General features: G+C 38.1%; 8 protein-coding genes across 23 annotated transcripts; 4 read left to right on the top strand and 4 right to left on the bottom strand.

The window, feature by feature from the left end:
* Positions 1-1,897: 1,897 nt before the first annotated feature.
* On the top strand, positions 1,898-10,358 carry BZW1 (basic leucine zipper and W2 domains 1). 3 transcript variants are annotated; one of them, XM_032189562.1, is made up of 12 exons: positions 1,899-2,000; positions 2,387-2,457; positions 4,165-4,341; positions 6,019-6,113; positions 6,370-6,435; positions 6,678-6,813; positions 7,385-7,494; positions 7,609-7,779; positions 8,068-8,214; positions 8,568-8,706; positions 9,535-9,657; positions 9,889-10,358. In XM_032189562.1, exons 2-12 carry the CDS (start codon positions 2,397-2,399, stop codon positions 9,918-9,920), a joined length of 1,257 nt encoding a protein of 418 aa, XP_032045453.1. In that variant the 5' UTR covers positions 1,899-2,000; positions 2,387-2,396; the 3' UTR covers positions 9,921-10,358. The 3 variants fall into 3 exon arrangements, with proteins under 3 accessions (XP_032045454.1, XP_032045453.1, XP_032045455.1); XM_032189563.1 differs by lacking the exons at positions 9,535-9,657; positions 9,889-10,358 and adding an exon at positions 9,003-9,164 and having other exon boundaries at positions 1,898-2,000; XM_032189564.1 differs by lacking the exons at positions 1,899-2,000; positions 2,387-2,457 and having other exon boundaries at positions 4,264-4,341; positions 6,019-6,024.
* An 865-nt stretch (positions 10,359-11,223) lies between these two features.
* Positions 11,224-25,723, bottom strand: CLK1 (CDC like kinase 1). 2 transcript variants are annotated; one of them, XM_032189561.1, is made up of 13 exons: positions 25,669-25,723; positions 18,948-19,105; positions 18,516-18,753; positions 17,352-17,442; positions 16,851-16,917; positions 15,199-15,315; positions 14,198-14,364; positions 14,028-14,122; positions 13,813-13,942; positions 13,420-13,502; positions 12,816-12,895; positions 11,837-11,927; positions 11,224-11,741 (listed from the first exon to the last, which is right to left on the bottom strand). In XM_032189561.1, exons 2-13 carry the CDS (start codon positions 19,103-19,105, stop codon positions 11,526-11,528), a joined length of 1,533 nt encoding a protein of 510 aa, XP_032045452.1. In that variant the 5' UTR covers positions 25,669-25,723; the 3' UTR covers positions 11,224-11,525. The 2 variants fall into 2 exon arrangements, with proteins under 2 accessions (XP_032045452.1, XP_032045451.1); XM_032189560.1 differs by lacking the exon at positions 25,669-25,723 and adding an exon at positions 20,334-20,480.
* On the bottom strand, positions 22,341-31,428 carry PPIL3 (peptidylprolyl isomerase like 3). The gene is made up of 8 exons (XM_032189567.1): positions 31,358-31,428; positions 30,862-30,928; positions 30,451-30,498; positions 29,169-29,243; positions 27,554-27,647; positions 26,243-26,310; positions 25,669-25,787; positions 22,341-24,000 (listed from the first exon to the last, which is right to left on the bottom strand). Exons 3-8 carry the CDS (start codon positions 30,451-30,453, stop codon positions 23,874-23,876), a joined length of 486 nt encoding a protein of 161 aa, XP_032045458.1. The 5' UTR covers positions 30,454-30,498; positions 30,862-30,928; positions 31,358-31,428; the 3' UTR covers positions 22,341-23,873.
* NIF3L1 (NGG1 interacting factor 3 like 1) lies at positions 31,412-42,019 on the top strand. Its single transcript, XM_032189565.1, is given in 9 exon segments — positions 31,412-31,456; positions 31,593-32,024; positions 32,757-32,922; positions 33,358-33,413; positions 33,416-33,438; positions 33,441-33,485; positions 33,872-34,010; positions 35,590-35,673; positions 36,536-42,019. Coding segments are annotated over 8 exon segments (1,122 nt in total). The 5' UTR covers positions 31,412-31,456; positions 31,593-31,600; the 3' UTR covers positions 36,721-42,019.
* ORC2 (origin recognition complex subunit 2) lies at positions 34,900-55,920 on the bottom strand. Of its 2 annotated transcripts, XM_032189559.1 has the most exons (16): positions 55,705-55,920; positions 54,698-54,841; positions 54,328-54,414; positions 53,748-53,837; positions 52,968-52,999; positions 51,688-51,745; positions 50,626-50,807; positions 49,905-50,003; positions 48,187-48,296; positions 45,411-45,543; positions 44,895-44,991; positions 43,052-43,198; positions 42,285-42,456; positions 41,907-41,968; positions 41,007-41,125; positions 40,263-40,359 (listed from the first exon to the last, which is right to left on the bottom strand). In XM_032189559.1, exons 1-16 carry the CDS (start codon positions 55,793-55,795, stop codon positions 40,273-40,275), a joined length of 1,710 nt encoding a protein of 569 aa, XP_032045450.1. In that variant the 5' UTR covers positions 55,796-55,920; the 3' UTR covers positions 40,263-40,272. The 2 variants fall into 2 exon arrangements, 1 of the variants encoding a protein (XP_032045450.1); XR_004253381.1 differs by lacking the exons at positions 40,263-40,359; positions 52,968-52,999; positions 53,748-53,837; ... (1 more) ...; positions 54,698-54,841; positions 55,705-55,920 and adding exons at positions 34,900-35,715; positions 36,658-39,493; positions 51,903-52,454.
* Positions 55,921-58,815: 2,895 nt separating this feature from the next.
* Positions 58,816-115,605, bottom strand: FAM126B (family with sequence similarity 126 member B). Of its 3 annotated transcripts, none has more exons than XM_032189836.1 (14): positions 115,561-115,605; positions 115,033-115,076; positions 93,541-93,637; positions 90,092-90,170; positions 88,989-89,090; positions 83,167-83,346; positions 81,139-81,219; positions 80,421-80,536; positions 79,466-79,561; positions 76,438-76,554; positions 75,667-75,754; positions 70,211-70,370; positions 68,856-69,023; positions 58,816-64,210 (listed from the first exon to the last, which is right to left on the bottom strand). In XM_032189836.1, exons 4-14 carry the CDS (start codon positions 90,140-90,142, stop codon positions 63,606-63,608), a joined length of 1,764 nt encoding a protein of 587 aa, XP_032045727.1. In that variant the 5' UTR covers positions 90,143-90,170; positions 93,541-93,637; positions 115,033-115,076; positions 115,561-115,605; the 3' UTR covers positions 58,816-63,605. The 3 variants fall into 3 exon arrangements, with proteins under 3 accessions (XP_032045727.1, XP_032045728.1, XP_032045730.1); XM_032189837.1 differs by lacking the exon at positions 115,561-115,605 and adding an exon at positions 115,226-115,249; XM_032189839.1 differs by lacking the exon at positions 68,856-69,023.
* Positions 115,606-115,734: 129 nt separating this feature from the next.
* Positions 115,735-121,190, top strand: NDUFB3 (NADH:ubiquinone oxidoreductase subunit B3). Its single transcript, XM_032190571.1, has 3 exons — positions 115,735-115,811; positions 118,933-119,074; positions 120,929-121,190. Exons 2-3 carry the CDS (start codon positions 118,935-118,937, stop codon positions 121,083-121,085), a joined length of 297 nt encoding a protein of 98 aa, XP_032046462.1. The 5' UTR covers positions 115,735-115,811; positions 118,933-118,934; the 3' UTR covers positions 121,086-121,190.
* A 2,293-nt stretch (positions 121,191-123,483) lies between these two features.
* Positions 123,484-141,312, top strand: CFLAR (CASP8 and FADD like apoptosis regulator). 10 transcript variants are annotated; one of them, XM_032189829.1, is made up of 13 exons: positions 123,484-124,029; positions 124,232-124,305; positions 126,773-126,945; positions 128,743-128,806; positions 128,921-129,352; positions 129,716-129,821; positions 131,041-131,176; positions 131,341-131,438; positions 132,538-132,589; positions 133,260-133,309; positions 134,209-134,287; positions 138,667-139,180; positions 140,113-141,312. In XM_032189829.1, the coding sequence occupies exons 5-13, from the start codon at positions 129,057-129,059 to the stop codon at positions 140,249-140,251; spliced, it is 1,470 nt and encodes a 489-aa protein (XP_032045720.1). In that variant the 5' UTR covers positions 123,484-124,029; positions 124,232-124,305; positions 126,773-126,945; positions 128,743-128,806; positions 128,921-129,056; the 3' UTR covers positions 140,252-141,312. The 10 variants fall into 10 exon arrangements, with proteins under 10 accessions (XP_032045720.1, XP_032045724.1, XP_032045716.1 ...); XM_032189833.1 differs by lacking the exon at positions 128,743-128,806 and having other exon boundaries at positions 129,018-129,352; XM_032189825.1 differs by lacking the exon at positions 128,743-128,806.
* Positions 141,313-143,213: the final 1,901 nt, after the last annotated feature.

Below are 143,213 nucleotides of genomic sequence, written 5' to 3'. Positions count from 1 at the left end.
AATCCTAAGTCAAGTGTTTTCCAGAGTATGATCTTCTAATGTACCAGCGAAGGCAAAAAATGCATTTAAACAGTACCCCTTGAAAAAGGAAGATAGAGAAGGAATTAGCCCGATAATTGATTAACACGCTTAACACCAGAGCTAACTTGGTTTACAGTTTTAGACCTGAAGGATGCCTTCTTTTGCCTCCCTCTCCATGAAGCCAGTCGGAAAATCTTTGCATTTGATTGGAAAAGCCCTAACAGTGCAAAACACAGCTGAAAGGGACAAGGCTGCCTCAGGGCTTTAAGAACACCCACATTGTTCAGAGAACAACTTGCAAAGGACTTGGAGACCTGGGAAGCCCCATCAAGAGAAGGATGGCTGTTGCAGTATGTAGATGACCTGCACTGAATAAACATACCTACTTTACAATCTTACTGATTGTGGAGTCCATTTTCCATGAATCAGTAATAGTAAAATTAAGAACTAATAGTGCAGCAGGTATTGAATTCACATAGGTGTAAGTGTGCCTTTTGGAATAGTCTGCTCTTTTTATATATAAAAAGATATACTATATAAAAAATATACTTACACACTGTATATAGATTTGTACAGCACCTATTGCTAATGTTAATCAAGATCCTGATAAAGAATTGAAGTTCTGGGCATGAATTTAACACAGTAATCATTAATGTTTCTGATTTTCTGATCACTTTAATATACACATTGAGTAAATTGTACTAAACAGATTGTCAAATCTGAAACTGAAATATTTAGTGCATTTGAAATTGAGAATAGGGTCTAGGCTAGCAGATTTTCTGCCTGTTACTCTCTATTGGGATGATCAAGAATAATGGCTTGATGTAAGCTTTGTATAAAGCTGTTTTATCAGTCTGATTTTTCTAAGCTTAATCAATTATATCAGCCCCTCCACAGTCAGTTTACCTTGGCAAGGGGCTTTACAGCTTTTAACGAATAATCAGGTGAGTGGGAAAGAAGATGCTATGACTGACATTTTTCCTTTCAAAAGCCACATTTCTGCTCAACAAGTAATTCTGCCTGAAATCTTACAAATATTGAAATATACTACAACCCTCCCTGTGCTATTAATAGGGCCCTATTTTCACCCTCGATGTCTTAACTAATGTGCTGATATCTCATTAGTTATGCTAATTACTGCTGTTTGCCTGATCATGCAGGCTTCCCGTTTTTACACATCTGATCAATTTGCTGCTGAACACGTAAAGCCTGCCTCAGCGAAGACCAAAACAAATTACATAACTTTTCTAGCAGCTTGGAAAAGAAACTGTGCGTTAGTGCTGCTGGATTTATGAAACGCACCCGTCACGCGTCTGGTGAACAGCGCTCCTTGCACGTTCTGGGGGCAAATAAACGGCTCTTAGCCTGGCCATCAACTTTTACGGGAGCAATCGAACGCTCGGGCAGCGGCTGCCCCGGTGCCGCCGGCCCACAGCCATTGCAGGGCGGCTTCGCGGGGAGCCCCTTCCAGCGTCGCGGCTGCCCGGGGGTGCGCAGGGGGTGTCCGGCTCCAGCCGGGCCTTGCCCGCCCGCCAGGGAGCGCTGCTGGCCTGGTCCCCGCCCGCCGGGCCGTTCTGCTCGCCGCGGTGCCCCGGGGGGGGCCGCGACAGGCGCCTGCCCGCGTGTGCCGGGAATCACGAGGGCGGGGGGAGCGGGCGCGCTCACTGCCGGCCGGGGGAGTGGGGGCGCGGGCAGCCCCGCTCGGCGGGCCAGGGCCGCCGCAGGCCGGGCGGCGTTAGGCGGCGGCGGCTCCGCAGCGCGGGGCCGGCCGCTGGGGGCAGGCGGCCACGGCCTTCGTTCCTGCCGCCCGCCCGTGCCGCCGCCCTCTGCGGCGCAGTGCTATGGTCCGGCCTGGGCGGGGCGCGCCCCTCTCCCGCCTCTCGCGTCGGTTCCGCCCTCAGGGTTCCAGCCGTCGCCACCGCTCCTCGCCGCCGCTCCGCTCCGGGCCCCTCGGGCGTTTTCTCTCTGCCTTAAAGTCGGTGAGGAGCCGGCCGCGGGCGGGCGAGCGGCGCTGCCGCACCGGGCCTGGCCCGGCGAAGCCGTAACGGGGACGCCGATGGTGGGGGGCAGGAGGGCGGACGCAGCCCGCGCGGCGCCCCCAGCGCGGCGGTAGCGAGGCCGCCGTCTGCGCGGCGAGGGGCCGCTCGTGGGGCCCGCCCGGAAGGGGGGCGCGGAGCGCGCCGGGCGAGGCCGGGCAGACCAGGCCGCGGCCCTGCGGCGGGGAGAAAATGGAGGCCGGGCGGCAGCGCGGCGGCGCGGGGCGGGCCGGGTAGAGGGCGGCGGGGCCGGGACGGCGCGGGGTGCTGGCGAGGCGCTATAGACGCGCTGTAGACGCTGAGCCCGGCCTTTCTCTGCTTCCGCACAGGGCGTCTTTTATGAATCAAAAGCAGCAGAAGCCGACGCTATCGGGGCAGCGTTTCAAAACGAGAAAAAGAGGTAAGCCGGGCACTGTGCCGTGCCTGCCACCTGCTTATAAAGGAGACCACACCGAACACAGTCTCAATGCGGACTTCAGCTCTTCAGCTGCTGGAATGTTCTGTGCACAACTCCAGCTTCTGGAATGTTCTATGCACAACCTTTTTTTTTTTTTTTTTTTTTTTTTTTTTAAGCCCCTTAGAAAGTAGCTGCATTGTCATAACCTTGGCTTAGGAAGCAGTTATTCTTAACCTATAGCGAGTGTATTTTGCATGAAAACGTAAGTGCCCAGTACTCCAAAATCACAGGGGAACTCCAACACAGGCTTGTTGTAGGTATGGCGTTCATCCAGGAAACACCTAACCTAGGAGGAATTTCAGTGTTAGCTGCTGGAAAATGGCTGCATTGCCCTTTTAATTCTGTAAGAGTACCTGATTTAAAAACAAATAAACAAAAATAAACTGAGATACACAAGTGCATGCGTCTATGTCTTGCAAGGTTACCCAAGCAAGCAAATTTGGCATTTTTTAGTTACTTGTTTTACATTAACAAAGAAGTGAGGACAGTTCTTACAATTTCTGTTTAATCATGTTTTATTAGTATTCAGATAGTATTCCAGTTCAAGCTGACAATGGTAAGAATGCTTCAAGCACTGAAATAGTAACAAAGAGGTACAGAAGTACATGTTAGCTTAGAGAACCTACTTTAATGTTGAAGTAAAAGTATCTGAAAAACTGTTGAATTGAGAGAATTGGATTTGGTCGGTCTGACAGATGACATGCTAGCATTCTGGATTTTTGTCTCTTGAAAGCTTTGAATCACAGGCAACTCTGAGTAATGAATTTCATAAATCCATCCTGGAAAATAACTGATTAGTATTTTCAAACTTTCACCCAACTGTTAAAGGCATGTTGAAACTTGCATTGAATGTAAGGACACTAACGTGCTTCTTCCAAAATAGTTCATACAGATGCTAACAAAACTAACTAATATGTTACAATGTGCTCGTAAAGATTTGCAGCTGAGCTCTTACTTTCTTTGGAAGATTTTCTTCCCATGATTTGCATAGTCTAAGAACAAATTGAATCATAGAATATCCTGAGTTGGAAGGGACCCATAAGGATCATCAAGTCTAACTCCAGGCACCGCACAGGTCTAAATGTTAGACCATGTGAGATTAGCAGAACTAAAGATGTCTTATTTTAAGGCTGTTAGTGATGTGGGTATGTGTGTTGCATTTTAGCTGTTCCTGAAGTGAAAAGGCCACTGATCAAGTGATTTTCACATTTGAGAAACGTATTCTGCTTTAAAATAATAAAAGAAGATGCTGATTAGGCATGAAATTATAATGCATAATTTCATATTATTTTTCATAGTGAAAGTATTGAGAAATTCAATAAAAGGTAAATAAGGAATGTTTTAGCTCTTGATAGCCTTGTGTCACCCCTTGAATGAACAGGGAAGTGAAAACACCAACATTTATTACTGTCGTGTTGTCCATTTAAATGCATTTTAGGCTAGACTCCTAAGTCACTATTAGTGTTAGGAATGCCTGTTGTTTTCTGGAATAGTATTCCAGAAGACTGGAGTGATCTCATTTCTGTTTAACTTAAGGCTTGCCAGTGTCTGCGTTTGTTTTTATAAAAGAAGAAACTCCTCCTGTTTGAATACCAAATAAATGTGTGTGCCAACTTTAGTTCAACAAACCCTTGGTCTTTGTCTTTGCAGATGAAAAAGAGAGGTTTGACCCTACCCAGTTCCAGGACTGTATTATTCAAGGTTTAACTGAAACTGGCACTGACTTGGAGGCAGTAGCAAAGTTTCTTGATGCTTCTGGTGCAAAACTTGACTATCGCCGCTATGCAGAAACACTTTTTGACATCCTGGTGGCTGGTGGAATGCTGGGTAAGTTCCCTTTGATGGGGCTGCTGTCAGCCTTTATTTACTTGACTTTTTATAAAAGCTTGCTGTTTTCTTTCACCATAAAAAAACTCTTCCAAAGAGCTTGTTGAATATGTAGATCAGGGTTTGAGTTATCTGTGGGAAACCATGTGACTATGTGAGGGCCTAACTAAGCAGTCTGATTATTGTAGAAGCACTCTGTGTACTGTACCATGCTTTTGCTTGAGTTAGTTTGCATCCTTGAAAGCATAGACTATAAAAACTTGGTTTAAAGGAAAGTATATTGGCTGAGAGTGGAACTTTGTGTAACGGAGTTCATTTTTGCTAATGAAAAATGGGTTAATGCTTTGTTCAAGTGCCTCTTCTGTGGTTGCAAAGCCAGTGGTGTTGCCCTGGAGGATTCTGACATGATCCCATGTTTTGTCCAACATGCACCGTTATTCTGGAAAGTATTGTTTACGGAATTATCTGATGAGCTTAGTTTTGGAACTGCTGTTCTAAATTGTGTTGTTGGCAATAGTGAGGGCCCCCCCTCACTTAAGCTCTAGTGAGAGAGACATGAGGTGATAGATAAGTTGGCAGAAAACACAACTGAGGAAGTGAAATGTGATGACTAACGGTGTTGTAAACTCATATCTGTATCTTTCTGTAAAGAGTAGAAGGGATGCTGACCCACCAAGTAAGAAGTAAATGACGTGTAATGAGTTGAAAAGTGCTAAGAAAGATGCAATGCTTCTAGATTTAGACTATTAGACTATTTGTTTCTTACTTTCCTGCTCTTCAGTGAGAAGGGATTCAAATAGCAGAGAGCCATGTATTTTAATACAGGGTATGAAGATGTCTGCCTACCCTGAAAAAGTACATTTCAGATTGTAGCATTTGTTATGCCATAGTTCAGGGGGAGAAAGGACTTAAGAGAGAAATTTGGCAGTTGCAGAAGACTTTCTGTAATGTAACAGAAATAGAATTCAAATGACCTAAATGCAGAGGGGATGAAAAGGAAATAATTGATTCTGGGCTACAGCCAGACTGCATGGCAGTTCTGCAGTGGGAGTTTTTGGGAGAACATTTTTGCTGCATGTGCAGGTGGTCTTCCCACTAATACTGTAGAACTGTTAGGTGGCTAGCTCAAACAAACGCTGAAAAACAAAGCTTTCAAAACGGTTTAACTTCATGAAGTACACCGGCTTATCTGAATGTCATGTATTGGAACAGTGTTATGTAGACTAAAGTTACTGTGTGATGTTTGTTTTGGCAAGAGACTCTTTTGCTGATGGCTGCATGAGAAACTGTTGTGACTTACTTGGTTATCATATGGACGCTTGACGTAGAAAGCAGCATTATTGCAGAAGATGCTAAAAATTTCCTAGGAATAATCAGCTTTAGTGTTTTCCTTTAAGAGAAGAAGAGCCTATATGGTTATATTAGCTTGTCTGGCTGTAAACAAGATGTGTTGGTATTCCATTTAGCAGTAGGAGGTTGGAATATTTATATGTTAAAATCTAAGCTACCGATTTGAAGTTGAGTGCACTTAACAGCAGTAGAGCAATTGGAAGTGTGGAGGGTGTTTCTCCAGTGATCTGGTTCCATTCATCATGAAAGGACAATGCATTTTGCATATTACAGGTATTTGAATTCTTACCAGAGAGTTGTACCACTAATATGGAAACCTTTCTTTAGCCCCAGGTGGTACCCTGGCAGATGACATGACACGCACAGATGTCTGTGTATTTGCAGCACAAGAAGACCTAGAAACCATGCAAGCATTTGCTCAGGTTAGTTCTGAAATCAGTACGTTTTAAGTTAAACTGTTCAGTGGTCAAAAAATGAACTGTTTGTGTACTTGAAAGTTCAGGTAAAATAAAAATGTATGGCTTTTAGAAGCCTTGTGTCTTGTCTTTGTGCCTGGTAAAATGGCTATCTTTTAAGCTAAAGTGCTGTAAAAGAGTTCAAACCAATTGTACTGAGCTTGATTTTTAATTCTAACTAAATGATAATTCAGAGCAATTCAGACACACTATCTCTTTTCAGGTTTTTAACAAGCTAATCAGGCGTTACAAGTACCTGGAGAAAGGCTTTGAAGATGAAGTCAAAAAGGTATGGAGTAGTGGCAGAAAGAAAAGCCTTTAAATTCTGCTAGTTAATTGCTCTATGCAGAAGAATTATAACATACAATAGGTTATTAAAATAGGACAGAATCTTGTTGACTGAGTAACAACAAGCTTGTATGACTAGTGGAGAAAGCTGCCAGTGTACTAGCACTGATGCTAGTTGAGTAGCTTGACTGAAACAAAAGTAAGCGTCTATTGTGGAAGTAGTAGTTCCTCTTCCTCTTGCAGTTGCTGCTGTTCCTGAAAGGGTTCTCAGAGTCTGAGCGGAACAAACTGGCCATGTTGACAGGTATTCTGCTAGCCAACGGGACGCTTAATGCATCGATTCTCAACAGTCTGTATAATGAGAATTTGGTAAAAGAAGGTAAGTGTTGTCCACCTCTTCTGTTAGGGGAAGGATCATGGGAGACAGAATGTAAAGTATAATTAGGCGGAAATTATGATGACAATAATACTCCTGCAGCTCACTAACTTCATCTGGTGATAGATTTACTTCAGGATTATCAAAGGTAAACATGCTAGCTTACTGTCTGGAAGGTCTTGCTGAGACTTTAGAAAAACAGTGTTTTGGGGAACTTCTGTATAGGACTTCTCTACATGACACTGAAGGGCTGCAGTCACTAGTGTCGTACTGCAAGGCACTACTGTATTTTGTAGAGGGACTTTGGAGGGTGCGGAAAGTGTGTTACGTCTTCAGGCTCCTTCCTAAACCACAGCAAGGAGAGTAGAGCTTTGTACAGGGAAGCCTTTACAATGCTCAATTGTGAGAGAAGTTTAGCAGGGTGGCAGCTGTGGCGTCCTTGCAGACTGGGCAAGGGCTACCTCTGAGTGCAACTGCTGCTGCTTTGGGCTGGGGTGTGACAATATAGATGCCCTGTACTCGGTTCCTTTTAGTTTTAAATTTCAATACTACTACTACTGTTTGTGTTGCACAGGTGTTTCTGCAGCTTTTGCAGTCAAGCTGTTCAAGTCATGGATAAATGAGAAAGATATTAATGCAGTGGCAGTCAGTCTTCGTAAAGTAAATATGGATAACAGACTGATGGTGAGTATCCCTAAAACTACTGATGTGCTCTGAGACCAGTTTGGTGAATAGCATTTTATCAGTAAAGTACTTGACAAGTTTCTCTTTTGAAAGAGTTGTAAACTTTGCTTTCAGGAACTCTTCCCAGCCAACAAACAAAGTGTTGAACACTTCTCTAAGTACTTCACTGAAGCAGGACTGAAAGAACTTTCTGAGTATGTTCGGAATCAGCAAACCATAGGAGCTCGGAAGGAGCTGCAGAAAGAACTTCAGGAACAGATGTCACGGGGAGATCCATTCAAGGATGTAAGTATTTGTGGGCAAGGTGTACATGTGATTTCCTTCTGTAGGAATTCAGCTCAAATTATATGAAATGCAATGGCATTTAATGCCAATCTGAAAAGGATCTATGCCTAATTAAATACTGAGCTTAGACACCTAGTTCCCACTACCCATTACAATTAGTACCAGTCTGGTTTAGTTTTGTAGTTTTCCTTAATGTCCTGAATCTGGCTGCACTGAAGGCTTCTGAACTCAAGTTTTAATTTAGTTTAGTGTCATATGTGACCTACATGGTGACTATTTGTCTGGCAGATAATCTTGTACATAAAGGAGGAGATGAAGAAAAACAACATCTCAGAACAGACTGTGATAGCCATAATCTGGTCAAGTGTAATGAGCACTGTGGAGTGGAACAAAAAGGAGGAGCTGGTAGCAGAGCAAGCCATTAAACACTTGAAGGTATTGTAACCAAGCATGGGTTTTTGCATCTGTTGGGTAGGGTGTGGGCTTCCTTTTAAGCTTCACTTAAAGTGAGTTGAATCCTACAAATACCGTAATTCAGAGACAGCATCAGATGGGGAATTTTTTGTCTTGCAGCTGTAGAGTTGTAGTCCTAGTTGTTGAGGTAAGAACAGTATGCCTTCTGCAGGAATGCTCTTGGGAGGTGGGTGGGAATTGCTTCCCCGGTATGTGGGTTGTAAATTTCTAAGCAGTGACTGATAAAAAACTGAGTGAAACTAGTCTAGCCAGGCAATAAATGCTAAGGAATGTTATGTGCGTGTGTGCGTGCCAATTTGTTATTCCTGTTACAGCAATACAGTCCTCTACTTGCTGCCTTTACTACCCAAGGTCAGTCAGAGCTTACTCTTCTGTTGAAGATTCAGGAGTATTGTTATGACAACATTCACTTCATGAAGGCCTTCCAGAAAATAGTGGTGCTGTTCTATAAAGGTAACTCTCTGAGATTTTTGCCTTTTTTTTTTTTTTTTTTTTTTTTTAAGCCTTGGTTGCAGAGTGGTTCTATCCTGGTAAGGCTTTTAGGGAAGATCAGTGCTATGACATTGCTTTTCATTAGTTAGTTTGCGAACATGAAGCTCTAAAATGCGAAGGTAGGTGCTTCAGTCTTTGGCACATGGGGAAGTGCCCTAGACAAGAAGGATGTGTACTAGACCAAAGCTGAACTTGGATTTTAAGACTCTTTGGCATTTAGAACTTACGGAAGGATTTTATCTGTGTGTTATTCCTAGTTCTCTGTCTGAACAGACCACAAATGGCCAGAGACTGAGACCACCAAGATGTTCTGGGGTGCTCAAGGGCTTCTGTTAAATGACTGTTAAGAAGGTATTACTCAGAAACGTGCTTGTGCACCTGTAGGAATACCACAGAACAGGAGGAAACTTGTTAAACTAAAGATTATATTGTATCTGTAAACTGTAAAACAATTAAAAACAGTTCCTGTGGTGTCCTTTGGACTTTAAAAAAAAAACAAAATAAAAAATAAACGTGTTCTTAGCTGTTGACTGAAGTTTTCCTTAGTATGAAATATCAAATAGCTAGATGCAATGCTGAGAAGACCAACAGCAACCTAGCTGAAATGCATGGTTCTCAGAATTTTAAAACAGGAGGTTCTCCTAGCACAAGCATGTCCAGCTGTGCCCAAGGAACAAGTATGTGTTGGTGGAATTTCTAGGGAAGAAATCAAAGGCTGCCAGTCAGGGGTTCTCAATAACTGTTATTCGGCAATTTGCTGTGGTAACAGTACTTTTGTACATGTTACAGCTGAAGTTCTGAGTGAAGAACCAATCCTGAAGTGGTATAAAGATGCGCATCTTGCAAAAGGGAAGAGCGTGTTTCTGGAGCAAATGAAAAAGTTTGTTGAATGGCTCAAGAATGCTGAAGAAGGTAACCAAACCTCACAGACTCTACCTTTTCCCTTTGGAATGCTAGGTGTAAAGAGTGCTTTCCTTTGTGGGGTGGGGATGTTAACTGATCCTCTGGGAGGAGTGTCTCCACTCTTGGCTAGAAAAGCTCCCTGGTGCAGTCACTGTGGTTTGGCAGCTGTTGTGCAGGACACAGGTGACTGGAGAGGAGCTGACCTAAGGGCAGCCTGTTGAGGTCCTCTCTCTGTTGCAGAGTCGGAGTCTGAAGCTGAAGAGGGCGACTGACCTGTGAAATTGTCCTCAGTAAAGCAAACAGGAGCTGTAGATAAGTGTCATGTCTCTTGTGTCCGTCTGATTCTTACATCCTACCTCCCTGTATCAAGCATGATATAAGGGCTCTCATGGCAGATTTATTTAAACCGTTTTCTATAGTCATTGAAATACTGGGTTTAGTTTTTAAAGCCATGTTTTAAGTAGCTTACAGGAGTTACAGATTTGACTCTAACCTGCATTTGTCCTTTCAGTTATATTCTACCTCCTGTATTTTCTACTGTAATAGTGTAATTTAAGGCCTTCCACAATGAAATCCATTTTACCCCTTGGGTTTTCTATGTATCTGCATTTGAGTAGACATGATTTGGTAAATGAGATTTATGGCAGTTCTGTTTGCAAATTAAAATGTAAGAAGCCTCTGATGTGAAGAGGCAGTGGCTTGTGTGGTAACTTGGTGTGATACTTTAATGCATACTACATGCTTCAAAAAAAACCTCAATTGTCCATCTCCTCAAGGACTTTGTCAGCTCTTTTGCTATACTTCCAGCATAACGTAATATTCTACTCAGCTACTGGGAAAGGCAGCTGCCCTGCTTCTGGGTGCTCAGTGTTCTACAGCAGAGAAACTCCTGGTGGCGAACTCCTGTAACTATGGTGGTGTATAAAGAGTGGCATCTCTGAGCCTGCTGTCATAGCTGGTGGACCAAGTTCCTGAGGGACAGCACAGCTTGTCAGGCTGTCTTATACCTGGGCATCAGTTCTAGGGCTCTTGTACTTGTCGGTCTCTTTGCAGCTTCTCTGTAAGTACAAGCAAACAGTGCTGTCCTGAATGCAGCAGCCGAAGAGTTTTCTAGAGCACAGGCTGAAGCTGCTAACAGTACTGGGGTAAGGGCGTGCCTTGTTACATGTACAACTGCTGCAAGGTAAAATGAACAAAATCCTATCCCTGCACCCCACCCCCAGAATGAGATTATTTTATGCTGGCAGTTGACATGTTAAGATTATTTGCGTACCAAAACTTGGTGTGACTTCTTAAGGGCAATTCTCAGGACAGCTCAAAATTCAGGAAAGATCTGGTAAAGACTAAGTATACACTATTGTAAACTAAAAATCAGCATTAACTGGAATACTTATAACCAGAGTACACCTATGAAAGTGAAAAAAGAAATGGGTAATCACAGTGCAATCTGATCTTCCTTAATTTGTAACTTTTTTTTTTTTAATAATAAATAAAGGCCATCCTTAAACTTAATGCAGAGGGTTGTGTCTGTTCTTAGCCCTCCCACCCCCCAAAAACATCAGTTACACAAAACAGTGAAATGATTTTAACTGTCCCACCTCCCTACATGTTTTATGATTCCAGGGACAGTTCAATAAAAACCAGTAATATTGTTTTTCCTTTGTAGGAGAAGTCTATTTCATAAGATGGATGGTGCTCTTTCCATGTATTGATGTAAAAATGTATTGAGATTTTATTTGTTAAGGAAACACAATCAGGTTCAGCAGCAGCTTTTTCTTAAATAACTTTTATCTCAGCAGCTAAGTTAAACTTAAGTATCCAAAGAGAGGCATTAATACAAATAGGGCATTTATGAAATAACTGTACACAGTAGATATTTAAAATCTTTTATGTTTCTTTGGTGGACTGATACCATCTGTATCAGCATGCTCAGCTACAGGAGACAGTGCTATTTTTTCTTGTTTCAAGGGGAAGAAAAAAGGATGCTTTAGTGCTTCTTCAAGAGTAATGCGTTTGGCTGGGTCATACTCCAACATTTTTTGTATGAGGTCAAAGAGGTTCTCATGGTCAGAATCCTGGCATGTCATGAATTCCTTCATGAATAGAACACAAAAAACTTATTTAAAAAAAAATAATCTCATATTTACAGCTCCCCTCTCCTAAAGTATTTTTCCTTCTGTCATTTTACCTTTAGTGGCTTACAACGTCTAGAGACGTATCTACCAGCAGAACTGTGTTCGTCCCAATCCAGCTGGTCACGATGGAAATATTTGCGTTTCCTTGAACAAACAAACCATGATTTGTTACTCAAAAATTCTGTTTTGCCCCCTCCCAGATATGTTTATCAGCACGTTACTCACAATGGAAAACATCTACATGAGAATGCTCCACATTTTAAACACAAGTTCATCGGTTTGCCCTTCTCTTGTCTTTTTCCTTTCCTTTTTTCCCTTGTCTTTTCCCCTTCTTCTTTTCTCTCATTCCTTCCTATTCCTTTTTCTTACCCTTTACCTTTTATGTCTTGTTCCTTGTCATGTCTTTTCCCTCATCTTTTTCTTTTCCCTCATCTGACTTGTCTTTTTTTTCTTTGTCTTTCCCCTTTTCTCTTGTCTCCCTTGTCTTCTCCCTTTTCTTTTCCCTGGTCTTATCATTTCTTTCTTTCCACTTTCTTGTTTCTCATCTCTTTTTTCTTTCTTGTCCCTTTACTTGTCTGTGTTTTGTCATTTCCCTCATCCTTTCTTTTTCCCACTTGTTTTTCCCTTCTGCTTTTCTTCTCTTTTCCCTCATCTTCTTCCTTTTCCCTTGGATGACTTCTATTTTCCTTTTCTACTGTCCTGTCTGGTCCCCTCTGTCTCTCTTACCCAGTCTGCCTGTCTGTCCATCTGTCTTGTCCCCTGTCCTGTCTGTCTCTCTTGTCCCTTGCCTTTCCCTTTTTCCTTTTCTTTTCCTTTTTCGTATTTTTCACCTTATCTGTCTTTTCTTTTCCCTTTTATTTCCTTTTACCTTTTTTCTTTTCCATTGTCTGTCTTTTCCTTTTTCTCCCCCCTTTTCCTTTTTTGTATCTTTTACCTTTTGTCCTGTCTCTTGTCTTTTCCCTTACGATTTGCTGTTAAACCAAACTTCTATTTTAATTTAAAAATGAAGTTGTAAAGGTAAAATGTACTTACCTGGTTTTCTGTATCATGTGACTAGGCAAAGGCCCCAGTATTCGCTCCATCATTGCCAGGTGCTCTTTGCTGTCATGGGTCTGGAAGGAAACGAACAACATGTTCACCTTCATTGTTAGAGAAGTTACCATGAAGCACAAGCCAACCGTCCTTCAACTTTGGACTATATACCATGCAAGCAATAATCAATTGCAGACTAAGTAATAAAGAGAGCCTGTAGTTATCTGCTACCTGAATTGACTTACAATGTACTTTTTTGTTGTTGTTTTCATCTTTTACCCTGCTTTTCCTTTTTTTTGGTTCATAAATTTCACCTTCCAGCACTGCTGTCAGAACAAGTGCTTTGCATGCTTGAGTAATACCGGATGCCTCTGAGAAGAAACCTTGTTAGTTGCAGTAGAGTGGGATCTCCTTTCATCAAGCTGTCTACACCGCTTACTGTATGTAACCTGTAGCCTCTTCCAAGAAAGCTCCTCTTCTCAACTTGGCAGCGCAGACCAGTACAGCACAGTATCTTGCACCCCTCCTCCCCCCCCAATTCCACTCAATCATCTAAAGGTATTTACCAAGTTGTGCTGCATCTCTTTGAGGTTCAGCTACCTACCGGAAATACAGTGAATCCCAGGTAGTATTCTATGAGGATACATCCAATGCTCCAAACATCACATGGCTGTGCCCATCCCAGTGCTGTGAAAAAAATCAGCAGCTCATTTTTATACTGTACTACAAACAGCTCAACAGCTTGAGCAAGCTGTATTTCTGGAGCACAATTCCACTTACTAAAATCCTGCAGATGAAATCTTATCAACATGACAGACTGCACAAAACTCATTTCCACTATGAAAATAGGCAGTACTCTGCCTGCCTAACCAGGCATATTTATAAACAAGACATTTTTTTTAAATCCGTTTTCCTGTTATGTGGTTAGTGCTTAAAATTATCAGCACTGGATTAAAAAGCAGACAGTTCCTCTTGCACTAAAAAGACTTCTACTGACCTAGAATAACTTCAGGAGCTCTGTAATGTCTTGTAGACACCAAAGTACTGTGATGCTCATCATCATATGTTGCACTCCCAAAGTCCACAACTTTGATGTCTGGATTTTTCAGTGTACGCTCATCACGTTTCTGAAATCAAACAGACAATGGGATTCAAGTGACAAAATAAGCCCAAAAGGCTGAGGGTGGGATAGGGAAGATGACAGCAACTTACCAGTTTGGGGTTATACTCTTCTGTATAATCAGACTTCACAAATAAAATATTTTCTGGTTTGAGATCTGTGTGTGTCAGTTTGTTCAAATGCAAAACTGCAAGATAAATATCATTGTTAGCAAATTCTGTGAAGAAAGTTCAATGAGTAATAAAAAAAGAAATACACTTACAGTTCACAGATTTGCATATCTGATATGCCATCTGTCTAATGTGGTCCAGTCTAAATGGCAAAAACCCATTTTCCTTAATGAAGTCATAGGTACTGAGTCCCAGTAGCTCAAAAACAATGCAGACATGTCCATGGTGCTCAAACCATTCCAACATCTGGACACAGCGACTGCAGAAAGCAGGAAACCATATAAATTTCAACACTTAAGTTACATAATGCTGACATGTATACATCATATGACATCGTCGACTACGGCCATTTAGAGGCTCAACTTGCGTGTACGCTAACCTACTTCAAGATGCAAAGCTTCAAAACAATCAAAAGCTCTAACAAATGTTGGTTCCAGGTGAGATGCTCCAGTCAACTCAGACTACAAAAAATCAGAATACAAAACCTTTCCTGAACTGAGAAATTAGGAACAGGAGGACAATGCCAACAACAAAAAACTTGCTGGAAGCACTGAGACCCCTTCCGGTGACACTTAAAAAGCAGCCCTGGGAGAACTGATTAAGCTCTTCTAACCCACACAAGAAGAACATTATAAGGGAGGTAGTACTTCAACTTGTGATAAATCTGCTCACGCATTAGTACAACTGCTCTCACTACAGCAGACTCCTAAGTCAGTCTCACAGGTCTGAAGAAGATCATGTGAAAATTTAATCCAATCCAGAACTAACAGCTAGTGCCTGTCAAGGCTTGGCAGCCCTGTGCTGCACGAAAGCTCGCACCCCCAGAGGGGCTGGTGTACAGCTGTACACACACATGCAAGAATTAGACCAGCCTTTAAAAGGAACAGCAAGGGCCCTCAAGCTCTCTGAGACACAAAGGAAGAAACCTGGTATGATTTAGGAAAAAAAATACTCAAAGCTATTATGTAGTAATTTTGAGTTTGCAGTACTGAAGTTACGGTTTTTGTCGTGTTTTGATTTTTTTTTCTAAAACACACATGCTATAGAGTATTTTTAAAGCCAAGGTAACATACAGTCTTTTTTGTACACTTACTATGTATTGCTGGGATCTGATGCATTTAAATGTTCCAGTACTTGTATTTCTGAACGTGCTGCTTCGGAGTACCGATCAACATTTTTCACTATTTTCACAGCTACATGTCTACCTCCCCTGAAATACACATGTTTTAACAGTCATTAGAACAATGAGTAGCTTCAACTAAGAGTATTCAGTAATTATCATCAAATACATTGTTTAATAACAAAATTAATCGCTGAACCTTATCAAGATGATTTTAAGTACATACTGACTTCCAATTAAAAAAAATAATACACAAAAGCACAACTGAAACTTGGTCTCTCATCAACTATTCATTTTTTAAACTTACTTGATACTTTGTACATTGGTGGTATTCTTAAAGATTAAATTACTGATTTACAATATATCATGTGTTTACGTATGCTGGGCTGCTATTGCAGGAACTTCTACCTCTTGCAGCCCAACACAACTGTCAAAACTGACAGATTTTCTTCAGTTAAGAAACAAAAATTGAACTATCAAATGCCTTCTACACTAACTAGAAGACAACCAACCTAGTTTCATACTATTTTACAGAGAAAAACTGCCATCAAACAAAAACGTATTATTGATTTATAATAGAACCCAAACAGCACTGCATCACTGCAGATGATATTTGAACGTATGCCACAAAGTATCACAGGCCTCCTCCCTACTCAACAGCAGCAGGGAGGTGCAGGGCCTGGGACTCACCTTCACACAACTAGGTCTAGGCCACCTGCCAGTCAGCCCCTTACCCTCTGCCAGGGACAAGTTCTCAGGCTGAACATGCACCCAATGGCACCTCCACCAGTCCTGCCTTACCATTAAGTCAAGGTGCTCTTTCTGCCACGATGTGCTAACATACATTTGGAACAGCAACAGGAATGCTACCTGGCCACTAAAAAGGAAACTGTAATTGCAACTTTTCTGCAGGAAATGATTCGGCAAAAAGGCCTAACTGCAGAATGGGTTAAACTGGCTGGAAGCAAAAATGCCAGGGACCAAGTGACTTAATGTAAGTGAGTGAGGTTTCCCTTGCTGATAAGAAACAGTTGCAACATTACATTGTAGCAACTGCGAAATGCCAATTACTCAAGGCTCCCCTTGGTGAGCAGAACTGGCACTGAGAGATGACCCAAATGCCAGGCTAAGACTCCCCATGCCTAAGCTCAAAGGACTGGGGCTGGTGCAAGTATATATGAAGACTCATGACACATCGTCACAGACAGGTGTCTGTGGAACTGCTTACCGCAGTGGTCCTCTGTCCAATACACTGTTCACTTTTATCTTTTCATATTTAAGCACAAATGTGTGCTTACTTTGCCTCAAGGTACACAATAAATTTTTTCTAACACCGTACCATATACGTTTCAAGGAACATGCAAGAAACCTTCCCCAATGGGAAAGCTGAGTTAACAACTAGAACAGTTTGATCTCTAACTCCAACCATGAAGTGTTCAGAATTCCCCTGTTGATGCCACTTAAAAATAAAAAAAAACACCTATTGTTATGTCAAAATGTAACAAAATACAGAGCAATACATGAGAAAGTAAACTCAAAAGAATCAATTTGAAAGCACCTCATGATATTCATGCTGTGATAGTATCAGTAAGAAAAATTACAGGTATTTATTAAAAAAGACTTACGCTTTGTGATCAATACATTCCACTACTTTTCCAAAAGCACCTTCACCCAAAGTAGCAACAATCTCATCTAAAAAGAAAAGGACTGTCAATCACAGAAGCTGTGAAGTTACTCAGTCATTAAAAAAACAAGCAAACAAAAATAAAACAAACAAAACCAAAAATAAAAACTATCACTGAAGATTATTCTAGACTGTGCTTCTTTAAAAATGTAAACATCTAGTTTGAGAGATGTTACTGGACATCTCTCATCAAGGCACATTTACAGGTATCTCATTCTAGAACATTCATTAACTTCATTTACTATTTTTGGGGGAAAAAGGGGAAAAAGAAACAAGAAATGCATTTAAGTTCTACCGAAAAAGAGTAACAATCCCCCTCCACCCCCCCCCGAACAAAACAAAAAAAGACAGAAAGAAAAGACTTCCAAAGCCCCCTCACATCTTATGCTAAAAGAAATTACTCTATCTGAAAAGTTAATAAGTTTTGAAAAATATTCTATACATCTTGCACTTAGTACGTCTCCACTCTGACAGATCAGGTGACCCTCCTCATCATCCTCTACACTCCTGGATCTTTTCCTTCGATGACTCTTCTGGAACGGCACCAAGATCGTCCAGCCAATCAATAAACCCGAGTCAATTCAGGTCAGAATACGAAATTCATTCAGCAGGGAGATATTCAGGCATTCAGATACACGCCAGGCCACAAACGGTTGGCAGGAGCAATTTCAAATTCAGTCCCCAGAAATTCACAGGGCATATAGTTTATGTTACAGGAGAAAAACATGGCAAGGAACAGATTTTCAGATAAGATACTCAAAGTGGCAAGGCAACAAAAAATTACAACACAATTTTTTTTCTTTTAAAAGACTGGTTCACTGAAGTTTGCTTTAGGATTTCAGTGCCCTCACTTCTTATAGCAAAAAGATTTAATTGTTATCTTATATAAATTACCCCTGTGGGCTAACTAGAATACCCGTCTTAAATAAGTTGAAATCACTGGTCTAAATATTTAATAATAGTTTTGAGTTTGTTCTTTTTAATCACAAAAATAACATATATATTTACTTTCGTCTGCCTCAGCTGAAGATATTAACTACAAATCCTATCTTCAGCTTTTTAACAGTTAAATATATGACGAAGTTCAGAAAAACTACCCTGCTACAGGACAGTTTTCGTAGTTATCTGATTCTACAGACTTTTACCAAGACCTAAAACATCTTAATCAATACCAAAAAAAGTGCAAAAATCTGACATCCTTGCTTGATTTCAGTGATACTTATTCAAAAGCAAGTTTGAAAGTTTGTATTTGGATTTTTGGGTAGGGATGAAATAAATAGTTGACATAATTTTAAGTTTTAAAGGCATGAAAGCAATGCCTGTATTTTAAGTACTCCAATTGATCGTTTTTACTCATTAATCGGCTCAAATATATCTAACAAACAAATAGCAAGACTATGTTCTGTGGTATCACAAGCATACCTACAAACTGTATGTTCTCACTAAAGAGAAAAAAAATAGCAAAAAAAAAACTATTAATATAAACAAAAGAACTAATCTGTAAATATTATTGACAGACTTCCCCAAACCCCCTCAATTACTACTGCCCAGATGAGAGATTATTTTCCTAAAATACAAAATCCTAAATTAAAATTGGTCATACCACCTGTGAATGATGATGATGATGATGATGACAGGCACTGTGATGTGTCTTGTATTTCCTTTTGTAACTACTCCTCCCACTATATCCCGATGATTTGCTACTATGGTTGTGATAACCACTTTCATGGTCTCTGTGATGATGTCCATTATCATATCCTGGGTTGTACTCGTTTCTGTATTCTTCAACATAGCGTCGTTCATGATGGTCTCTCTCATTTATGGATCTGGATTCTGAACAGTTACTACAAACAAAAGATTAAGTAAACCTAATTAAGTAACTTCCAGTATCTCTGACAGCTCTTTGTTGTAGGGTGTAAGACACCTATCTTGAAAGATCTCCAACTCAAAAAATGAGTATGTTATCAGATGACCAGATCAGAATAGTAAAATCTTAAAGCACGTCCCTATTTGTATCAGAAATCATAACATTATTTACCTATCAGTAAGTTTAGAAAGATCATGCTTGAAGTGCTTGTTCTCCTGTGTACCACTAAATGATCTCCTCTTCCTCTTATGACTACTGTCACATCTTCTGCGATCCCAACTTTCTTTTTCATCCCAGTCAGGATAATTAGTTCGCCTGGAATGCCGCATCTGTAACAGAAAAAGTATTTTGCTCTTTGAAACAGCTTCCATAGACAAGCCATTAGTATCAAACTGAAAGTATAATGACAATTTTTCCTCAACTACCCAACTTTGATTTTTTCCCTCCTTTCTCCACACCGTTTTAAAATTCAATTCATTTCAAAATGACTGTTTTGGTAAGTGAATAAAACCCAATAAAATAAGCTACCTCTTAAAAGCAAAAGCACTGTGGACCAGGTACTAAACACACACTGAGAATGTTACTTCTGCAAAGCTGCTCAAGCACCCTTGTTTATAATAAATGGTGGGAAAACATAAATCATATGTGTACTTAAAAGCGCATAAAAAGCACTGGAACAGGCTGCCCAGAGAGGTTGGGGAGTCTCCTTTAGAGATACTCAGAACCTGCCTAGATGCCACCATGCACAATGTGCTCTAGGTGATCCTGCTTGGCAGGGGAGTTGGACTATAAGATCTTGTGAGGTCCCTTTCAGTCTGGGCCATTCTGTGTGAAATACTGCCCACTGTGCTTTATACAGATTTCAGAAAATCTGTCATGAACTTCTACCACGCTTTCCTGTAGATTCCCGGAGTATTTCCAGTGCTAACTCGAAGTGGCGGTAAAACTCATGGATCTACTAAGTATTTAATTACTGGCTTTCTAAAAAAGGCAAAGTCTCTTAGTACTTTTCCTTCATTATCCGATCGTAAATGGGTCACGTCTCGCCAGACGCAGCTCAGGCAAACGCGGCAGGGTACCGCAGCAGGACGCTGACCCCTGCCGGCGCCCCCGGCCAGCTCGGCGCCCCCAGGAGACAAGAGGTGCCTGCCGCAGGGCACTCGGCGGCTGCCATCGCCCCCGGGGTCCCTGTCCCAGGACGAGGCTGTGGGCTCCGCTCGGCCCCGCGAAGTGCCCCCTAAGAGCGACGGCCGCGGCCATTTTGTCGGGGCACGGCACTAGACGCAGGCAGACAACATGGCGGCCGCGGGGAGGCGGGGGCTCAGCGCCCACCCGAGTCAGCGGGGCCGAGCCGAACCGAGCGGCCACGGGCTGCCCCTCATCCCGGCAGGAGGCCACCCCATCCCCGCACCGCGGCGGCGTCCACCGGGCCATCCCCAACCTCTAGGCAGCTGCGGTGGCGTCGCGCCCTGTCCCGTCTCATCCCGCAGCCCGCCCCTGTCCTTCAGCTCCCCCCTCCCCTGCACTGTAGTGCTGCGCCCTGCCTGCCCAACCCACCTCAGCAGTTCGGGGTGCAGCCGTGCTCGGGGTACCCGCTGTGCTGCTCGGGGTCCTCGCTGTGCTGCTCGGGGTACCCGCCGCCCTTCTCCAAGCCGCCACGAACCGCCACCAGGGGACCACCGCCGCGCCGCAGCTCGCCACAAAATGGCGTTGCCAAGGAACCTTCTGGAGCGCGGCCCCGTCACACGGCGGGGCGGGCCCGGCCCGGCGGCAGCGCCCCCTCAGTAGCCCCGCGCCCCCTGCGCTGCTAAGGCCCCGCTGGCGGCGGCTTCACGGCAGCCTCCGGGACACCGGGTGGAAAATTCTGGCTCTGAAAGTAGCCCCAGTGTAAAAGCCTTCTCCTAGACTCCTGCCAAGGGCTCTTCAGCATCGCGTAACGCGACGATGAAAGAAATAAAGCTAACCCCCATTTAAGAGTGACCACCAGAACGCTGCTTTTTGTGACTCTTCATGGACACGTCATCATTTTTGCTCCTTGGCAATAAAAGCCTGATTTGCTGTTGTGTTTTTTTTTTTTTTTTTTTAATTTATTTTTTTGCCCCTCTGCATGCCCAGACAAATTGTTAATGCACATACTCAGCTTTAAAGCAGCACAAGTTTAAAGTACCTCTGTTGACTAACAAATTAGAGTTGTCTCTAAATGATTGGCATTAAAAACATTTCAAAATAGTTGGCCACCGCTTTTTTTTTCCGATGTGTCATGGAATCGTTTACTAGCTTTTAGTCATGTTTTCAAGGCTGGGTGGAACATAAATACCCATTGTAAAACAAAATAAATACAACTCTTTAAATAAACATACAGATGTTTATTTTTGCCCACAGGACAAAAAGAAAAAAAAAAAAGACTCCCACAAAACGAATCCTTGCTTTCCTGCTCACTGCGGGCACAGGGAAGCAGTTGTACCAGACAGCCCACCTCTCCCTGGGTTCTGCTGACCTTGTTCTCATGGCACAAGCTCCGCCACCCACCAGCCACCAACTTAGCAAAGCTACCCAGCACCACACCTGAAATTCAGTTCTCCAAAAGCCCAGCTGTCCAACATCTTGTCTGCCATCTCATTTATGTGGGAAAAGAGCACCTAAGGATAAAGGAGTCCTGAAATGCTGCAACAGTCTATACATACCAGTTCTCTAAACCCAGATATTCCTTTATTCTGGAAAGCACTAAACATTCTGAAACACTTCAAAGCCTTTATAGATGGCCCTCCTCGCTTTTATTTTTTTAATTTTCGCCAACTAATCCTATAGCTGTATGCAAGAACTAAACTGCACATTTGCTGTACCCATCAACCAGCCCAAAAAAATTACACTTCCACTCTTGTGTCTCTCTTTCTCTCAGAAGTGGATGGGACCAACCCCACCGTTATTTTTCCTGTTGTATTCCAAGTTCCCATGGAAGAGGTTCAGAACCATGAACAGGAAAACAAGTGTAATATGACTCAAAATAGGATGCAAATCTGTCCCATGAGATCACTCCCCTTTCAATATGCAAGTTTAGATAAAAAAGGAAGTATCTAAATGTATGTATCATGCAGAAAGCAAACTGCTTGCTGTTCCTGTATTTCATACATTCTATAAATCAGTCTTTTTGTAGAGGTAAAAAGCAGACCTGAAATTCTACTGAGTTCAGTGCTAGATGTCAGCATTTTAAATTAGAGGAACTAATTCCTCTAGTATAATTAATAGTTCCTCTGCACTATAGGCAAATTCTCAGTATGCATTTCTTTCTGCATAATAGTAGTGGCAGTGTGTCAGCCCAACATGCAGTTGCCTGCTTCTGTCTACTTGCTGCTGTTATGTGCTGGTAACATGAAAAAGACAGGAAGAGCACAGAGCTAAAATAATGAAATCCTTTACCTGACTGACTGATGTAGTAGGGTAAAATGTAGGAAGTCCGGAGCAAGGGCTAGGAGCTTTAAGCAACACCACATACCAAAGAGACACATAATCTCTTAAGACTTCTGCTAACAACATTTTTGCACTTTCAAATGTTTTTCTTCTTTTTTTTTTTTTTTTTCCTTAAACACACACCTGAACTCCAGAACAATACTAAGAGATGCAACGGAATGGATATATTCCTCATTCATTCATCCATACAGAAATTTTGTCCCAAAGAGAGGGTACTGATCTACTCTGGTGGACACTAAGCCTTTGCTTGTTAACTCCTCAGAAGCCTGTACATGCATACCTTTGCCTTTCTCTTGCAAATAATTTCACCTCTTTATTTTAAAAGGCAAAGAGATGGATGCAGGCATTGTGGGTGTCTCATACACAGTTGGAATTGGAAATGTATACTCTCACCTCTCTGTATGATAGCCAGAAAATGGACCTCTGTGGAAACAAAATGATTTTTCCTGCTTCAATAAAACAAACTGATGCCAAAATGCATTTTTAAAATCTACAACAAGGAGGTTTTCAGGGAAGAATAGAACACTGCTTTGCCTAGTATGCCCAAGGTGGAGAACTGCTTTTCTGCATTCAAATTGCACTTTTACCTGCTTAAGTCAGTTTATTTTATGCTTACTATACTAAGTGAACTGAGCATTGGATCAGTAATATACATATTTGTACATATGTATTTTATTTTTCCTTCTGTGCACTCAATATTCAGACATTTCTGTACCTTCTTGCAGACTTTCTTATTTGAGTCCAGCAACATTTGGTCTCAAACAGGACCAAAGAACATCTCTCTCTTATTTGTTCTTCAGTATCATCTTAGCCATAATATCGTTTATTATTTTGGGTATATCAGTATATTCTTGGTTAGAAGTCTGACCATAACCTTTCAGTCAATACTCTTTGTGTTTATCCTCTACTGTTTGTGCAATGAAGTGATGAAAAACAAGCTATAGTAAATCCAAGGTTACCTAGTTTCAAACAACAGCTATATAAAGACACAAACACTCACTCTTTCATTCCAAGAGTATTGTGCCAGAGGCTAAAGCATTTGTTTATGATCTACCTTCCACAGAGACTGAAGAGGTTACCATTCCAACATGACAGTGCAAGAGCAAGAACTCCTCTAAACATTGTCTTTAATCCACTAGCAGAGAAAAGTTTCCTCTATTTGTAACACTGCTTTCACCTAGAGGAAAAAATTACGTATCTTAGTGAATTTTCTAAAAAACTGTAAAGTAAGGAACATTAGAATTTACATGGGAAAGTTTCAGAAAACTGACACTATGAAATTGTAGCAAAGCCTGTTGTTTCAACACAGTTATCACAGTGAAAGTCAAGGCAGAAAACAAAGGTTTGCAAAAATATATGTATTTTTGAAAGTCTTTTCTTGTTTTACAAGTACAAGAAGCAAAGTTTAGAAGTCAAAATCAAGGAATATGCTCTGGAAAAACTGTCTTCTGAAGCACGAGACTCCCCTATGACAACTCCCAGACAATGTCACAGCACCTGAAAACCCTGCATTCAATGACCAAAGGTATGATCAAGGTTAAGTCCCCTTTTTAATGACACTCTAACCACCATAATCACCCAGCAGTTGACCTGACCAATCTCTAAAGAGTGTGTCAAGACTGTTTGTGGCTACACAGCAAAAGGGTTGGCATGAATTGTAATATCTTTAATGCGAACATCATTAAGAGGTCGGTAGGTTTTCTCATTCACAGGCAGCTTTTCCAGCTCATCCAGGGACTCCAAGCCATCAATAACTCTGGAAGAAAAGCAGAACTGCTAGCAATCTCCTTCTAATAATGACGGAACTTTCACAATGGAGGTATCTCAAAACACTTCACAGTTAGCCAAGTATCATAGTACAAGGACTCTGCAAGCAAATTATACAAATAAGGCAGCCAAAACTTTATATATGGCATATAACCTATTTTGAAAGGAAACGTTAATCATCCATAACAGGTTCTGGTAAAAGAATGAATCATTTCCACTGACCTGACAACAACATATTTTCTACCAACCACACCTCTGTAAAGACCCTGGCTACACTTCCTTGCAGGCAGGACTGACCAGTCAACTGACTGACAAGATACTAGCCAGACCAAACCTCACTGTGAATTACTGAAATCCCATGGCTGGAAAGTCAACTTCCAAATGTACAATTACAATTACTAAGCTTCCAGCACAAAGACAAGATTGGAAAGAACCAATAACTGTGCAAGTCTAATGGCACAACTGCATTTAAGCTTTCAGATGCCCAGTCGGGCTGAAGACGTGGTGAGAGGGATTATTCTAATAAACCTCTTACCTTTTGGTTAAGTCTTGGAAATTTATTTCCCAGTAACAGACTTTGCAGAAAACACACACCATTTACAGTTCAGTTCACTGTCACATTCATCAGCTCTTTGAATCTTGGATGCTGAATTGTGGGCTGGAGTATGGACTACATATTCTGTTCTCCTGATTCTGCAGCTGGGTCAGGAGTATCTTAAACTGCCACAGAAAATCTGGCAAAGTTAACCTGTCAGAGCCTCTACTCTCTTCTAAGGAAGATGTCCAAAAAAACCTTTCAATCACTACCAAACAAACTCAGAAACAAAAGGAACACCTATGCTTATACCTGCCTATACCTTCCACCTGCCTATAAACAAAGCAGGTGGAAGGCAATAATATTTTTCAATTTTCACCAGTTTCTTTTGAATATTTAAGTCTTTGAAAAAGCAGCTTTTTCTCAACAAGATTCACTTGCATGCTACAGACTTCTTAACAACAAACGAAAGAAAAGATATTACCATGATTTTGAGAAAGAAAAAGCAGCATTTGAAAGACTCAACAATTAAACATTTGCTTTAGGGATGGTATGTTATCAGCAGCTTCTATTAACATAATGTTTTAAAATAATAATAAATCTTAAATAACCTAATCTAATTTTACGAACTGCCGATTCCACAAGTTTTATCTGCTGAACAGAAGTTCCGTCTAAATAAAAGTATGACAGTGTCAGTACTGCACCCATCCACATACCGAGTTCCAGATCAGACTCTTGCTTGTCAATAAACCCTACAACTGTGTATCCAGTTATTTTTGAGTTCACTAAAAATTAGGATGCACCCATTTGGGCACAGTATGAAATGGCAAGCAGGAACAACTAGCTTAAAAATCAATAAATAACAAAAAAACTCAACCCAGCTCCATTCTTGAGATAATTTTTAATGTGCCTATTTCAATTGCATTCCTTACTACTAAAAATGGAGCAGCATTTTAGGGTAACTAATTCTGATGACAGTGCAAGAGCATACATTTACATATACACATCGAATATTTTAAAGAGCTTTAGAACCCAAAGTTTCTAAATTTGTACTGTACGTGCCCTGAAATATTCAGATCCATCACACTCTATGGCTAGGAGGCAAATGGTTGGATCACTCACTTCCCAAAGACAGTGTACTTCATATCTAAGTGTGGTTGCTTGCCGTAAGTGATGAAGAACTGCGATCCATTGGTATTTGGGCCATTGTTTGCCATTGAAACCACCCCACGGACACTGTGCTGAAAGAAAAAAAAAATCAACATGAATGAACACCCGTGAAAGCAGGACATCAACCTGTACCAAGTGCTCAGTGACTTATTGCTCTCCTCAATGTCATTATTAAAATCCATTCTTGTTAATACCACATTCTATCACAACCCACATTATAACAACTAGCTCCTCAAATTTGCTTTTACGTTGAGAAATGATTCCTTTGCCTTCAGTGCATGAAAAATATTTTGTTAAAAATTGCTGCTTCATTGCTTGCAGCAATGATAACCCTCAAATCTAACTTGCTAAGTATTACAATGCCTGCTTCTATTTTAATAATAAGCGTTCTATCCCTTCCCTCTGGGATTATACTTTATTTCACAATCACAAAACAGGTAATTTAATCTAGCACAACACTGATCACCCTCCAACCTGTAAAGAATTTATCTGAAAACATAACTGTGTATTGAGAGCACAGAAATACCTTTAGGTATTCACTGAATTCATCTTCAAACTTCTTTCCCCAGATGCTGTTACCTCCTTTCCCAGTGCCTGACAAAGAAGAACCACAATATATTAATGATTTTCAGACTGGGAAATGCAGGAATAATGTACCGTTATAAAATCTTACAACAAAGACCCCAGACAGACTCTATTTTGTTTGAGCCAGGGATCATGATCTCATGGCTTGATACTGAGAAGCGCCAGAACTCTATGTAAAAATAATGACATATCCTCAATTAAATTCAGTATGACTGCAAACAGACACACAGTTGAATCAGACAGTCTCCCAAACAGTTAACAGCATCTGGGACATTTTCCCAAATGCTTTAGAGGAAGTGTAGCCTTCCAGCCAAAAAAAAACCAGAGAAACCACGATAGTTAACTGCTACTAGTCATACATGTATTTAGTGGAAAGAACTGAAAAAACTCAAAGTTTACAGAATGCATTATTACTGCATTACATTATTTAGAACCAGATGGATGCTCTTCTGTAACCTTACCACAGGAAACTTTTCAGTAAGCTTACATCATTAAAACCTCTATTAACAATACGATAATATTTTTTTTTAACATTTTGTTTCTATAATTATTGATATTTATAATTTCTTTATATTTCTTGATCCTTTGTTTTACTTCTATATAACTTTACTATTGAGATGGGGAAGATGCTAAAAACCTATCTGAATTAGTATTTAGCTACATATATGGTAAAATATCCTAATTATCGGGGATGTGGATGAGAACCTAAAAATATCCTAATTATAGGGATGTAGATGAGAAGCAGATGTTAAAAGAAGATATCATTCAAGCCCAACAGATGATGGAAAAATGAACATCTCATTAGGAAAGAATGAACAACTTGTTGGTAGGAAACAAGGCAAAGATAAACAAAAAACTGCTAAATACTGTCCAACAGCAGGTCAAAGTCCAGAAAGGTAAAAAGTGTAACCTCCTCGTTGCCTTCATCCTGAACGAGCCCAGCCCACGACCACCAGGCTACATTGTGCAGGCACAACCCAAAGGAGCTAAGGGTGGGAACTATGGAAATGAGTACTTGGAAGAGGTCCACCTTTTCGGGGAAATTAATGAACATGTATTAGAGCTCACGTAATATGTTAACAGTATTTGTGTATAAGGTTGTGAGAGACGACCATGCAGGTGCGCACTTTTTGAGGGAAGCTATTCCCAGCGCGCCCGGTGCTCCGCAATAAAGTATACCTACTTTACAACCCTATGGTTGTGGAGTCTTTTCCGCGCGTCACTATAGAGAGACATTGGCAGAAGAATTTACCTAATGGATCCCCTGTCTGAACCATGAAGCCCTTTATATTCCGATGAAATACGCAGCCATTGTAGTAATTACTAGCACACAGAGCCAGGAAATTCTAAGGAAATGAAACAAATCATATTAAAATATTCAGAAATAATGTTCTCTGTTACTAAAGTATTACTAAAATGCATTGGCAAGACTAAAAACTTTTGCCTCTGCTTTGCACTGTGACCATGTAATGTCATTTGTCCACTGTCCCAGACTACTGTTGACTGTTAAAAAAATATAAATAACACTCAGGCATCTTCCTTCCCTCTGAAGAGCATGCCATCGTTATAAACAGTACCAACTGCAATAAAAATTATCTGCAGGCTATATGGAAGTAAAAAAGGCAACGGTGAAACTGTTCACAGATAGCATGATCCAGGAGACAGATCTGATGAGGGATTCATAAATATTTTCTTTCATTTGGTGAAGGAACATGCATTTCTTTGAAAGGATCTCTACACCTTATATAGTTTATGAAACACAATTTGGATACCTTTATCCTTACTGATAAGTACTGGCCATTAGTTTGCATGGAAAATGCCTTTAGAGAAAGACAATTTCACTTCAGTTCAAAGATGGACTGTTGGGAATGAAAGAAGCAAGTTTTTCACCTGAGATCAGGAAGACTCTGAGGTATCAAATTTCAAAGCCTCAAACTAATATAGTACTTAACTTGGCTTAAAGAAACATTAGAACTACAGAATTACAACATGAAGGAAAAAAATGAATTTACAAGTTACTCTGACATACTGACTGCTAAAACTACATGTATCTAAGGATTAAAAAGTCCTGTGTGGCATCTATTGCCAAAAGAGAAACAGCTGTAAAAACACAAGAAAAGTATTTTACAATATCTATTTTCAATAGACTGCAGTTTGTGTTTAGAGCTCCTATTTCCTTTGTCTCCTATAGAAGAAGGTTATGATGGGTTGAATAATCATTAGGTGAATCCCACAGAGTATTGCCACAGAACAGTCATCCTCAAATTATGCTGAAGTTGCTCCTTTGACACTGTCACAGACACAAAGGATTTTAAATAAAGCTTTACAGCACAAGGCCATCTGCCTTGAGGAACAAGCATGAGGACTGAAACGTGTTCATAAATATCATTTTCATTCAACATTTTTATTTTGCAAATGTGTTGTAATTTTGTAATCAATAGGTTCAATCCTCTTCTTTCCTCCCCCCCCCCCGACAAAAGTAACTGATTTCAATTTAAGCCAGTGATTCTTACTTTTAAGAAAAGTCAAATCTGACTGAGTGCAGGCAAACCAAGGCAAATATGGGAATCCCAGGCCATAACCCATGTTTCACCTAAAGGGCAAAGGACATTTTGGGATACATCAAAACTTGGAGAGAAGCAACCCTTAGCCAAACCTATCTGGTGAGAAAGAGGCAGCAAAGCTTTAGGCACTATTACACAACACCCAAGTATACGCTGCACAAGTTCCACACCAGCTTAAAAATGCTAATATTCCATTATGTTAAAAGATAAATTAGGACAGTCATTTCACCTCCTCTGTGGTCTTCACCATTTCTAATGCTTTGCTTCAACACTAGACAGTCTCATTCCTGTTATTTGACTTACTTCACAAGTCTTCGGTGTTCGCTCACAAAACAATTCAATTTTAATATCTCCTACATCAGTATGCAGCGTGACAGCCTGAGCAAGAGTCACAAAAATAATTAAATCAGAAATGAAATGCTAACAGCTAATAGACTCAGTTTCATTTTCCAGTCCTATCGAGAGCATAAGCAAATTCCCACTGCATATAACCATTGTTCCAATATTTGGCCATAGGCAAGGCTACTGTCACAAACCTTTTGCCATCACCAGAGAATGCCGGTTTCATTTAATTTCAGGACAAATCAAGCTTGCCATGGAAATGCAGAACCTCGGATTCATGCTGTTGCAATCCAGAAACACGTTATTCATCTCTGAACTGGACCTACACAGTCACTTCACTGCCAATTTGAAGAATCGAGGTAACATCTACTTGGGAGGCCACACTGTGGTACACATACCTCACTAGTTTACAAGCAGAGGAACATGTGATGGGCACTACCTGATTACAGCCTTTTGAGCGATAGTTCTAAATGGCACCATACATAGTCTACCCTCACAAACAAATAACTGTACAAAATCACACACTTTTCTTAATAATTTATATGTAGGCTTCATAAAATTTAAAGTGACAGTTACCCAGCTGCCAAGGCAAATGTATCTCTCTATAGGCCCAATATATATCATAGTGCTTCCACAAAAAGTGCTAAGCTACGTGAAAACAATTACTGTTATTTTTTTTATGCTAGGAATAACTGTACAGAAAAACTAATAAAAATCAGCATCATGATGATACTGGCCTACTGTTCCAGAAGTATAAAAGCAAAGTAGAGAAAATAGTTGTCTGCAGTATCTTTGGAGACATTACAAAGGTGTATATATATAGTTTAAGACAAATAGTCCTATCTCTAGTTTCTGATTTGTTAAGCTTTCAAAAGCTTGCAAGTATAGAATGTTACATGTACTCAAGCAGGACTATGAGCTTGCAACTTCACAATGCCTCTGTGGTAAAAGAAACAAACTGGATTATGAAGCATTAGCCAAACTAGGATTAATATTTACTAACTTAGAGAAGAAGTCTAATTATATTTTAGACTGATAAATTTGTAAATTAACCCATTTCCCTTTTCACTGTATCTTGTAGAAGTCTTAGATGGAAAACTAAGATCTCTAATTTCATTAGAGATTCTCCACAGCATCAGAGTACAAATACATAATCCTTTGAGGTGCAGAGCTGCTATTCACTTTCCAAGAAGCAAACATTTCAGAAAACATGAATACACATACAATGTGCTATTGTTCTTACCATGTCTGCTCATCAAAAAGCTGAGGTAATTTTGTATGTGGCAATTGCCTGCAAAGAAAACATGAAATTTGTTCTGTTCATTTTTCCCCCAGCATTTCCCAGTTCTTTCCGATTATGAAACATTTGTGTGGTTATGAGCTTTTTCACCATAGTTTTGAAGTAATATTCAAGTGACTCTGTGAATAAATGTCTTACTTGTATTATGCAACTGCCCAGCACATAAAGAACCAGAAACTACAAAATAGCTTAGAGAAAGTGTGTGTGGGGGGGAGCCAAAAAAAAAAAAAAAAAAAAAAAAAAAAAAAAAAAAAAAAAAGCATTTCTTCAGAAGAGTTTATACTAAATACTTACACCTTTTTTAAAGGTTACAGTTTTATAAATAACAGCAATTCACAGAGAAAAAACACATACCAGTGTCTACATAGAAGTATGATCTCAAAGCCACCACCAGTCGTCAGTGCCTCCAGAAGACAGGCACCTGCATCCAAGTGCAGGATACAAGTTTTTTTTAACTTAATAACGACTTCCACATAAACCATTCAGAATTACAAGAATAAAGGATTAAGTGTGTGAAAATCAGACTTTTACATACCAACCTCTACCTTCATACCTCCCCCCCACACGCAAATAAGAGGCCAGTTCCCTGCCTTGGCAGGCCGTCTCAGGTAACCATGGCGCCCGCAGCGAGCCCGGGCCAGCCGCCATGGCCGCTGGGGACGGCCAGCGGCTGCGGAGCAGTGGGACCGAGACCCCCACAGGGCCCGATGAAGCACCTCAGGGCCCTACCCTGGGCTCCCGCCTGACCCACACCCCACACGGCCGCGCTCCGATCCCGCGGACTTAGGGTGCTTCCACAGATCCCCCACCACCCCTCGCCTCAGCCTCCCGGGCCCCTCCCGCCCCGCACCTCACACCGTCGCTGCGCAGAGGCTGATCCCTGCCCCGGCTGCGCGGCGGAAGGGGCAGGGCCCAGCGTAGACTCGGCCCCAAGCTGCTGTGGCGTGAGGTGAGTGGCGGAGCTGCGCGGGACGAGGCTGCCTGCGCCTCCGTGAGGCAGCGGGACGGCGCCCCGAGCCCGAAGGCTCTGCCCCCGCGGCCTGGTAAGTGCCCGCGCTTACCCCCGCTATCTCCCCCCTCTGCAGGTACCCGCATGTTGCAGCTGGTGAGCCGACCTCTGTCTTGCATCCGTGTTGCGGGCCGCTTGCCTTCGCGCTCCCTTATGAATCTCGGGGAACTCGTTTCTGCTCTGAACAACTTTGCTTCTCTCTCCCTGGCTGAAAGCTGGGACAATGTGGGGTTGCTCGTGGAACCAAGCCCGCCGCACACTGTGAAGACCCTGTTCCTCACTAACGACCTCACCGAGGAAGTAATGGAGGAGGCAGTGCAGAAGAAAGCAGACCTTATTCTTTCTTACCACCCCCCTATCTTCACACCGCTCAAGCGAGTAACGTGGAAGACCTGGAAGGAACGGCTGGTGGTCCGAGCTCTGGAGCACAGAATTGGGATTTACTCCCCACACACAGCATATGATGCCATACCTCATGGCATCAATAACTGGCTAACAAAGGGACTTGGTGAGATTCTGTTAAGAACAAAATATTGGTTCAAATTACTCATCAGTATTCATCATGTTCATCAAATTATTCCATGTAGGGATCTTCTCATTCTCCTTTCCTCTGGTTCTTGCAAATATGATTTGAGTACTTTTAAACATTGTTATTATAGTATTTCAAAGTACCCATACCATCTCTTAGGGAGATTCATCTTGGTGAGGAATACGAGATACAAACACTGGATGAAATTTCCAGATGCGTGATTTTGCTATTGGATATAGCCAGAACTGGTGCAGCATATTTATTGTCTATCTTGGTTGAAGAGTGTAGACAGCTGACTTTCAATCATTGCCTTTAATTTCTAAAGTACAAGATATCATTGTTTCTACAGGCCTTAGAAGTATCAGAAATTTTTAGATTTTTATTTTATGTTGTGGCTAATACATGAAAATAACTGTGTCTTATCCAGCCTGCTTTACAAACCAGAAACTATTTTTTTTGTTTTGTAAAATTCTTAGGATAGAATTTGAACAGCATTAAAATGAAAAATAATATATATCCATCAACTTCTTTGCACTTAAAATAGACTGTGCTTAATGGAGACAACAGGAAAAGAGTCCTAATTTTTGGTCAGGGAAAATGGATTCAAGTGCAAAATTTTCTAAAAGTTGCATCTCTTTTGGATATATGCTAACTCAGTATCTGCTACATCATCCAACTCTCTAAAGCTGCAGTCTGGCGCTGTTTTCTCAGGTGCCTGTAATTCCGTCCCACTGCACCCATCAACCTCTCCAAGCTATCCAACTGAAGGCACTCACCGAATAGAATTCTGTGCAGACACCGCTGAACATCTAGAGACAGTGCTCTCCAAAACCAAAGACATCCAGGAGATCTTCTGTCTCACTACTTTCCCTGTCAGGTATCTGCTTCACTCTCTAATGTTGCGTTTTTTCTGTTGCTTGAACTGTATTTTACTGTTGTAACCACTTCATTCCTCTGTGTATTGCTGCTATTTTTTCAGCAATAGATTGAGAAACTTACAGGATAATCATCCCCTTCTGATCAATCCATGTTATATTACGTGATAACTAATTGCATGTAGCATCACATGAATTAGAAGTGGTTAAATAAGAGTGTTTACAAGAAGTTTAATTGAGGACAGCTAGAGTTAAATTCCTGTATCTGTTTACTCCAAGAAAGTAGAGTACACTAGACTATTACCATGTCTGGTGTCTATTTTTTCCCTTTCTCTCTGATAGAATATCCTCTGTGATAGAACAGCTTTATTTTCTACTAATATGATGCTGAAATTTTATCTAGTCTCTTAGTAAACACCAAGCACATCTTTCTTCAGGGTTGAAGGTAAGGAGCAAACACGAGTCAGTCTGAACTGCTCTCAGAAAGCGCTGCTAAGGTGGTGGCATTATTGTCCCAGAAGAAGCCTTCTTGATCACAAGACTGCAGATTCTCATACTACAAAAGGTATGAAAATCACATATTACTTCCAGTGAATGTACTATTTGTGTGAGCTGACCATCCTAAAAACTTAAGTCCAGCATTCACTGGCATTACAGGTTTCCTGTGCTACCTGTCAGTGCTCTGAAATACTAGCCTCTAGGGATTTGAAGCCATGGACACTTTCACAAACAACGAAAATAGCTGCGTGGTCTGAACTAATTCTAAAATCAGTTCCGAGAGCTAGTCTAGTTATTATGTTACATTTAAGAACATCACATACATGTTTGTTCATAAAGTACAGAGGTATTCATCCTTAACACCCAATATACTCATTTTTGTACATTAGGGAAAACAGTGTAAACTTCTGGAGTCAGCTTTCTCGCAGTAATTTGAATTTCTTTTCCCCTCAGCCTCTTCTTCCACATACTGGAATGGGACGTCTATGCACACTGAGTAAACCAGCCTCCTTGTCAGACATTATCGAGCGTATCAAAAGTCACCTAAAATTACCCCATGTCCGCCTAGCCCTGGGAACAGGCAAGACACTAGGTAAACAAACCTGCCAGTAGGACTGCCCCTTTGAACTAGTAATGCAGGAATACAAGTACTGTGAGTGTATGTGAGGGAGTGTAAAATATTTCTGCCTTGGATAGGTTTATTTTCAAGTAGTATGAAGCACTGTTAAAGGCAAGAGTCAGTGTTTTAGATTTTCTGTGATACAATCATGGAACAAGAGCATCATATTTATTTCTGACTGGCGATTCTGTATTATGCTGCTTGTCCGTGTGAAGGAGGGATACCACAAGTTGAGTACGAGACATACTTTTTCATAATTTCTATAATGACTAATATTTCTCTCTCCAAGATATCAGATGCAAGTGTGTAGTACCTCACTGTATGATCCCTTTTGTGACTGAATGTTAAATTTAAAAGCACCTTAAAATAGTAAGTGCTTTCTGGTATCCTTCTGAACATATAACCATCCATGCTTCGATGAAGAAGAAGTGGTGACAGAGAAGGCAAACTATCCTAGCTCAAAGGGTGGTCACTACTAAATGGAACATGTATCCTCTTATCCCAGTTACCTATCCAAGAAGCATAGCTAATAGAATTTGTGAGAGCAAATTTGTTGAAAACTCTTTGCATTGTATGAGACAAAAGTCTTGTTACAAGCTTCCTATACTATCAATTGCACTAAAACCAAAACAAACCTATTTTGAAACCCGTCATTGTGGTGTGGGATTGTAGTGTTTGATTCCAGTCACATCAACAGTAATTGCATGGCAACATACTGTAAAACCTTAATAGAATTTGAAAATTCTTTGCCCTCCCCACCTCTTGTACTGAACATACTAGATATGCACAATTAAATTCCTTGTCACTACCACATATCTGTGATTCCATTTAGATGTGAATAGGAGTTTATACATCTGAGAACTTTTTTTTTTTTTTTTTTTTTTTTAACCTGATTACATCACTTGACTAATCTTAGTGATATTGTTTAGTGGAGGACTTGTTAGTGTTAGGTCAGACTAGGTGATCTTGAAGGTCTCTTCTAACCTAGATGATTCTGTGATTCTGCGATATGTAATAGCTTGGAATCAGCAGTCATTGCAAACAGGCAAATTTTTTGATGATGTGGAGGAGCTCTCAGTTTGCAATGAGATTGGCCTTCTGAAAGCTAAGAATTAGGAACCAGTTATAACTCAGAGAGAAGATGCTGCCTTAGTGGCATCATTAGTTTGGAAAACAAACACAGTGGAACTGTAGAGTCCTGGAAAAAGTAGCAGAGAATTAGAGAGTTCAGAAACCCAACCAACAACACTTAACTAGAAAGAGCTAAGCTGCAGTAGCCAGCAACAAGTCTTTATGCTGGAGTTTTCCGCTCTCACAATCCCTTGTAGAAAAATTTCTATGCATCTTCTTGGTACATAGAGGATTTTGCTTACTATCAGAGATGCTATGGGCCTATGACTCTTTCAAACTGACAAACACATCTCTTCCTCCAACAAATTTACATTGGCCCTAAAATCAAGGTAGTAGTTATTGTGAAACAGTTAATAGCAATACTGATGCAAAGGCTGAACAGAGAGAAAGAAGTTTAATTGTGGCACCTTGTATCCTGCAGATTCGCCAGTGAAGAAAGCTGCTCTCTGTGCTGGTTCTGGGAGCAGTGTCCTGAAGGGAACGGAAGCTGACCTCTACCTCACAGGTAAGAGATTATGTTGTTTCATTATCTTTATAAAAATAGGCACTACAAAAAAAGAAGAAAGAGTTGACTGTTGAAAGGTTTGGCCAGAAAAAAATTGCCTGTTACAACTGAGAAATGATCAGTTACCGGAATGACAGAGTAACGCTGAAGTAGAGGTAACATAGATCAGATGGCTGTATGGCACACTGATGGTCATTTCAAGTAACCATTAACCACGCATGATTTCAAAATCAGTGTTTGATAGAAAAGTGTATCGCAACCTTCAGTGTTTTTTTCCTTTGGCAAGATACAACATATTTCCTCAGTTCCCTACAGAATTCTCTGAAGGAAGATAGAATGTAACAGACTACAGAATCTTCCACTTAATGACCATAATAGCATATCTGACCAAAGGGATACTTAGTCCATTATCTTTTTTCTGATAGCGTGACAGGTAGTTCCTACAGCTTGCTCCACAATGCAAGGGCTGCCTTGACAAGCCTTCCTCAGTTGCTATCCTCCATCAATAGCAACACTGTTGAGTGGATGTATGACATCTAGACAGTCCACTTCCAAACCACTCTGCACACTTATTTCCTGCCCTAAGTGGCAAAATCTTCTACTATTATTCAAAATTAGCATGGAATTTCTGTGGTTTTGCTCAATTGTACACTGGGGACACCAGCTGAAAGTTCTTCAGGGGATGCTAGAGTAGGAGTGTGTCATGTTTTTACACTGAGCAGATGGCATTGCATCTCTCCTTATGGGCTACTTCCCCTGTTGCATCTTCCCAGTTTCTAATTAAGATTCTGCATACATTGCAAAGAAACGGCTTCCTAAACAGTGTGTAATCTACCATGGCATTTCTTTCTCAAAATGGCAGGAGAGATGTCCCACCATGATATTCTGGATGCAGTTGCCAACGGAATAAGTGTTATTCTGTGTGAGCACAGTAACACTGAGAGAGGCTTTTTGTCAGAGCTGGGTGACGTGCTAACTATTCACCTACAGAACAAAATCAACATCATTGTGTCTGAGAAGGACAGAGATCCCCTCCAGGTGGCATAAAAGGAAAAGAACAAAAAAAGGGGTGAGAGAACACAATCAAGAATTTCATACTATCTTGCACAGACCTATCCAAATGTAAGCTTAATGAAGATGCTCTGAATTGATTCAGTATAGGATTGTATTTTATGTTCCCCCAAAGTCTGAGATATATATTGTTACGTCAGATACCTAATGAATGCTTGTTTCCAGCTACTCAAATATGATTTACTCAGTTAGTGGGTTGCACTTGAATAAAGTCACTGTTACTACATACTCTTATTAAATACATTTGATAACCACACCATTCAAGGGTTGGTTTGGGTAGAATATGAAAACTTGACTTTTCAAGCTTACAGAGCAGTTTCATCCTACTGTGGTTATGTCAGTACAAGTCACTGGCATTTTAGCTAGTAAAACTCTTGATAATAGTTAATGAAAGGGTATGGATCACTGGTTTGCATTAACAGTTTTAAGACAGCTCATATGCAGACAGAGCAGAATTCAGGTATTTGGTACTAGCATTCAATTGCAAAATCTACCATTAATGCAGCTTTAAAGCTCTTTAACAGAGGAACCCTCAATTAAAAAAAAACTTTAGAAGTTTTTTAATAAGCTATTAACTCCCTTATTAATGTTGTAATTAATTTAATGTACCTGTTACTTTTTTATAAAAACAGCTTCTATACATATGGCTCTTAATTACAGGATTACTAAAAGTGAACAAGTAGTATTTCCACCATCAATAACGTCTGGGGAATTTGTATTTTTTAAAAAGAAAAATCTACCATTTGAGTATCTTACCAACTCTGGATTATGTGCATACTAGCAGAATATTTAAACTGAAAATACTGCCATCCCAAGTTTGTAAAGATCTCTTTACAAACTATATCTTTTTAAGTTGAAAAAATAAAATTGGCTTATTTGGCAACGTCTTTACTGTGCTGTACACAGCAACTCTATGCATTGGAGTCCTGTACAACCATAGGGCTTTGAAGACCACATGAAGACTAAAATCATGGAAGAAATCTGGGAAATATTTCCCCGTAACTTAGACATCTCCCTCTTTCAGCTAAGAAGGTAACTGAGGACTATGCTCTTCCTTAGTAGAGCACTACTAGAAGCGCCCAAGAGAAATGTCAAGAAGCTGCTCTGTTATTCAGACTTTCCCAGTGGTCCTAGACAGTGGCGTCAGAACACTGATGTGATGTTGTGATCAGAGGCTTTCTGCCACATTATGTATTTTAATACAACGTAACAGCACCATTAAAGCATTTTAAGCCCCCTCTGTTAGATCTTATTTTGTGTTCTTGCTCAATGAAACAACTTCAAAACATGAAATAGCCAGCCTACTTCACCTAAAGAATATGTTACTTGTTCAGTCTTCTAAGGTATATAAAAAAAAGCAGTCATTTTTATCAATACCATGAAGACCTTTGAGTAAGCTGAGAGTCGAAGTGGAAAGAAATTCCTTCTTCCCCAAATAAAGCAGGGAACTGTACAACTGATCCCTCCAAATACAATAGTCCAGAATTGCTGCAGAAGACAAAAATGCCACCAGATCTATACCGAAGAGCCAGTATCCTTAGTATATGCACTGAATGCAGAGGAGAAAATCAATGCATAGGTGGAATAGTCATCCAGACAATCTGAAAATCAGCTGAAATACTTGAACAAGAAAAACACGGGAATTAATTCACAGTAATTTTCTTTAGCTTTCATGCTAGAATCACAGTATCAGCCAAGAATTGATTCAAAGGTAACCTCTTATAAGATATGTGGTGGTATTCCTGCACTTGTTTTTGACTTGTATGGGCATCACTTGCATGATACTCCACCAAACCGTTAACTAATAATCAGAGCAACTTGTTCATGAACTCTGAAGCTAACTTACAGAGCTTGGGTAAGACACAATGCCTTGATCGCAGTTTTAGTGGTTCTGATGTAGCCTAAGCAGCGCAGGCAGGATCTGATGTGTTTTGCTAAGTTTGGAATTGCAGCCTTAAAAACACAGGTGCACATAATACCAAAAGAGGATGTTAGTTGGAAAATGTTCTGTTGAAGGAATGTTGGGAGTACTGCTAGCATGTACCAGTTTTCCCCCATCAGACTCTCCAGCAAAGTTAAATAGTTCCTACACTGAAGAATCTAATTGACAGTAGGATAGTAGATATCCTGTGTTTTTCCTATACAAACCAACTCAGAATGTAACCTCTGTCCTGTGGCTTCTGTCAGTGAGGGGTATACCAGGTAACACCTGGAACACAGGTAACAGTATTATTCCATGTGATGCTTTGGTTCTTTTCTAATGCTATATACTGGCATTAAAAAGCAGGCAAACTGTTGTAATTTTGATACCTTAAAAGACCATAAAATACTTTTGCTAATTAGTTTGAGGTCTTCTGCATGCTGCATGAGGATCTGCACAGATATTTGACGTGATAATGAAAACCAGGCTTTCGCATAACTGCCAGAAAAATCTCTATCTTCCTATAACATAAAAACATTTGTGGAAGACGAGACAAGCTAATGAAAATTAATAAAGTACTTTATTTGGTTGATATGTACTATTACAACATTGAGCTGTAACACAGCTACCAAGTATTAGACATAATGAGTCCCTGAAGTCTGGCTGGCAGACTACAGTTGAAGAAACTATAGGGCTTACTCCCACATACCTGAGAAATACAATGAAGAAAAGCTGCAAAACTTCAGCATTCTCCCAACCTCTAAGGGCTACTAAAATGGAGAGCTTGTAAGTGGCATTTAAGGCCTCCTCCAGGATCAATGGACACTCCTGATGTAAAAAATACATATATACAATCAAGCTTTTTAAAAATAAACCAGCTTCACAGCCTCTTCACATTCCTGGATTACAAGTTGGAAAGCAGATGAAAGAAGCTGGATTTTCTCAACCTCACCAAGAGGCAACGGCTTGAGTCCATCGCAGTTTTGATCACCTAAATCCACTTATAAAAGAATTCTAGCTTGGGAAAGTCCTTCAGTTCTATTGCCAGAATTTAATAAGTTACCCACAGTAACCCTGTCCTGCTCATATTCTCTTCCTTGTGCAGTCAAGGCAGGTCTCTTAGCATTATAAATCTTTACTTCTTTATACACTGGAAGCCAGTCTTGTCTAATTGGTAAAGGAGTACCAGAAAGCACTCAGTTGAGAAAAATTGCATCACAAATACAAACTGAAGCTCTGACCATCTGGTGGTTTGCACTTCCCATGTGAACTCCTCCAACCAAACCCTCATGTCTAGTGAGGTAATGAGCAGAAGGCACAGAGTTAGTTTTCCTAACTGTATGGTTGCCTGCACAGACACAAAGGTATCATCTGAGCTAAGAGACAAAGCAGACAAATCTAACTTCAGAGCAAGAAATACCTTGCTTACAGAAGTCATCATTCCAAACTACCTGAAGTAGCTGAACAAGAAGCACTCTGTTCATTACAATTATTACATTTCAGTAAGTAGTCCAGCAGTTTTGGGGTTGGAAAGAGATCTGAGTATAGGCCCCTCTCCAGCAGCCCTTGAGAGCAATTGCCGTAGATGTTTTGGGAACAGACAGACGTTATACATCTTCATCCTCTTTCTCTAAGAAGTCGGTCAAGGTACTGTCATCTACAGGAATTAATAAGTACTCCACACCATCAGCTCCCTGAGAACAGACATGCAACACACATTCTGTTAGCACCAGTGCACAGTGCAATGTAAGACACTAGATAGCACTGCTATGCTGACATGTACTTGCAGCTGGGGTGAGAGCTGGCCAGCATTCACAACTACATTTCTAAAACCAGGAATATTTCCCTAGAGCAACACTGGAAATGTACAAACATCGAGAAAACTCAAAGCTTCTGGTGGGCTGTGCTGTTCTGTCACTACATAGCTCCTCAACATTTGCTCCCACATCTAGCACTGCAATACTGCCTCATTACTAGGGCTAGCCTCTACTCTTCAAACATGCAAATATAGGTAACTGTGAAGCAAACTGGCAGCCTCCAGAATCCATCACTTCTCAAAGTCTTCAGGAAGTTGAGTTCCACAAAGACCTGTAGGTTGCAGAGTAACCAAAGCACAACACATTTTTACAGCCCCCTATCTACATGAAGGGTGTTCACAGAATGGAGACATGGAAAGAGCTGCAATTACACAATTTTAGCCTTTGCTAGTCCCCAGGTACTTCAAACAATACAGCCTCACTGTGACCTGCAGACTTGTGTCTTAGGAATACTTCCAAGGAAGCAAGCAGTGTTTTGTTTAAGATAGCTGAATTCCCAGAATTATGTTCTTCCCCCAGCTCACCCGTTTGGTCCGGATGAGCTTGTGGTCCCTGAATTCTGTCAACTGGGCCCTGAGTGTCAGGTCACTGTTTACAAGGAAAGCCTCCCGACACTGCTGGTAGAAGTCTTGGAAAGAGAGGCCTGGAGATAGAAAAGGGCAAGAATGAGAAACTGAAGTGGTAAGTTTGTCCCATGTTTCCAGGTCTAACGATACATGTTATCTCCACCTACAAACATTGCTTTGGCTTACACCACAATGGCTACAGCACCATCATCACTTTAAGTACACAACAAAGCTAATATTTCAGTAATCAACAGAAAAATTTGATTTACACATTCCAGTCACCCTGTCCTGCCTAACAGAATTTTAACAGTACCTTAAATGCACTTTTCAGCATAGTGCACCGTTTCAGTTTCCAACCCTACTATCTTACTTCTGTCTTTCTGAACAATTAACATACTGCTCATATCCTCTGCAGCATCTGTTAGAGACAGTGACAGCATATTCCACATATATCCTAGAAAGCAGGTACACATTAGAGGCCATCCAGGAGCAGCATAGGAACCGAATATCCTCTTTTCCCCTAGTTTAATAGGTGTTATTATTGTGCAAATTCATTTTTTTCCTTGATTTTTTTTTTTTTAACTCCAGTCTTCCCTGAATTGTCTCAAATGTCTAAACTTGAAAGTAGACAACAGTAAAAGGAGATCCTTAGGATCCAGCCACTCTATTGATTTTCTCTTAGAGTAAGATTCAGCACCACTAGAAAGATAGTCTATGCCACTAAGACTCACAGAACCAACAGTTACAGCTCTTCTGTTGCTGATAATGTAACCTGCATATCCAAAGCCAGTGCCACTGTGACTGAGCTTGCAACCCACCACTCCACTCAAACAAATGAAGGAAATGGTCCATATGTACCTGGGTAAGATGGGTTGTCCTTGTTCTCCAGCTGGTACTGGGCAAGCAGTCTGAATATCCCCCTAAATGAAAGGAGATGGGGAAGAAAACAGGAAAAAAAAAAAAAAAAAAAAGCAAATATTTTATTTCCCTCATGACCAGGACTTGGTGCATGCATCTAGTCACTGGATAAAGCTTGCTATCCAAACTGTTCATTTAAAGTAAACGATCACATGGAAACCAGGTCCCATCATTTTAATCTTGAAATGCGCTGTCAGAAAACCGGGTTGCCTCTGCTAGGTGTATACATGTATGTAACAGTTACACAGAAAACCAGAGTAACCTACTACAGACCTGGATCCTCAGTAGGTGCTGTTGTGAAGTGTAACAGTGCCTTACCTGGCATTCAGTGTGAGACTGCGCAGGACATGCATTAGGGAACTCAAAGCCAAAGATCCCGATTGCTGTACTAACAGTGAATTTTCATAAGACGTTTCTTCCATGTAAGGACTAAACGTGGTTGTCTCATACCAAAGCCAATTGTAAAGGCTTTGCTTTGCTTGATCCCACACTAGACAGAGAGGAAAGAAAAAGCAGACAGAATTAGTAGGTTTAGCATTTCTCAGGCATTAAATAAGCAATATTAAAACATACTGAGATCTACTACAATATTTGAGAAAATAATGCATGCTTATGAAATTTGTAGTACATGCACCCAGATAGTCACAGTTCAGGCAAGACAATTCTCTGCAACAGAACATTTGCATACATTCCCTTTTTATACCAGCTTCATGGATATGCTGTAAATCATTCCAGAATCAGCATTGTGCAAAGAATTTCTGGCTGATAAAATTGTTTAGATGCAGTGACAGCCATAATAGTCAATCTCCATTTCAGTAAGTCCCTAAGTCAAAGGGTGCCAGAAGCCTGGAGTCTTTTTCTTATACACATACATATATAGACTGGTAGTTTTTTTTTTTTATACAGCTTTGCTTCAACAAGGCCACAGTCCCAATCAGGGCTTCTAGCTGCTACAATCATACATACATCACCAGGTCAATTTTGCACATCAAGAGTAATACATGAGCATATGAAACACACTCAGCAGCCCCTAAGTAGAATGCAGATTCTTCTCTTTTTGCTACATCAGGCCCAAGGGGACTCACTGAGAGGAGCATTGATGTGATCAATAGAGGCAATGAGGTAAACACTAGGCAGAGAGGACAGCTGTGCAAGGATCTGCTGGCTTCTTTCTCCTCTCAACATCTGGCTGTCCAGGTTATGAATAAGGACATAGAGCTCCAAAGATGAATCTGTAAGGTCACAAAAAAAAAAAAAAAAAAAAAAAAAAAAAAAAAAAAAGCAGAGAACCAATCAAAGAAACTGCACACAAAGTGGTTTCCCATTCCCAGTGCAGCCTAGGACAAACATGTTCCACCACACTTCACATTCACCACTCCATTATCAAATAACTTCCCTTGTACAGCTTACATTGATCGCTGTCCCACACTTGGTGTTTCTGAGCAGCTGAGAGGCTTTCTCTCAATTCACTGTATTGCAGTTCTCATCACAGCTACTATTCTTCCTATATCTAAAGTTTTTAATCTTAAAAAACTTTCTACTTGCTCAATGCCCTTCCAGGAGTCACCTATGGTTTTCAGTGATTCATTTTTTTTTTTTTTTTTTCAGTTTTCAGTGATTCAGGGTTGTTCAAACACGCGTTAGGAGGGAAGTCTAAGCACAGTTTGTTCAGCTGCTTTTAAGTTGTATGACTAGGATCCTTAAGCCCTTCCTCAAACAATGAAAACACATCTTCTATTCAGGATTGGATACAAAGCCTACTGAATTCATTAGAATTCTTTCCCACTGAGCCCTCAAAGAAAGTTACAAAGACTGAGCTTGGATAATACAAACAGTAGATTCCCAACTTAGCTTGTTGCTGCTGTAGTCATCCCTAAGGAACAACTGTTTCCTGAGTCCAGAAATAATTATGGAAGAGTAGCTAGTTTTTGTGCAAATGAATACATACTTGGCTGTCACTGGAAACCAGAAGTTCCTCAGACTCCCTGTCAGATCAGCTATAGTGTACTACATGAAACCGATTTATGTAGCGTCAAAAGGGTACTGCCATTAATCAGTCTTTTTCGCTCAGTCCCACCAAAAACACTAAGATAGGGATGGAGAAAACATTTAAACACCACCAAATCCCTGTACAATTAAGATTACATGGCAATTTTCCATGTAGACATAAGCAATACAACCTAAAAACAAAGAATTATCAAGCACTCAGTGTGGCAGTACCCATTTAACTTGGCTTTTTGAAACAATTTTAACCTGCTTGTTTGACGCTGCTGTCCTTTATTTCATCTTAACATCCATACATGCATATATTAAGCTTACATGACAAATGCACTAAACCATGTACATTTAAGCGTTAATCCAGCCTATAATGAAATTTATGGAAAGACACACCCCCCAGGGATTATTTTCCAAAGGGCTCATGGGACTTGGTATCCATCAGCAGCTGTCATTCCAACTCTTTGTTCTGTTCATCTCAGCAAGGTTTGTATCAGGTCCTCAAGCAGCCACTCAGAACCATGTTCCCGCATATAACTGGAATTTACCCATCCTGTCTTCCACCAGGAAACGCGTGGCTACAGAAACACCATATGAGTAAAGCGCAAAGGCATCATACTAAATGCAAGAAACACAAGCATTTCAGCTTGTTGAAGGGCTGAGTAGCCTCTGACTTGCCAGAATGCTCACGTCCTCCTCCTTCTTTTTCCACAGAACTTAGTGTGTTAAACACTGAGAAAGATAAGAGATTGGGATCATGTGCACATGATTCTGGTGCACGTTTTCAGAAGTAGCATAAACTTCAAGACTAGAAAACACTAGCTACAGTAGACTAGAACTGTAATAGCATATATGAAAACTGTGAGCATGGAAAGGCACCCCTAACAGTAAGCAAACTCTACTGTTTTTATGTACAAAAATCAGTCATTTTACCTTCTTTAAACCTTTTAATGATGAATTCAAGTTGGTCAAGGGGGCTGCGAAAGGTCCCTATATGGTCCAGTACCTCCTCTGTGATGGAATTGAGAATCTGAAACAGAAAATAGCAGAGTCACCACTGCCCCTTCTGAAGGGCTCTGGCACTGAAGAACCCGGTGCAGAATATCTGAAAATTAGCCCTTTACTGTCATGATAGAGATACTCTGATTTTTACCGTAAAATTCTCCAGTCAATGTAAGCCAAAAATTGCTACTCTTTTTTCAAAACAGTGACATAAAATAACATTTCAGACAGATTAATATATTACTGATGAGAATCACAGCAATTCCTTCAAAAATGCATGGGCTCATTTCTTTAAAATCTTAAAAGAGGAACTGCTCTTCATTCAAGAGTCTATTGCTATAAAGTCTATTGCAAGCAGCTCTCCTTGATGTTTTACATTGAAAGATTTTAGAGGTGTCTGTAATGCAGGATGATTAGTTAAACATACGAGCTTTTTCTCACACTTACAGATCTCACAGTGATGCTAGGGAAGTATCCGTTAACTACAAGGTGAACGGTGTCCTGGAGCATAGAGATGCGAAACTTCTCTAACAAATCATGCTTTGAGCCCAGTCCATAAAGCACAATGTTGAAACCCAAGCTGCAGGGAAGTGAGTAAATAGACTGAATCAAAAAAAAAAAAAGTAAAAGTCCATTTTTAGGTTTATACATTCACATTGTCATTAAGCAAAATGAATGATTGCAATCTTGCCTCTATAATTCTCATATTTTTAAGGAATTCGACAACTCCAGGCTTACCTTCAGCTCACAGTTGACACATAAGGTTATCTGCAAGATATCCAAAATGCAGCATGTTCACCCTAGTTAAAGGAGTGTTTTAGCAGACTAGAGGACCACAGATTTAGCAAAACATCTATGGAAGAAAATGGTACTGTCCAAGAGTATGAGACTAGAACTGCATCTTCAAACTAACGACAACTAACAAACATTCACATTTACTCCCTCACCATATGATTATATTAAATGTTTACTAGGGGTCAGTCACTACAAGGAAAAAAAAAAAAAAAGCTTGCAAGGTGATTTTCTACTATTATCCACAGGCACAATTTTACTGCAAAATCTGTTTATTCTCATATCCCTTCCTTATCCTGATTGTTACATAGAAAAAGCATAAAAAGAACATGGTAGGAATTCACAAATCTTTACTTGGTTTTGAGGAGCAGGAAAAACATCATATTCACTAGAACTAAGTGTCAGGTTGCTCAAAAAGCACTGGACAAAGGTAAGGTGTTGAACAACTCACTGATTTCAATATTGTGTATGGATTTGTTCCTTTTACCCTGCCACATACAACTCTAAGCATTTTTCCAGGTCACTGAGTCACAGAGAACTCCTCCTCCAGCAAGTCTTCAACTTTCAAGGCTTTTCATATGCTCTGTCACTCCCCGTGGAACACTAATTCTCTTATAATCCACTCCCTTGCAAAGGGCTTTCTCCTCATGAGCATCTGCTCCCGCCTCAGTGCTTCATTTCAGAGTTGGTGGCTTGTCTTCTCTAAAGCACTTCAGAGTCTCACAGTTCTCTGTACTTCCTCATTTAATTTCTTGCTTACTCTTTTCTCCTTTCCTCCAAGATACATGCAAACCCAGATAAAATTAATGCTAACCTTTTCAACAGCATTAAGGTTTCTTCTTACCTAGACCATTAGGTACTATAGAAACTCAGTTTACTGCTACACCACTGAGGATAGCCACATACTGAAGAAACTGACAGTGGGCTACTCAGTACCAACTATACTGTTGAAAGCATAATCAGCTGTTCAGAAATGCCACATTTCTCATCTTTCATGTTCCTTATTTGTAAATGCCCTCTATCTTGGTTTAGAGGAACAAACTAGCGAGGTAGAATGTAACTTCATTTCATCAAAATGATGAAATCTGCATCAGAAGAAGCATGGCCAGCAGGTTGAGGGAGGTGATTCTCCTCCTCTACTATCATAAGACTGAACCTGGAGGGCTGTGTTCAGCTCTAGGGCCTCCAGAAAAGAAAGACATGGACCTGTTGCAGTGAGTCCACAGGAGGGTCATGAAGATGATCAAAGGGCTGGAGCACCTCTCCCGTCTATGAAGACGGAGAGAGCATAGAGAAAAGAATGCACTGGGGACACCTTATAGTGGCCTTCCAGTACGTAAAGGGGACCTACAAGAAAGATGGAGAAGAGACTCTTGTCCTGATTTCAGTTAGGACAGAGTTAATTTTCTTCCTAGTAGCTGGTAGAATGCTATGTTTTGGCTTAGGATGATAAGAGTGCTGATAACACCCCGATGTTTTAATTGTTGTAGAGCAGTGCTTACACCAAGCCAAGGACGTCTCAGCTTCTTGCTCTGTCCTACCAACGAGCAGCAGGAGCTGGGAGGGGACAGACCCAGGACAGCTGACCCAAACTAGCCGAGGGGAATTCCATATCATCTGACATCATGCTAAACAATATATAGGGGTGGCTAGCCTGGGGAGGAGGGCCAGACTGCTCGGGGTTAGGCTGGGCATCAGTCAGCGGGTGGTGAGCAATTGCATTGTGCATCACTTGTTTGTATACATTATTAGTAGTAGTACTATAATCATCATTATTGTTGTTGTTATTATTATTATTATTGTTGTTATTATTTTCCTGTCTTAATAAACTGTCTTTATCTCAACTCACAGGCTTCACTTTCCCGTTTCTCTCCCCCATCCCAGAGAGGGAGGGAGGAGGGTGAGCGAATGGCTGTGTGGTGTTTAGCTGCTGGCCGGGTTAAACCATGACAACTCTTCATCAGGGAGAACAGCAATAGTACAAGGGGTAATGGTTTTAAACTAAAAGAGGGTACATTTAAATTAGACATTAGGAAGAAATACTTTACTATGAGGGTGGGGAGGCACTGAAACAGAGAAGCTGTGGATCTCCCATCCCTGAAAGCATGGGAGACCAGGCTGGATGGGGCTTGAACAAGCGGGTCTAGCGGGAGGTGTCCCTGTACATGGCAGGGGGGTTAGAACCAGAAGATCTTTAAAGTCCCTTCCAACTCAAACCATTCTGTGATTCACTTCAGTTCAAGAAGTTAGTCAGATATTATTTGGTCTTCAGAAAATTTTGTGCAAAATAGTGTCACCTGATTTTAAATTAGAGCAATCAAAGCAAAAAAAAAAATCCTTATCTCATCCCCAGGATGTTGTTGATATGAGGGTAAGTTTATGGCAATGCCTATTTGCTAGGTCTCTTCAGCGGTTCTCACTGGATACTTACTGTAATTGCAACATCCACTTGGAAAACAGGGACTCATATTGCTGGTTTAGCTCTTCAATTTCAGCAGCATAGGCAAGGGGAGACTTTTCCAGAAGGTCATGCAGTGTTTGCTGCATTGAGAAAGAGGTAAGATGACAGTAACACAAAGCTGAGAAAAATAGGACATATGCCTGGAGTCCTTACAAATGCCCCTCTAGTACATGTATGTTTTCTAGCTAGAGGTTAGAAGGGTTTTCACCAATGGTGCACTCAACTCATGTTTCTCCATGTACACCCCCTTTGAGGACTCTAAAAATAGCTTTGCTACTGGAGAAACAAAGCAGAGAGTAAATGACCTTAGTATGGGAAGTGGCAGCCAGACAAGAACTAGCCAGACTAGAACTGACATCTGTGCCACTACTGCACCATTTTTATCTCCTCCTGCTGAGTATGGGAACGCCACTATGGAAATAACAGACATGCTTAGAACTTAAAACAGCATCAAGCATGGTACTAGGAAGATACCAACACCATAACTAAGTTCACAGGAGCAAGGACCCCAATCAACATGTTAGCAATGATTCATGTTTGTGTTTGTAACAGAATGCTCATAAACATAATCATAGAAAAGCAAAATACAAAACAAATACAGCAGAGGAAGAAAACCATAACTGTAGAGAAAGTGTTATTTCAAAATATCAAGAATCTAAGGATTAATTCAGCTTTAAAGATGCGCTGGGATGTTGGTGTTTAAACAGCACAGTAGCATGACATGTGACATCAGATCTACAATGGCCTCCCTTTCTATTCAATTTTAATAGCTTTGCTTTTCACTCCCCTGCAATAGAAGACAACCTACTCTGGAAAGAGCACAAAAGGCAGCTGCAGTATACCAGACAAACATAAAGCACTGAGAGACAGAATTGCTAAACCTTCACCTTCTTTGGTGCCAGCAGAGATTTAATACTGAAAGCCTTGATTTTGGTCTAAAGCTGTTATGAAAGAACTTGTTAAAAATCCAGATGTTTCTCTGGGTAGCAATTCTAGACAACACTAGGCATCAGGCAATTTGCATATATTCCATCTTTTAAAACCCAGATGGGTGCACAGACACAAGAGCAATTTGCCTGTTTTACATGCTTCCCTGGTTCCTGTCTGTGCATACGAGTCTCTCTAAGATACAATTGCTTACTTCAAACTGGCCGTAGAAGTGGCATATGGAAAAAAATGTAGGTGACAACATTTAAAGCTGTCCCAATCCTGTACAGGGTTCAACCCAGTAATGCACAGATGAAAAGGGCTCTCTCCATCTCTTCTACACATAATCAAGACCACTTATAAACCCCCATAGCATTTCATTGACAAAACATTTGTTTGATGATAATTTTTAGTGTAGGTCCCTACAACTCTGCTTTTCCCTCTTCTCCTCCCCCCAAATCAAATATTAACCTGTTCTCATAACTGCAGCATTCAACTTTCTCCCTGCATTTTCCCTGCTGTCTCAGGTCCCAACAACTGGGCAATAGCCCACTGTCACTGTCCCTGCTCAGAGCAGGAAGGCATAAGGGAGACACAATGCTTGAAACGCTACCTAACCCCTGCATAAATCAGTATTACCACCAAGAACATCAGCAGCAGAGATAAAGTGAAAATAGCAACATCAGGCAATTTTGATGGGAGAGATCTTTACCCAATAAATCAAAAGCTCTGTGAGTTGTGCGATTCACTCTGAAGTGTACCTGATTCAATCTTCTCTTCCGTAACTTCTGCAGTGTTCGATCCGAAGTGAGCACTTTGGAAGTACTGTGTGCTTCAAAGTATTCCTCCACCAGGTTGCTCTAAAAATGTACAGCAAGAATCAGCCACACCTCTGCTAACAAGTTACCCCTCTCCCTTTGTACCCCCAAACACGTCTGAAGATGGTCAGTGTGAGACACAGAGCAAGGATGAACAGAAATCCAGAAGACATTTGTAAACGTGGTTTCTACAGCAGCATTCTGCCAAAGCTAAGCATTCAAATGGTTCTTTACCAGAGATAAAAAGAGAGAAGTTATTCAGAGGGAGCAGAACACAGCAATAATATTGGGGGGGGGATCCCTGGTGCTGGAGGGAAATAAGATGACAAAGCTGAACACTAAGCCAGAAAGTAAAGTGTGATACTTTTGGTGCTACAGGAGTCAATTTCTTCATCATTTCTTAAGTCTCCTGTTTCACAGACATCTTAGAACATCTCATTCTGTAGCTGCTGAGAATACAGACTGGATTAGCCCATAGGCTCACATGATGCCCATCTAACAGGGATGGAAATCATTCGCTCAGAAATGCAGCAAAAGCCAACCCAGCTGGTTTAATTTGAAATAAATCTAGCAGTTCTTCCCTAGGTGCAGTCACTGACAGCCTATTGTTAATAAACATCCCTTCACTCTTGCTGGCTCAGGGGTACATTTTCTGCACACTCACCATCTTGTCCTTTTTTTTGGTTACTTTTTTTCTGGAAGGAGGTGTAGATGCAACCTTAGCTTTTGCTGGTGTCTTTAGACTTGATAAAACAGTGCTGACTTCCTTCTGGGTTTCTTCATCCTCCTCCTCCTCTGAGCAGGAAGCAGAATATTCACTTTCACTTTCTAAGTAAGCATCTGGAGCTGAAGAATAAATGTAAGGTTAAAAGTTACTAATTAATTCTTACACAGAACACATTTTGCACCATTTATCTCTCACATACATTCTCTAGGTGTTTTTCAAGCATATGATTCCTAAATGTTTTTCATAGAAAAGTAACATCAATGCTTACAAGGACTACAAACACACAGACATTTCATTCCGTTTTCAATGCAGATATTGTTTAGTAAAGCTCTGCAAAGAAATACAATTCTACCCTAAAAACTGAATAAAAGTAGATAATGTACTTCCCCATTTTTCTTAGGGCCTCTGTATCAGTTTTCCCAAATGCCAACCATGCAAGCTGGGTATCTTCTGGTTCACACCCTATAAGAAAGGTGTTGATTCAACAAGGTGTTCGATTCAACAATGTTGATCGAAGAAAACAGAATCTGTCTGTCATGGTCTTTCAACACAAGAAGAAAATGAACATGAAATGTCACACACTGAGCTCTCCTCTGCACTCATTCTGAGCGCATATAGCCAGCCAGTTATTAAAAATAATTTGCCACAAATGTCCCAGCCATCAACAAAAAGTTTTATGACTTGGTTCAAGCAATTATACCAAACTGAAGTGTCAGCACAGGTAAGATTACTCAAAACTTTTCCTCTTCTGATCATGTCTCTGAAGCTCAGCAACTAGGTGCTTTTAAATCCTCCACCCAATTCCTACGAAGCAAACTTCTGTATGGAAAAGGTCTGCATGGGCTTCCCTGGGGATGTTTCTATACACTATACAGGATGAATCAGGCTGTTTCAAGCAGTCCACTGCTACAGGCAGAAGACCATAAGCAGGTGAAGCACTCTCCTCTGAACACAGTGCTTTGCTGACCATAGCTGCTGACTGCAGAAGTTTATCTTTACCTGCTAGCCTTTTGCGGAGTCTGTAAGGTGTGGTAGACATAAAATCATTCTTTTTACTCTGTAACAACAACAAAAAAGGGCATTAGAAGAAGTTGCATATACCTCCCCAAAAGAGCCCTTTGCTAAGCAAAGCATAGAATCAGGCTTCATTTCCAAGCTATTACAGCCCACAAGAAACTGGGAGAGCAGAGGCAGTAAGTCCATAGAGTTCTTACCTTGCCATTCACAGTTAGAGAGAGGTAGGATCAGGATGCAAAAAGGGCTTAATTCTTTCAAATAACGTCCTGAGGTGGAACATAGAAAACTGAAATCTCCAGCCAAGATGCTAACTTTGTCCCCTTCAGAAGAGTCAGACTGAAGAAAGGATGAATTGGAAATGCTTCTGCTCCCCTGAGCAGTCATCTTCCACATCACAATGTCTATGCAGGGTCATTTTGAAGCCCACCATAAAAACTCCCACTCAGAATATTAAACCAAAAAGGAGTACAGGAAATGGAATCTGAGCTGGCCAAGGTCACCAAGTTGTGGTGGCATGTCTAAGGAAGACATGTACAAAGCACACGCCTGACAAAGACACCAGATCAAGTTTGCAATAATCCAGTCAAAGTGGATGTGGTATCATCAAGGAGTGAATATGGCATCCCAAAACAACATCTCTTATGGGCATCTCCCATCTGGGAACCTTACAAAAGAAAAGCTCTGCACACATTTCTAGAACAATGCTATGATGTGTTAGAAAAACAGCTGTTTCACAGCACTCTCTCTATAACCACAGCTGACAGGTGTAGACTGTATGCATATGTAGCATCACAAAAGCAGACATAAATTGTCAAGATATCTCCCCGATATCACAATGTGTTTTTTTTTTTTTTTAAATAAACCAATGATAATTTAAGAAACTGAAGAGCGTTACAGTTCTTGAATTCTTGTTCTAACAGCACTGCTATCCTTATGATTAGGGTTGTTCCTTCCTTTAATGAGAAATGGAAAGCTACGAGTTTAACTGCATATTAAGATATTGTTTAATATCCTCATTTGTGTAATGCACAGAAATAATCTCCACCCATACTAATTAAGTTGTTAAACCCAGTGATCTGCACACTGACTCTAAATCCCATAGTCTTGATTAATGGTAGTTCTGGTTCTCACTTGCATTAGCAGAGACGGAGACAAACCTATAATAATGTGGGTGAGGTTTTTCAAGATCCTTACTTTCCAGAACTATAGTAACTGGCTAGTTCAAGTACTAAAGTGAATTAAAAAAATAAATCATCACTTACCTTCTGCTGAACTTTGTTTGAACTTGAATGCTCTGCAGGACAAGAAACAGCATAACAGAATACTGCATATTTTCAACAGCAGCACAAGATGCTTCATTAGAAAAATAGGCATCCACTATTCAAAGGTACACTGCACCAGAGTATCAGCTCCCTGAGTGGTATGGCGGAAGCTCTTAGTTCCCCACAGGTAAATTATGAGATATCAAAGTCAGTCAATATTATTTTCACAGAAGGCAGCTTTTAATTCTGGTCAGTTATGGGAGGCCCTCAGCAGGATCAGGTTGATAAAAATGTTCCCACCCAAGCACATCAGACTCCATTTCTGAGTACAAAGTAACGTGTTCTTGCCAATCTCGGTCCACACTGACTTCTTGCACCTTTACTTCTCCCTACAGCATTAGGTGCTTGAAAACTAAATCATAAATTGTGAAGTTACATGTGAACACACATGCAATCCCACCCACAACCCATTTGGCACTCAACATACCAGTTCAGCTGAAAACTCAAGTGCAAGCATCTGTGTTGAACACAGAGGAAATTGTTAAGTGTGACAGCAACAGATGAGAGAGAAGTTACTGTTTCATCTGTACCAGCAGGACAGAACATAAGGCACAACAGCCAGGTGAACAAGATGCCATGCAAATTCAGCCTACAAATTTAAACTGCCCAGAATTCTCAAGCATGACAGAATCTGGGGCTCGAGCATCTGCTTTATCACACAAACATGAACATAACACCTATTCACTCAGCTTCAGTTTCCCAAAGCATCACAGAACTTACTGCTGCTTTGAGGGGTTTTGGTTGTCTTCTCAGGGCACTCAGAGTGATCAGATGCAACACTCTGTCCTGGCATCTGGGCTAATTCAGAGGCTGTAGGGCATGGAGAGGAAAGAAGTTTCACACATCAGGTACAAAACTTCTTCTTAGCCCACAGTTAGCCTAGCAAACACAGACACTTACGTAGGAGAAATCCCCTTCCACACCAAAACTAATACTACTTTTTTTTTTTTTTTATTAAACTCTTTGTTATGCATCAAGTTATTCTCATACATCCTTCTAAGATACACACATAAAATGCCTGCCATCCTTTGGCATGTACATACAAATACTTCTCCCAGCATTAAGAAACTTCTACTTTCTCTTATGTATTTATTCATTATATGTATCTCTTATCCCCACCATGCCTTTGCTTTGCCCTAGTGCAAAACTTTTGTTTCTGAGGAAGACTGATTCAGAGTCAGATAAAAGCCACAGTAATAGTACAAATATATCTTTTTAGTGAACAGAAGAGTCGGATCATGTTCACAGGGGTACTCAAAAAGACCACTAGCCAGGACAACAAGGAAAGAGGAAAACATACCCAGCTCTGCCATTTTGTTGGAGCGTTTGGGAGTTTGGAATGAGTAAACTTCACTACCACCTACACTTGAGCCATTTTCCATCAAATCTGAAAACAGAAATATTACTTGTAACCACTTTAAAAGCACTGATACATTTCCAACCCTAGAGAGGTGGAATACAATACCAATACAATACCATGGGCAATACCACCGCAGGTGTTATAAGCACCGTTAAAAAAAATCCTAGAAATCATTATCTTCTCCTCTACTCGTTACCACAAGCATATCTAGAACTAAGAGCCTTCAAGAACAATTTCATAAGCATTTTACAGGTTAACACTAAAAGTACCTCCTGAAGTAATAGCTGTGTTAAGTTTTCCCAGCCAATACCTTGAGCACATATGCCTAGAGCAGCAACATAGTCCTTCTCTTCCAGGAACTCTTGAGCTTCATCATCTGAGAGAGTATCAAGCTTCTTCACAAATCTCTTCACGTTGACTGTCAGTGGAGTTTTGTCTTTTCGTACTTTAATACCTAGAATTGTTATAAAAGCTTTTACTTTCTGTGATTTCAATTGCAGTAGTAGGCAGCTACCGCCTTAACAGACCAAGACACTGTTGTGCAAAGCACATATAAAAACAAAGAAGAAGAGATTTCCTGTTAAAAGAAGAGATGGTCTGTGCCATGGGGGTCAGCTGACCCTAAAGCAATTAGGGTCAGCTTTAGGGTCACCTTTACCACAAAAGCTAGACACTGAAGTCAGTTGTGAGGACGTGATCCCCATTTCAACATACGCCTGCTTCCACAGATTGGGAGAAATGGCAGGGACACGCACAGTAGCAGTTCCAAATGCCACGTGAAGAAGGTGACATTTAGCATCCCCTCTCTTCCATAGAAAAATGGAGCAAGTCTAAAAGACCAAGCCTGCACACCACCAGTATGCTCACAGAGGAATTTCAGCTGAGATACCTCTGGACACTGTCTGCCTGACCTCGCTCAAAACACGAGCAACGGCAGCGTTGGCTCGGGGTGCTCCACGCCACGTGCAAGCAAGTTTTGACCATTTTGCAGACTGAGACTCCGGCCTTTACAAGCGGTCAGAACTGCAGCCGCAGCCCCCCGTGGCGGCCGCCTCCCGTCCCGTTGAGGTGGTTCTCAGGGCGCGCTGAAGCTCGGCGGGGAGGGAAGCGAGCTACACCGCGCTGTGGAGGTACCAGGGCTCCCCTCCAGCCGCAGGTAACGGCACCCTCCACGTGCCGGGACAGGCGCAAACGGCGGAAGAGGCAGAGGGATGAGAAAGCGGAGGTGGTGGCGGGCCCCGTGCTGCCAAGCAGCTGGCCCAGGCTGCTCGCCCTCCCCGCACCCCCGCCCGCGGCGCGGCGCCGGGCCGGCCGTACCTGCGTCGTCGGCGATGTGCCTCAGGACAGCCTCGTCGGGCACGAACTTGACTTCCAGGGCGGCGCCGCCCTTGCGCTCCGCCTGGCTCATGGCGGGCGCCCCGAGGCCACCCCCGGCCGCGGCCGCCCGGGCCTCACCGCCGCCCCCACGAGGGCCGGGGCCCTGCGACCCACGGGCTACCCACCGCCCCTGAGGCGGCGGAGGGGAGGCGGAAGCACGTTCACGCGCCGCGCGGACCCGAACCTGCCGCCCTCCCCGAGGGCCGCCCCACCGCTGAGGGCCGCCGCGCGGTGCTGACTGACGTGCGTCTCCGCCAACCCGCGGCCCCCTTCTCCCCACGCCCGCCTGCCACCGGCGGGAGAGAGGAGCGGGCGGGACTTCCGCTGCCAGCCACGCGCGCGGGCGCCCAGAGTTGCCGTGGCGACGCGAAGCCGCCACCGGCCCCACGGTCTTAGCGGCTCCCCGCCGCCCCCCGCCTCAGCTGACATGCCCAACGCAGACCCAAGTTACAAATAAATACGTAAATAAAAGTCAACTGGCACCCTACACAGCTCTGTTCAGAAACAGCACGATATTTATTTAACATCGTTATATATTTATATATATATATATAATTTTTTTTTCTGCATTGCAGATTGCGTCGAGTTTTATACATCTCTATTTACAATGATTTAAAATAATTATATTTCATCTCTGGCAGGTATTTACAGAGTCAATAGTAACTACATTTCACATTTCAACAACAGTCAACAGCATTAACCAGTTCAGTAAGACAGGTAAGATAATGGCTTACATGCACCAATAACATGATCTTTGATACGTGCCATCTTCAGGTCTAAGATGGGAGATTTTCCCTGGTCCCAGGTTAAAGAACATCTTACAATACAGCAGAGGTCGTGGTTACTAAAAACCTGTTCGGTTTAGTTCCTCACCAGTACTGCATCCTGAACACCTGGGATTCACACCAACACACAGGGCTACCCTGGTGAAGAGGGGCTCACGCTACTAATCCATGCCCTTTTGTCTAGCCTATTCGTCCACAATAAGTGGGCTACTTGCTGCTTATGCTCCTTCTATGACAGAGATAAGATCACAAAGTAGTAAAAATCCTCAGAAACCTTAGTTCAGAGAAACAAACCTGGCATGACAGAATAAGTAAGAAAATTATCTTTTAACCCTTGCAGAATGTTTCTTTTTGCTAGTAAAATTGACAGCATATCCTGTATTCTTACAAGGACAATACAGAGCAAAAAGATTATTTGTAGAATAGAATTACAAATTTAAAAAATGCAGCATGGGGTACCTAGATTTAGTTTTATAGCAAATAAAAGCCACTGTAGTAAATCTAAAATGTATTAAGAGTATCTGATTTAATTATTAAAAATCTTTATTAGCTTTTTCCTGGAATCATTGATATGGAAAAAAAAAGTTAGATGACTCAATTCTTTTTAATCATGTGGTATTTCTTCATAAATAGCCAGCTAGTAACATCCATCCCAAAAGTATGCACCTTCCGCAAGTAAACAGTAAAAAAAAAGTCGTTTCAAAGTAATCATTGAACACTGGCACACAAAAAACACAGAGACGCACCCCAGTACTAGCAATCTATTAATACTTTGAGAAGTAGTTTATCTTGAGTGATTGCTAACACATCTACTGTAAGTTTACTCAAAGTTTCTAATACTTGAATTTTTCATAAACTAACAGCATGAAAGTTCTAGCACAATAGGAACCACTTAAACAGAAAGAACAGTGTCAACAGCCAGTATTTCTGTCATTCCTAAGTCCTACTTATTTTTAGAACAATTTTTCTTTGAAAAGGTTGCTTCAACCATACTAATTCGTCTGTTTTGCGATCAGTTCTGGGAAGGATGAGGACTCAAACACACAGGACAGGATCCACTACCAACCTAAAAGAAAGGTTCATTCCATAACAAAGCACTACATGGTCACTTTACTAGAAAGTAATCACAAACAAGTCAGAAATCTTCCCTGATCGCTTTTCTAAAATAAATAAATAATATAAAACCTCTGTGAAATCTATACCACAATTTAACAGGTAATTAATCATCTTTTCAAGAGTCAAAATATGAAGTAAATTAATTATCAAAATGCAAAGACACTCTGCTCTAAATTCTTACATGTTACTGACTATAAAACACTGGGCGCTCACAAACAAGTAGTTGTTTAATACAACTTGATTTAATCACTTTGCCCATCATGCACAAGCTAAAATGTAGGCTAAGGTTCTACTGTACAAAGTTTTTACTGTACATGTGTTGTCACTAGCAGCTCCTCACAGGAATAGCTTAGTAATCCTTTATGATAGAACAGATAATTTATGGACCTGTTTTTGAATTCATTTGGTCCCTCAGATGTTAGGTTTTGTAAAATCTGATGACCACAGTAAAAAAATCATGTTTTTTTTGTACCCTAAAGAAAATAAATGAAATAACAAAAGCAGAAATTATTGTATTTTTCTACATTAAATCTCTAATAAAGTCATATAACATGGGACAGATTTTTACTAAACCCATTCCTGGCAGCTGTGTGGTACCTTAGACTTCTATAGCTTGCTTCTGAACTTCTAACGTATTAGATGACAGCAGGCCTTGACACTTCCCAAACTTAAGAGAAAAGTTTACCTGAAATGGCTACCTGCAATGTTTTGAAAGCTTGTTCCAAGACTTATTTTAAAATAAAATAAAATTTTATAACAACTAAGTGGAAATCATCATACATATCAGTCTTGCAAAACCCATTTACTGCTTTCTTTCATAAACTATTAATGAACCAAGTTGCTCACAGCTCTCCACTGTTTTCCATCACTGTATAAGGGACAGGTGAGTATTTTAGCTCTTCAGCTGCAAATTTGACAGATTGATGTATGCATTCACTAACACAACACTCATGCTGGTATCTGTTCCTCTAAATCATCTACAAAAAAGTTTTCCATAGTTAAATTTACTCAGCTGACAGTGGGACAACAAATTAATATTAGTTCAAAAAAAGTTAGAGAAATTTCTCTTAATTTAATAAAAAAAAAAAAAGAGAGAGAGAAATTAAGGCACACATACTAGAAATAAACAGCATTTAAAATACTGGAAAAAATATAAAATGTTGAACATTTTGATATCAAACAAGAACAAAACACAAGTTCATTCAGATCAGCCCTCTGCTTAGGATGCTTGGAAAGGAATAAAGTTTTGTAACTTTGTCATCCTAAACAAGACATTAAAAAAAAAGCCATGTTTACCATTCCAACACAAACTATTCCAATGATGTTACAATGAGATGTAGCTAATGGTTTTAAGTGCTACATTAAGCATGCCAAGGTAGCAATATTTTTGGCAATGACAGAATTGCAGAATTTAAGGATGAGACTATCAGATTTACAAACATCAGAAACATCTTTTGGTTCACTATGCAGCACACCCGTTCTATTCAAGCACATTCAATTATGGTTTGCCACACCTCCTCCACGATTATGAGTATAGTATCAAGTTTGTAGTGCTTGATTTTTAGAATTCTATTCAAGAAGTTATACTTGGTTCCTACTTGCTCTTCAAGTTAATTTAAATTTGTAAACCAAGCCAAACAAAAATTTCTGCTTTGTGAGCACAAATAAAACACCCAAACACTTAAAGAGATGGTTATTAGTTCATGATAAAATAGCAAAAGTTTAAACTCTTCGGTTAAAATACAGTCATGGCATAAAATAGTCTACTCCAAAACTAATTTCTGAATATGTTATACATTAAATGTTGAGGAAAAGCTCCCTGGAGCTATAGTTTTCCAGGAACACTAATAATGTTCATTAAAGAAGTAAAACAAACCACATACTATCTGGAGACAGAAAGGGGCAAGAGTTGGGGCCACCTTACTACTGAGCAGCTTTACCACCATTAAGGTGCAGGTTTCCCCCTTAATCTTGAAAAATATGTTCATATTTACATACAATATAGACACAGTTGAGGCAATTGATTGTCAATACGTGACAAATGTATGTACCTACTCACACACAAGTAAACCTCACATGGTGAGAAAAAAAACAGTCCCTGTAAACTCCAGTATTCATAAGTAGTGCAAATAAATACATTGTCAGAAAACATTTTTTTTCCCCCTCACTCTTTTGCTGTCAAAACATGAATTTAATTATGTTAAAGCTAGCAGGAGTACGTTGGAAATTTTAGATTTAAGTAATTGAGACCAACACACTTGCAAGCTACAAGTACTACATCTAATGCTTACTGGCTGCAACAACGTTCAGCATTACAGAATGAAGCAGGCTGTTAAAATTTTTCTCAAATTCACATCAGAAAGGGTGTTCAAAGAAATTTGCACTTAAAACAGACAGTGACATAAAAAGTCTCCAAATCAAAAGAATAAGAAAGCCATTTAAAACTTCATCTTGCAACATTCATTGTTATAGGCCTTTTTCCCTCACCGTTTTGCTGCCTGCAGGATGAAAACAAAAAGAGGCTCAACATTCAACCAAAAGCAGCTCAAAATAAAGTCCTGAAAAGGCTAATCAATGGGGTTGAGTGCGCAATCCCAACATTTTATATTTTCTTATTAAGCCCAAGAAAAATGAGTGGCAAAATGGCAGCATAATATGGTAAAAACTTTATCAAGGGATAATTAGTTACTAACACATGTATATACATCTACATATAACCCTCAGACTTCCTCACTTAAGAATTAGAAGTATGTGCACATGCACAGAGGAAAAAAGTAGTGTTCTGCTTTTTGACCTTTTTGTATAATGCTGCAGCTGCGATGAAATGATGCAGAAATGTAAATCTAGTGTCTCACATTGAGTACCAAATGTTCTAAAACAAGACACAGCTGAGTGAATTCAGGATAAAGATGTTTAAGTCCAGATATTTGTCACAGGTATCAGAACATTTGAATATGTTTTGTACTTTGTTTAATATTTAACACATTATCATAAAGAACACATTATTCTCTCAGCCTAGACATTTCTATTACTTCCAGAATACTTTCAAGTGTACTGGGCATCACTGTATAGAAGTTTCATTACAATCTTGACACACTTGGTATGGTTTGAGCCGTGTAGAAACGATAAAGATAAATGTGATAAACAGCACTGGAAAAGCCTGTTATTTCACCTGTTTTGTAGATGTAAGTGATGACTCATTTTGTAAGACAGATGTTGACCAGCACATGTCTGAAGAACGACAAAAGCTCCCACAAATGAAACACTGCACTCAAATGGTAATTTTGATTAGCTATGGATGTTGCACATAGCAAAAACTATATATAGTTTTTAATAGGAATAAATTTGAACTCTTTTTAAAGCTTTGTGCAGGTAGGAATACATATACACAGGAACAAAATACAATGCATTTAACTGTAACAAAAGGCACATCATCAAAACAAGAACTGCAAAAATATTTTAAATTATAATTTGACTAAAGATTTAACTACAAACGTATGTACATTTGACTTCCCCATCTGGAGTCAGTGGGGTGTCTCTCTTTCCTGAAATAGTTTAATTTTGTTGGACCCCACCCATAAGGGTATAAAAAATTGTTTTGTGAAATTTGACTCGATTTAAGTGTCCTAAAATGTCTTTGGGAATGTTTATAACAGTAAAATGAGAAACTAGAGAACCTTGCTAATGAGCAATCCCATTTTTTAAAGGCAGAGGCATAATAAAGTGTAGTAATTCTTCAGAAAACAGCTGATAATCCTAACCTTTTATTTCCCAAAGATTTACGCTAATCATTTGGTCCTTATAAACTTAGCGTGATGGTCTCTACAAAACAAATTTACACTTTCAGGAAACAAACTAGCAAGTGAATTTCTGCACTACCATGACCTGCCAATTGTCTCCACCAGCAAAACTTGACAAAATAAATTAAGCAGAGTCAAATCATGCATAGCTTTTGACATTCTTACAGAAAATTCCTCATAATTTAATCTCACCTTTACCTTAGTTCTATCTCTTGTGGCCTTTAAAGATTAAGTTCAATTTTGAAATAGTAAGGCTTTCTTTCTGATGATTCTATTTATTCTAACTAAATTTCTGCATTAGTCCAGCTGCCATTTAATTTACTTCTTTATGAATGTGGAGTTCTTAAGACTAGACTGCCAAAGTGACTTGTCAAAGCACAAAAACATGTCAAATATTTAAATTAATTTTAATGTAAAATTGAAAAAAAAAAAAAAAGTTCCATCTGAAAGAGGCTCAAAGGCAAAAAAGAAAAAAATACCAGCAACGTTACACCATGTTATTGTCCTGAATTTCTGTCTATCTGTCATTCAAAGATAACCTGCTATTTTTAACAGCTTATATTTATTCTTCACAGTGACAGTGAAACCAAAGTGCCCATGTGAAGATCATAACTCTTTCCTGTACGTTTAAATTTGTAAACTTCCAGGATACCATACATTACTTAAGAATACAGGATGAACTTTCCCCTTTGCTCTCTAGCAATCTAGAGAGGGAGAGGATGACAAACATTTTCCTATGTAATCAGAAATGTGCTTCCAAACAGTGTTCTGTAGCATAAGTACCAGCCAGTGCCCACTGTACACCAGTCATATACATTCAAGGCTTGGCTCAATGGCATGAGTTTTGCATTTTCTAGAGAAGGGGCCTATCCACTAAAATAACAATTAAAAAAACTAACAGATTAGATATATCAAGGCAATGAAGTGTGATCCTTCTGGAAAAAAGGACTATCAGTACCCCTTTGTGCAAACGGTGTTTTTAGAAAAGCATTTCACATTAAAGCTTCAGTATTTCTAGCAAACTATTGTCTCTATCCCTGAGACAGCCCCTTAAGAAGATGGTCTGTCTGGACTGCAAGATTCTTAAAGTGACTCCATGATTGAATTTGGGGACACTGAGAAAGTAGCTGAGTGAGCTGGGGATGTCTAACATCCATGACACCATAGAAAGCAGCCTGAGAAATACTCTTTACCCGAATACACCTTTCATCTCAGTGATCACCACCTCACAAGAAAAACAACAATAACAAGAACACCAATAACAAAAATGGAGCAAAGCCAGCCATTAGCTCCTGGGAAAGTAGTGTCTCCCTCCCATTTACAAACCAAATTGCTTTAACAGCATGGTCTTGTCTAGATTTTAGTCTACATACAGAATGACCCTGTGTCCTGGAAGGGAAGACATAACATTACATATGGCTACAACGCCATTAGAAGTGCATTGTAACCTACATTATCTACTTACAATCCTCTCTCTGAGGGAAAACAACTTGTTAATACGCATGTCTCAGTTGCTGAACATCAAAAGCTTCTGGGATGAGAGACTGGGGGCAGGCAAGAAAAATCTACCCTCATTTTAATGAAAAAGTGCTGTAGGCAGCCAGGAGCAGCAATGATGATCCCCTCCCCAGAATTGATTGCACAAACTCAGAGAGGTCCAAAGTCACATCAGAATCTCTGAGGCACTCCTGGTTCTGAGAAAGAAAAGTCATGATCCAGTAGTCTTTGCAGTACTGTAGACCAAGAAAACAAACCCGTTTCTATTTCTTAACAGAGCCAAAGCATCATCTCATAGGGATCACATTCACCATTTCCGCCGGCATCTCCAGTCTCACAGTGTTGAAATGGGACTGATCAGCCTACGATGGATTGCACGTCACCCAAGGAGAAAGGAAGGCATGGAAATAGGCATACAGTACATTATATACTGCTTCACAACCATCTTTACAAGGGGGGGGAAATAAAGGTGAGGGAAGAATTATTGCTGTTTCAGTAATACAGTATGATAGCTAGACCAAATCAAACAAGATCACAACAGTCAGTATTTTCACACTGCAGGATGATGGTTCTTGTTTTGCCTAAGGATGAACTTGCCTGGGGATTTAGGGGAAAGAGGGAGTCCTAATGAAGGGAGATAAAGTTACACCTGGGATATCAGCTGCATATTGAAACTTGGAGATCGAGACTGCTTGGTTAAGGGAGCTCCTGGCGGGAGAAGATCTTTACCTTCCCCAGCTTGGCCTAGTCGGTCCTCCTGTAGGCTGATAGTTGAAAACCGATTGGTGTTGCCAGCGGCTAGATTGGTAACACCTTCTGTACCAACTCCAACACTGGAGCCTATTTGACTGCCATTGACGTAGTCAAATGATTTACTGGAGGAAGCACTGGCGGTCCTGATCAGGCTCAAACTGTTGGCTTTTGGCACCACCTGCCCAGCAGGCAGGCTGAGGTGTTTCTTAGTAGGTGTCATCTCAATTATATCTGCACCAAGGTCAGTGGATTGGTGTATGTACTGCTTCCGAGCTACTGAATCTCGAGGGCTCTCATTAGATTTTGCTGCAGAACAGGTTTCTTTATCCTTAGCAGAACGTCCACTTGCTGTTTTCCTTAAGCTGCCCTTCTGGGATACAGATGATTGAGGTTTGGTCCCAACCGGCTGGCTGCTGAGGGAAGCTCCCGATGAAAATCCTTCATCAGCATCGTTAAGGTTCACAGATTCCTCTCTTCCATTTACACCTTCAGCATCTATTAATAAAAAGGGAACAACCAAAAAACCCCAAACCAATCAGAACACATAGTAAGCATTCAGGTTACATGAATGCAGAGATGCACACAATGTCAAAACAAACGTCATTTGCTGATCCACCTGGTTTCCACTTCCTTAAAAAATCCTGATTCTCAGTATGTAATCTTCCTGTCATATAGCAGAATAAGAGAATCTGATGATAAAATAAGTACTTCTGGAGCTTCATTTGCCTTTCCTCTACATCATTTTCATCAGTCAAGAATATCTCCAAAAGTATATCTATAAACACAGAAGAAGAATTAGGCCCCATTTGGCTAATTTTAGTTCTATCTGCAGGTACTAGTGCCAACACATTTGTTTGTTTGTTTTAAAAAAGAAAGTTATATGTATATATACATATACATATATAAAGCCTTTCAGACTATTTTTATCTTAGTTTTAGGCAAGATCCAAGCATGTCCAGGAAATCTTCTGGTTTGTGCTGAGTAGGCTTCAGAATTAGGTTAATTCCTAGGCCTGCAACAAAGCTCCAACAGAGACAGAAGGCTTCTGTTGTGTATAGTTGGCACTTGAAACAATGTAACCATACTTTCTATTGGAGAGTAACCTAATTCCTAGTTCTCTCTCTCCCAGAGCTCAATAATCTCTGCACTTCCAGCAATCCTATCCAGGTCCTTCTATCACATTTGCTTTAATCTCAGATCAAGATTTTTAAGAGGAAAAAAAATCTTGTATTAATAGAAATTTAACCTTTGAAACACTTCAAGTTGTAAAAGAGGCTTTATGCTTTAGAATGGGATTTTAAAGAAAAAAGACTGACAAGCTTCTGTCTTAAACCCTTGTTTTCAGTCTGATAATTTGATTAATTATTAATTTGGGCTGTAAATGAAGACTTTGTTGTTGTTTGTTTGTTTGTTTTTTAAATCTTAATTCCGGTCCTTTTTCTAAGCTCCAAATACTCAAAACAGGAGGTATTGTTTCAGTAGAAAACTGAGCAGCATTTAAGTTTCAAAACTGAAAATGGAGCTTGGGTTTGATACTTTGTTTCTTGTTTTATGGGGTTAAAGTAGTGGCAAGGATCTCACAGATTCTAACATTTGAGTAGAACCTGGTCCATTCACACAGATTGCTAGCAGAGCGCTACAGAGCATTTTACATTATTGCAAACAGAACAGACACAAAGCCTTCAGTGTTTCTTCCTCTGTGCAGAAGGAATATGGGCTGATCCAACCTCACATTTCTCAAGTGTAAAGCAAAAATAAACCACAACAAACAAGAAACAAAGGTTTTATTATTCTTTTGGTTTTAAAACTACTTTTCTTTTTAGGAAGCTTTGCCTTGGAATTACCATTATTGTGTATCAGTTTACAATGTTTAGCCTTTTCCAAATCAGATCATGCTCAGGCCTCTCTCACACCAATGCAATGTGAGATTATTCTGCAGTATTATACAGTTCTACTTGACTCAGCCTTTAAGAAGGTTCGTGTTACTACTGTCTTCCTTCCTCAGCAAAGCCTTTCACCTTAGAAAAAAAACAAAACAAAACAAAACATATTCTTAGGCTTTAACAGCCATTATTAAAGTGAAGAACACTTTACTTGCTTTAACCTTCTGCATCCATATTTAAAATGCATATACTTTTACTCTGCTCTGTTTGGTCAAGCTAGATCATCATCTTCTCCTTGAGACATACATGTATTTTCTTACATTAGACAGCAAGATATTTTAGTCAGAACCCATCACATCTCCATTCCCCCCAACCTTCCCACGCATAATCAAAGATGCTAATAAAAGTACAAGGTAACTGTAACACACTAAAAGCAAGAGCACTTTTTCAATAAACCAACATTTGTGTTTCTTCATAATCATGCAAAGCTGGATGAAAGCATGTTTGGTTACAAGCAGCAATAGCAGCAGCTGAAGTCCCCTCTCAATCCATTCTATTCCAGCAAAAGATGTGTAACTTGCAAGATAATCTCTTCAACAATACTGCTAAGCTTTTCGTTATTGCAAGAACACTGCTTCTTCAGTGCTTCCTCACAGTTCATGTCAAAACATTTTTGAGTAACAAAATGCTAAAATATTACTGGTCAGGGACACTGAAGCAAAGGAGTCACACAGAAGAAGTGGCATTTCATCCACAGATTTTAAAAAATAAGACTGAGAGGGGTTGTTGCAAGCTTTTGGATGCTGCAACTATATAAATGCCCAAGCAGCTCAGCAGTGCTCAAAAATGAAGAAGATAGAGAAGACAACATGCAAGAGAATTTCTGTCTAGTCAAATCCATGTAGCTACAGAAGTTCTCAGTATGACTGAAATAATTCAGCAAACACTCTTTTTGCAGTACATGTTCTTTTTCTTCTAAAAAACTACCCTCAGAAACAAAAATATTTCAATCTTTGCATACTCTGTTTGGGGGTAAAACAGGATGAAGTCATAGAAGTTTATTGGTTTGTTTCCAGTAGACCAATAAGATGATTTAACAAAAAGAACCTAAAAGCCTAGTCCTCCCAAGTACTCTCTACTGTAAGTCCAGAAGAGAAAGAGACAGTGCAACCTAACAGGAATCCCATTGATTGCACTACAGCGTGTCTTCTGGATTCTCACTCTTCTTTCAAAATAAATCTCTCTCCAAAGAATACATAATTAATGCCAGTACATAATTAACCCTGTAGACATATATACAGCATTCTTCACTGTCTCAAAATAGTGCACACTGGTTAGCTGCCACCACCCAAAAGCAGAATACCTTGGTAAGGTATTACTCAGTCATTCTTGAAATCTTCTGCCTTCTTGTATTTATTGGGTCAAAACACTGATCTGAAAAGGATTTTATTACAGTTTTTAAAGTAACCTTTATTCTATTTATCCTTTCCATATCTGAAGTTTGAAGAGTCAATGAAAATGATCAGCATTCTCATTATATTGTTTTATATCAAAATTATATTTATGAGAGGAAATTTTCTAACCAAAACTTGGTGAAGTCAGCACCAATAAAACAACAGACCACTCTATTTATACATGATACTGATAACCAATCCAAACTCCATTCCTGGGCCTTTTCCCACATGCTGTCAACTGGCAGAATTCAATTTGCCCAAGCACATAGTTATACATGTATACTGCCAACATTTAAAGAAGTAAAGTATATTCAACCAATTTCAACAGAAATAAAGCATGTGGAGTTATGACTTCTCCAGTAACATCTCAATTGATATAGGTGTTGAAACAAATTAAGACTAGAAGGCCACATCAACTTCTTTCCTACTTTGCATTTTCCAGAAGGTTCTCTGCAGCTGAGGAGTTCTCCATATCCTTCAGGTCATGCACATGCAAAGTTTAGTAAAATGAACTAAGACCAACTGAACCAGTGAAGTTAGAAGACTACTTATTTACTGAGCATGCTCAAACTCACTATGCACCACGGAACAGATTATAAATCTATGCTGAACATTTTTATGCAACTATCTTCTACTAAAGTATGATGTCTTAATTATTGTTTGATAACGCCTCTGATTAAGGGGAAGGATTCTCCGATAACATTACATTAAATCTCCAAGTTCTCCAGAAGAACAAATTTGAAGCCTACGTAGCTCGCTCCTATCCAAATCCACAAATAAAATCTTGTTTATGATCAACTGATGGACTATAATTGTTGGAAATACCAAAACTGTTTGATAGACTGTTCAGATGGAAAAGGAGACAAAATAGGAAAACACTTGAAATTCCATTAAGTTAGATTTATAAGAAATTAATTCTCATCTCTGAAGAGAAATCATGATCCAAATTTCAGCACTCAAATGCTTGTTCTCATGGAATAAAGATGAGAACATAATAGATGAACTTAAGCAAAGTGAGTATCTGCCAGCTACTCTATCTGCTATTGCTGGTTGCAGAGCAGGCATACAAAGCTCTACAGCATTTATGTGGACAGCAAAACTGAGCAAAAAAGCAAATACCGTTTCCCAAGCATTCAGAAACATGACAACCTGATTTATTCTTGAAAACACAAGATTTTTCTCATTTGATAATTGATTTTAGAGCAGCCAGGTCATTCATGTAAACTAGTAAGCATATGAATCTTCAGTTAAAGAATGACTGGCAAATAAAAATATCTCCAGTTGTGAATGTCTTAGATAGGCTTGTCTTTGTTCTTGGAAATTTAAAAAAAAAACATGGACTAACAAGACACTATTGGAACTAAGTTGTAGCCAACCAAATACAGCTGCAAACACAATACAACCAATATTCTACACTGTCTACTTTTCAGGACTAGATTCATGTTTATCTGGTGCATTTTTTCCTTCTGAATATTAAACATGCTCAGTAATAGAAAGTTTCCAAGCAATCCCAAAGCTCTTGGCTATTGCCCCTGTCATTTTTATTTATTTTTTTTTTGCCATGCCAAGCAGTCTTTCACCACACAGATGCAAGCCCCAGGCCAGCCCACGTGATAACAAAAGGTAGTACCTGACCTGATGTTAGGTATATAGGGGATGCGTGTATTGCAAAGAGAAGCTAATACACCCTGGGATAGCGGAAACACACACTAGAATGGAAAGAAGTTCTGCTTGGGGATAGGGAGCCAGGATCCTCCTCCAGCAACTGCCTCACTGACTTCTGCCTCCTCATCTCTGTCCTACCCTCTGTTGTGGCTGCTGCCAAGGTGGGCTCCAGGAAGCCATGCTCAGGGGTCCTGCGCATCAGCACCTCCCCCTCTTGCTCATGTTTGATCCCTAGGTCTGTGGAGCCGTGTTGGATCGGTGAGCCAGGTATGCTTGAGTCAGCCTCGTTTGAGAAGTCAAAGCCATCTGGGATTCAACATATAACATTTTAGTGCTTTTCTATTCCTTTCTTGGCATTTCAACCCAGGCAGGGAAAATAGAAGATTTATGCGGACATGGAACAAACAACGAAACACTACCCACGCTTAGTTAAGTTTGTGAGAACATCCACAGAAAAGGACAAGTGGGCTATGCTGTAGACTGGAGACTCGAAAAATGAATATAATGGCAACTACAGTAAAGACAAACACGACCCAGAGTCCTGAAAACAGAAGACAGCTGCTTCTTGTCCTGAACATCCATTCAGTTGAAGACCAGAAGTCATTAAATCCTTTGGCACACGATATAGGAAAAAAAAAAAGTATCAAAGGAAAGATGTAATACTTGTTTTTTAGACTCTTGTACCCTCAATTTATTTTTAGGTTATATTACTTTTTTTACCTTCTGCCATTTATGCATCTTTTTAAAATCTGTTCAATACATGCAGAGACAAAGTTCTGTAGGTTTGACAAAATGAATTCAAAGCAAGCTTTTTGCTACAGCTACAATGAAGATTTCACCATATGAAAGTAAGCATTACTACATATTTATTGTTCTTCATACAGTCAAGCACACTTCTATATGATCTAAATATTCACTGAAGAAAAATAAGGTTAATTCTAAACTATCCAAAGCTACTTTATGACATATCCCCTCTGTAAGGTGGGCCATATGATGCTAGGATTACAGTGTTCAGCTCTTCCATCTCCCATTGCCTTTAGTGGTTGTAGGTAACTGGAACCTTGTCAAGGTCTGACTAATACCATTCATTTCCTCATCTATTTATGATGGCATGCAGTTAAGTTTGAGTGGATCAAAGAAAGAAGTCAAATTATAAACCAAACTCTGCCACTACAATTTTATGCTGTGTTACACAGAGAAAAAAAGTCTTAACTATTTCCAGCCTCTCCATTTATTTATTTAGTACCTACCTCATGGGTTATCACCAGATCAAAAACAAAACAAACATCCCAAACCTTCATGTTCATGCAGTGCTCTGAAAATGTGAAATACTATAATACTAAAATACACTGTTATGGAGTATCACTTTTCAAAACAAAACAAAAACAACAACCACAACCAACTGTTCTGCAAACATTCAAACTCAGAAGCCAGGTAACAGTGACGATGAATACAGTATGCTACAATATTTGCTGTCAGCAGAGAAAGCTCACCTTCTCTCCTCCAGCGGTGACGACGGATAGAAGCTGTTGTAATGGCAGTCCGAGAAATCCTCGGCACTGTTGGAGTAACTTCTACCTTCAGTACCTTCTGGCCTTCTTGTGACGCATCAGGAGCATCAAAGGGCAGTGAGTTCTTCATGGCATTTGCAACCTAAGATGAAAATAAAACGCTATACTACCACCATCCTTGACTGCATAAATGGCAGCTTTAGATATCTTTGCTGGATCCAGAACAGGAAAACAACCAAGAACTGTCAATTATGCCAGATCCCATCCAGACAGATAGCCCCATCCCCAAGATTCACAGTTGGTAACTAAGTTGGGAAGCTCATCACAAGCCTATTCCCAAAAATACAGTTGAATTTTCTTTTTTTTCTTTTTTTTTTTTTTTATGTAATCTACTTTGTTCCAGGTTTGCCCCTGTACTCAGAGAGGTAACAACCTACACCAGAAGTTCTCCACCCAAACAAGATTGCAAAATGACAAGAAAAATAAAAATACCACTTGTGTCATGACGAGAATGGTCACAAGCCAAGCCAATACAACTGGCACATGGCCTCATATATTGGAGACACAGGACCAGTTTCCTTTCATGTCCCATTTTCCCCCTTATTCCCTACCATCTCAAAAAAGAATTAGACTCTTGCAAGATTTTAAAAGAATTGCAACCTAAGCAATGGGCATCAAATCATTAGAATACAGTGATCTTTATAGATCTAATTTTTAGTGTAAGAGTAATACATTGTATTGTAATAGAGTAATATATTATTAGTGTACTTTATATATTGAAATATAGATCTAATTATTGTACATATAATATTGTAATATATATGTAATTTTTATTATAAAACCAGATGCTTTGCATCTTTGAGATACAAAACTCTTTTAGCTTTGATTTTTAACTGTACCTTTAAATTTACTGTAAAATGCTTTGTTGGATTAGAGATTTACTATTATTAAAGCATCTTTCAATTAATGTTCCCTAGTTTACAAGTAAATTGTTCTATAAGTAAACTCGTGTAGCAGCTCATGAAAAGCAATTTAGGTCTCTGTGGCACATGCTGTATTCAGCAAAAATAAAGCTGCTACACACAAAATGTTTTAAAACTTCAGAAAAAATGTCTAAGTGAACTCGCCTTGATTTTCCAATCTTACTGACTTCATACAACCAACCAGTATTAAGAACTTTAGAACATTTTAAATTAGACACGTCAACTTCCTTCATAGATCTCTTATATTTCACAAATATTTCACTCGCTACATGCTCCTTAGTCCCCCTCTAAGGGGGAACACAATAGGTAAAATAAGGTCAGAGACAACTAGACTTAAAATAAAACAAGCATGGAAAATGTATCTGATTAATCTCTATAAAATCCTACCTGCCAATAGCTGCCACAATAATTTGTGTAGTCTATTCTCCCAATTACAGTTTACAAGAAGCAACATCATATCATATTCTTCTCTTGCATCAGAAAACAAAGTTTAAAAAAATATTGTATTCCTGTTCTGTAACACAAATATGATCAAGCTTTTTTTTTTTTTTTTTTTTTTTTTTATAAAAACATGTATCTAGCTGCTGGAGTTGATACAACTGTTTAGCACATGACTACAATCAAGCATTTCCTAGTCTTACGCTGTAAGCAACATTTTCCAATGCTCCTCTCAACCTAGTGAAAAAATTAAGATATGTTTAAACTCCAATGTTGTCTTGATATTCTGAGATTCCCTGAGGCCTCAGAAATGCGAGGGACATCCCACAAATTCCTTCATTTCCCAAAGACTACATTAGGGAAGCAGATTTAGTGTATGAAGTCATCTTTAATTAACATTTGCAAAAACACAAGTTAGGAGAGATCTACTAAACCAATGGAACAGATTCTATTTGCAGAACCTTCTTTGTATGATTTGTCTTGTAAAGACCTCAAATAATGCTTGATTAAAAAAATAAATAAATAAATTGATGCATACCATATGCCTTAAAAGCTCTGATTTACAAGTGTTTATCAGTACCACAGTAAAGTAAAAGTGACTTTCCCCTACGTTCTAATAGGCAAACCATCCAGCAACCATATGAAGAAATAAAACTCATTCAAACATTAAAGCAGAGATGACAGGATGTTAACTAATCAAAGACTTCTCACTTCCTGGGAAGCTGGAATAGCTGTCATATCCTGATCTTCTCCAGCTTCTGCTGTGATCCTGTAAATCCTCATTAAACACTTTCTCCATTGACTTCTTGCCTGACTTCTAACCAGCCTAAATATTCTTGGCACCGGTGTAGAAATGCTCTTTGTCATTCTGCCTTCTACATGCCCACCTCTGTTTTGTCCTTTGCTAGTCAATTCTCTCAACCTCACCACAATTGCTCTCTTATTCACACACAGGCCTTTTTCCATGTTGTCCTCCTGCAGTGGTACAAACCTCACTGCTTTCAACCCATCCTTGACCTCATAAAAGACTTCGGAAACTAATTTCTGCTGTACTGACCCAACACAGATTAAGTTCAACCAAATAGAGTGGTTTATCTTCCAATCATCTCTTTTACTAATATTTCACCCTCTTTTGAGCAAGTACCTTTCTCAGCATTAAAATCTGAAAATCAGTAGAATTCTGCATTAGAACCAGGTAAGTGACACAACACTTTTACTTGAGGAGCTTTTTAAGAGCTTGCCCTTTTTAACAGCACAAATCGTACTTCTGGGGACTGAGGAGAATCACATTGAAATAAAGTTCATGCAACAGTAAAGCAATCCAAACAGACAGTTTGGATGAAACAGCCATTCTCCATCAGGAAAAAAATGAAAAATAAAATCTGCAATACTTCAGGATGGGAAAAAAAATTGCTTTCATTATGTTTTAGGCTCCCTAACAACAACAGGCACTAGTTCTGTACTAAAAGGTGGGAAAGCAAACCACAGCAGAATTCAGATTTAGCAAGCCAAATCTGCAACTGGCAATGACAAAAGAGAACTGGCTTCATGCCAGATAGCCACCCTTGCCCACCAGAAATAAGCTCTGACAAAAAGAATGTGCAGTAAAAGCAGTAAGTACATAATAAAAAACCACTGGATAAAGGTGCTGTTACAACAGGGACTTATTGATCCATACCTCTATGGACCAGGCTAAGAATACCTGTGCATCTCTGCGCCAAAGCAAAGGATTTCTTTTTGAAACAAGTGCAGAAGCTTTGTGTTCAGAGGAAGATGTTATTTGACTGGAACTGCACTACTCACTCCTAAAGTGCAGCCTACCTTAGCAATAATACTGAATCACTTAGATTAGTTTCCAACTGTAGAAACTCCCAGTGTTCGTGACTATGAAACCAATATCCAGTATTTGTTAATGGATTCCTTTCTTCTACCAAAAAAAGCTTTTCCCTCACATTAATTCCTGCCTTTTCCAGTGCAGTTTCTGGGTTATGGTGAAAAAATGGCTTGGGAACTGCTTCAATAATCACAGACACTTCAGATTCCTGATGCTGCTATTTCAGGATTTATTTTTATTCCACAGGCAATATAAACCTATTTAAATAAGAACATGGGTTTACTATATTGTCAAAAATATTTCTCCAACAGACATACTCAAACAGAGGGAGTGTGATGTTTCTCATTGTAATGACTGACAGTATTCTCACAATTACATGAATAGCCTGAGTACAGATGTCTAAAAATAATCCTACCATGGAGGATTGCCTAAATATTAAACGGATTTCAAACAATTTGCTGCTGTTAGGCAATCCTAGGCAGAGACTGATCTTTAAACATACCTGGGATGATACACAGATGATATTTTATTTGGTACTAGTAACCGCAATAGTTTAAAATACAAAATTTTATGTAGCTAAATCATATACATCTCCTGGAGACTACTACTAAGTGAAAGGACTCAATACTTGAAAATGTCGAATGGTTTGGTATTATAGCATAAGGCCATAGACATGCAGGTCACTTTTTAATATAAAATGGTAATTTCTTAACACTGATTTTCAAAAACCACAGTAAAACAAGATGGGAAACAAAGGCAGTGATCAGGGCAAGGCAAAAACACACAGATATGCCTGCACATGTATGCATGAAAACCTGACAAGTGGGCAAGTGGAAAAAATTGGTGATACCATGACATTGCCAAACAACTGCTTGGAGTGGCAAAAGTATCTTTGTAAGAACAGACATTCCAGAAGACTTTTACAATTAAAAGTCATCTCAAAAGACAAACTGATTTTAAAAAGTCCTGAACAATCAGGATTGAAAATTGTCCTATCATCAATTGAGTTAGGTTCCAGATCCTCCTACACACTTTTAAAATGTTGTATTTTGATAGGCTGGCTTCATTCAGTAGTTTCAATATTTAATTTAAAACTTTCCATCTGATGGAGCAATGAGTCATTTCCAAAAGGAACCAGCAATTATAATAATTCAATGGATACCAGCCATTAAAAAGCAGAACTCTCAGAAAGCCTGTAGATAGCTTTTACAGCCAATATTAATTAATCAAGAGCATAATTTTACTTAATTTATTGGAGAGAGGCATGTCAGATTGTCACAAAAAAAAAAAAAAAGACAGACTTTTCCCAATCCACTCCTTTCTCAGCTACACAAAAAAAAAAAAAAGCCTTGAAATTCTACTGTTGGTAGTTTATAGGAGGACCAAAGGCTTCTGGCCACAATTTGGACAAACTGAGATAATATTCTGTTCTACTTCTTTCCTTTACTATTCTTCCTTATTTTAAGTCTCATTCCTACATCTGACAAAAAATAAAAACCTTCCATTCCTGCTTCCTTTATCACCCTCCTCATCCTCTCCAACCACATGAACTTACATCCAGCTTAGTTTCACCTTTTTCCCTGCTTCATTTTTCTTTTATGACTGGGACAACAATTCTAGTGAAAACTGGGGGTAAAAACCACAATTGATCATAAGAAAACCATTTTAACGATGCTCCTCTAAAGGAGGTAAAGATTAGATTTGTGTGATTTTAATCAATCAAAATCCAACACTGACTCTGGAGATAAAGCTCCTCTGCACTTTCAGCTCTATTCTGTTGCTGTTTGTTCTGTTGTGTTATCAGTTAAACCACAAAACATTCTAAACCCTTCTGAAGGTCTAGAAGCAAAGAATATACCTTTTTGCAACCAACATCCTATGACATACAACCATTCATTTAAGCTTCTTTGAATCACTCATTAGTAGCTGGTGCCAAAACAACAAACATTTTGATCCAATTGTACAACATTAGAAAATCCTATCTTTCTGCATTAATTAAAGACCCCAACACCCTAGCAGATAAAGCATGGTATAAATAGCTATGTTAAAAACACCAGCTGTTAACAACCACTTGTGTTTGGGAATGCAGTAAACAGCAACAAATGCTTTCATTACGAGTCCACTTCAGAAATGCATCCATATTCTTAATCAAGTCCATAAATTTCATTAGATTTTTTTCTTACCAACAGAGGCTGTGAGTAGAGTTCAAGCTGTGCTCTGTAAATTATGTCCTCCAATACCTCCTGGCCAAGATCCCATTGACCATTATATCTAAAAAGTAAAAAAGAAATTTATCTTTTGTGTCTTTGGAACTCGCTTGTCTTTTTTTGCTGCCCAAATACAGCTTTTCACTTCTTATGTGGAAAACTGCATGCACACCCAGCCCCTCCACTTCTTTCAGAAGTGTGGACAGAGTTTTGTATTACTCTTGTTGCTATAACAAAAAGGGATACCCCCTGACACCTCCAAGTGAAAAAATGTTGATACCACAATCAGGACAAACTTAAAGAATAAAAAAAACGGGTCAATATATAAAGGTTTACAATACCTAGCAGGACTCAGTTTTAATCAGTAACAGATCTTTGCTACCTCAGAAGCTACCGGTATTTGAGCGGACTGCACTTCAAGTTACCCTGGCAGCCAAGCTCATTATGCTTTTGAACAGAAGGTTATCTGAAGGTAGTGGAAGCTTAGGAGAAGATGATGCTAGGAGCCTCATTCTCTTCAGCACATACTGCTGGTGTTTCACCACCTACTCCAATGTTTACAGAGATACTCGCAAATTATCAGTTGACTGACTGAGCAAGTAATGGGAAATATAATAATTAGAGTTAAGATTCCTGTGTCCTAAAAGTTTAATTAATTTCTTTCAATTACAAAGAAACAAATGCTGCTATTTTACTCCATGTAAAACTAGCCATTTATTCTTTTACAAAAAAAATAAGTCTACTTACATGGCATAATAGACACCTGTGAGCAGCTGCACCATGAAGTCAGGGTCCAACACCACTCTACCATAGTGTTCTTTCCAGCGTTTCTCATGCTGCCGTGGAAATCCACTTACACACAGCCTGAAGAAACATATCATTGTAACAAAATGTTAACCCCAGAAATACTACAAACATCTTTACACCAAAGCGATTTCCTTTAATTTTTAAAATCTGCTTGTCAACATGTAAGTACACAATGTAGAACACTTATGAACACTTATGTTGCTCTTCCAACCAGTAAAACAGTTTTAAAAGTGTCTTAAGAAATGACTTGCTGATAATCCAAAGTATTATTCCCATATAGCCATCATCTCTTTTCTTCAAATCATAACCAAAATGAGGCATGACATTCTCTATTGCCAGCCACTAAATACGAGGCTTTCCCAGAAACTCAATAACCAAAACTAATTTTCTTAAAAGGAAACAGTGGTATAGAAGAGAGACAGGTCATCCCCCATCTAATGTATACCGACAGCATGCAATCACCTTTTACCTTTAGTTAACACAGATATTGTGTAACACAGATAATTCAGAGTTATTTTCAGCTGCCTTCTAAAAAAAAAAAAAAAAGGAAAACAAAAAACAAACAAAAGTCTTCTGGCCTGTGACAAAGTGTATGCTTTTTATACTACATAGCACTGACTCTACAGTTTAAAAAAAAGATGAATTTATTCAAAACTTTAATATCTGAAACTTATATGTGGAACATGGAAACAATACATGGCTACTAATACATTTAATGTACATTTACTGTTTCTCTAACCTACATGTATTTAGGATTTTGCTCATAAAAGGAAATAACATGCATGAAACCTCAAAATTAACAGACATGCTAAAACACAGCATTCGATTGCCTGTTTTCCATCAGACATCTGAACATGTAACTTCTACACAGTGCAAGGATCCAGTAATGCCTAGATTAGTGTTCCCTTTTAAAGCTAGCAAAAGGGATTGCATGAACTTTGTGAATACAAACTGACACCGATAAAAACAGTGAATGAAAATGCCCATTAGCCACCAAAAAATCCCAAAGGTTTCAGGGGAGAGGATCCCACCACTCACAAAGAAAGTATTCATGTGTTAATTCTCTTTCCAGAAAATGACACCTTATACTTGTTTTTTTAATTCTTCAAACAAAGATGAGCAAATGCATCTGGTAAAGAATAAAAGCTAATACCTAAAGGATTTCCCAGTTATCATCTTTAACCTAAAACCCATGCAATTTATTATTTAAAGCATGTTTCACAGCCTCAGTGACAAAAACTGTGGCCCAAGTTCCTTTCTAGGTGACAAGCAGACAGTGCCACAATGAAAAGCAACTACCAGCTTGATATGGTTGGTCTACTTTTTCCACCGAGGCAAGCTGCATAAATCAAAGTATCCCAATGGTTCTGCAGGTTGCACTGCAGACCTGCCCAAAAGCTTTCAGAAGCTTCACAGCTACACAAGGAAGATCCCAGAAGTTTCCATTTCCAGGTCACTCTGCTGTTTGTGGAACAAAGTGACTCCTGCTTTAGGCATCCAATTACTACATTATAAACTATTATAGAACTTCTACGTGTAATAACCAGAATACAAGTTAAAAATGAAGTTTACAGTAAATTTTCAATAATGCATGCTTAGAAGAGCAACAATGTGCATAAGTTCAGCTAAATGAATACAGTTCTGGAAGTTGTATTTAGAAAATTAAGGAAAATAACTGCAACTCAATAACTCAAGTTGAAAATGGATTCCTTTAACATGCATGTTACACAACTGTGACCACATAACACAGAAGACAAAAACGTGCAACTTTTACTCAATTCATCATAAAATAATCTCATTGTTGGAAATGGTTTGTTGCATCCAACCTCTTGTTGCTGCTGCACTGTTCCAAACAATAAAAAAATCCTTAGCCTATAAAATGTTCCCTCTACTCTCTACTCAAAGAATAGATCTAATTTTGAAATGCAGGGAAATTGAACACACTTGCCAAATTCAGCAGTCTTAACTTGAAGATGATGGAAGCACACCAAGAATTAAATCATTGCCATCAGAAATTAGAGGAAGGAAAACAGACTGTCATCTTAATTAACTTTGTGTGCATTACTGGAGAAAACACACCGTCAGAAACTAGCCTGATCCTTTTTTGCCATACAACTGAATTGCAAGTAATGTTTTTCTTTTATGACAATAGTGTGCTGAAGCAAACAAGCTAAAAATCAAACACGTTTAAAGAGATCGCTCTGGAGATAGCAGGGAAGAGAATTTATCTCATTTTAGACAAAATTGCTTATAAAAACAGGCAGATAGGAGTATCAGAAATACTTGAGATTTTTCAGAGCATAAAGCAGTGATCTTTGCCGACCAGATGCTTCTAAGACTATCCAAGCAGGAGATTAAGTAAAGGACATGTATAAGAGTTTGAGAATTCACAGTACTGAATTCTCCACAAAACTGAATGTCATTCCCACTGTGGAAAGAAAGGAAAAACAAACAAACAAACCAAAAAAAAAAAAAAAAAACAAAAAACTAAAGCCCAGGATATTGTTTAACCACTTCATATGAACCATTCTCAGAAACAAGAGAGGTTTATATTTGGAAGCAGAGGAAGCTAGATGCATTCCTCACACGATCTTAAAGCTGATCATACTGAGAAGCATCAGATTTACCTATCATTCAGACAAAGACAAATCAGTCTGAGCAAAATTAAACAAAGAACAAAAAAAAAAACACAACACGTTTTCTTCCTGAAAGAACAGCAACAGAAGTTACATAACTGGAATGAAACCCAATGCAACAGTAAGATAATCTACATGTTTTATTTATATCCAAGCATAGCATCAAATCTGCAATTAAGTCGCAGCAGGACTGACTAAGAATTACAGGTTTTAGGTTATTAAATACAAGTAAATTCACTCTTTTTTTTTTTTTTTTTTTTTTTTTTTTGCTGGAATAGCATTTAGAAATCTAGATATACCCTGCAAAACTACATCAAAGGCAAATGCCTCACCTGGAACCCATCCTACAAAGTGATTGGTAAGAAGAGGCAGGCATATAGACAATAGCAGAATTGTAGCACAGCATGAGAAAGCTCAGCACCTCGAACCTGAAAAGAAACAAAACTCAGTCTCAAAATTGCCTCACAGGAAAACGTGTCAGGAGTAAACACACAAATCCTGAAAACCTCTCCCATTACAATTCACTAACTTGAAATGGGATATTAAAGGTTCACTTTAAATTGTTATTATTGAAAACCATTAGCCTATGTAGGAATTATGGAGGAAAGAGAACATGGCATAAAATTTGGACAAAGAGCTACAGAGCTGGACAAATCTGTAACACTTTAAAAATTATTTTATCATTTTTTCCAGAGCTACCTTTAAACAGGTAAAGCTGAGAGTCACTAGAACAGCAGGGCATTGAAACAGCTAGTCATACAGCTCAGTCTGCTCTTCAACATGCAAGGGATCTGGCTAAAAATGCTGGCTCCAGTGACTAATGATGAGTAAGTAGACTCCCAATCTTCCATGTCCTCAAGCAGCAGAAACAAGAAATCCGGCTTCTGTTATCACTTATCCCTAGTTCTATTTGTGCACTCAACTTCATTCCCATTTTCCTGTGGAAAAAGCAGTCCCAGTCTCAAGCAAGAGCTGACATTTTTTTTTTTTTTTTTTTTTAAAACACTTCCAGGAACATTTGAATTGACAGGAATAAACCCAAAGATATTCCTGACAGACACAGCAATGACATACAAGTTACTCACATCTAAATTAAAAGTAAGAACACATGAAGTTGGAAGCAAAAACAAAAATATACCTCAAGACTACTAACTTGTTCTCTAGCTTTATTTCCAAGCACTACATGTTGAGAAAGGACCAAAATATAACCTATTTAGTCTTAATGTTTAAGGACTTGTTGACTGCTTAGCGGAGCACCTCCAATGTTACAATGCATCTGATACCTACCGGTTCTGTGCTGTGAAGGTTTCTCTTTGAGGATGAAGATCACTGTAAACTACCCTGATGAGATCATGCTGACACAGAGCTCCTTCAGTTAAAGCCATGGATCCAATTGTAGAGGGCTAGAAGTAGGTGATGGAGGGGGGGGGAAATACGTAAACCATAAGTAAAATTTCTCCAAAAGCATTACAATTTCTAACCACCCAAGCCAAAATACACACTTGTCTTGTTATCTATAAAAAAAGAAAATTATTTCAGAATACAGTAAATCTAAAAACATTATCTGATTTCGTTATCATAAACTGCAGTAGAGCAGGTGAGAGTAGTTTTCAATTTTGATTGTTGCATAGCCATCTAAAGTTTGTCCTAATTGCACAGACCTCTTGTACAGTAACAGTGGAGAAAGAAAAACATGATTCCAAATTCAAATTGTATTAATGAGGAAATAGACTTCTCTTATCATAACACTTAAGAAGCAACCCATCTGCAACTACAACACAATTAACCTCTGTTCAGAATGGGCACTGTCAGCAAAATTTTTTTCAACATTTACATTACTTCACTATTGCTATTATTGAAATGGATTACATAATTGCTGCAAGACAGTGACATCAAAAACACAGTGCAACAGGGTGCACTGTTGCACTGGTCTGTTGCATTAAATGGATGCAGTTTTCATTGCTCTAATAGATCCAGGTCTAATTTACCATAGCAGTTCTCTTACCTCATGATATATGGAGGGTTTAGATAACGAAGGGATGGTGAAAGATAAAACTTTGTTGTTTCCATCTTTGTCAGCAATTTCCTGCATTTAAAAACAAACACAAATAAGCAACAGGAAAAAAAAATTAAGTCAGGACTTGGAAACTTATAGAACTCTTGAAAGGTATTTAAAAAGTAGGAAGTTAGTTGCTCTGATCTAATAAGAATGTTAACACTTTAACATCTCTGTTTTGCAGAGTATCAGCAAATCTATACACATTTTAAAAACGGGAAAAACCTCTATCACAGACGTCAGTTAAAAACATCATTGGCTCCTACATCATTGTGAGTTCATCAAGAAGCAAGAACTAAAAGCTTCTCTAGCCCACCTTAACATTATAACATTTATTTATAATAGAATTGTGTAGTGGAGCAAAGATAAACTTTAAGCCTGAACGATATAGACGCATAAGAGCTGATGAGTCACTTTCTGAAAACGGACAGCACTTCATAATAAATGCATTGCAGAGAAAAGGTGAAATCAAGAGGACTGGCAAAGCCTCTTTGGGCATTCTATCAGTAAGAAATATACATTTTTTTCTCAAAGGGCTATCAAAGTGATCAGATTTTATAGTTGCTAGGCTACTATATAAGCAAACCCAGCAATTTGTAAAGCCAGTACTCTAAGAGCAATTACATAAGGTTGCACCAAAAAGGAGTCTAAAACCCTGCCTTTTCATTTTGAACTGTAAACTACAAACAATGAGCTAGTCATTCAAGATTACACGAGAACCTAGTCCAAGGTAGCACAGCACTCAGAGTAGGCTTTAAGAGTCACAGTAGGAAGAGAACTGACGGCATTTAGCAGAATGAAAAAGATTTATCATTGTCTTTCACTTTCCATAGACTGACAAAGTAACTTCACTCCTTCAGTATCAGTAATGTGCAAAGCAATAACAACTGAACCAAAGAAAAAAAACTTAAAGGTAGCTACTGTTCATTTTGAGGCCTCCTTCTTTCTGAGTTTGGAGAGAAGGAAGAAATTACTGTCCTTAAATAACATTAACCACCAACATGAGTTTCAAAGGAACTACAAAGGGACCTTTATGAGAAAACTAAAGCCAAAGACAAATATCCAATCCAGCAAACAGTACCAACAGTTAATAAGCCATTTCCTTTTTTTTTTTCCTATCAGAATAAATCTAAAATAATTGGATTTTCCATTCCAGTTGTTTGAGCTGATCTAAACACATAGCAAGAACTTATTTATTTTTTAAAGAATTTCAGTCTCATCATGGGTACAGTTAAAAGGAGTGGTTCACTATAATAGTAGAGAGAAGGGCAACGTTTCAGTATAATATGCTTTCAAGTTAGATAAAAAAGAAATTCCCATCAGAGAATGCCTATCTTAGCAGTATTTCCAAATCTGTCAATCTCATAATACAGGTAAACATTTCCAGGATAAGGTAAGTATATAAAAAACAACTGTTATAACCAACAGCCAAACCTAATCTTCTACAGTTACTTTTACGAATTCTTAAAATCATATTTCCACGCAAGACAACTATCTGCTTTAACTGTAGACATGCATGTATTTAAGTGCAAACATGCACAGTAGGTTCAGCTTCAAACTGTACTTAAGACCAATTCAGAGTAAGCTCGGGTGGTGGTGGGGGGAAGCTACACAGGAAGGTTGACCGAACATATGCTTGACAGTCAGGTCTGTAGAAAGCTGTATGTTTCACCATTAAAGAGGAATACTTCATTTTGTTACATGTTCTTACAAGTATGTAACACTGCGAAAGCCCATGAGATAATCCTTCTTAGTCAAAATGTTTGTCCCAAAGGGATTTATAAACAATAAATAATATCTTCGCAAACACGTTTTTACTAAACTTTCAGTAAACTATGCTTTTTTAACATAGATTAAGTATGTTTTCATGCAAACATATTATAATTTTAATTATGTTCTTTTAATATTTTGCTTTATTCCTACTGGTCAGTGATGGAAAACTTTAGATCAAACCTTTCCGCATCCATCCTCACTTACCAAGTTGTAAATGCCAAGCAGCAATGCTTCAATGCAACCATTACTTTGCCTATCCCTGCTGGCAGTAAGACGCAGATACACCCAGATCAACTCTGGCAAAAATTGTAATGTGAACCTCTTTAGCCGAACTTCAGAACTGCGATATAGTTCAAAGAGCTGGTGGCAAACAGGCTCCAGGAGCTGTGAAAAGGCAAAAAGGGTAATAAACTAACATTAGGCTTCTCTAACCAGGGATAATACAATAGCAAACATAGGGGATATGCAATGCAACCATCACAGCCAGTGAAGACGTTCCTTGATGTCAAGTAAATGAATGAACCAACATGAATTTGTATTCCTTTTAAGGAGATCTACAAGTAGTAAGTATTGTTCCCAAGGGGAACAAGTAAGCAGTACTGGGAAATGAGAACACTATTCTCTAGGGCTGTCAGTATGAGAATTATTTTGTACACAGGTACTAATTAAAGGCATGTGACAGACTTGTGGCTTGAGCTATGCACACCATAGAACTTTTAATAGCACATTTGTAAGGTTTAGAAAGGTATTAAGGTTGAAGATTAGTAGCAACTTCTAATGACCAGTCTATTGACAGACATATGAATTAATTTCTTAGCAACTACTTTTTAATCTCAAACCCAACCATTATGCATTTATTCAACACAATGCCAAACCATTCTTCTGCCTGAGCTGCCTTCTGGGTTTCAAAAAAAGGCCTTTATCAAGTCAGTAAGCACAAGAAAAAACAGTCATTTTAAGAGTCTACAATGCTAAGTTGATAACTAGAATGCATCCATAAAACTGCTAGAGAACATACAAAATAACAACAACAAAAACATGTCAAACTGTCTCTCCCCTTCCCATAACTAATCAAGTTTTTAAGACCATAGTCAAGAACTACTAAAACACAACATGTATTCAGAGAGGAATTTTGTAGATACTGTTCTGAGACTGTCTCAAACAATGTTTTTTCCAAGTTGTTAAGAGATGGGATGATCTGACCTAAGGAAAATGTTCATGGGGTTTGATGTCGAACAAACTGAGGTATCCACGTAACCTAAAGAGCTGCTATTTGTACAGAATAGTTACATAGTCAGAAGAAAAGAGGCCAGAATATCATATTTGTGATATTTTCTAAACAGACATGCTTTATGCCTCTCATATACACACACGAAAACATTAGACATCAATTTACACATATCACTTTTTAGAATAACAAAACTCCTTCATTTAACCAATATGATAGCAGTCATACTGGTGAGACAAAAAGGCATAAATATGAAATACCCAGTGCAGAGCAAAAGATCAGGGACTGTATGTATGAATCCTCTTTCAGTACACAGTCTCACTCCCCGGGGTTATGCAGGTTAAGCCTTTCAGAAAACAAGCGACACGCTTCCTAGATTTTGATGCACTCTTCAATTAATTTGTCTAGTCATCAAAATCTTAGTAGCCAGAATTTCCTGTGGAATTATTGTCGCTGCTTTGCTCTGCTGTATGAGAAAGGACTTCTGTGGTTTGTTGTTTTTATGAGGATGGTGCACAAGTCCCATGCTACCAGAAGAGAGGAAGAGCCATTTCTAGAAGTGCTTAACTTGGAAATTCAAGAAACATGCAAGGCTATAAATCTGTATGACTGTAAAACTTAATATACACTTATTTAGACTTAGGTATTTTACTCTAATACTTCACAGACACCCAGCATAAATTTGACAGTATCTCTATCAAGATAGCTACCTTAAGAGAGCATCAACTTTACAGTGCCCAAGAAAATGTGAACACAGTTCCAGTTCTAATACACAGTATCCGGGTCAAAGAAGCATGCTATTTTAAACCACTGGTTACATAAGCCATAACATCACATCTATGTAAAATGAAACTTTGCTAGCAGACAAATCTCGTCTTATGCAAGGCTTGGTGTAAGCACCTTGTGTAACAAGGCCTCTGATTGACAGTCTAATTATTCTAAGCTAAAAGCCTGTTTTTACAACAGAAGCAAAGGCAGACTCCACATGAGAGGGAGGGAAGAAAGCTGACACTAAGAATGCTGACACAGAATGAGTAAAGTCCAGTAATTTGGAGCACAGAGATTCTTACAAACCATGTATGTAATATACCTTAATATGTCATTTTTTATTTGGGATCTAAGTGAAATTAAAAGCCAGTAAATCTTCTACTGCGAATGTTTTGACAGCATTGCCTTATTAGGTTCAGCAAACATTTTTTTATTTAGCATATTTATTCTAATATATTACACTTGTATAGCACCTTATGTTCTAAAGGTGCAAATGTATACTGTCTTAGTATTTACTTAGTGCAAACTCCTATCTAAAAGTAACACTATTAAAAGCTTCTGTTACAGTAGACAGTCAGATCCTCAGAGAGAGAAATGTATTCTCACTTTATGAAATGCCTAGCACATTTCAGATGATCAAACAAAAAGTGGTTAATAAATAATTCAGAGATCACTGAATATATGTGTATGTTTTTGTTTTTGTTTTTAATAAAGTATAAACAGAAAGATAGTGTAAAAAAAAGAAATATGGAAATAAATACAACCACATCTGCAAGAAGATAACAGGTGTAAGATGAGCTAAACAAATATCAGAAAGTAGATACATACAGTGGCATTGCTATAAATAGCGCTTCTGTTAGATTAGAGATGACAGTCACCCAAAGCTGTTTCCTTTTTGAAGTTAGTCAGTCTAATACAAATCCCATTAAACAGTGGAAAAGAATAATTTATTTTAGCTGAAGTCAGATCAGATTCTACCAGAGTTAATTCTACTTTCTTTCAAATGAAAATTTTACAAAATTAGTCTTTTAAGTGAGACCACGCTGCCTAGAAACATACAGCGATATCCAGTCACTGGTACTGCAAGCATGTAGATACTGTTCATTTCTAGTAACTTTCATATTAGTTGTGCTACAACAGCAGAAATGCTACAATAAAAATATTTTCAAAGCCACAAGGCAGCAAATTTTTCCTATCAAAATACAGTATGATCTTACTCCACCTGGAAACACAAAAATTGATACTAAAAGAAAGAATAAAATGCTTTTATTCCAACCTAATTACTTGTTTTTTTTAAAAAAAAAAAAAAAAAAAAAAAAAATCTCTTCCAATGAATTCTCTGACTACAGATGTTAGAAGACACTGGATAAACAGAGCATTTGTCACCTGTAGTGGATACATACATGAACAGGCACACGCTTTTTTTTTTTAATCTCAAAGATCTTTCAGTCCAATGTTAAAGTAGACTGAGTAGTACAGCATTCAGCCGAAAAAATACAAGCCAAAAAGACCGTTACAATCATCTCTCTTTTCTAACAAACTAAAACCTGGCAAAAAGAGCTCTCCTGTTAGCTTAAAGCGCAATTAGCATAACAATTAAAATAATATTTTTACTGACTTAGATACAGTAAGTGGCAATGACATAATTTGCAAACTTCATTTTTACACCTCACAGAGATACACACTGGTCATGTTTTAAGGAAGTTGACTAATTAATAGATTCAAAGTTTGGCTTATTTTACAAGGTTGCCAAATCTTTAATAAATAATATGGTATGATTCTTAAGTTATATTTAACTTGTTATAAGACATATAACAAAGATTGGAAATGCTTGTCTTTTTGATGAATTCAATCAGAGTAGAAAATAATGTGCTCATTTTATGCTTAAGTATATCACGAATTATGAAATCAGGTGTTATTTCAGGAGTACTAAGTCTGGAAATTGCTTGGCATTGCAAAGGCAGTCTCATTTTTGTTTCAAGCTGAGCTTTCCAGGTTAAATCTAAAATAGCCACACATGAATAGTCAATATTTTAATTTCACTAGTGCATTAGCTTAAAGCTTATAGACCATTTATGTCTATAACTGTAAACCAACTCAAAAAATTATGAAACTATCTAAAACACAGTACTTCCAAAGCACTTTACTTTAGAAAGCAAACATTATGCAAAAGAAAAAAAGATTACTCAGTTAAACAAGCTACTTGTGAGCAAGATCACTCTCTCCTCTTTATATAACTTGTGTTCCAGTCACTATCTTTATTATATTAAGAAAAACAAGGAATTCCATAAAAACTAGAAAGTAACAATGGTATTTAACTTGACAGTTTGCTTGCCTTCATTTCTTAGCTCTGAAATTGGTAGACAACTGTCAAAAAAGAAACAATTGCTTATTTTGGTTCTTAAACATGGTAGATCCACATTAAATGAATAATACCATTCTTACTAAGATAGTACTGTGATTCTAGCAAAATTCAAGTCTGCCTAAACAGCAGCCCCTTTCAAGAAGTTTTAAACATAGGTCAACTTAACTTTATGATTAAGTTGTACTAAAAAAATTACTTGTCCATCATGTTGAAGAATACAGCAAGTAGGCTATGGTAATGGTTTGCCACATAAGTTTTATCTTCATAAGCAATCAGTTATCTTTCTAAAAAAAGATAAAGCCCTATATAAAGTACTTGAAAAAAATCTGTCTTAAAGCCAAGTATTACCACAGAATTACACAAAGTAACAAATTTATTATATACCTTTGTAAATGGTTTTTGTGTGAGGTTATACTCCTCACACACATGCAAGTTTCAAAGAAACGTGACAAGGAAATACAAAAAGCCTTAACAAGCAGAACTTTAAGATAGACTTCGAGTTTGGGGTTGCGTATCTTATACTTGAGTTCAGAATCAGTCCCAAACAGCAACAGCAGCTTTGAGAAGCATTTGTGTGCTGTAATTTAAAAATCACCTTCAGATCCTTAAGATGCTTATTTTGCAAATCTGGTTCTTTGCATATTAAAAAAACAAAAACAAAAACAAAACAACTAACAAATGCTTATTCTCAGAACAAAGGACAGCATTACATATACTTCTGACTATGTAACACACACACGATAAAGGACAACAGCAGCAAAGGTGGCTTCAAGTTGGGGAGAATAACAGCAGTTTCAATACAAAGAAAAAGGTCACTATGCAAATTATTTGTAACATTGCAGTGACATTGACACTTACGAAGCATTACTTATTACATGAGAATTATGTAATCTTTTAAGCTAAATCATGCATTCAGCTTCCAAAAGCAGCTGAGCTTTTATTGTATTTAGAAAAATTAAAAGCTTCCTTGGCATTATATTTACAAATATACAAGAAATCTCGGATGATAAATCAAATATTTTGAAGCACTTTATCTAAAGCAGTTTACACAGTAGAGAGTGGTATGCTTACACAATTTATTTAGAAGTTAAAATTTAACACCTTCCCAGAATCACACATAGAAGACAATGGAATGGAAAGCATAGTTTTACATCATGTGCAAAAGGAATTATGAATGGGGATAACAATTTTTATTGTACATGCATATTTACATCTTGGGGCCCTGGTTCCACTCTTGTTTACAGTGGTAGAAACCAAATTATTCAAACATAATACTAGTAATATGCAAAAGAAAATCTGGCTATTTTAATTGCATATAGGATTTAATAAACTGATTCTATCTTCCATTGTAATAAGCCACCAAGTAAGATGCACATAGATCTTACTGAGTTTCACTGTAAGGTCTACTTTATCTCTGATATAGCAAGTAAAATTTAGAAGACAGCATAAACTGTATTTTTGGAAGCAGAGGAGGTTGTGTCTTAACAGAAAAGCATTAAAGTGAATGTCAAAATAGAAGAGAGTAAAAAGAGGGATAGTACCCAATGTTAGACCACATCAGAAAGATAACTCTTCCTTTCCATCTCCACTTTTTAATTACGCTACTTGTAGTTGTAGAAGTAGAAGCTCTATGAGTGTTAACCTTTATTTATTTAAGTGTCCTACCTCATTATTTGGGTCTTGAATCACTTTATAAAGAGCTGGTACCAATGTTTTTTTTCGGTGCAATGTAGCTGCATAGCTGGAAATTTGTGTTTCAGGTAATGCCTAAAGTGGGGGGGAAAAAAGGGGTGGGTTAATCTGCTAAACTGATGCTTCAAGTCTCCACAAAAGCATTCAGTCTCACCCCAATATCAAGAACAATTCCTGAAGTTGACTAAGTTTTCCAGACTTGTAACCTAGTTCATTCAGTACCAATTCTTCAGACAAACTGCATTTGGGGGCAACACAGCAACATTCAGGGCTGACTTCAAAAGCAGTTTCAAATAACTTTTATAAAATCATTTGATCCAGTTTGAAATGAGGATTCTCTCTCTTCTTGATATTCCTTATTTAACAGGCACTTTTCAAAGGCTTAAATAAAATTCAAGTTGATTAACCAAGAGGCGTGGATAATGCAAAATGAGCACAGACAGCACCACCAAGGAATTGCATCTGTAGAATTGGCTCCTCAACAAGTTTCGAACAACACCATGTAATGAATTCTTACATATATATGTTGCAAGGAATTAATAAATCTTAATTTAAATAACAGATTAATTTTATAACAGGTATGAAATACAGTCTCTTTCCATTTATGCATTATCCTGTATTTCACTCAGCCTAAATATAAACAAGCAAAATAGCTGAAAATACTTCCAATTCTTCATGATAAAACAACTCATTTTAAGCAAATTATATGTAAAAACAGTCCAATATTTTATTTGATATTTTTAAAACCCCAAATATTTCTACTAAGTTTTTAAAGGCAAAATAGAGAAGTTGCTCAATCAGAAACTTAAGCAATATTATTCAGCTGTCAGTTAAATTCTGTCAACTTGATCTACAAAGTAAGATATGTTTTAAAAATCACTGTTATAGAAGACAAATGTTTGGTGCTACAAGAACAACTAATATAAATCAACTGCTATTAGAACTATGCATCATATATTAGGTACCAGTTGATGTATTTACATAGAGCTTTGCAAGCTTCATTCATTATAAAAACTTGAAATATAATATTTAAAATGTTACTAATGGTACAGCTATCATTCATCTTCTGAGCTCACCTTGAATTCTGACAGCCATTCTTCCACCACACCTCGTTCTGATCCTAACATTTTCTTACTTCTATAGCTTCTCTCTTACCTTTAGAAGAGAGAAAAGAAAGTAAAGAAGACTTCTGGCAGAAAAACTTAGTTTTGTAAAATCCTACCTCAATGAGAAGCTATCAACAATTTCACAGTACATTTATATAATATCCAACAACAAGAAAAGTTGCATTTCTGACAGCTTGTCCCAGTTCTAACAATGACCAAACCATTCTCACTTCAAACTCTTTTTCAAAACTACTGCATATGAATGAGGGAGGCAGAAAGCGAAGGACGCGGTGCTTCAGGTCAAAATGTACATTATTTAAGGCAAATGCATCATATATTCTTGCTCCCTTACCAAATACAGCACAAAGAAAAGACAAGTGGAGCAAAATAAATAACATCATGGAACAAACCACAAAAAACATTGTAATGACAGTTCTACATACACCTCAAAGCAAAGCGGTTTCATAATACCAGTTATTAGAAATCCTAATAGCAGAACTTTACTCCTTAAAGCTTGTTCTTAAAAGAATTGTGCAGCTTAAAAGAAACGCTTCAAAATTTAGCCCTTCTAAAAATACACTGGAATGCTCAGAAATATGCAAACAAAAAGAAACTTCAAAGGACAATTGTTAGTGTTATTTTCCGTTTTATAATACAATGATAATATTGTAACATCTTTTGAATTCTCACAAATTGCCTGCAAGCTTTCAAATCAATTCAGTCTCATCCTTATCTTCTCAGGCTTCACTTCCTTTGCATAGCTTCTCTCGTTAAAAGAACACATTCAAATATAAGATACCAAAACCTGCACTCAAAGTAATACCACCACCTGTTGAGAGACCTGTCATAAATGGCAAGCGTGTCCTAATGATATATAAGATCTCAAAAAATTAAACAGTGGGTCCAAACCACATTTAAGTATAATTTGTTTGAAAGTTAAAAATCAATTTCTTCAGTTTGCAGCAACAGCATTATGCTATTTCACTCAGGAAAAAGTGAAAAATCTAGCAAAATCTGTTCTAACTACAGGAGAGGCAGAAGACATTTAAAAACAGAAGCATGCCTTTGCCTCTTCTACAACCTTCACAGTGTCTTGTACAGGAGGGTGTGCATGTGTGTGTGTTGGCAGGAATACTAGGAAGAGCTGTTGTAATACTTATATCAGCTTACAGCAGCATCATGAAGACCTTCAGACCTAACAAGCAGCAAACTGAAAAGATGAAGAAAAATGACCTGTAACAACATCATCATACACTCAGTACACAAAAATCCCTTCCAACATTCTTTGCGGGGTGATTTATTTGACTATCCCAGTTAAATAATAAAAGAGTTCTCCCAACTCCTTTAGATTACTTTCACTACTGCATTTCTGACAAAGTATACATACACCTTAAAAATTCTGATAGCTTACAAAAGATTTACATGAAGAAATAAGAAGAGCCTTCTTCAAGATACAAAAGAAAAGAGCAAAAAGATGAAGGTTAGCAAAAAAAAAAAAAAAAAAAAAAAAAAAAAAAAAAAAAAAAGATACAATGTACAACCTCTGTATTTTGGAAGAAAACTATCTTGTGTGTATATATGACCTAGCATGGTCTTTTGTTTGTTTTGTTTTTTAAACACTGCGTTACATTCCTAATCATATAGTTAACTTCACTACAGATTTATATACAGCCAATCATACAAGTAGCTTAACAGGGTTTTGAGCATTGTGTGCAATAAAGAGCCTCCTTTCAACAGTTGCTTATGGGTCACACTGAAGAGATTGAACTAAAGCTCTTACCCTGAGTATAAAGTGACTGAAAAAAATCTTAACAGGATTGAAGTTGTTAGGTATTCAGATGGACTTAGCTTAGATCTCCAAACTACTGGACTTCTTGCTGCTAAGAACTATGGAAAAAAAATAGCATTACTGAAATAATTTTCCTTGCTCAAAACTATTTATTGTCTTAACTCTCAGACAGGAGCTTTGATCTACTAGCCAAAGGGTAAAGGAGAGCTGGAGAAATTGTTACTCAGAACTTTCTGAGGCCTTTTAAATTCATCTGGCCACAGATCTCAACATGTAATTCTTGGGCAACCTTCCCAAAAAAGGAAAGCAATCAAGAATAGTGACCTGAAAAGATGTAAATGGAGGAGACAGCAAAATACAAGGGATTTTTAAAGACATATTAGACACAAGAAGGCGGTGATTCTCTTACAGTTTCATCACAAGTTTGGTTTTGACAGGACCTGCAATTAAACATCGACCTAGACAGAAACAAGACAAAAAGGGGACACCCTATTCTAAGAGATACTTTGATTGCATTTTTTTGCCCCCACCCCTTTTTTTTTATTAAAAAAAAAAAAAAAAAAAAAAAAAAAAAGTTATATGTAACAAAACTAACACACATTGTCAGGTATCTTTATCACTTTTTTCCTAAAAACTACAAATGTTTAACAACTTCAAAGCATCCTTTTAAAAATAAAATAATAATTAAAACTTTTATCCCCTTTAATACAGTCACCTTTCCTTTTAGCCTGGGATGCAGAAAAAACAGAAACACTTCCAAAAACAGATGATAACAAGATAAAAGGTATTACTACTATCTGTAATTCATAAACTCACATCATTAACTACATACAAGTAACATGAAGAGTATCTGAAGTGCTACTGTTTGCAAAATTGTTGCAAATTTACAGGAAAAAGGCAAGTAAACATGAAATGAAATCTACTTTTTACAATTTTCTCTCAGGTGTGCTTTGAAAATTATTTAGGCTCAAACAAAAGTTATGGGCTTGGTATACAAGTTACACCATGGAAGTCCTGCGATGAATTTCAAATAGCCAGCCTACATGATTGAAATTCCCTGTCTGGTCTAAGAACATTTTTCTTTTGATTTCTAAAGGAAAATTTGTACTTAAGACCAGGTCAGCACCTGATAAATGGAAAAAGAATTGAAATGCAATATTAAATTGTGTTGGAGCTATAGGTTCATGTCATACAACTTTGTACAAATGAGACTACACATACTATTTAGTATGGCCCTTGGCAGCTAGCAAGTCATTGAGATTGGGTATAAGAATCTGCCTCAGATTTCTAAAGCATGTTTAAATATCCTAAGAGATATCAGATTCAGAAGTAACAACATTAGATTAATTTAAATTCAAGTAGCACATGGATGGCTTACTGTAGCCGAAATATTGGTAAATAATACTTTAATATAACAAAAAACAATTAAACAGCTCTCTGCAAACAAAGGTTTCTGAAGACATAGCTTTCAACAGAGGAGGAAAAGATATCAGTTATCAGAATAAGAGACGTATATACAAGTTAATTTAAAACATTACCAAACAAGCTACTGAAGAAGTTCATATTCAGTTCACTTTGCCCAGAAAAAAAAAACAAACAAACCTACAGGAAGTGCAACATGCAACTTTACCTCTCTTTAAAGAAGTCAGTTTCTAAAGGAGGAAGAGGAGAAATGCAGTTTTTCAGCCTGGATGCATTTGTCAAGTCTTCAAATACTGCCCTGTTTTCTGAAAGATAAAAAGAAACACATGATCACAAATAAGGAGAAATATAGTAAAGCAAATGTAACGTATGGATATCTCTTAACCTGTAAAATATATCAAATCCACTAAAAATATATTTAGATCCTTCCATAACAAAGCAATTTACTGTTAAAAATACAAAAACAACAACAAACCCTCAGTATTTTAAGAGGGAAAAAAAAGGAGGGATTGCCTGTATCAAGTCCAGAAGGAAGTCTTTCCTACATGGAAAGCCCTTACGTATTATTGACACATACTACTCCACGACTACTACAAAGGAAAACTGAAGCATTATTTCTTATGAAAAACAGTGCAAGAAAGATGCAAGATAAACAAAAGTTTTCTAAAAAATTAGCCGAATCAATGTGCTGACTTCAGAGAAGATGTCTGTTAAAAAAAAAAAAAAAAAAAAAGGTCCAAATCATAGTTGGAATATATTAAAGAGTCTTCCTTACTATTATTGTTAATACATATTTGTTACAGAACCAAAAATTCCAATGGCTTTGCAAAAACTCATACATTACACTACTGTCTACATTCAGGAGCAAGATCCCTTCATGCTGAGCATAAGGTAAATGGCACACAGGCGAGCCTAACCTAAGTAAACTAAAGTATTTCAGTATCTGGAGACCTCTATCAAGAAAGTGAAGTAAATGAACAACATTCAGTCATACCTAACCTGCTATCTCCAGTGTCAAAACCAAAGGTATAGATCCCGTGAAGTAACCAGGTGGAACCTTTTCAAAGCTGCAGTAAAAAGTTAGAAATCACTTTTTCTGCATATGAACCTAAGTCTTCTTGGCCCCAGAGCAAGAACCAGCTATATAGCAGCAAATCAGACAAAGGAACTTTTATTTCTGTACAGTGTTCCACTGTAAACAAAAGGACTCAGCACAGATATACACAGACCTGACTGGAGCATCAGACTAAAAATTCTCTTACTTGAAATTAAATATTTTATTCACCAATTTGCAGGGTTTGGGGAATTAAATTTAAGATATATATCTTTTAAAATTGCATAGCCTCACAATGGAATGTGGGGGGTTCAAACTGCTTTACATATACAACGCAATAAATAACTGTTCTTAAATCAGAGACGATCATCAGCTGTAACTCATGGCCACCCTCACCCTCCAAACAATTACTTCCATTTGGAAGACCCTGTTAAAATCTGGAGTCATGTCGCTACTCTCCTCCAGCACTGCATAAATTTCAAAAAATTATATCAGATCTCTGCGAAGTTAACTGTTTCCTTAGAGAAGCCTTGCAAGAGGGAATTAAGATTATGCTTTAAAAACAAACAAACAAACCAAGCCAAAACCATACACACACGCTTCTTTACACTCCAGTGAACACCAACAGGTATGAAACTACAACCCAGCTCCAAAAGGAGAGCAAAATGCACACAAAGCTACACTAAGGACTAAGTAGCATTGTATGTTTTAAGTAAGAAGTATTCTTAATCCTGTAACACTACCATTCAGAGCAAGACCACAAGGAGAATACTGGGCAGGCTCACTGTTACAGAAGCGAAGTGCTCAAGGCTATCAAGGAAAAGAAAAGTATCTGGCCAGTAAAGATCTAGATGCTTGGAATAACAGAAGAACACTACAAATAAGTGAAATGAATGAATTTGAAGTATCGGTGTACTGGGTCTGGCTGGGATGGTGTTCAACTTTCCCTGCAGCAGCCCATACAGTGCTGTTGAGAAAGGGAGTTAAGAGAATCTTGCCAAGTAGAGATAGAGCGCTGATGGCATTAAACTAAGATGCTACTTAGTGTCTTTGCTAACTATGGTGTATTGTGCATGGTGTATTTAGTTAATTTAACTAAAGCAAGAAGCTTTGGGCCCCTTTAACAAGGTCAGTCTGCTAATAAGAGTGTGAGCCTATCTTAAGAAACTGGTGGCAACTGGTCCTGTGGATGGACAAGAGCCAAGGAGCAACTGAGTCTGCACAGAGACAAGAGGTCAACTAGCGTTGACGAGGAAGTCTCATCAATCTTCATCCCCATGACCTCCGACGACCACCACCAGGATACACTGCACAAGCACAGATGGGAGGAGTTTATGTAAATGACTCCTTAGAACTAATTTTAATACAAAGCAGGGACCGGTTATGAATATGTACAGGCATATTGTGAAACTTCATCATATGTAACTCTTTACTGCATATAAACAAGGCAAGTTGCCGCATCAGGTGCGCACAACTTGGGTGGGGCTACTCCCTGTGCTGCCCAGCACTGAATAAACATAGCTACTTTACAATCTTACTGGCTGTGGAGTCCGTTTTCCACAAGTCACTGTGCTCTGCACTTGTAGCTAGAACAGCACTGGTATCACACCAGTGTTGTCTATTGCTGAGCAGTGCTGGCGCAGCACCAAGACTCCTTCCAAAGCCCCACAAAGCCAGCAGGCTGGGGGTGGGAAAGAGGTGGGGAGGTGACATCACCAGGGTAGCTGACCCAAACCACCCAAAGGGATGCATCTCTACCACGTGGTGTCACACCCAGCAATAAGAGGGAGGAAAGAGGAATGAGGTTCTCGTTATGAAGACACCTGTCCTTCCAAACAACCTCTCCATGTATTGAGGCCCTGCTTCCCAGGACGTGGCCAAATACCACTCACTGATGGGAAGTAGAGAAAACTAGTTGTTTTTCTTCCCTCTGTGTTTCCATGCAGCCTTTGTTTGTTTTCCCCCACAAACACACACTCCTTCTTTTCCCTTTAATTAAATTATCCTTATCTCAACCCGTGAGCCTTTCGCCCCCCCCCCCCCGCCTCTTTCAAGCGCACTTTCTCCCCCTGCCCTTCTTTTGGGGGGAGGGGGTATGGGGGTGGTGTGAGACAGCAGCTGTGCTGGATTTTAGCTTCCCAGCAGGGTAAAATCACCATGGTCTGTAATTCTCTTGAGTTAGAATTTTGTCTGGCATATCTGAAGAAACTATGAAAATTCCAAGAGGTGAGAAAACAATTCAGAAAAGCCTTACTGTAAATGTTCTCAGCATTCTGATGTTACTATCACAGTAAGTAAAAAACAGTATTCTAATGGCATAGCACCTAAGAAATTAACTTACAGAAAACCCACGTATAGCTTGTGGTCAAACAAGTCAACTCACAGTTGACTTGTTAAAAATTGAATTTGCATTGGTGTCAAACTTCAGGTGCAACTTCATATTACAGTTAAGGTCACCTAGCGGCTATCTACCATGAAAAGGAAAAGTCCACCTTCCCCACCAGTATCCCACATATTTCTGTCCCAATGTTTGGGCCACGCATCTGACCTTCAAGCAAACTCCATTTTGGGACCTCTTCTAGTGTAAGCCAGCTTCAGCATCAAGGCTGTAACTGCAGCATAGGAAAGCAGATGTCTAAAAAGCCATTGCTGAAGGGCAGAGCTTGTGCTACGTCCTGGAAGAATACTGACAGAAACAAAACCCAGTGCAATGTCTTATTGTATATGATGGAGTAAGATTTTACTTATCCCTGAAGAACATTGTGTAGTGCTTTTTGTCTATTTGCTTACCTTAGGAGAATGAGGGAAAACAGCTTTACACAACAGATCTTTCTGTGCCAACTCTACTGTATGATCCATCCACTTTCATTCAATGAAGATTTCCTATGAGTGGCTGCCTATATAAATACAGCTAGCTGTTCTGATACTTTCAGAATATTTTAGTCAGCACGTACATTAAAGACCAAGAGCATAAACTATATCCCAGGATGAAAAGCACCTGAAGTGCCACTCTTGCACCACATTTACAGAAAAATGTAAACACAAACTATTTGTTTCTCGAAGGGTACATTTGCAGTCCTCCTGAAAGCCTTTTTCAGAAGTTAAGGCCTGCTTTGCTCATGTGGCTTAAAAAGGATGTAGGCAAGCAGCTCTGCTGTATCATTTCAGAAGTAGTCCACACCTATTTCAGCCAAAATTGCTTTCCTAGTTCAGCTTTAGGACAAGTCAACTCTTCCCTTCAAATTATCCACCTGGATGTTACAAACATTTTTAAGGACTTGCACAAACACTCAAGTTAGTCAGGACATGGATTACAGCACTGACTCCCTATGTAAGCACTTCCCAAAAGCTCAGTGCCCAGTGGCTGTGCCCACCCTGGAGCCAAAGCTCCCTGGTGGAGCGGCAGACACTTCACCAGGCTGCACCCGACATACTTGGACGCTGTCTAGAGAGAAACATAAGCAGAACAACTGTGTGACTATCTCTGCTGACATGCAGACTTGCACTGGGATTTTCACATGAGCATCTGTAAAGCACACCTCTTGCTTACATTCAGTGCCTGGTTTGCTGTGCCCCAATTAACCTTCGGAGAAAAATAAATTCATCAGGTACCACAGGGGTGTCTCTCTAAAACAAACTGGTTCAACACATTAAATCCTGTGCATATTTATTCAAAGCTGAAACAGCCTCAACTAAGAGTACCAAATTTCATTTACAGAGTGTTCATGTCTGTCCCAAAGCAAACAGGGCATATAACAGATTTCTCATGTTTATTTTAAAGACTATTTTTTCCCCTACTATCACTCAAAAGTTCTTATGCAGGAACCATAATAACTAAACAAATTTAGTTATTAGTAGCAGCAATAACTAAATATACTCAAATATTTTGACATAAGGACTGATTGTTCAGATTCCTTAAATACCAAGCAAGCAAGCAAATTTAAAATCATATTAAAGCACTGAACAATAGAGTTCTAGATGGGAGCACAGTCTCTCAATGTTAAAACCAAGTACAAAAAAAATAATTACTGAAAAAATTCCCATAAGAGCACTTAAAATCACTTTCATCATCTTATACTGAACTGGTTCATTTGGTAAAAAATAGCAGAATATGAGACATATAGCTGATGAATCATTAGACCTGAAATCTTTACATTTAACATTAAAGCTACAAAATGCTGCTCTCAAAGAAAGTCACAGCCTTGCATTGTACTTCTGCCAATTAAAGTTGAGATCTAAACAGAATTTTACCAAGCAAAAGGATTCTCCAAACTAGCTCATGGTATGCACAAATAATTTAAAAATATGAAACCACAGGTTTTCCATTTTGAAGACTCCACTCATTTATCATTCTCTATTATTTTATTTGAAAATATCAACATCTGTAATAAAATGTATTACAGTAATACATTACTGAAACAATAAAATGTTAAATTCGGGTAACTATCCAAGAATTTTTGAACTCTACAGCAATATATATATGAGAAAGGATTTATTCAACTTCTCATCTGAGAGCATGTGCTTCACTTACATTTAAAATGTATTTAAGCCAGTACTCTTTTATTATTACTTAGCAGGCTACATTTAAATTACTAACCAAGACCAATTTGCAGCAGAAAAACAATTAGCCAAATAATCAGAGCCAATACTGGCAAAAGAGAAATAACAAGCTACTACAGTGGGGATTTAAAAAAAAAAAAAAAGTGCTACCAGTTAGATATTAGTAATTGTTGACAACTAAGAAGATGTGACTATTCAAGTATGCAGTGTTTGGGGGCTTTGTTGTTGTTTAATTTATTTATTTTAAAGGATCTAGGATTTTAGGCTTCCAAACAAAGGGTGCAGTGGGATGCAGTTACATAAACAGGACACACATTTCAAGAACAAGTCTACTTTTTTGCCATTATATACTTACTAGATGTCACAATTCACGTAATGTAACTGAGTCACAGCTGCACAATGAATAACAAAGTTGTAAATTCTGACTTCAAAGTCGATGACAAGAGTATTACGCATTTAAAATCTGGACAAGGGAGAAATCTCAACAATAAGAACAAAGGTTTAAGTGCCATGATGTCTCTCCACTATCACTCCTGCAAGAGAACCTCACTGTCTGACAGTAGGTCTGAAAGAACAGAAACACAAGTATCAATACAGCTCGTTCTTCCAAGTTATGTATACACCCTTCTCATATCTACAATTCATTACTGAACATGGAAAGAAGTGTATTTAAAGAAAGACTTTTCCCTGCTTCATCTGTAAAAAAAAAAAAAAAAAAAAAAAAAAAAAAAGCATGGAAAGCAGCAAGAAAGGATCTTTCACCTAAATCAACATTCTATTCCTTTGATCCAGAATGTTCTTAAGTTCATAATAAGAACTCTTGGTTTAATATAATTAACACTCTGGGAAGAAAAAGAAAGAAAAAGTCATGACAAAGTGGTTGGAACTACATGGGAAACATCCTCCCCTCTCCCGCCACCCCATTACAAGACTGTAAACAAACTCTAGAGAAATGGAACTGGGCAACATGTTGACAAGTGCAGAAAACAGAAAGCAATTTGAACTTCTCACATTGAGTTATTCCTGAATGTAGAGTTTTAAAAGATTGAATGGAAAAAGACTGGATAATACATTCAACCACTTAATGAAAACATCTGCTAAGGAATTTATAAGCTGCCAGAAAAGGAATAGAGGTTTTTAACAGCACAGAAGCAGCGCAAAGTAGTTCTGAAAATATGTAAGCAGAGCATACAAAATTGATAGCATGCTCTTATTTGAAATACTGGCCCACATTTGATTCAAGTATCCTGAAAGAAAATATGTATCAGGCAGAAAAGCATTTAAGAGGCAAGTAATGAGGATAATGATAGTGAAAAATATCTTCTAACCTTAGATTAAACATATAGGAGTCATTGTCACAATTCAAAGGAAAAAAAAGAACTGCATGCCTTAAAAGAGCTTAATTGCAAGTGGTAGGGAAGGTAGAATGGAATTCCTTAACAGAATAATACAAAATAAAACATTAAAATATAACACAGTAGAAATGTTAGACTCCTGTATACTGTTCCTTATAGTAAGAGCAGGACTCACCACTTCATGACGGCAATACGAAGAGATTTATATACATATTTAGAATACCTGTTCTACATTATTATTATTTTTTTCGAACAAGAAGAATAAAGCAGAAAACTTAATGGCGTAAGCTAGTACTTAACTGATATGCTTCACAAAACACTCTCCTAGGAGCATTTCCTTCCTTATTTGCTCCGAATATAAGCATAAGTATTTTCATCCAGCTGCAATCGGATTGCATGCTAGACTATATTAAATAGCTATGTTATGCTCTGATTTCCACACTGGAAAAGGGATTGACTCTTAGGCTGGTTTGATCCCCAAAGGAAACAAGACTAGTTTTTATAATGAAGGTATGAAATGCAAACGTGAGAATGTTCAATTTTGGTAACCACAGGCTTATATGAAAAAAGTTCATAGATTACTTCTGGTATTGATTTAAAAGTATATGCATAATTATAATAAACACATCACTGATAGCATTACAATCCCATTCTATCCATCTACATAAATACATTCTATAGCAATCATCTTTAATATACACACATATGCTGCCATTTTGATAAAGGCATCAAAAATAAATTCAAAAATTGTTGTCATCAACAAATCAAAACCACGACCACAACCTGGTATTAGAAACAGGTACACTCAATCTGTCAGAACTGTCCTGGCCATAACAACTGGCAGAGGGAAACACAAACTTCTGCAAGGTATAAAACTGACAATGACAGAAAGAAAGAAAATATTCTCTTGACAGTTATTAATTTAAACCAACAGTTCAAACCTTGTTTTTAATAAAAAGTGGAGTTGGAAGAGGGACTCTTTCTAGGCAATTTAATTGCCAGCTTAAGCAGACATACATCCCAACATTAAAATACAAATACTGACATATTTATTCTACACGTGGGATTTAGATTGCAAGCCTTAGTCATGCAAAACACTCAGCTAAGACGTTAGTTCCATGCCCAGTTTGACTCGCTAGTGGTAACCAGGCTAAAAAGAATTGCTTTTCAGATACAAGCAGCAAAGAAAGTTACATGGAAATGATGTAAGGCAGCCCTTCCACAGTAAAGCCAAAGATTGACAATACTCTTTCAAACTTTTATGATACCATACATCCACAGGGTGAGATGTTTCTTGTGACAAGGGTCAAATAAATTTCAGCTTCTGTCAAAAAAGGTATAAAGAAAAGACACATCCCATCTGTCCCCAAAAGCCTCCAAGTCATTCTAAGACCTAGACCATCTACTCTGTGCCTTTTAAAGCACCAGAAATCTGTGCTGCCAAGCCCTCTATCAATAATTATAACACTGAAATTGTGCTTTGCAGGTGCAAAATTTTGGTAGCATGCTGAAAGCCAAACAATTAGGGCAGTGTGAATGAAAATATGAAACTGAAAAGACAGGTTTTTTTTATATCACAGGTTTTTTTAAAAAATAAAGGATTATAAAGCTAACATTTTCACTGCATTGCACAGAGCAATTGTGTAAAGCTGAAGTCAGGTGAATTTTTTCCAGAGAAAAAAATTAAGTCCTACTTGTCTCACAGAGTCTAAGGACCTGGAAAAAGTCACCTTGTACAAAAATGTACAAAAATGTACAAAATGGAAAAAGCCATACCTTGTACATTTGTAGCTAAATCTCTTAGGAGTTCATGCAATGAATGTAGCAGAAAAAGAGAAGAGTTAAGACAACTTATACATGTTTCTTTCCACGTCCTAAGTACACCCTCTGCTTTACCTATGGGATTTTGGTGACAACAATATATTAAAAGGAGTTATCCTGCAGCCTTAAATACAGCAGCGCATGCATTAATTATTTTATCATGAAGACTGTACACACACACACACACGTATGTTATAACACCCACATGGAGACTAGCCATAGAAATGTTACCTTATACATTCTCTCAGCACCAGTTTCCTTAGAAGCAACTTCATACAGTCATCCTACCCTAAACTGAAAGCATTCTCTTGTCAGGATCCTGTGCAATAACCCATCCTACACTAAACAATACAGGCTTTCCTCCCTTTCCATTACTTCATATGTAATAACTCTTCCTATGCTAGTTTGTCTGCAACTCATTAGTTTCTTCACTTATGAAAACATTTCCATGCAAACTACTTTTTGTGTAACCCTACCTCTCCTAAGTAACTTCTTGGTACAGAGTTTTGGTTCATGAAGTAAATTAAATCAAGGAAGACTTTGCTACAAGATAGGAAACACACAGTAAAAAATGTAGTCTGAGAAAGCTATATGTATAACAGCAGGCTTACACTTGCAAAACCACAGTTACGGGACACTCAGTACTAAGTACTAAAAATGAGCAATTATCAGTTAAATCTTGAGACAGAATTTCTTCAGGAACAAAAAACAAAACAAAAAGAAAAAACCTCAACACACACTTTAGAACCATACTGCAAACGTTATGCTGAAACAGATAGCAATCTTGCCCACAAAGAAAAGAAACATGCAGAAACAGTTCTAGAAATATGAACTTGTTTCTATGCAGCTTCCCATTTTTGAGCCATGACATCCTCCCTTGACAGAAACTAATGTTATATTATGAGAATAGCCATCAAAAATGAAGTGCTCTATCAATTTCAAACCATTAAGATACCAGCATACATTTCTTGCTGCAATGTCTGCCTCCAACTGCAATTCACCTGAATTAGAATTTAGCTTATACATTCATGAATTAATTTACCTATTCTTCTTTCCTCTACCCTAAAAATTCCCAAAGAGAGCTGACACAAAGAATCCTGTCATTACCTGTGCTGAAAGATTCTATTATTTCCAACTGCAGATGGTAAAGTTTTCAGCTCTATGAAGCAGAACATAAGTAAATAAAGCTGAGGTGTCAGATTCTCCCCCCATCATTACACTTACCTATACATATCCAGAAACTTTTAGACAAGTGAATACAAATTTATTTCAATTATAACTAAGATAATGTATAATTTAAATAATAGTATTATGGCATTAAGAATACAAAATTCCAACATACAGTTTCAAAATGCCAGTTAATCATTCCTAAGCATTGGGATATGTTCCTTTATTGCATGATCACATTAAGTTTCTTATGTGTGACTCAGATACATCATTTGCACTTAGGATGTAAGGTTTTAAGGGATAAAATTCATTCTGATTGATGTTCTCGTCTTGCTTTTCCATTAGAAATTCCTAGACTTCAAAAAAGCAAACTGAACAAGCAACATACAGTTACATGAAATGTTACTGATCTCAACACTGCTCATCAAGGTAACAACTTCATTACAACACTGACATCTTCCACTTGACCCAATGGATTACATGAAACAATCAAAACCTGCATGTAGACTATGAAGAGGACTTAAGACACGCACACAGGCTGCTTGCTCTTCTCGGGTGGAGCAGCGTAGCATCAACAATCCAGAAACGCAAGATATGCTTCAGCTTTCAGACTCAAAACTGCTCAGAGTATAGCTGCTTTGTATTTGTTTTCTGAATGTTAGAGAGGGGATCTAAGAACTGCAAAGAACAATCCCCCAGGATGAGAAGAAAAATACTGTTCTTTTGTATTTGAATCAGACCAATCTCATTTTATGAAACAAAATCCACAAGTGATAAGTAAGATATGCTCCTGATCATCTTAATTCTGGACAACACAGATCCATCAAGAGCTACCTCAACATGAACTATCCACTCAATTGACCCAATTCATTAAGGTCCTGTATAAATTGATGCTAGTGACCAAACCTATTAACTTCAACAAGATTCCTCCAGAGCTGAAGGCTATATGGTCTTTGATGGTCTCTCTCTTTCATGGAAACCAGGCAAAGAAATAGTGCCTCTAAAAAAAAGCACAGACCGTTGTAATCACCTGAAAGAAATTCTCATTAAACTCTAAAATTCAGCTTACTATGGTCTGGCATTCTGTGGCCTATCCAATGGAATTATAAACTCTGTGAAGCAACTGTATGAGAATTAAAACACTAGTAAATGTAAACCAGTACAAGTTTCCTCTTTTGCTTTAGTCTGAGTTTAATAATTAATCTTCACTGTTCAATAGTTAAACACAATACACAGAGTTTACACCATCGTTATTCTTTTACTCTTAAACTAATGTTAGAAAAGGATAGAGATTGACTGGTTCTAGGAAAGAACTGGTTAATATTTCTAGTGTGATGTGGCTTAGTTTTCATATATATTTTTAAATAGTGAGGAGCACTAAGTTCCTAGCATACTGGGACTTTTTTTGTTCGTTTTATTTGTTTATTTAACCAGAAATGTAAGTCTTTTTTTTTCTGGGGCAATTTTTTATATACAGTCTCTTCAGCAATATAATCTAGACCTAGCACAAATAATTTACATCAACCAGCCCTCTGTTAGGCAACACTTTCTTCAATGCTTTTCTTTTACCTTAGCTGTAGATCAATATGGGGTGGGAGTTAGGATTGCCACAACTTTTTCTGATGAAACACTAAGCAGTTCAAGCAGTTAAGAGTGTGATTTCAACTGAAACAACCCCATTGCCCACATCAGCCACTGGTGAATTCCGTAAAGGAGCAGATGGGGAAAAAGAGGAGTAGGAGAGAGGGATTAAGTGCATCCTGCAATTTTCATGAACATTTTCTACACATAGCCTAAATAAAATTAAAAGGCTTTGTCAAATAGTGTCCTAGTATACATTCAGAAGGCAGTAGTCTTCCGAGATTGCCACAAATTAGATTTAACAGCACTGAAAATTCATGCAGCTAGCTTCTGAGTAACCTTCCTTCTGTTTATGGTTGGTGTGGAAGGAGGAATGGAATTTCTTTACAAGTTGTCAATTTTACAGCATTCTAGGTTTTCAAATATATTTTCATGCACCCATAAAACACAAAAGCAGGAATGATCACTGAGGTCTCAAAGTTCTAAAATTCAGCCATTTTTACATAACCTCACCCATACACAGGGAAGCCCTGGAGTTTTGTTTGTAATACTAAATGGTTCTGCTAAAAACTGTCTTCAAAAGCAATGGTAGAATTATGTTTTTTCTTCCCTCAAGTCTTCCTGAGTAAATCCACCTTTGGATAAAGACCAGAGATGGCCTTAAATGCAGACACGTCAAAGAGTTATACTACTACTTTTTGAAACATTAAGCAAAAGGGTCTTTAACAAATTCTATATAGCACGTCCACTTAAAATATATACTTATCCACATGTAATATACTCAACATAAACAGTTTCCTTATTCTTCTACTGGTAAGTCATGCTGCCCATCTAGATAACATTTCTGACCTTACACTTTTTTTTTTTTTTTTTTTAATTATATTGGCAATACAGCAAATTTGGTTTATCCCCTTCAAATACATCAGAAAAAAAAATAATCAAAGCCTATTTTTAATTAAACAGCCTTTTAAATATATCACTGTTCCATTTCTATATGGAATTGTGCTGATAGGAATAGTGAGTGCATACTGAAGTGCAAGCACCAGGCACATGAGATTTTTATGTTATACGTTTCTGCTGCAAGGAATATACTCCTCTAATACCCTTCATACATCATGATTCACAAAATAGACACGGACTGTCTTTCAAAGGCAACTCAGAAGTTTTAGGAACACTGAGGTTACTGGCATGCAGACAATGTACCTGCACAGCATTGAGCAACCTCTTGAAAAGGTTGATAAGATGCACACACCAACAAAAAGTCCAACTCACATAGTCCAAGTGTGAGTACTTCAGTGTGTGAGAACACTGTTCTGAACAAAATACAAATCCATACCCAGTACCCTGGTACTTATAATTATGTACACACTTGTACTTAATATGATTACGCAATAATCATTTCTTATCAGTGAGCAGTAGGAGTTTCATACTTGGGGCAGAAAAAAATCCTTATGCTTTTTGTCTTATCTTCCAGCTATTCAACTGGAATAATAAGAAGACTTTTGTAGCTATATTTTAATGATTTTGTTTTCTAATCAGTCTTGCGTCACTTGAGTAACTAAAACCAATAAATAAAGATCCTAACTTCAAACATTTTCAAGCAATAAAGAAGAAAATGCTAAAACTTTTTTCATTTTTCATAGATTCAAGGCAAATGCCCACAGAGACAATTTTCTAATAGCAATATTCCATATTTCAGAAAGTTATACAGTCTGCATTCACATAGACAAATTATAATCATCACAATCTTACAAATCAATTCAAAGCCAACACATTATACAGCATTCCAGTAATAGTTATTTTATTGCTATTTCTGTGAACTATTGGGAAATTCTGCTTTAGTAAAGACAAAAGATGCAGGAAAAAATACTTTTGCCTATCAAACCCTACCTGTTGGAACATGAATTTGAAATACCTCAAAACTTGCTAAAGCTGAAAACTCTTTAAGGTGTGATTAAGGTTTCCTAACCAGCATAATAATGTTGATTTATCTGTCCTTCCTCCCTCCCACATCTCACAAAAAATCAAAAAAGTTGTATTAAAATAAGCTATCAAATACAATGTCTGGTATGTTATCATCATGGAAGCATTATTAGAAGAGATAAGCAGTTGACTGTCATACCCACACATATCTCCACTAGCCAAATGTGGTAACATACCTACAAAACATTTTGGTAAAAGGACAAGCAGCAGTACTAGAGAAGTTCTTTTCCAGCAGCTGGCAAAAAAAAGGAAAGCTGTATTCTCAATGATCTATAGATCATTTTAAAGCTTTCTGTAGCACACTTTAAATCTTAATTTATTACATGAAATAAACATCTAGAGGCATCCTAATCTTTACACAAGTTTCTTTGAACTTTCTTCTACTTTTCTCACATTAAGTCATGTTGTCTTTAGCATTGATCAGTATCCTCAAGTCTGAGAAAAAGGGCACAGAGGAAACAAGCCAAACACAACCTTTGCACATTTGATTAATATACATTGCTAAATAAAGACGGGGACAAGGGCGAGGAGGTGAAGGGACGACAACACCCTGTGACAATCAGCACAATACTTGATTACACAATTTCAGCAGCATCAGTGCCAATTAGTACTGCCCATTGACCCCTAACTCAGTCTGGAATACATCCACAAACCTTAACCTGATTAGGAATTTGTGCACAACTGTGAAATTCCATAGTTGCACATTTTTTTCTCTGCTCTAGTATCATGAGTTTTACTCAAGATAAACACTGAAGTGGCTAGGAAAAAAAAAATACAGTTAATTTATAGAAATTATTATGGAATTTACAGGAGTATTTCCAACAGTTTTGGGTTTGGTTGGTTGGTTTTTGTTTTTAAATTCCAGAGATTTTATTTGAGCTAACTTGGCAAGTTGAAAATCAGGCATAAAATGCCAATACTTTAACTTCAATTAAGAAGGAAATTGGTGCAGTAGTTTTAGATTTTTCCATATTAACTCTGAAAAATAACTGCTAAAAAAACATAGTAGACCTGTTGCTAGCAAGGATTTAACATACCCAGAACTTAAAAAAAAAAAAAAAAAAGCACTCTCTCACAGTAAAGAGTTCAGTGCAGTAACACCTGCATGTCCCAAAAGCATCTGCTCTCTTCTATGGCTGAAGCAACTAACAAACCAACAAAGTTTCATTTCTGCATGTACAAAGAATGACTGAGTATTTTTACCACTGATACAGAAAAACAGACTTTCTGATACTAGCAGTTATTTTCACTAGGACTACTATGAATATTCCTAGTCCACTCGATACCCTCGCAAGAAAGTCAAATGACTTTCTTAGTCATTTCTCAAACCTGTCCTTTGGACGTTAAACTGTGCCTAAACCATTCACATTGCAGTAATCAGCTGAAGAGGCTGGGCTAACAGTCAGGGCAAGTTATTTTGAAGTCTGTATTTGCTCTCTCAAGTTCTAACACTCTTTATGGTGAGAAGATAAAGAAAATCTTGTTTTAAAGGAAGAATTGCTGTCACAGAACAACTATGAAATTAAACAGCTTAGAAATACAGTTTAATAAACACTTAGCTTAAATTACTTTGTTATTTCAGGTATTTCTTCTTTCATTCAACTTAGCTTCCACTCCAAGATGCTCAGCTCTACTTGTTTTTCTATAGGTAATACTTAATTGTTTAAGAGACTTTATTGCTTAAGAGACTTGCATGAAGTTCTTGCTACTCTGACAAGGCAGAGATTAGTGCTGCAGTCTATTGCAGTTCATTAAGCTATGAGAATGGCTTGCATGAAACCTTACAAAGACAGCACCTCATTCTGTTATCTTCCAAAAAAATTACCAGAAATGTAGTTTAATAAATTCTAGAAACTTAGGATGTCACTATTTGAAACTAATGCACAGATATAACATTGACAAGATCAAGTTATCACCACATATCATGGTTTCTCTATTGCTAATTATGTGTCCATTCTATTTCATAATTGTAATCTAAAAGAAGCTTTTGAAGCCCGGCAATTTTGACTAAGATCTGCGCCAAGAACGAGACGCAAACAGCTTTTTTTTCTTAAAAAAAAAAATAATTCCACACACATAAGGAACTAGTCATTTTTCCATTCCAGATCTAAACTCCCCTTGGTCTCCTATGACCATATTTAGCTCATGCTGTTGCAGCTCAACTGAATGTCTTTAAAAAAGCAATGGCAAGTTCTCCACTGTTACCCATACAGAAGAATAGAAACTTTTTCTAGAACAAATCCTTCATCAGCATGCTTTACATTTTATGTAAAAGGGCACATTAATATTACTTAAAAGATTCCTCACTCACTTCTTGTGTAATGTTATTGAAGTAAATGGATTTTTACCAACCATCTGTTTATCTCATTGCTGTTATTAGAATATTAAGAGTTTGAAAAAATATTAACTTACCTTCCCCTTACCCTTATACTATTACTGTTATACTATATACTTTCTAAATCAGGTTTTCTACCTTGTGGCCCTATTCCAAATCAGAACAGAGGCAAACATGCAGAGGGGCTGGTCTCCAGCTTCTTCTAAAGCTCAGGGTATTCTCAAAACTGAAGGAGACAGAAAGAAGAAACAGATACCAGAACTCTCAGAAACAGTATGCACATGCCAACCCATCTGAACAAAAAGGAAATAAATTTCTTTCACTCCTTACAGATATAGACTAGTTCCCCTCACCTCTAATATATGCCAAGGCAGGGCAGAAGGGAAGACAACCCCAAACACAACTACTAAATAGAGAGAATGGGAAGAGAAAAAAAAAAACAAAAAAAAAAAAACGAAGTACCAGCACTGCCCTGTACAAATCAGCAAACTAGTCATACAGCCTGTATAAATGTCCATATCATACATCTCACTTAAAGATACTTCAGTGGAACAGTAACATAACTATTTAAAGAACTCACAAACCACACAGAATGTAGACACCAATAAAGACCTAACCATTTCAGTTTACTGAAGAATCACAGTAAAATAAAAAATATAATAAAGTTAACTAAATTACTCCGATTACACACAAGAATATAGACCTAGCATTTCTGGACTGCAAAAATCAGTTATTTCCTAACTCTAATCAGTTATTATCTAACTCTATATTGTGTAAGTACTCTGTCCTGCAGAGAGAACCCCCAAACCATGCAGAAAGAACAAATTCTTGGAAGAGAGTTTTAACAGGTTTTAACTGCTCCATCAACCTCCATCAGGTCTTGTGCTGAACAGGATTATGTAGCCAGGGAATTTGACAATTCCCAGTATTCCATACTGGGAGAAAAATAAAGTTCAACACTTTGCAATAGACATTTTAGTCCACTACCCAGTCCAATCTTCCAAATATCTCTGGTTCTCCATATTCCAGTCAAAAGTAAACTAATACTTTTGAACCATAGTATACATACTGCTCTACAGAATAAGAGGTCAAGACCAAGAGGTCAAGGCAGCAGAACTGACATAAGCAGTGGCCAACAGGAGCAAGCCACACTGCCTGCAGAGCAGAAATCAAAGAAAAAACAAAAAGGTGACTTGACACTAACCATTGTTTTACAGATCACCCGAATTGTGACTCCTGGTTAAATTTCTATTTAAGTAGATAGCTAAGTCAGTTTTATTCCCCGAAGCATTTTCAAATTGAATCTAGATGAGAAACACACAACTTTAGAGGAAAAGGACATCTCATAGCAGCAGAGTAACAAACACTGTAACAGAGTTCAGCCTAATATACCAGAAGGGTGCATTATACCTAGATCATACTACAATAGCACAAAATTAAAATATGCAAATTAGTTCAAAAGTAGCTCCATGGTTTATTAAACAAATATGTTCAATAACCACATAATTTATTACTCCTAAGACACAATATACGAACATAAATGCCATACAATAAACATCTGTAACATACCTTTTCTAAGTTTTTTGGCTCCAAGGAAAACTGAATACATAAAGAATTTGGGTGTAGTGTTTTTTATTTGGCAAAAGATTTAATGCTAACAGAAGAATGACTAATGGTCACACTGTAATTCTCCTTACAATACAAAACTTCTATTAATTATTGATAACTTGCAGCATGTGTTGGAACAGTTTGCAGACTGTGTATTATTTTGGCCAGCACCCGATCCTGATCTATGTTTATATATTTTCTTCTCTGTGGTGCTGCTGGCAATAGTGAATTTGTTTTTTACTATATAACAACATTTCTATTTCATCAGAAGTACCTCTCTAACTCATGACCTCATGCTTTAAGTTTAAGGACTAAGGTCAGAATTCTATAGGGGTGGGGAAAAGAATCACTCACGTATGTATGTTCTGTGATAAAAGTTAAAAAAAAAAAAATATATCAAATTATTTGTCTTGTTAATGAATTATCCAAGAAAAGACACGGAGAGAAAAGTTCAACCAACTAACTACGTTATCTTCATTTAGTGATACAAGCACAAACTAAGAACACTTTCACACTCAAAATATTTCCATCTATCTGCACACATACTGAAATATAAGAAAACACATTTAAACATAAGAAAATAAACTTTAAAGTGAGGTGGTTTAAACACCAGAAGAGATTACCTAAAGAGCCTGTGAAGTCTCTGCCTTTGGAGATACTCAAAATCTGAGGGGACAATGTCCTGAGGAACCTACCCTATAGTAGACCCTGCTTTGAACAAAGGGGCTGAACTACATAACCTCCAGAAGTCCCTTCCAACCTCAGCCCTCCAGTGATTCCATTATTTAAGAATCTCAGTTTTTGCCAAAAAGACAGCAAAAGAAAGGTTTAGAAGAAATAAGATTAGTCAGATAATGCATAACACCTACAAATACTTCCTAAAGTCATCATCACTATTTTACAGTTACCTTTAGAGCCTACATGAAATCTCTGAGCAAATTATGCAACTCAGAAGTTAATGTTTGCTTGAACAAAATTCTGCATGAAATTTTATCTACTACAAGGTAACAGCTGCAAAGGAAGCACAGCTAAAAACAGCATTAAATAAAAATTATTTCTTGTAACTGTGCCATTTGTAAATGAAAATACCTGACTGAAGCAGCAAACCAAAACCCACAATTGATGACTGTCTCTGTCTGCTTAGATCACTTTCTCCCCAGGAGTCACAGGACTTCTTCCTAAATGGTAATTCCTATGGCAAAGATGGCCTTCACTGGGAATCAGCTGAGGAAGCCTTCAGCTTCACTGCCAGAAATAAACTAATATCTTAACACAAAGGAACAAACAAAAAATGAAAAAACGAAAGCTAAAATTCTTTTCCTGCCCATGAAAGTGTTTGACTGGGCATATTAGCTTGATTTTAAAGATTCTAAACTCGTATCAAACTGTCTGGGAAATAGACAAATAATTCCATCCCTCCTTCTACAGGAAACAGGGGTGTCTTATGAAGTTCTCAGATAACAGGTTCAAAACAGAACAGAGGAATGAGTTATTCACACAACACAAGATATATACTGATGCTTGTTGATTCAAAAACCATACATGGACTCAAGAGTTTTAAAAAATTAAGTACATTAATGGAAGTAAAAGCTACACAAAGCATCTCCTTTCAGAGACTGGGAGAGCTGACCTAAGGAGTAACCTGATACACTTGCCTAGAAAAGAGAATAAGAATAGAGCATCTGCTGTCAACTACTGTTTAGCCCTGGGGAACAAGCAGGATTGAAACAATGGTCTTGTCACATACCAGGATTCAAGAGCTTTAGACTTCAAGATAGGATAGCAGATTAATCCAGTACAGTTGTTCCTGTGAAGAATGATCTCTGGATTGCCAAAATACAGAAGGAAACTAACAGCATTGCATGAGCATATCATTCCTCCTAAAGAGGAGTGAACATTATAATACAATCCATGAAATAGCTCTACTGCAGCCTGAAAAGATAACTTACTTTTCCGCCTTTCATAGCCTTTATTTTTTTTTTTTTTTTAAATATCTAAAGAAACCAAGGTGGACTAAGGAAAAACCTTTTTCATCATTACAGCAATTAGAGCAGGAATAACAATTTTATTTGAATAACAACAGGCTTCCAATGAACTATAAATAACCAACAAAAAGCCTGAGAAAGTAACATGCGATTTCAGGAGAAAAATACTTAGTATTTAGTTTTACGCAATTCAAGTACATACTTGAATTAAGACATTAAGTGGAAAAAAAAAACAAAAAACAACGCAAAACACACCTCTTGTCATGTCAAAGTTGAAAAAAAAATTCAAGTCACTGTCTGTCATGCAGCTCTCTACTCCAGTAAGTAATCTGAAAGAGCATACAGATCACTGATAAGGAGAAAGTGTGCACAGGCCGAGATAATAGTACCAACAATGAATCTGTTAATCTGAACCAATAATCAACAAAATTTATTAACATGGAGTTTCTGAAAGCTATCAAGAACACCTTGACACCTTCCCTACCTACTACAATAAGCAAGAACACCAGCTAATCACAACTAGAGTAGCTGGATAGACACTAATGTAACTGTATCCTAGAACACTTAATTTTCAGAAATTATCACCACCAAGAATAGTAGCAAAGAGGAAAAAAAGCAACTGAGTAAACATAAAAAGTACTGAAAGTACACAGAATCCCAATGACCATCTCTTCCTAAAGATATCCCGTATGTTCTACACAAGATAAAATTTCTCCTACTTCAGGTTAGCTCCTTGTCTACACTACAGTCCAGCCTTAACCAGGTGAGTAACTATACTGAAGTTTACTCAACAGGCTGTAATAAGACATTGAGGTCCCTTAAAATTATCCAAACTCACTTATTTCATGAAGACACAGCTTCAGAAAGCTTCCTATATCCCTAAAGCATCACATTCCCTCTATCTGCAGTCTTCTATTTTGGAAAGAAAGAGTACAACAAATACTGAAAGAAAAGGAAATTTAGGAAGCAAGACATTAAGCAATCTCATTTAGAGCAATCAATAAACTGCACAAAGTTAGTCCTATCAAGAGGTTTTTATGTACTTGGGTGGGAGGAAATAGATACCAAAACCTTGTTCACACCTGAAATTTACAGTGTTTTTGAAGGTGAATCTTGCAGAGTGTACTCCTCCACTATAATTCTGTTTGACTACAATGGGTCACACAAAGTCAATCCACTGTGATCAGTACTGAACATAGAAGCTGATAGACTCAGCTATACCAATAAAGTATGGCTTCATGGATAAATCATCAAGCCATACTTAGATACACTATGAAAAACAAAACAAGCAAACAAAATAAAATACAAGACCACGACCTTACGTTTTTCCATCAAAAAGAAAATTATTTTGTTTGGTATCTAACATGCTTAGAGATCACTAAAAAATATTTCTAAGGAAAATATCAACATTCCACAGCAACACTAGATGCTGAGCACATAGCCGGTAGCTTTCTGCCACTACAAGAATGGAGAAATACTTCACGGGTATCAGAGAGATCATTGTCCGTGTAATAGAGATTTAACTCCCTGGTACCCAACAAATACAGAATCCTTCCCCAGTTCCATTTTCCAACACGTTAGAGAAAAACAAACACATCTCCTCTCACTCTGACATATCTTGCAGACTTTACCTCCCAGGGAAAAACATTCAGTGCTGAAACCAGACACAGGCAGTCCAGATTAAACAGATGGCACACTATTTAGAATAGTTTCACTGTTAATAACATGATAACGGCATTTTTTCTGGAACCCTTCTCATGCTCTCCCAATATCCCTTTTAAAAAAACTGATACCCAGAAATATCTTTTCATCAGATACTAAAAACAAAAATCAAAAATGCAGTCTGTCCTAAAATTCTGTCAATACCACGTTATAAAATAGCGTTTATTCTCATTCTTATAAGTGTGTCAATAATCAGTATCCTTAAGTTTCTGTTATGCTATAAAGAAATAATATTAGAGTAGTATCTAGAATAGAGAAATGGTGTAAGCTTTTGTAAGTCAGTGACTGAGTGGTTACCTTTATCAGTTTCTTTCCAGATAAAGGGCACAACGTACTCAACCTCTAAGCATACATTAAAAATATATATATATAAAAAAATACTATTCATGTAGTCACGCAATCAACACTTCATAATTATATAGCCACAGCACGCCAAACTCCGAGCTCTCCAGGAACAGATACTGAATGTAACAAAGCAGTAACCTCAGTAGAAACGCAGGTCTGAAGAAAACCCTTAACTTCCAGTTACCTTTCAGCACAGTTCCAGAATTTCAGGCAGCCTCCACGCTTCTCCTAGGGAAACAAATAGCGATGCCCTTTTAGGACGCATCCAGCGGCAGGCACCAGCCGGGCTCGCGAGCATCCCCAGCTCCTGCCCGCGTCGAGTAGAGACCCGACAGCGTGCAGCGGCCAGGCGGGGGGCGCGCGGGCCCAGTGCTTACATAAGCGCGATGCCCCGAGGGAGGCCGCAGGGGCGGCCCCGCTCCCCTCAGAAGGCGGCGGCGGCAGGGACGGTTCGCGCCCCAGCACTCACAGCCCCTGCGCGCTTCAGTCCCTGCCAAGGCGCAGGCACCAGCCGACAGTCAACGCAGAACGGAAAGGGAAAAGGAAGAGGAAAGGGAAAAGGAAGAGGAAAGGGAAAAGGAAGAGGAAAGGGAAAAGGAAGAGGAAAGGGAAGGGAGCGCTCGGTACCGGCCCAACCAAGGCCCCGCCCGCCACCACCCAACTACTCCGGTCCCGAGCCGAGCCGAGCGGAGCGGCCCCACCGCCCCCTCACCTCTCCTCCAGCCGCTACCGACCCCGCAACTCAACAACGCACCCGCCCATTGGGCTGCTTCCGCGCCCAACAAGCCCCGCGCTGATTGGCCGCGTGCTTCCCCCTCCTCTCGCCCAGCAGGAACAAAGCGGTGCGGAACGAGACGCACGCGGAATTCTTGCAGCCGGCCCCGGCTTCTGCAGTGCCAGGAGCAGCCGCTGCCTTCCGCTTCCGGGTGGCTGTGTCCTGGTGGCGGGGCACGGAGCGGGCAGGTATAGGGCGGCCGGCAGCGGGGACTGCGGGGGCACCGGCCCGCGGCGCTGCCCGCCCCCGGGCGTGCTGGTGGGGCTGGGCGTGCGTGTGCCCAGAAAGCGCCCTCTGGGAAAAGGGCAAATATTTGTAGGAGGGCTTTTGTTTGTGTTGTGTTGTTTTGTTTCAGGGATAGGGGGTAGGTAGCAATAGGCTGTGGTACAGCTCTCGTTAAGATTTTCTACTCCCTCGTTCTTGCCCCCACAGCCAGGGTTCTTCAGGAGTCACAGGCTTTGAAGCTGTGTTTTTAATTTTCCTGAAAATGGGGAATACTGCATTAGCTCTTCACTACTAGATATGCGTTAAGATGGGAAATTCACGTTATTTTCTTTTAGCCATTTGTGGTTTCACTGAAAATGTTCACGTTCCCATCTGCCTTTATCAGTCTTCTAATGAGAACTAGTATTTTCTTGTTTTTTCCTGATACTACTTAATATAAGAAAACATACAGCTGCTTGATGAATGTAATGGTGATAACAACTTACAAGGCAGCGTCGCTCTAGCCTTCAATATGGCTGCTTAGATAATCAAATGAATTGCTTACACCTTGGAAATCTCTTAATCTATTACTTAAATCAGGGCTTCAAAGCACTTTCAGTATAAGAGCATTAATGTAATTTGATACAAACAAGCTGTTGCTTTTCCTAGTTTAACAGATTTGCACATTTGTTTCTTTAAAACTCACAGGAGAAAATGTGAAGTCTATCATGCATTTGGAGCTGTGCATCTAAAATTTCTAGATTAGATGGCAAATATTCCATAAAGATGAATAAAACTGTACTCTTTCTAGATTCTGAAGAATAAGTAGTGGCTATATTACTGTACAAAGACAAAATGTAAGCTTGTCCGAGCTAATATCTATTACCAACTCTAAAACCTCATAATCTTTGAACACACTAAATTCTAAACGTAGTTGTATCTGCATCTGTAGCACAGTTTTAAAGACTATGCTTTTTGTATCCTGACATTTTAGGACTTAAAATTCTTAAATATTCATAGTGACTGCAAGAAATGAAAGCTGTTCAAGCAAATGTCAAAACTAGTCAATTCTTGCCTACTTTTAAAGAAGATGGAACTTCAAAATACGAATTTAAAAAAAAAAAAGAGAGCCATGTTTAAACAAAATCAGTATTTGTACAGTATAAATGTTGACAATGCTTTAATAAGTGTGACTTTTAACAGCTTCCAGTCCGTATGCTTTGTACTAGGAAACAAGATAGTTTCATCACAGGGTGCTTTAATTGATTATCCATCTTTTTTTCTGCTAGATCTGGGTGTTCAAATTTTGAGTCAACAACATTAAATTCTTATTCTAAAGTTTCAGCTGATGCCACCAGTTAATTCTTAGTTTAGTATTAGCACCTGAGAAATGCTAGTTTCACTGTCAGTAATGAAAATTGAAGGATTGCCCTGAGCTACAAAATACATACTGCTGCAGTAACAATGCTGCCCAGCCTTATACAGAGTTCTTAATTCTTTGTTTGGATAGCCAGCTCAGCCATCTAAGATTTAAGTCATTGTTTTATTGTTTTTCAGCAGTGGATAATGAGGATGTGAATGGAAAGTTAACAGTTCCTGTGTAGCTTAACTACATACCTCACATTAGTCTTCCCTACTGCTTTTATGCTAAGATCGAAATAAGTTTAAACAGTTCTATGCTTTATAAAATGGAAAACTTGCCGTTTTTAACTTGCCATTTTCAACTAGTGTGCATAATATCTGCACCACTTTATTAAAACAAATATTGCCTTTAATTGGAAAAGTCTACTTTTATATTTTCTTTTCAAGTAGGTTTGACCAAACTTATTACTAAACAGATGGTGGAGTGCGGAGGATTAAAAATCTGATTTCTGTTGTAATGTGAACATCTTCTACATGTTTAATATGCTACTATGGCTGGATTTAAAGCTAGTAGTTCTGCATGGTTTAAATATTTGATATATATGCATAAGTGCTTGTAACAAGCTACCATTGGATAAGGATTCTGTGATTTTAATGTCTACTGTAATGCCCTATTCTTCTATATTTACATCTGAATCATCTTCTACTGCATTTTTTTAAATTTGAAGTTAAACTGACAAGTTAGTGCACGTACATTCAATTACGTTGTTTGAGTAATTCAAATTTTGTGATGTCTTTGGATTCCAGTTATTTAAAGGAGCTGGGATAAGCCATAGTATAACAGTATTCTGTAAGTGTGCACATAGGTCACTAATTTAAAATTACTTGGTTTTATATTCTATCTAGGATTTTCTAGTTATGGAGTTAGTTTGATACTGCTCAATCCACATCACACTTCTAAATTCTAAATATACAAATAAGGATATTTTATTGGCTAGTCTTAACTAAGCCATTCATTACAATCATTGTAAGTCTCAACTTGAGAGACTGTACTGGCTTGAGACTATGTGTCAACTCAGCCAGTAAAATAGTCTCAACTAAGCTAGTCATTACAAGTCTCAACTTGTAATGCAGTTTCTTAAATGGCATATTTAAAAAAGTCCAATGTGGAGTATTTAAACTATAAACTATGATTCTGAAATATTTATATGTGATGTGTATATAGGCACTCTGATATCAAACTTGGATGAACTATTATCTTAGCCTCCTAGGTTGTTTGATTTTCTTCATGTTCCTAGGCAATGTTTATGTTATACTATGCTATGTATTTTAAGGTCTATTGATGGTCTTTTTATTAGGAGAAAACAAAACACATAAATTACATAATGTTGCTGTTAATTCTTTGGAAATGGTTTTATATGAGGACTCTTGCCTGTAGACATGTGGCTATTGCTGATAATAAATCAACCAACCATGCAGGTTTTCAGACAGAATACTGTTACTATATGGGAAATAATACAATCTAGCACAGTTTGCTGTTCTTTATCACCAACTTCTGAAATGCTATGCAGTTTCTTAACTCTTTGAACAAAGGTGCGCTGTTCACAACGCAGAAACTGGTGTTTTGTAGGATTTCTTGTAACCTCCCCACTCTTCCTGTACAGGATATTGGTCCTTGTGTGTGGAAAATAAGCTGGACTCCCTGAGAACTAAAAACTCAATCTTTTTTTTTTTTTTTTTTAGGTATGGCACATGGAAGTGAACATGGCCATGGCCACGGCCAAACAGAACTCCCCGACTACAGGCAGTGGAAGGTGGAGGGTACTCCACTAGAGGATGTCCAGAAAAGGCTGGCTAAACGTGGTCTTAGGGATCCATGGGCGCGGTAAGTGCAAGAGCCTCAAAAATTATCTTGATATGTTTTCTTGTAGCATCAACTGGATTTCATCATTGCAGACAACACTTTCTTTAGTAAAAATTGTGAAAATTCATCTACACTAAGTAAATTAGAATTTTAGTGATGTCTTTCCCTCTTTTGCACAGAGGTCACACACTGTGTTACCTTGACCAGCCTCTGCATTTTTGCCAGGTACCCTTGTACTTTCTGAGGTTTCCTGATGATATAGATCAAGCACTGTGACCAGGGCCTCATCCACCAAAGCACTTAAGCTATGTTAGGTTTTGCACATGTGAGTAAGGCTATCTTTTTTTCAGCACAGGGTTTGTGTGCTCTTATGTTGCTGAAGTCAGTGGAACTTAAATTCTAGAAATAGGATTGCTCATAAACAACAGGAGGCCTTTATTTGAAAAGAAGAAATATACTAGTACACAATGTGGAATTTGATTCAACTGTGCATTTCATTTTGCTAAGAAACAAATGTAACATGGAAGGTAAGGTAAACTTACATCATGGAAGATGAGATTTTTACCTCTCAGTTGGCATTCATTGTAGAATAGGACACCTCTTTTTCTGCTAGAGCAATTCTGGATCATTTAGGCAGCTATAAAATAATGCTTAACATGCGTTCCCCCATCATAAATTATGTAAAATTTTGGTTGAGTATTCTTCAATCCTGGTGAATAAAATGGTAAATGTTTTGTGCTGTGTAGTCCAGTTCTTATGTAAGAAGAAAAACTACATGAGCAACTTCTTCAGGAGCATTCATAGAAGAGGCTTTACCTGTTAGCACTTTCTTGTAGTGATAATAGTAATCTCTTTAAAACTTTTGGCATGCTATAACCTCTGGAGGAGCTTGGGGTTGATGGCATTTTTTCCATCTCTGTAGCAAATGTACATACTAATATGGAATAAGCTGTGTGAAAGATGTCATATTTGGAAACCTACATCTTTTCAATAGGTATCCTGTAACAGCAACTAGAAAACACTCCACCATGTCAATATTCTTTCATCCTGAGTCACAGAAACCATTTGCACAAGAGAATATGATTTATGAACATAAATACCTGACCCCTTTGTTAAAATCTCTATCTCCCACCAAAATGATGGTTCTGATTTTGTTTGTGTCTATGTAAACGTGGATTTTCCTTTTTCTTAATGACTTGGTGTCCTTAGAGACCGTTTTCTATAGATTTCTGTAGATTATGCTGGTTGAACTACACAGCATAATCTAGTAGTTGGTTGTAGTCAGTCACAGCAGTGACTAACATTACAATAACAATGCATTAAGAACAGTGATACAAGAGCATCAGCTTTGTAAATATTATAACTTTTTAGCAAAACATCATATCTTCATCTTTCTAAAATCAGTTTTAGTAGACTTTTCTGACTTACCTAACATAGTTAAGCATTCTGTTGTATAACAAAGTGTCTCCACACTGGGATGTTTTCTATGTCTGGAAAAACTTACCCTTCAAGATTAAATTATTCTAGATGTATAGCACAGTGACAAGTCTTTGTAGTTACTCTATCCCTTACAAGGGTCGGTGGGTTGATTTTGATTCAGAGTGAAAACATGCAACCAGTTTGGGGAGACGAGCCTCATACTAGAATTGTGTTGTTTGTCGATGTTATTTGTACCTCATGTAGATTAATAGGTGTAACAGCTTAGAGTTGATGTCATTAACTTCAGTTACTTCAGTACTTAAATGATAGAAATGTTACAGTTTCAATGCATATCTAAGTTGAATCAACATTTTTTTCCAAACAAAGATATTGTTATATTTATCACAGTGGCTGCACTGATCCTATTGTATTCTTTTGGTTTTATTTCTCTTTTAGTAATGAAGTCTGGAGGTATATGGGTGGCTATGCAAAACCTGTCACCTTAATGGAAATCTTCACTAGAGGACTCAAGTGGGGATTTGGAGCTTTTGTGATTGCTCTTGGCATCGAGTATACACTTTTTCCCCCAAAGAAGAACGGAGGCCATCACTAAAGGTCAAACATGACAACTTGCTGCTTTTTCATTACTAAAATGTACAGAAGACCATTGCCCGTTCTGTACTTACAATATGCGTATTAAAGTATGTCACATGTAAAAGTGTGTTTCTTTGGTCTTATTATGCTTTTATGAAAGGATCAAAAAATGTAGCCAGAGCAATTTCCTCAACTTCTGTCTGCTGAAAGAAAACAAGATACACACGTGCACTTGCTGTACCATCTTTTAAAGTACAGGGGAAACTGTCAGCCCAGTCCTTTAAAGCCCTGCTAGCATTCTATTGAATCAAGAATGTGTGTTGATTTTAAGAGATATTGTATCGTATTACTTAAAGATTTAATAGCTATTATTTGCTGGTGGTCTTGCATGACTTGTCATTTCTTAAAAGTATACTTTATTATACAATTTTGACTCTAAATAAAAATATTACTGTAAAGCTTTAAAAAGTACCCAACTGCTTAAAAGTACATGAAAATACCAAAATACCTTAATCATATTGAAGAATTAACTAATTTGCAGACACTACACACCAAAATAACTTGCTCTGTGTAATACATAGAAATTAAAACTTACTGTTCTGCCATATTTACTAAGCAAATGGGTACGTTTCACTCAGCACTAACTACCTTATCCTAATATGACTTCCAATATACTTCAGCATAATTTAAATATGTGAAGAGAACTCATTTTTCTGGTATACAATTTCAGTTGTAAATTTGCATTAGTACAGAGACTTTTATACCTATTCTTTTATATTTTTTGTTTTAAGTATAATTTTTTTCCTTGCATTGTACAACAGCTTCTAGTGTTTTTAGAATGCCTGGAGTGAAAAATACAGTAGAAAACAGCTTTTTGGCAGAATGTCCTCTGCAGTGTTTGGAATTAACATTGGCTAGATACCCTGTTTCAAGTATTTCTTATGCCCTTAGGCATAAGCAAAGGAGGGTATACTATCTGTTTTCAATACAGACAACAATATCTGTGTCACTAAACAGAAAAGCAAAAGTGATGAATTTTTAGTACCACTAGACACTTATATAGTGTTACTTCCACTGTGGAGAAACTGGAAAGTTACTTTAATATCACAAATTGCAGGTTTATTTACAAGAAAAAAAGGCTTAAATACAAATTTTTTAAAGTATTTTTACACAACTTTTCTTGGTGAAATTGTAAGTTTTATTTTAGAACCACAAACATCTGGTTTTCTGGCAGCTGTACTGTTCAGTGTTTTTACATCTCTGCATGACATTGTTCAAGGGCCTTTTCATTGGTGTATTTTTTACTTTATTTGGACCAAAAGATGTAAAATACACTGACACAAATCTAGTTTGGCTGACAAACTAATGTGTTCCTCCACAACTTTTTTTAAATATAATTTTGTTTATTAAGAGTTTATTGTATATTACTGTGAGAAACACTTTAGCCAATAACAGGATCAGGCGAGGATCTCAGTGAAGTAGCAATTTTATTCACGATTGCAATGGTGGGTGTCCCACAAGCAGAAGTGCACCTACTAGTCACACAGTACAGTTTATATACTTTATTTCTCGATGACTGGGACCCTCCCCTGTTCCCCACTGACTGGATAATCCAGGTAATCCAGGTTCACAAACTATCTGATGCTTCACAGACAACACATGGCCTTCAGTTGCTGGCCTGTTAATTTTCAAATTTCTTTTGACTTTTTTTTTCTGTTTGAAATGGTAATGTTTCTTCACTTACCTGACTTGACACTGTGATTTTCACCTAATTGCTCTAAGGAGTCTGGTTGTCTGCATTTTACAAGGTCACCTGCTAAGTTTTCTTACCACTGCAAGCATATCTCGATACCAAGTTCCTTACCTTTAGACAATGTAACTGCAAAAACATTTTTATTCCCACGTTACCAACATTTTACATAGATATATATTGGGCATGTTCACTGTTACACTGAAATAGTCTATGTAATTTTCATATATTTATGAATTAAGATAGTACCATTCAATGATTTAATAGGTAGACAGCATTTTAGTCACTGACCTAGGCTGTTGCCTTAATTTAGGATGAATATATTTTGCCAATGTTGTAGAATATACAGATCTCTTAATAATTATACACATTCTACTCCTATGAAGATCTTTATTTCACGTGTATAATACTGACCTTTCCTGGAAATAGACTATTTCCTGCAAGCCTCAAAGACGGAAAAAATATAGAGGTAAACCTTACTCATCGGAAAATCTACTTAAATCGTCTGCGGTCTAGGCGCATACAGACTACGAGATTACCCCCCAGCCCCTTTTCCTCACAGTGTTGGCCCCCCCCCACCTCAAGGGCTGGAAGTCATTTTGTGCATAAGGGCGGGGGCTGCGCGCAGGTGACGTCTCCTGTCGCGTCAGCTCGGCCGCCATTTGAGGGTGGGCAGAGTTTTGCGCAGCTCTATTTGCTGCCCTGAGAAATACTGCAAAACAAAAGCGTAATCTTTCATTCGCTCGCCCCAAAATGGGTGGAGTCGCGATAAATCGTAAGGGTTGACGAACACGATTCGGCAGATGAATAATGAGGGTATAACGACTGAAACCAGTGCCATTGTCCCTCAGCAAGGGGAGATCTCAGCCTTGAGCAGCGACTGCTGCTATCTACGCGGAGGGGTGGCTGTAGTCGCTAATAACCTTAAGCATGAGCGAAAAGCACTTGAAAAAGTCGTGCTCTGAAACTCGAATGTGAAAGAGAAAGAGGAGATACTACGCAGTCAGGATTTCCTCTGCCGCCCTACTCGAAACTACGCCTGGTGTAGGAGAGCTTGTTGCTAAGCCGGCACCGCCCTTCCCCCCTTCTCCTCCTCCTCCCAATGCTGAACCTGGCCCCGCTGGTGTAGATGAGGCATCCCCGGCGCGCTTGGGTGCGTTATACCTTCACCTCTTCCTTTTCCTCCGTAGTTTTTCCTGCCTGCGCCTTCAAGGTAGGCGCCCCAACCCACTGTCCTGCGGCATCGGGCCCTCCCCCCGTGCCCAAGCCCGGGCTCTCTGGGGAGCGGGCAGGGCTGGCCTTCGGGCGGGCGGCCGGGCTGAGCCGGATGTGGAGAGCTCGCAGCAAGTGGGGCATGAGCCCGTCCTTGCTCGTGAGGAGAAAGGAAATCCCGACACTGCCTTTTTGCTTTGCAGAGCGGAGACTCCTCTTTATTTTTCAAGTGTGATTTAAATTGACGTAGTAAGAAAATCTGCATGAACTCCCTAGGGTAAAGCCAATTTTATTTTTGTTGGTAGTTTGATTTTTGTGTGTGCGCGTTTTTTTGTTTCTTTCTTTCTTTTTTCCTTTTTATTAGGAGGACTGGGGTGCTAAACTGCTCCATTATTAAATGGAAATTTGCATGGTCACTACTAGTTTATACCGATGACTACTTAAGCCTAATACAGTAATAAGAAATGTGAAAGTTACTGTGGGATTTCCCCGTATTCCCTGGATATCTCCTACCATCTCGTACTCATTCTTTTACAGGAAAACTTTAAAGTTATGGAGCATGCTCTGAAGCATTTAACATGGAAAAATGCTAGATTAGACGGATCAAAATGCAGCTAACACTATGGTTTCACCATCTCTACCTCATCAAACTAAACAGAGTGGAGAAAGCACTTAATATAGCTATAGTACCTGCTGTAGTAAAGTAACCGCCTACTCTCCATCTCTTCTGTAGTGGCTTCCACACGAGCTCATCTTGTGGAAGAAACAAAGAGCATTTCCCAAATAACCACACCCACTGATATTATATATCCTGTTTTTGTTGCTGTAGAGGTTATTGTGAAATGTTGATCAAATGCTGTCTGAAGTGATAGGTTCACTGTAGACGAAGTGTAAAGTATGAAATGGTTCCCAAATTCTTTTGAAAAACCTTTCCTCTTAATCTGAGGCATGATAGATGGCCTTATAATTAATACAGGTCACTATGCTTTGCCTTGCTAATCACACCGGTATTTGTATGCTGTGCAATATTTGTGTTGCGATCATGGGAGCAAAGGTTTAAGCGTGGTGTTACACATCAAAGAGTAAAATTGCTTGAGCAATGTATACACCTCCAGTTGTTAATGCCAGCAGGGAGCTAGTATATCCTTGCATGTCTTTGTGTATGATTTTTTAGTATGTTGTAATTTGCTGCATCTTGGGGGAAATAAAAGAAATCTGGACCTGATTTAGGTTCAGTTCTGTATGAATTGTGGCCAGTGTGAAAAAGTTCAAAAATAGGAGTGTAATTAAATTCATTAGCTTTGTAGAAGCAGATTAATATATCTTGTGTGTCTAGTGTGGAATGGAAATGCTTTGTGCTTCAAGGAGTAAATATGTTTGTTTATAGTCTCAGGTTTATCTTTAAAAAAATATTTTAAACCTTGCTTACCAAGAGTCAAAAGTCAGTGCAAACTTTGACAAATAGACCCATCACAGAGGTGTTTTCCTGTGCAGTACATGAGAAATTCATCCACAGGTGTCAATTCAACTTTAAAATTGTCAGTTCTGTTCAAGAAAGCCTCAAAGTTAATGAAAAACAAAATCTGGTATTTAAGTGCACTTTGTACTAACCTCCTTGAGTTTTTCTCTTAGTCGTTTTTGGGGGACAGGAGGACTGATGAGTCACCCTAGAATCAGCGGTTTTCTCTAGAGACTGCAAGTATTTCCCAGAAGAGCTCTTTCTTGGAAATTTGGGGTGAGAGTGAGCTAAAATAGCCAGACTTAGAGAACACTGCCCTTTCATCAGTTATTTTCCCTCACTGTGCCTGGGTGTTTCTTTCAAGTACAGGAAAGAAAAAGATTGTTGTTGTTGTTCCTTGTGTAGGCCTTTATTCAGCCGCTAATGTTACTGTCAGTATTGGTGGTGGTGTTTGACTTCAGCTATTTGGAATTATGCTGGATCTCTTTTAAAATGAGAATGTGTAATACTCATGGTAGTTTTTTTTAACCATCTTCCCACTTCATAAGCTTTGCATTGAAACACCAAATACAAAAATATTAAGTATTTTCTTGCAGTGATACTGACAAATCACGTGCACAAGAACACACAATTTACTGGGGTGGCTTTATTTCTGATGAATATGAACTTTTGTCTTTCCTTTTGAGAAGCTAAGCTGTTTTTTTTTTCCCCCCTCTCCTTCTTGTAAAGAACTTATATTCTTTGACATTCAGCAACTCTTCTTGCACACCACCCATGAGATCTAAATTGAAAGCCAGACTTCTGGGTTTTACGTTGTCATAGCATACCTGTTTTTCTTTATTTGTCTCTGTTGCAGCTGTTATAACTGTAACAGTGATGTTTGCAAAAGTATTCATATCAGATGGAAAGGTGCTGCATGAGGCCCTTCATCCCTCATGGTGAAGTTCATCTGGCTCAGCTGTATGCAGATGGAATGTATCAGGCTTATCTGCATAGTGTGGTATTACTGCTATCAAAATGCATTGTTTTTGGATGCAAAGTCACAAATTCTGTTTCAGATGCTGAAGCACATCATTTTGCTCTGTTGTTGCCCATTTAGAACCCTATGGGGGGAGTGAGTGCTATTAACCAATGATTATGTGTGCACAGTTGTTATTCCTTGTATTTGGTGCATCATTACCGGTTCACTGGATCAATGGATTCATACAGAAGAATGAGGGATCCTAGCTCATTTTTTCTTTTTCTTTTTTTTTTTTTTTTTTTCCTTCACTTTACAAAACTTAAGTATTTGTGATGTTGACATCTGACCAATAGCAAATGAGCTGATACAATCAACTGTTTAGAGACCATCACTGGCAAATACTGGTTGCAAACTATTGTGTGCTGGATCTGGATCAGTGATAGAACAACAATCAAATGACAGTTCTTCAACGTTCTTATGGATAAGATTGTGAACAGGTAAGAGAGATTCAGCACTGGAAGTATTGATCAGTGTTGTGTTTTTTTTTTTCATAATGAGCATGTGATTTATATAGTGGAAGCTCACAAAAATAAATTGTATTTTTTAAAGGCAGATTATTTTTAGATAATACAACTATTAATTTTTCGTGTTTCGCCCCTCCACACACATCACAGACATGCACAACTCTTTTTTTTTTTTAATATTTTTAAAAGATTAGAAAGATAATCAATTAGAGTTGTTTAAAAATAGTTTATCTGAGATTTCTGGAATGGCCAAAAGAAGTGGCATTTCCATCTCCCATTAGAGTGAGTCACACATATGACTTACTCAAACTCTTTTGAAAGTCCTGGCTGTATGTACCTGGAAATGCTTTCATATGGGAGGGAGGGTATCTACAGCCTTGTTAGTGTCAGCTGTTTTTGAAAGCTGTGTGCATCTGAAAATGAGTCCAAGTGGCCTCCGTTACATTTTGAGGACTACTGCAAATACATTCTGTCTCATTTACACTGTGGTATGTAAGTGTATGCAAAATCCACTGCAGTCCATTCAACTCCATAGAAAATACAACTCACTAAGGTAGGTGTAGATAAAGAGAGATTTTGCCCTAGGAACTTGAATTTGGTTTGCTCTTTCAGTGGGTAGTGGAACCCATTCTATGGGTTTAGTTGAACTCAGCTCTTACACATTTTCTGGGGAAAGTCAAGTAAGGGTATAGATTTCTCTTTTTTTCATTTCAATAGCATTGGGAAAAAAATGCTTGTAAGTGAACTCATATACGTAATGCATGGACACAATATGTGACGTTGTTAATTTTGACTTCCAAAATGTGTAACTAAGGGTGGAAACTGCTTTAAAAATGTTAACCAGGTCTTAGCATCTTACAGTGTATTAGTATTTGAAGCCATATTAGCTTTTGTTTTGCAGAATGGTTTACACAAAACTGTGCAGTGTAGTAACTGGACTTCTTTTAAGGATTAAGATTTATCTTCAGATTGCTCATTTAATCTTTCTCTGTTTAGGTAATGGGGATCAGAGAAGGATAGAATTTGCATAGTTGGTGGCAGTGGAAATTGAGCATAGCACCCTAGTTATTTTGTTAATCACAAGGGTGGTTTTTCTTTCTTGTTTTGAATTTTCATTTAATTTTTTAGTACGATAAAATACAAATGTCACATGAAGAAAAAGGTGGCCTGTGGCTTAACTATATGAGTTAACCACTTTGCATACAGAAGGTTGGATTTTTTTCTCTGTGTGGTTGTGTCTTTGACATTTGTGAGCATGGAGAGTGCTGGGGGAACCCTTAAAACTCCATTAATTATTCAGAGTGGAATCACGTTAAATGATACTAATAACTAAGACAATCAATCCATTCCTGGATTTGAAGATAACTAATGTGTAAATATATTGTAAATATTTACTTTATTTTGTCTTCATTTAAGGCAAAGTGCCTACTTGATAACATTGTTTTTATATGTGGTTTGCTTGTTGGTGTTTTTATCATCTTAGCTACAATGTGTGGTTACACTACCTCTTAGCTGTCAAAACACTTCCTGAAAATGTCTTAAGACTTCAGTGCAGAAAAGGTAATGGTGGGCAGAAGGGTGGTGGGTTGTTGGAAAGGGGTCAGAGCTTTAGACTTGTATTGCAGTGGAACTTAACTCTTATTTCCAGAAGCAGTTGAAATACTTACACTCATCAGCAAGCTGATGACTTTTGTTTCACTTCCTATGGAATTTACAGGCTTGAATTAAGGTAATTTTACTTTAAAAAGAACTTCCATTTTTTCTTACCAGCATGACCTACCAACTACTTTTTGTTCTGTAATGAACAGCTGGGAGAACCCCTTGAGAACCAAAGGTCTGTATAGACTAAGTTGGCCTTTTAGTTGTAAGTAAAGGCTGTCAGATAGGAGAGTTAGTAGTGATCTTGTGTAGATTACTGATTTTAGAGACTTCTAATTCTGTTCCACAGAACTACTTATGTAAAAATGCATCCAGTTGTGACTGAACACCAGATAAGTGCTGTGGTAGACATGGACTTGGTGTCATGTTGGCTTTCTGTTTAAAAGACAGAAGGCTGGCACTTCTAAAGGGACAGTGGCAAAGTGATGACCAAGTGCCAAGTGCCAGCTGTCCTTATTCACCAAATTGAAGAAGAATTGGATAAAGAAGAAGGTGAGATAATGGTTTTCCTTTGCCGAGACCTTGTTCCTGACTTGGCTACTGCTGACCTGAGAGAGCTTTTGATGGCTTTGAATGAGAGGGAGAAACTCTCTCTTCCTGGATTGTCTGAGCTGCTGTACAGAGTTAAGAGGTTTGATTTGCTGAGAAGGATCTTGAAGACTGAAAAAATAACAGTGGAATTTAACCTTGCCAGGAGTCCCAGACTTGTCCCTGATTACAGGTATCTATTTCAGATTATAAAGCTACTGTTATTTTCAAAATTCATGCGTTTGTGTGTTTGTGCACTTCTTGGTTTGCTTGTTTTACTATGTCTTGAAGGTAAAAGAAAAGCAGACATGCACATCATACAAGAGTTAAAATGAAAAGAATGTCTAGTTTAATCCCTAAAGTAAGCCTTAGTAATTTGTTAAAAGTAATGGCATTATAAGCATCTATCTTTATGCAATTTGTATATGTCAATCAACTAAAATCATAATGTTTGTATAGTTCTAGATTAGTAGAATGTGGGAAAAGTTGGGCAGTTAGACAAAGGTAGAATTTTGCTGAAAGCTAAACCTTTATTAATGCCTCGACTTTATTTCAGGGTACTAATGGTAGAGATTAATGAGAATCTGGAAAAAGAAGAAGTAGGTTCTCTTGTTTTTCTACTCAGAGATTATGCACCTCGTATGAAATTGGCAAAAGATAAGGTAACATCTTTCTTCTACTCTTCTTTTCTTAAGCAATAAGAAATTGAAGTAAAAAGCAAGGTATCTAGGAGAGGAGACTGTACTACAAGGGGTAGTGAGGCAGGAGTAGACAGAGGTCAAGTGTGGAAGGAGTAGCTGCTTTTATTTCTTTTTTTTCTCTTTTTTTTTTTAATGCAAGAAAAGAAGCTAAAGGAATGGAGAGAACAGTAAAGAGTCTCTGTAGTGAATGGTGTTAGTGTGAACCTCACAGGCAGAAGGCAAAAATAAAAACCTTTCTTCAGTGTTACTGATCTGAAAGTTCAAATATGTAGAATTTCAAACCAATAATAGTATTAAATATATCTAAATTTATGACAGCACTTACTATGTTTGTGCTCTCCTGTTCTGTTTCATTTACAAAAGAATAATTTTAATTTAATAATAATGTCATTCTTTATATGCTTGTACTTACAATATTTGTTCTGAGTGCCCTGAGAAAACACAGATTCAGTAGAGAAGATTCAGAAAGCTTGACCACTGTGCACAGAACACAGAAGACTTCTGTCATCTTTTTTTGAGGGTGGTTTATTTTGTTTGGTTTGTCAGTTGGTTAGTTTTTACCAAAGAAGGAGAGAATACCTGCAAATTCCCCAAAGCTTTTCTTACCTATTACTTTGTGGCATATGAGGTGATGTTCCGTGTGTGTGGCTACATAGTAACAAGGAAATGCGAAACTGTTCACCCAAAAACTTAGAATTGCTTTTAATAATGTCACTTTTTAATTTTTATCACTCCTGTGATAATACTAAGAATTATTGATATTTTTTCCAGATAATCCCTTCTTAGTATTGAAGCAGTAATGTGCCTAGATCCTGAATATTACAACCTTTACCACCTGCCCACATTATTTTCTGGATTTCTTTTTGGTAATAGAAAACAAATTACTGAGATACATTAGGGCTTGGGAGAATGGCATGAAGCTGCATCAGAGCAGGTTCAGGTTAGATATTCGCAAAAGGTTCTTCACCGCCTAGTCAGGTGATGGAACAGGCTCCCCAGGGAAGTGATCACAGTACTAAGCCTGTTGGCATTCAAGAAGTGTTTGGACAACTTTCTCAGAAGTAGTTTGATTTCTGGTTGGTCCTCTGTGGAGTCAGGAGTTGGACTTAATACTCTTTGTGGGTCCCTTCCAATTCAGGATATTCTATGACAACAGTTTGTTTTTCTGTTGCTGTTACAGAGTTTTTTAGCTCTAGTGATCGACTTAGAGAAACTAAATTTGGTGGCTCCTAATCAGCTGGATCTGATAGAAGAGTGTTTCCAAAGTATTCATAGGATAGACCTGATTAAGAAGATAAAGAAGTACAAACAAGAAGGTAAAATGGTATTTTTGCACTGGTTAGTCTTGGTAATAAGGATCAGATGTGCTCTTACTAAAGATGAAATTACAAGTCAGAGTATTTGCATGCAAGGGTTTAGGCTTTTCAAACAGTTTATATATCACAGCATATTTCTCTGTGTGTTTCTGTTAAATTTTCAGCTTTGATGTCCTCCGTTCATTCTCAGCCAGTATATGTAAATGCACTTCAGGCATCTCTCCCTAATCTCAGTCTGATTGATCCTCCTTACAATTCAGAGGTAAGTATACAACAAATCATGCAGATCCTTGATTTCTAAGTATTGCAAGACATTGAAAGGGGATTCATCTTTGCAGAGCCTAAGGAATGACAGATTGCTAGTGACAAGAACATTATTTCGTTTATGTCTCTGGTTCCTGTTGTTTGCTGGGTCTAAGGCCTGATTTAGATTTTCTGACACTGGGAAGGGTCTCTTTTAGGAAGCCTTTGTGAAATTTTTCCTATTAGTTTGGAATATGAAATATGTATCTTAAAAGTTTTTTCTACTACTTTGGGGTTTTGCTTTGACTGTTCTTTGCAGAACACAGTATTCTTCTTCGTAACTGTGGACTTGGCAAAATCCGGGGAAAGTAGCTTTTAAACTTTGTTAGCAGAAGGTTATAGCTTACTTTTTAATGAGAGCTTTTCAGATGTTGTGTTTGTTTGTTTTAATCTAATTTTAACCAAAGTCCGTCAACATACCAAAAGTCATCCACCCAATTACTTTGAATCAAATCCTATCGTGTGCAGTACCTTTTATGTTTGGGTTAGATCTGATGTTGTAATAACGTGACCTTTCTTGCAGTCTTTAGCCTTGCATAGAAATGTTTTCTGAAATACATCTAATAAATATATATATGTATAAAGCTTAAATACAAAACGATATTGATGCTATTTATTTTTACTAACAAAGAACAGCATTGTTTTCCAAACTAATGGGAAAGAGTATACATTGACTTTCCATATTGTGATAATACTATTTTAATTTCCTCTTGATTTCGGTGAAAGTTCCTCCTTGCTGCTATATAGGAAACAAAATTCATATCTTCAGAAATTTGTTGTTATTATTTATTATACTACTGTAGGGAATAAACGTCCTTTGCTGTTCCTAGAAAACTGGTAACTTTTTAAAGACAAAGGGTTTTTGATTTGTTTTCTTTCCTTTTTTTTTTTTTTTTTTTTTTAATTGTTGTTTTGTAATTCTAAATAGCAGATAGATTTGAACACAAAATATGTAATTCTTTTATTGAGGAAGATAAATATTACTGTGTTATGCTTTTGGAAGATATAACTATTTGTTCTTGAAAGACAATGAAGATATACCACTTTCTTCATTTTAGATCCAGAACATGAACAAAGAAAAATCACAAAATGGACAAAGCTTTTTTCAAGGTAAGAGCATTTTACCTAATCTTTGCTAATCTAAAAGAGAGAGTTAATTTCATTTATTGAAAGAATGGTGTTTTTTTGATAGCTGTGACTAAACCAGTTGATGTTACCAGGAGCAGAAGATATTTTGTACCTCTACAAACTGGGACTTGTCTTATTATTTGTTCTTGTATTTGTTTTGCTTGTGCTGCCAGATTTTAAAACTTCCTCAGAATTGTTGATGCTGTCCACCTCCACAACTTTTTAACTGAATAAATAGTTTATTAATAAAGTTATGGAAGAGGTTGTCTGGCCAACTCTGGAAGCCAGTGTAGTGCATCTGTGCTCATTAAGTTTTGACAAAGCCAGGAAGTTGTCCAGCAAATACCATGTGTGTGTTGACTTTTAAAAGAATAGCTGACTGACTTCTCAGCATAGGAGAGAGATTGTGTGTTTGTTTGCTTGGTTTGTTTTTTTCCTCCTAGTCACAAGTAATGTAGAACGCAATCCAAGTAACATGTAAGAAGTGAAAATTTTTGTTACTTTATCAACATCAGTACCATACACAGAAACTGAGGTCTAGATGAAAGAGAACTTGACCAAACTAGATAGGCTTCTTTTTAACTGATCTGCTGTCAAAGAAATATTACCATTAACTATACATTGAGATTACTTCTGTGTGTTTTAACCACAGAAGAACCAATCCACATGTCCATTCAAGAATCAGGACCAGCATCTCATAAGGTAAGTGCTTATGCATATGTATGTATGAAAATGTAATAAAAACCTCTGTAGGTATTTACCTCAGTTCTCTTTAGGTTTCATTTCCTATATTTCCTGTAACTGCATGTAACAAGAACAGTGTGTACATCCATATCTTCCTTGGTGATAAAGTGGTTCTTTGAATAGCTTTTGCAGAAGATAGTTTCAATACAAAATACTTGCCGACACAAGATAATACTGCAAGCAACAGTGTGAAAAAAGCATGTGCACAAATAATGCATATTCATGAGCAGAGACTAAGTCAAAACCTGTTTGAAATCAGACCTCTTGCATTAGAAATTACAGGGCTTCTTTCTGCATGGTCAGTATTGTTCTTTAATTCTCTTTTACGCCCTTGCTCTCCAGATAGGAGAAAGATATGCTTTGTGTATTAGTAGTAAGGATAGTAAAAATAGTAGTGTTTTTTGCTAGCTTTGCTGTATGTCAGGAGCAGGGAGTTACCTACAGCAAATTGTCCATCTCTTTGAGGAGAGATGGATTGTGTGGAGTCATTGCAGGTTTTTGAGGAATGAGGAGGCTTCATGCTGTTACACTAATAAAATAAGGAAATTGTTTCTCTGATGAGTAATGGCTGTTGTACACCTGAAGAACACAGAACTTCTCTACATTTGTCACTTTGAAGAATACAGAAGTTAAGCCTGTACATGAAATACAGAAAAAACATGAATCTGTGTCTCCTGAATTTTTGTTGCATAGGTAAAACATTAAATTCCAGTAGGTAAGCTTCTGCTAGGTACTCTGTGGAAAATTAACAAAATGTGATTGAATAGGTTGGAAGTGGTTAAATTTGACAAAAGAATCAAGTCTGTAACTTGAGGGAGTGACATAATAACTTGGTATTTGTCTTTCACTTTCCTCAGGTGTTCAATGATCAGTACAGAATGCAAAGTCAACCTTTAGGAATATGCCTGATCATAGATTGTATTGGTAATGACACAGGTAAGTCTCTGGAAATTGAAGTTCCTTATCCTATTATTCTCAGATAATTGTAACAATTTAGTACAAAGAATATGATGTCTGTTTTCCAGCCAGACAAGAGCGATGTTGTCTAAGATAGCTAATCTATCAATTACAGTAAGTCTTCTAAAGCAGAGAGTTGGAAGGCCCAACCTGAGAATATCTAAAAGAAAGAACTTATAAGGAGATAGAAAGGGGGGAAAAAATGATGTCCAGAGAGACCAATAGAATACTTAAGCTACAGTCATACAGCAGGTTAGTGGCAGAGATTATAAAGATGATGTTCCCTACCATTCAGCGAAACAAAACTGTTACTGACTTGAAGAGTAATCATATTAAACACCATAGATTTTGAATAGCTGAAGGCACGTGCTCCTTTATTAATAATGCACCTACTCCTTTGTTACATCTTGCACTGTTTACCTGAAACTGTTATCATAGTTTTAGAGGGGAGGGAAATCTGTGTGTTTTTTTTTCTTTCCTCCCAGATTAGTTTAGGGAGAAAAAAAGGGGGAAAAAAACGCATCTAGAATTCAAGGTAGTCAGTGCTGTGGTTAAAAATTAATTTTTCTGATCTCCTTTGAAGAATCCAAAAATAAGATCCTTGCATAAGCAAAAAACAACTATACCCTTCCCACATCCTCACCCTCCTGAAAAAAACTCCCTCTCTAGGTCACTGGAACACAGTGAAGCCAGAAATAAAAATTTTGAGAATGTTTGCAGATTTTTTTTAATAGGTTAGGCTAGGAGATGTAGGGGAGGAGAGTTTGTGGGCATATCTTTTCACTTTCTTAACTAATGTTCCAAGCAGACAGACCAATTGCTATTATTGATGCAGTTATTGAAGAGAAGGGGGTGCAGAACACAAAGTAAAATTTTACTGTCTGCTTGATAATAGTATTTTAGGTAAATTATTTAAAATAATAGACTTAGTCTGCCCATAGAACATCAGGAGCTAAACAGATTCACAATCCTGCCACGCATGGAGACAAGGGAAGGCACTGAATCCACTTACATGCAACTGGGAAACATCCTTTGAGATCTGTTTTTCTGTCTAAGTTTATAAATTACCTCTTTTGCAAAAGGGGGGAGGGGAGAACCAAATGTGTAGAAACTAAATTGTTCAATCTAATAGACTTCTTCACTTCTACTCTCAAAAAAGAAAACAACGAATTATGCTGACTTTGCCCCAAGTGGAAGAGAAAAGAAAAAAAAAAAAAGCATTTCATTTCTTGCCAAGGAATGAAATATTGGGTTGGGATTCTTGAGATCAAAAATTTTGCTCTGTCCTATTGCCTGCTTCTGTTCTTCTCCCCTCTTCTCACTTTCATGGTAGCTTTAGTGAACAGAATTTTTGATTCAAAAAACTTACGCAGCCTTAATCTGGAAGGCAGCATGGTATAGTCTGGTCCAGTACAAAAATAATTACTTAGAGTTGTTTTTCTTAAAAGTAAATGCAAAAAAAAAAAAAAAGTACTGCTTGAGAAGTGTTACTGTAGGGAGCTTAAGAAGACATAGGAAATTTAAAAATTGCTTTGTTTGGAAAATCACCTCTTTAAATTTCTCTAATGGGATGTGAGCATGTGCTGAGCTGAGTTACTTAATATTTCATTATGCCAGTCTTGAGTTTTTAAATGAAGCAACATAGAAGTAGACAGGGCACATACAATTCAGAAAACAGGAAGTAAAGAAAGAACTATGTCAGTTCACAGTCAGACATAAACGAATTTAGGTCTCCTCTTCCTCTGAAGACACAGACTTTTTTCAAGTGCAGTGTACTGTGTAGACTCCTTTGCAGTAATTCCTATAAAATAGAAAAATGCTCACGAATTAGAAATAAAATGTGCTGTTCTTGTGCTTGTATAGGCACTTCAGTACTTGCTCAAGTAAAGGAAGTATAAATGTGAAGGAGGAAGATTCTGCTGACTGGAAATGATAAAAATAGGCCACACGTTCAGCATCTGGCATGCAAGTTTACCTTTAAATCATGGCTTTGCTGCTGTTGTCCCAAAACTACCCAAACCAAGTCTTGACATGCCTCAGTCTCCATACATGTCTGCATTGCATGCAGAAGGAATTAAGCCTCTGCATGTTCATGTCTCAGATTTTAAATGTTGCCAATCCATCATCAGCATTTTAACATGGTAGAAAGCAAGACTTCACTGAAATACATTACTGTTCTAGTAAGATTCAGGTGAGGTGCAAGGTGTGACGTTGTTTAAAGGAATTTCTAGAAATGTATTAACTACTTGAGATTTCTGGAGTCACTTCTGAAGTCTGAAAATACCAAAGAGAGAGAAGAGGGCAAGGAGGAAGTTTGGAATTGTATCTGTGGTGTGCATTGGAGTCTGTAGCTATCGCAGGATTTAATATGAGGAAGCTAAACTAATGATAAATGATGTAGGAACAAGGATCACAAACTTGAAAATGCTCAGTACAAACAATGTGAATTCATCAGATATTGATAAAAGTTGAAACCAAAATACTCCTTTGCTGTTTTTCAAATGGTCATTGGCTGCTCTTTTCATTTTCATTTAGAAAATAGTTTTTATCCTTATGTTATAAACAAAAGGAGAGAAGGTTATTTTTTTTACATAGATTGGGGAAAATCCTCAAAGGTTGCTGGTGGTTTGTTGGGGAATGATTGTTGATCTAGGGGTGCTGCTACATGTAATCCCTTGTTTTCTCTCGTCTCAAGGTAAAACTGCTGTATCTCAAATTTTTACCATGTATAACTGCTGATTCATTGTTAAACAAAGATAGCAGCTCTAACAGTTTCTTGGGTGTATTATTTTTAATTATGACACAGTGTATGTGTGATCTAAAGTTATATACTAAGGCTTGTATCTTTCTCAGTTTACATGAGCACTAGTGAGGTAACTGAATCCGAGGAAGAGCACTCTTATTTTGCCTGTGTACTAATGCCCTCTAATGGATTTAAGTGTTTCATCAGGTATATAACTCCTAAACAGTACTGAGTTACTTCAGGGTAGATACCTTTGCAATTGATCTGTCTTCCACCTGAATTTTCAGAGAGCATTTTTGTTTTGTTTTGTTTAAAGTGTATTTTCCTTTCAACTTCAAAAATATCCCAGACGTTTATTTGGATTTGGAAGTATTTTACAAACATTTTGTCAAACTAACAGAACTGGAACAAAACCCAGTGGTTCCTGTTCTTTACCTTGCTATAATGCAGAGTTTGTACCTAGCCTGTATTTTACCGAGGTAAGTTAGGACATGTGTTCTATGTTTTCACTGTGTGTTTCCTGAGAAGAACAGTGTGATAGTGTAATTCCTGCTTTACTGCCAGTTACTTCTGAAATAGCCTTTGCTAATTAGGGATCATTAAACGTTTGAAGTCAAGGAACAGTCTAGTTTCTCATGCCTGTAAGGCATTTTGCATAAAAGTGGTACTTCTTATTTCCTGTCATTATTATCAGAAACACTGTATAGGCAATGTATACATGGTTTATATTAAAGATATGATGCTACAGTTAGAAGTCAGAGTAGTAACTTGTGGTTCTCTGACTACATAGCTAGATACATGTGGTTTTAACCAACTTGCATCTGGTTTCACTCCCATATTAATAAATATCCAAAGTAGTTATTCAAAGCATATTATACTTTCCTGCAGCAAAAGTTTAACACAGTTTTAACATAGATTTAATCTTGTTCTTTTTTGGCTGCCTACAGTTTTAATTTCTAGCATATTTTAAAGAGTTCATAGTTGAGCATTTTATTCCTGAAAATGCTATTCTATCACTGTAACAGACTTGTTACAGTTTTCCATCTGGAACTCATGACTTTTAATTTGATTTTATATAACAGTAAGCATAAGTGACTGCAGAAGGTTACTTTTTGACTGATGAAGGGGAGCCTCTGTTCTTTTTAATCTAGTTCTGTATATTTGTAATAACCATTCAGAGTAATTTTGGAGAGTTAAAAAGGTGAAACAAACTTCCCACGCTCTCCCCAGTGCACTCCTTATGATTTCAAGAATGTTCTGTGTGAAGCATGTTCTAATGTCTTCTCTTGCTTGATATTTTAAATTCTAGGAACCTGGGATATTGGCTCTTAATGAAAACACACAAAACTCTGTGGAATTAGGAACAAATTACACACTACATAATAGTGTGTTTGCTGTCAGGATGTGCATAACTCATGTTAAAGACAACATGCATATAGCACTGTGTATGTAATGTACTGTGCAATCAGCATCAAGTACTCCTGATTTTTGAATTATTGTGATGAAATAAACATCCTATTTCCAATACTGAAATACTGTAAATACTGTAATTCTTCTGGATAGTTGCAACTGAGCCTTGATATGCTGTGATTTAATCACATCTTGCTTTTTTCAGATGTGCTGGAAGAGACCTTCAGAGGCTTAGGCTATGACGTTCATTGCCACAGACATTTAGATATGGATGCCATGAATGAAACGTTGCTTGAAGCTGCAGGGTTACAGAAGCACAGGAATTGTGACAGCTTCATTTGCATATTGGTCAGCCGTGGAAGTCCTCAGAGCATCTTCTGTACAGACCAGACTTCTACTGGATTCCCTTTGGAACAAATAAAGAAATACTTTATGGCAGATTCATGTCCTGAACTCCGAGGAAAACCAAAGCTCTTCTTTATTCAGAGCTATATTGTTCCTGAAAATGAGCAAGAATGTACTAGTCTGTTGGAAATAGATGGAAATGATGATAAAATGATTGCTAATGCAAAAATCCCTTTGAAAGGCACGATTCCCCAAGTAGCAGACGTCTTTTGGAGTCAGTGCAAGGTGGATGTGTCTACCATAGAAAAATCTCCAACTTCGTCCTCATATTATCTGCGTTGTCTGGCTGAGCTACTACGTAATCCTCATAAAAGGTAAATAAAACATAGTAAAAAAAAATCTTTTTCTAGGGCATCCTACTGTCCTAGAGAAAGAGATATGTTAAATTTCATCCTTCCTGGTCTTGCAAAATGCCTTTGTGATGTGTCATGTGTTAAAGGACAAGTGTACCTGGTCCTGGAACAATGTCACAGGAATGTAGTCTAGAGTGGGAGTGAAGTTTCTGATTCTGGAGAGTAAAATAAGTGTGTTATGGCATGAAGGCTTGTAGAGTGAGAAGGGAAGAACCTGTCCTGGTATATCATTACTCTAGTGTTTAGTGCTTTAGGCAGGATTTGAAATCTTCCTTTTCCAAAATATGAGGTGCACACCATGCTTCTGTCAAATTGAGAATTGCTTCTTAAATCATTAAGAATGATTTGCTTGCAAATTAAGAAGTCAGTGTTTGTTCAGGAAAAAGGCAGTTGAGAGGGGAGGATTTTGTCCTTTGTTTCGATACAATTCACCCATGCTTTAGGAAACCACAAGATTGCCAATTTATAATCTTGAATTAAAACTATCAGAAGACATTAGTCTATCTAAAGAGATTATCAAAAGAGATCTGAGCAAAAATCAGATATGCTTAGATAAATAACTTTAGCAACAGTGATTTTCTTTGTATAACTGACTTAACAGGGAGCTAGCAACTGCTTTTCAATGTAGTTGCAGGTTAAGATTTAGATCTTCTCACAAACCCTTGTAGAGAAATCACAGATGATCATGATGTCAGCATAACCATTGTCACAATGGTGATTTGGTATATAACAGATTTCCAAAGTGCATATTCAGCTTCGTATTTTAAAGGTGTAACATCTGCAATAAAGAAACTTTCTCCTTGCCGAGTCTATAGTTATCTTCTACCTTGTGGATTCTTAAAAAGTATCTTGCTTCCTTGTCTAATAAAAAGCTTTTACTTTTGTTGCTGCAGGAAACAGTCTATATTAGATATCCATACGGAACTGAACAGAAAAGTCTATGAATGGAATAAGACCATGGACCCAAGCCAACAATACTCACTTCTGCTCCAGCACACACTGAGGAAAAAACTTTTTCTTTCTCCCACTTAACCGCTGTTGGAAAGAATATGTTTGAAGTAGCTGAGAAATGCTTACCGTGATCCACATTCACCCATACATTAATTGCATATGTATCTGAAGTGCCTGTTGCTTCTAAACCCGGTGATTTAGAAGCATTTTTGGTTGTTAAGGCACTAGATTTTATATTTTAATACAAAGGCCTCTGAAAGATTGGATAATAATGGCAGCTATTGCATGGACCAGCAACAGACCGTATAACCAAGTGCAACAGGTAAACAGTGTATAAAGAGCTCTAAACTGTATAGTTGGGTTTTCTAGGGTTTTTATTGTTTATATTTTAGCATACCTCGTATCAGTGCAATGATCTAGGCTCATATTTTGTTGCTTAAAACAACCAAGCCCATGCAAAACATTGAAATTCAGCATGCAAACTGTTAAAAATTGACCAGGTACTTATTCCCAGCACTTAATAATGAAAAATGTGACAGGAGAGGATGCCTACCCAGCAACACCAGTTCTTTGGTAACAAGTTCTGACTTGTGTGCCTCTACAGACTTCAGCAAAACATAAGGAAGAGAGAGGTGGTCTTTTAATTTGGATTCTATCTGTCTGGTGTATTAGAAGCTGTGATTCACCCATTCACCCATAACCCTGTGTCATCACTACTGTCCACAGCATACAAGAGTTGTATGTTAATAAAAAAGACGGTCTGACAGGATTTGTGCCATTTTCCACTGACGCAAACTGAGTCTACATTTGGCAGTGTTTTAAGGTTGTCTGTGCAGTTAAAAAAAAAAAAAAAAAAAAAAAAAAAAAAAGTGGGATTGTGGCAGATGCTCTGTAGAAGCTGAACCATATTTCACATATGTGGCACCAGGCATAGTTGTAAAAGTACACTGTTTTTTTACATTTGAACTAAAACGTAGTAACCACTGCCTGTTAAGACCAAATTAAATTAGGTTTACCACTCCTCACACACATCACTTTTGCTTAGGGAAAAGGATATGCCGTCTTCAACTGATTCCTTTTTTCAAGTTGCCCTCATCCCTCTAGAAAAGGTAGGAGTGAAAATTGTAAAAAAAAAAAAAAAATTTTTCTTCAGTGGAATAGATGCTTTACGTTAAAAGTTCAGTTGAACTGAACTTTTTTTTTTATATAGACAACTGAACTTCAGTTGTCTATATAACAGTAAAACCTGGATGTGTTGTATTGAAATCCATTGTGGATAAATGTATGGCATTTTCTTCCCTACTTAAATAGGCTAATTGCAAAGTTTTAATACTATATTATAGTCTCCTATGCAGAAAAAATAAAATTCAAGGCTTTGGTATGCCTTCCTTGATTTCTAGTGTAATTACACCATATGTATGCTAGTGCCTTGAGCAAAAATACGGCAAAAAGGTTTATTTGCTAGTGCACCTGCATATTATTTGAGCAAAAAGTAGGTGTGCTTTTTATATATCACTTTACCAGCAATGTTTTTCATCATAGACCAGGTCTAAAAGATAGCTAGCAGTAGTGCATTGTTACTAATTACAGTAGCCGTGGCCACTAAACTTACTCTGGTAGCAGTGACTTTTTTATCCCTCAATATTATGCTGTACTTCTGCATGTTGGCTTGATGCTGTTTTTAATATCTTATTTTTTAAAAAAACAGTCTTCTTATATTTAATTCAGGAAAAAAAATCAAAATAGTTTTCAGGTAGCTTCTATAATTGAAAATAAAAATCACTTTTATTTGGCAGAAGAGATATCTAAGTCTTGTAAGCACACAGGAGCCTTTTTCCTTGTCGTGTGATGTAGGCTCAGTTTCCTTCTGAGACTTGGTTTCCTAAACTGCTGGTTGATGAAGATTTTTAGAATGTACCAGGAAGAGAAACACACTGAATAGGCTTTACCTTACAATCTTTATTTAGCCATCTATACAAAACATTAAGATCACTATATGTATTTATTTATATTAATATATAATTTTGTATAATGTATATGAAGTATGTTTTATATCATAACAATTAAATCTTAAGGTGGCGTCTTTTTAATTTTGTGTTTTGTTTTATTTACATGTTAATTATAGAAAGGGAATTCACAGTTGTGATAATTTTTTGCACAAATCAGAAAAATACTCTGGCCGTATTACAAGCCTATGTGCACCATACTTTTCTCTTTCCCCTTCATAAGCTATAGTGTCCTTGTTAATTAAAGTATATGGAAACTTTTTAAAAGCTTTGAATTGGGAATTGTAACCCAAAACTGTATCTGAAATTATGGGTATGTGTATTATTTGTTACTATAACTTTATGTAATTATAAGGCATAAGAGGAAAAATGATAGTAAATCAACTTTTTCAAAATCCAGAGATTCTCTAGAAGCTTGTTCTCTATACGCATTAATGTAAAAAGTATTAAATCAAATTTCATGATGTTATAGATCTGGAAATAAACACATCATAGCAGTGATGGGAAAGGTCAATTCTTCCTTTCAGTTTCTAATTTGTAAGAAAGTGCGTGTTAAACTAGTTCTTTCCATACACTAATTCCATATTGCTTCTCTCTTTAATGATAGTTTGTGTCTTAAAACTATGTTCTTCTGTTACACACACACAAACAAGTAAAGAACTTACAGCTTGTATGTGATAAATAATAAAAATACATTTTTAACCGAATACTTCATAACTGACTAGCATACAATACTGAATAGCACAAGTATAATTTTGAAACTCTACCTTTGCTGATGTTTGTGAGGGTAAGAAAAGGATTATCAAATGACAGATCTGCTATCTTAAGAATTCCTGTAAATGAAGCAAATGGTATGAAACAAATACAGACTCTTCTGTGGCTGTAGAAATAAGGTGTGATTCTTAGTTGTCATCTATATGTATGTGATGTTAATAAACGAGATTCCTCTCAGAAATTAATTATTTTCTCATTTTCCTTACTAGCCTTTACATGGTATGAGCACTTCTGCTGCCTTATAGACACCAGATGCAGGGAGA

Source organism: Aythya fuligula, chromosome 6 (genome assembly GCF_009819795.1).
Source record: "Aythya fuligula isolate bAytFul2 chromosome 6, bAytFul2.pri, whole genome shotgun sequence".
Classification (NCBI taxonomy): Eukaryota; Metazoa; Chordata; class Aves; order Anseriformes; family Anatidae; genus Aythya; species Aythya fuligula.
Note: the sequence above shows the minus strand (reverse complement) of the source record. Positions and strands in the feature narration are given on the sequence as shown.

Excerpts from the sequence above, each read along its gene's own strand:
- BZW1 (XM_032189562.1), top strand. The coding sequence starts at position 2,397 with ATGAATCAAAAGCAGCAGAAGCCGACGCTATCGGGGCAGCGTTTCAAA. Across the intron at positions 4,342-6,018 it reads GGTGGCTGGTGGAATGCTGG|CCCCAGGTGGTACCCTGGCA; the intron begins GTAAGTTCCCTT and ends ACCTTTCTTTAG. Across the intron at positions 8,707-9,534 it reads AGTGGTGCTGTTCTATAAAG|CTGAAGTTCTGAGTGAAGAA; the intron begins GTAACTCTCTGA and ends TACATGTTACAG.
- CLK1 (XM_032189561.1), bottom strand. The coding sequence starts at position 19,105 with ATGCGGCATTCCAGGCGAACTAATTATCCTGACTGGGATGAAAAAGAA. Across the intron at positions 14,123-14,197 it reads GATATGCAAATCTGTGAACT|TTTTGCATTTGAACAAACTG; the intron begins GTAAGTGTATTT and ends TTTATCTTGCAG. Across the intron at positions 11,742-11,836 it reads GACGTTGTAAGCCACTAAAG|GAATTCATGACATGCCAGGA; the intron begins GTAAAATGACAG and ends CTATTCATGAAG.
- PPIL3 (XM_032189567.1), bottom strand. Across the intron at positions 26,311-27,553 it reads TCAGACAGGGGATCCATTAG|GCACTGGGAAAGGAGGTAAC; the intron begins GTAAATTCTTCT and ends CTTCTTTGTCAG. Across the intron at positions 24,001-25,668 it reads AAGTACACTGTCTTTGGGAA|AGTTATTGATGGCTTGGAGT; the intron begins GTGAGTGATCCA and ends CTTTTCTTCCAG.
- ORC2 (XM_032189559.1), bottom strand. The coding sequence starts at position 55,795 with ATGAGCCAGGCGGAGCGCAAGGGCGGCGCCGCCCTGGAAGTCAAGTTC. Across the intron at positions 53,000-53,747 it reads CAAAACCCCTCAAAGCAGCA|AGCATTCAAGTTCAAACAAA; the intron begins GTAAGTTCTGTG and ends CTTGTCCTGCAG. Across the intron at positions 41,126-41,906 it reads GGACAACCCATCTTACCCAG|GCCTCTCTTTCCAAGACTTC; the intron begins GTACATATGGAC and ends TTCTATCTCCAG.
- FAM126B (XM_032189836.1), bottom strand. The coding sequence starts at position 90,142 with ATGTTAGGATCAGAACGAGGTGTGGTGGAAGAATGGCTGTCAGAATTC. Across the intron at positions 79,562-80,420 it reads ACCTTCACAGCACAGAACCG|GTTCGAGGTGCTGAGCTTTC; the intron begins GTAGGTATCAGA and ends GTTTCTTTTCAG. Across the intron at positions 75,755-76,437 it reads ACAGGTGTCTATTATGCCAT|ATATAATGGTCAATGGGATC; the intron begins GTAAGTAGACTT and ends TTTACTTTTTAG.
- NDUFB3 (XM_032190571.1), top strand. The coding sequence starts at position 118,935 with ATGGCACATGGAAGTGAACATGGCCATGGCCACGGCCAAACAGAACTC. Across the intron at positions 119,075-120,928 it reads CTTAGGGATCCATGGGCGCG|TAATGAAGTCTGGAGGTATA; the intron begins GTAAGTGCAAGA and ends TTTCTCTTTTAG.
- CFLAR (XM_032189832.1), top strand. The coding sequence starts at position 129,057 with ATGACCAAGTGCCAAGTGCCAGCTGTCCTTATTCACCAAATTGAAGAA. Across the intron at positions 131,439-132,537 it reads ATCCTCCTTACAATTCAGAG|ATCCAGAACATGAACAAAGA; the intron begins GTAAGTATACAA and ends TCTTCATTTTAG. Across the intron at positions 133,310-134,208 it reads CAGGACCAGCATCTCATAAG|GTGTTCAATGATCAGTACAG; the intron begins GTAAGTGCTTAT and ends CACTTTCCTCAG.